This window comes from Sebastes fasciatus, chromosome 7, assembly GCF_043250625.1.
Source record: "Sebastes fasciatus isolate fSebFas1 chromosome 7, fSebFas1.pri, whole genome shotgun sequence".
NCBI lineage: Eukaryota > Metazoa > Chordata > Actinopteri > Perciformes > Sebastidae > Sebastes > Sebastes fasciatus.
Genome location: NC_133801.1, coordinates 31,819,241 through 31,931,846, shown reverse-complemented (window position 1 = coordinate 31,931,846; position 112,606 = coordinate 31,819,241). Strand labels below are relative to the sequence as shown.

Here is a 112,606-nt window from a genome sequence, read left to right as displayed (position 1 = left end):
GGAGGTGTCAGCCAAGTGAGAGGCAGGGGACCAGCTTTATATGTAAATATAAATACAAATATACAATATATTATTACTGCACTATAATATATGTGCCATGCACCTTTCGTCACATCGCTTCCAAATTCATCATTAAAACTTGGAGGTCTGCCCTTTGCATAGAATATTTTTAATCGGTGGGGCCAGAGGGTCAAGGGGGATCAGGGGAGGCTGGGGTGGGGAAAGCTATGGAGAGGGCTAGGGGCAAAAGTCTCAGGGGTCACGGGAGGGTCAAGGAAAAAGGTTACAGCACCCAAAGGGTGCTTCTAGTTGTTGTGGCTGCATTTTTAGATAGAGGAAAAGTGCAACTAGAGCCCTGTTATGAGCCACAGCCCCCTCCCACTGCCCCAACCAACACCCCCAGTCCTACACCCAGGCCCTAAGGCCTCCAAGATCCCAACAGACAACTGTTTTCTTTTCCAAATAAGTCTGGCAAATATGGTCTTTTGCTTATAGTTGTGGGATTGTCAGATTGCTTGCATTTCCTGCTCTGTTGGACTAATGAGGCCGCCAAGAACCAGATGTCAGCAATTAAGCTAGTTAATAAAATGTTATAACTGATGGAATGATTCCTAAATCTATTCAAATAAGCCCAACGTTTTTATTCTAATATTTAGTAAAAAATACTGTGGGCATAACCAGACTACATGGAACACACACAGTAAACAATACTGTCAGAAAAAGAGAGACACGTCTTATGGCCGGGAAAACCCTCATCTATCTCCCACATCTACCCTTTCCACTCCACCATGATTTTGTTTATGAATAAAAGCATCCGTTATTGTGGCAGCACTTGACCTTTCTACACAAGGAGGCCTTGTGTAGAAAGTTCAAATGTGACCCTGGAGTTTTCCTATTGTCATTCAATAACAAAAAGACCCACCTCCTTATCCGACAGACAGGATGTTGATTTGCAGGGCTAGAACAGAGGATGTCTATGACGTACAAGCACACACACACACACACACACACACACACACACACACACACACACACACACACACACACACACACAACACAATCTTCTATTCAGGTCTGTCACACACACATGTATGTGAGACAATAGCCAAACTGGCTTACAGTCCCTGCTCACACCCAGTATGTTTATGTAATTCTACCCAATGTGTACGTTTCTGTGTGTACGCCATCAGTGTACTAGTACAGCGTGCACCAATACGTAGGTACAAGGGAACAAGATGTGAAGTTACAGGGTAGGGGGTATAGGGAGGATAAGGTATTGTTTAACTACTGGGAACCTATAATTCCTCCCAAACAGCAGATTGCTGCTCAGTAATAAATTGTTCCCCACCCCTCAGCCCATTCTCTAATAAACCTACCTTTATCAATCTAGGCTCTGAAGACCCAGACACACCAAGCCGATATACAAGCCGTTGTAATGATACGTACATGAAACAAAGTGGCGTTTTCCGAACATGTTCACGCCACTCTCACTCGCCACTTAGCTTCATTCCAGATGGCCAAGTCATTGTGAAAATATCCTTGTATTGGAATGATCAGATGAAGAAGATGAAGATGAACATGAGAAGAGCCTTCTGTGTGTACCATCTTGACGGTACTCGTTGGCTTGATTTCCTCACTTCTGTTTCTCTTCTCGTGCACTGATTCGCTTAAGCTGAACAGCCAGATTTCTCTCACCGACTGGCTCCGTCGCCGATCTACCTATCCATCCAATTCAGGTATTTCCAATGCCTTCTTCAGTTGTCTCTGTGGCACACATCCAACAATAATCAATCCACTCCTTTTCATATCAACTAAATTGACATCGGCAAGTTTGTCCTTCACCCAACTCGCAACATGTTGTATGTCCGAAAGATCTCCACATCCAGCCTACTACACCCAATATTAGGTTTTATCATCTATTCACACGTAGGTCACCGAAAGAAGGTATAAAAGAACATGACAGGGACCTCTAACGACTGTAGTAATTATGACAGGAGCAGAAGCAGAAGTCGGGCGCTGTGGTAGACAGCGGGAAACTCCATATGAGGCGGAGGTCGTGGGAAATGGGACGCAGAATAGCATCCTGTTAGCATCCTATGTGAAACCAACAATGTATAGTTGCCTTTGTGTTCACAAGCCTTAAGGTTCACTTTTGAAACATAGTTATTTCAAGCCAAAACACAATGTTTTTCCCTAAACTTAACTAAGTGGTTTTGTTGCCTAAACCTAAAGAAGTTGTATTTTTGTTGCCTTTTTGTGTTCAAAACGTAACGTTTCATGCAGTTTTACAACGTTATAAGTTTTGGTCTCACTTTTAGGCATAGTAGGCCCCTAATGACCCACTTATGGTGCTTATACGACTGATAACGCCTATTTAATGGCCTGATAACAGTCAAATCGTGTGCCAAATTTGTCCTTGCGCCCAAGTAGTTTCATTCCACCGGTGTATTTCTCTTTTGTTCTCACTCTCTTCACTGTAACTTGACATTTATTCGCTTTTTTTCTTTTTTTCTACCTGATTTCTTCCCGCTGCCTCTTTTAAACTCATCTACCTCTGCCATGCTCTCTCACGTCGAGTGAGACTCTTTCCATAATGTCAGACATATAAAACAACAATCAGGTAGAATTAGGTATTTTTCGACCTGGACCATGGCACATTCAGTCTCTGTCACATTCTCGCTCCGTCAGGGAAAATCTCACGCCAAATCATGCCACCACTGACACCAGCTTATCCTCAACGTAGTGTCCCTGGCGTGGGCGGCGAATTTACGGCCGGGCCATAAGATCCACGAGCAGCGTGTGTGCGTTGCAGAACCTCTTGCTTTTTATTTCTGCGCCCATGTTAACACAGCCTGTGTGGCGCGGCGCGGCTGTGTGTCAGCTGCATCTTTCCCAGAGATTCAAGGTTTAGCATATTTGTTCTGCGTGCCGCACGAGGTTCACTGCAACAATAGACAGTGAAAATGTTCTTTTGACCGTATATTGACATCATACCAGAAACATTAGGATACTACAGTTTCAAAGTCTATATCTGTAGAATATGTCACAGACATGAAAAAAGTAAATATTTATTTTCTCAACAATTCCTGTTTCTATTTCAAAATAAATGCCCTCTAGCATTTTTTTTCTGTGGACAGAAGCCCTTCATTTGTTAACACAAGTCATTTATTCTGAAATATTTGCAGGACAGTGGGCTTTAAATTGTGGATTATTACAAATGAGCATCCGCCTCTTAACCTTTTTCTGTCTAAAATAAATAAAAAAATGACATTTATAATTAAATGAAATGGCCATTACGAAAGGCAAACTCTATGTAGCCTAGAAAGAAACAGCTGGCAATGCTGCTGGCGCATGAGAGACGCAGCAGTTCAGCAACGTTGCCTCCACTTGCTCAAGCGTCCTGTGTGCTCCTGCCGTTAGAGGAAAGGAAGCGAGATAGGAATCGAGGATGTACAAACTGGGAATTGAGAAGGGCCCTTCGATATCATGTGTAGAGCTTAAGACCTGATTTCCTCCTCATACTTCTCCAGTGCCTGCTGAGTGCATCAGTGGGAGCAGCTATATGCGGCAGAAAGACTTGAATCACTCATGTGTTGAGGTGAAGTGCTCTCCAGCAAAGGAGCGCTCTGGCTTTGTCTGACGTCTCAACTCAACTTTTTAGGAAACTATTCATCCGTTACCAGCCGAAATAGAAGATTACAGACATCAGATTCCAACGCGAACACCTGCATGAGAAAGGTAGGCTAAATTTCTTCTTACATTATGAATTTAATGCTTAATATTTTGTAACATTCAAAATGGGTAGTTTGACTTATGTTTGCAATAGGCTACAGTATAGAATAACTTATGTGGTAATAGAGATAACACGGTTGGTTACCAACACTGAGGATAGTAACTACCATCAGATAGGCTACTATTTTAAGATAAGATAAGATAATATAAGATAAGATGAACCTTTATTAATCCCAGGAGAATAATTCAGACGTCAAAGCAGCAACAGCAGCAAACAGAATGAAACACAGGAGAGGTACAGGTATACAAATATAATAAAAACAATAAATAGATGTTATAAAAGACACAGATTGAATGGGTGAACACAGTATGTCCTTTAAACTAAGTATGTCATACAGTGTGTTTAAGGAGTATCACTGTTTGCGCTCACATGACCTAGATAATTTAATGTCTTATAACGCATGTGTACATGCTGTAAACATGTCCAACACCTGGTAAAAAATGTGTTTTATATATATATATATATATATATATATATATATATATATATATATATTTTTTTTTTTTTTTTTTTTTATTAATTAATAAATAATTTTAGAAACACTGAGGTCATAAGTCCCCCAATGCAGCCATCTATACTCTATCTGCATTACTTGCATTTTTCACACTTAATATATTCAGGTAACTGGTCTAAGTTTTGAAACCCTTCTTCAGGCGGACATGATTGAAATTCTAGTGGGAAATGTGAAAGTTGTTGGGTGGAGTCAGGTAAAATGAGCCACTTTGGTAAATGATTTATAAGACCATCAAAGAAGCTATAAGCATGAGATCTAATGATATTTTCATGAATCGGCATTGGTCTCTTAAATATGTATTTGTTAAAAAAATGTGAAAAAGTATAATTGTTTTGGAATTATGAGAGTTGAAGAAACTATGTTGCTTCTTGTGGTGGCGTTGGTTCAAAAAAACATCTAATGTGGTGCACATTTAAACACAGGATCCAGGGAGCCGTTCCAGCAATTTATTGTAGTCAAGATGATCAAGTTGGATGGCAGTTGGTGGATGATTTTTTCTATTCAAAGAAACATTAACAGAGGATATTACATATCTCATAAATATAATACAAATTAAAAATAATAAATGAGCTCATTTTCACTTACATCATTCACGCATCAACAATCTGGAATTTGGCTTTTCTCCTTGACATATTAAACTCAGGTATCTAACATAACACAAAACGATCTGTTAATGTTCAAACAATATATTCCATTTAAACCAAATCAATTAAAAAAGGTGCAAAATCTCTTCATCACTCTTCTTTGTTCTTCCTGGGGTTGTTTGGAGGGAAAATGAAGGGTTCAGACCTGAAGGGGCGAGTTATATAATCTAAGGGGACTGGTCTAATCAGGAATGGCATTCTATACCATGCTTGCAGGTGGGGTGGAGACTTGTGATTTAACAAGAGTTATGGAAGTGTCAACAGAAACTCTTGAGCTAGGACACAATGTTCAGGTATAATGGGCCAGCTGTTCAGCTAAAATGGGCCAACATAAAAAGAGGGCCACAAAGTAATTTCTGCTGAAATCATCTTAATTTTAACAGTAAATTAACACTAAGTTTTGGTCTGTGTTGTGCCATAGTAACAACACCATAAATACATTTCATGCAATAAAAAGTTGAACAAATATTTCACTGAGTAATGCATTTAAAAAATAACTGATCATGTTGTATGGGTGTGTGTTTCTGCACATTAGTGTATTTGTGTATGTTTTGTGTGTGTGTGTGTGTGTGTGTGTGTGTGTGTGTGTGTGTGTGTGTGTGTGTGTGTGTCTTCCAGTTTGTGAACCTATCATTTCAATCAGGGAAGACTCGTATGAATTGAATGATGATTTATTACAAAGTGCACAAATTATGAATAGCACATTCTTTGGTGATTTAGACCCGATGTGAAATAATAAAGGGGAAGTGAAGCTGTAGTAGGATGTAGAAATATTCCCCCCGGGTCTAGACACTGGTGGTGGTGGTAAAGACTGATGCAGATCCGATGAATGAAGTGGAGCAGGATTACTCTGATGTGATGAATCTGGAGGTGATGGGGTGGTGGAGGGTCGCGTCCGTTTGCTGAATGCTGACACTGAAACCGCATAGAGGAGAAATGTTTTTTTAAACTTTTGACAGCAGCATGTGATTGGTTGAGGGAGATATGGCAAGCTCTGATTGGTCGCTGAAAAGAGAGACGCCCATAATCAGCTGACATATTAATAGCCCATGAGAGAGAGAGACCCAGAATGAATGAGAATGAATGAGCTTGCACCCCTAGTCTTCCTGTCTGAATTTACGCATAAGCTTCATTTAAACCTGTGGGACTTACATCTCTCTGAAAGATGTTGCCCGTAGTGATATAATTAGTGCTCAGCTTTACTCTCTATAGTCTCTTTTGGTTTTGGTTTTACTTCTCATTCCCTGTGCAGTCTCAGCACTCTTATCAACCTCTTTTCCAGCAACAGCACGTCTAGCACGTCTGGCACGTCTAGCCTACTACCCTCCACCCACCATAGGACATGTCTCACAATTTGCTGATAATCTTTGGTACTCCACTCACTCCAAATCAATTCCACTGGCTGCAAAAAAACTCCAAACATGCATCACAATAGAGACCAGGGCCCTGTTTCAAAAAAGGCGGGTTAATGAGCACTCTCTTAGTTAACCCTGAAATGAGGCAACTTAAACTCTGTCAGTTACCATGGTGGAAAACATAACCTGCTCATCTCGTCCTTCTCATAGCCAGACAAGCTGCTTTATTTAATCATTCATTCAGTCTGTATCAAAGTGCTTTGCCTTCCAGCTCAGCTCTCTTTTCGTCACAACGGTGCGGTTATTATTTAATGACTTAACCACTTGAAAGCCAAGCATACCGTGTACACGACTCCCCATATTGTAATTACGAGCTCACGGGTTTCATTTGAAGGCACCAATTCTCCCAGAAGCAGTGACTGGTCCCTCTTCATAACTGTGTAGAGGTGGCAGATCACATTCATATGAGTCATGAAACAGTCATGTGGTTTAATTTGGTAGGTGGTTTAAGGTAATGCTGGTTTGTTCTGTCCATAGCTTTAATACTGTGTGATGAAAGGAACGCTGCAGTCCTTACAGGCCATGAGCAAGACTTCTACTCTGACTCTTTTAACATGGTTTTGTTTGTTGCCTTATTCTTTTCTCTATTCAGGGAGTCTTGATACCTGGCAGCTTCATGTGACGGTTCCACCCCTGAGGGGTGTCTGAGCAGCTGGAGCGGAAACTGAACCTCTGAGGGAAAAGATAAGAATATCTCACTTCTGCTTAGATCAGGGAGGAGTAGCTTATCTGAGCCGGAAAAAAGCAGAACTGAGGCAATATGTTTGTGATGGGCCATAATCAGCTCCCGCCTCAACTAAAGAAGATGAGACGGTTGGTATACATGAGTCCTGTCATCACCGTCCTCTCTCTCACCCTGCTGCTGTGGACATACAGGTGGGTGAAATCATTAGCCTGATCTGCTTCAATATGACAATGTTTCACTCCACCAACTCCAACTGTGGCATTATATGTGACTCTGATATGAGTCCATATTGGAACTACTTTTTGTCCCTATAAAAACTGTTGACAGCACAGGTGGAGAAGTAAACGTCAGTGTCACTTAAAATTGCAGCAGGTTTCAGCAACAGGACCCATATCTCATGTTTCACTTTATCAAGCTTCTCTTTGTGTATTTGTTTGTATGTGTGTTAGAGTTGAATGTTTTTCCCATGATTTTAAATATACTTTGCAGGAATATATCACTCTTTTCAAATGATTTCTCACTACGAATGACATTTGATTTTAAACACAGGACTGGTGTTTATTGTAATTGTCTGATGTTATTAATTAATATTCATTAGAATATGTAATCTTCGTCAGACCAGTTTTAAAACAGTGGAATGGTCTGGACACAATGTCCAGCTTTACAGTGCTGCCCTGAGGTTGATGCAATGGCAGGGGAGGAAAATCTGTCATATGCACCCATTTCAGTGTTTTGTTAGAGGGATCTTTTTGATGCTCCACCTGTTGAATGCTGCTCTGCACTCTGATTTAGGAATGGAGACCTGAATGTCTTAAGTTACTTGATTAACAACCTTTATGGATTTTATTTTTGGCATTATAAGTAGGCTAAATGGAAAAAAAATGTAGCAGCTGAAAGTTTGATCCAGTTATCAGGTGTCTTGTTTCTACTTGCTTTTGGTATTTGTTTCACCACTTGGGATTTTTCCTGGGAAAAAGGAGTAGAATTTTTTTACAAGGTTTTCTTGTAAATACTGGGATCTCACTTTCTGATATTTAATAATGTGCCTTATCTTTGGAATATTATTGCCAAGAAGCAACACATTTCTTTTATTTGCTGTCCAGTTGGCATTGCTAGGGAGGTGTCCTGTGTTTCTCACACCTTAAAATCCAAAACTCACTATTGATGCATTCCTGGGAGTGCATCCTATTGTTTCCCTGATAGTCAGAGGTGCCAGATTCATTTCAGAAGTGGAGGGCCAAAAAGTGTGTGTCTGACTTAGGCAAACTTACGGGACACTTTTTAGACTAAAGACCAGTGAATTGGGGACAGATTGTGCATTTGGAGACAAAAGCTGTGTCAAAAATGTTGGAAAAAGTTGAATTTTACATCAGTGGTTAAGGTTAGGATTAGGTTAAGGTTAGGATTAGGTTCGGGTTAGTCAAGTAGTGGTTATGGTTAGAGAAGTTTCCAGGAAATTACCTAAGTAAACGTGTGTGCCTGCGTGCGTGCGTACGTGTGTCTTTGTGGCCTTTCTGTTTGTCTTTGTAGCTGTATCGCATCTCTTTGTGGTTGTTTGATTGACTCTCCAACAAGTAATGTGAACCGTCACTAATTCTGCATGAGTACACTGTGTTCATTGTCTTTTTCAAGCTTACATTTTTGACTGAGTGGTAGTAGGCTCATTGGTGTCACTGGCTACGTGTTTGTTTCCTCAGCTTACTTCCCCATCTGACTTGAAACATAAAATGAGGTTAGCTCAAAGGTCATACTGTTGGCTCTACATTCAGCTACAATTTATGTATAAAACATTTGTTGTGTCTTTTGCAAAATTAATTTTTTGTAATGCTCAATATTTGCACTACATTTTGGTGGGAACCAATTATGTCACATTACTTGCCCTCAGTGGACAGGAATCATAATTTCTACGGCCACTAGAGGTCTTCGTCACTTGAGTGTAAACATACTGTATGTTGTTTTTAGGCATTTACATCGTCTTTTTCTAGGGAGGACAGCTTTTGTTTCTAAAAATAGAGAAAAACTACAGTACCAGAACAATACCTCCTCTCTTACCTCTTGAATTCTTTGAATTCTCTGAACTTCAGTTTAAAATGTATTGTCAAAAAAAAAAAGTGATGTGTCTTTGACGTGGTTATATGACCTCACCAAAATCATTTGCTGTGGATCCGCAGGCCCGACAGGACCTTCCAGTACTACAGAGCAGCCACTGAGCCTCAGATCCCGGTGCAGTTAACAGTTGCAGGACAAATAGGTAAACTAGCCGTTGCTGAATGCTGCTCAATGTTTTTAGGAAATGTAAAACGTCTTTGTCTGACATCTGTCCTAAAGAAAACTTTCCTCTTCCTGTTCTCCTCAGCTGCTGTTTACTATCTAACCTCCTATTTCCTGTTCCTGAACTTCTCCCTCATGACCTTTCTTGATTCACTGTAATGTTATTCATTGTCTTTCACTGTTTACATTTTTGATGTGGGAAATTACATTTATTGTGTAATTTTCCTTTTTTTATATAGGCCTACATAGTTAATGAGCATAATTGAAGGGAGCCTGAGATTCAAGGACCAACCACTGCTTTAAAAAAGGGGGGAGTCCAAGGCACTCTTCTGGCAAAAAATAAAAAGCCTTTATTCAATTGGCTATTTCATGATGAAATGCTAAAAACAATGCTGGTACATGTAAGATTGGGTAAAAACCCAAGTAGTGGCACAAACAGCCTTCATCAGGGTGTAACCCTCAGCACACACCTTTCCCTTTTGTGAGTACACAGACAATTGATGATAGCAAACACCTGAGCAAGAGGCCAATAAACTCTCAGGTGACAAGTGCAAAATGTGGTCACTAGATGGCTCTACAAGATGTCAAGAAAGCAGAGAAAATAATGAAAATAAAATAAGAAAACATAAATATACAGATAACAAGACAGAAAAAAGTAAATAAGTAATAATATATAACCATTTATGGCAACAGTACCAGACCACATGCATAACAGCCACTACAAAAACGGACTAAAATCAATTTCTTCGTTTAGTCCTGGATATGTTGTGGCCTTCATTTGGTGTATGCAAAAAGTTTCTCTCTGCAGTAATAATTTTAGTCGATCACCACCCCGAATGTTCTTTTTAATGGTTTCTAGGCCTTCAACCATAAGGCTGTCTGGATTGCTATTATGCACTTCATAAAAGTGCTTAGCCATAGGGTAATTCAAATTAGCTTTTCGAATTGCATACTTATGCTCAGAGACTCTATCTTTCAATCGTCTCTTTGTCCGGCCTATGTAAAAACAACCACAGGTACAGGATAAACAGTACACAACAAAAGTAGTGTTACAGTAGCCTGCATGACCCCTTTCAATCGGGTTTTCGTAAATTGCACTCAACTGAAACAACTCTTATTAAAGTCACTAACGATATTATGATGGCTGCAGATGATGGGAAATGCTCATTTTTGGTGTTGCTTGACCTCAGCTCTGCCTTTGATACCGTCGATCATGGTATTTTATTAAATAGGCTAAACCAGCTGGTGGGTATTTCTGGGTCTGCCTTGGACTGGTTCTCATCCTATCTTGCTGATAGGAGCTTTTCGGTCTCAGTAGGTCAATTCATGTCAGACACAGCCCCTCTGTCATGCGGTGTCCCACAGGGTTCTCTTCTGGGTCCTATGTTGTTTTCATTATATATGCTGTCTCTTGGACAGACTATTAGCAAATATAGTGGCATCTCTTATCATTTCTATGCTGATGACATTCAACTGTACTGTTCTTTTAAACCTGAGGAGAGAAACCAACTCTCCATTTTAATTGAATGTTTGGAGGCCATCAAGATCTGGATGGCTGACAACTACCTTCAGCTTAATACCAAAAAAAACGAAGCCCTTATAATTGCTCCTGAAAACCAAATTCCGGTTATTTAACAGTATATGGGGCAAGGGGGCAAAGGCCAGAGCAGCAGTGCAAGGGGGCGGTCTCTCCTGTGTCTTGGAGGCGAGTGGAATATGAGAGCTGACCTTGACCGGCAGTTAAAATTCCCGCATGAAATAACACTAACATCCCTTCGGCCAGATATTGTGCTCTGGTCCACCTCTACAAGGACGGTTATCATGGCGGAGCTGACTGTCCCATGGGAAGAGGGGATAGAGGCTGCCTTCGAGAGAAAGAAGGAAAAGTACTCAGAGCTGGCAGCTGAGTGCACTCAAGCAGGATGGAGGGCGGTCACCCGTCCAGTAGAAGTCAGGTGCAGAGGCTATGCTGGAACATCCACCCAGCGGCTCCTGAGGTCCCTGGGGATCACAGGCTCCAAGCTTAGAACGGCGCTCAAAGAACTTGCGGAGGACGCTGAGCAAGGGAGCTTCTGGCTCTGGCTTCGTAGAAAGGACAAGGCGTGGGGAAAAGGAGGGTCCTAAGGCTGGCTGCAGGGGGCGGCAGGGAGACGTCCCTGTCGCTGCTCCACCACCTTGAGATGTTCCGGGATTAATGGAGCGAAACATCAGTGAAGGGTGGCTCCCGGCTGACGACCCTGCAGCCGGCCCAATGGCACCGTCGGAGGTGTGACAGGCAGAAATGCCCAGCAGGTATAACCACCTGTGCTTCAATCTTGTATTCAACATAAGCTCAGAAATTTAGGTGTCATATTTGACCAATCCCTTTCGCTTGACAATCATGTCAGCCAGCTTATTCGGTCTTGCTTCTTCCAACTGAGGAACATAGCTAAATTAAGTCCTGTGGTGACCAAGGCTGAGATGGAGGTGATTATTCATGCTTTTATTTCTTCTCGTTTAGATTATTGTAACGCCCTTTTTACCTGTCTAAATCAAACTTCTTTGAACCGCCTTCAAACCGTCCAAAATGCAGATGCTCGGCTTTTAACTAGACACAACAGGAGATCCCATATCACCCCTATTTTATACTATAACCACTATAACACCTGAGATAACCGTGCCTTTCAAGCTGTCGCACCCAACTTATGGAATGCCATCCCCCCATCACTGCGATCCCTAGAGTCCTGTGACATTTTTATGAAGCAGCTGAAAACGTATTTATTTAGACACGGTTTTTCCTCTGAATAATCAACTCCACTTTATTTATTGCTTTTATTGGCCTTTTCTTGACTGTATTTGTTACCTGTTTATGTGTCTTTGTTCTCATTTGCTTGTTTTGTTGTGTTTTTAGCTTGACAGCCCTGTGCTTGTCATCGCTACTTTTAATATTGACTGATGTATTTTTTATTATTGTAAAGCACTTTGTGATTTTGTATCTGTGAAAGGTGCTATACAAATAAACTTAATACTTACTTAATTACTACAGTTATTGAATGTTTTGATGTCATACACCTTATGAGTCTTAAGGTCACTGAATTGTTTACACTCCTTTATATTGGCACTGCTTTGTTGTAATTAATGTGCATATGATAATAAAGAACAAAACCTGCGCACCAAAAAACAGGCGTGTGCATGAGATAAGAGCGCACAGAACAGTATCCGCGAGCGGAGAAGCATCCTCGCGAGGGAGCGTTTCTGTTCAGCGTGCACAAATTTCTTCCTGTGAGCATGGGGCTGTAACAAGCGCAAGCTCGACCCTCCTACGCGCTCGCAACTACTTGCTCGCTTGTCAAGTTGACTTTTGAGACTTTGGAGGTGGGGATGGAATAGAAAGTGGCTGTTGTCTGTCTCCACTCCTTTGATTGTACTGCCATGTCGGTATGCTGGCCACACAGTGCGTGAGCGTTGTTAACTGTTCCGTGAGTTAACAACGCTCATGTTCATTCTCAGTAGTTGCAAACGGATACATTCCGTTTACCATTCACCAAAAACATGAGCACATTCAATGAATGCTCTCTTTCAGCGAGTTCATGCACAACACTGGTTAGAAGTGTGTTTTGTTGCACCTCTAACCACACCCAACAGTGATGTCATGGGTTTCTGGAGTACACTTGTACATCACTGAAGCAAGATGAGAGGTTAAGCTACTGTAGGTCAGTATACTTGTCACTTTTTAATTTATATATCTGCCAAATTGTAAAATGTTTACAATGTGTGAAAAAATCACTGACAACTATTTTTTCTGCTCTTTTGCAAGAGCTCACAAAATCTCTGCAAGATGAAAACTTTTTAAAAAAGGGTCCCGATAACAGCTACAGTAGCTTGAAAAATAGTGATATGGGGCATTTCATTATAATTAATTTACTGTTTGTCAGACCACAAATGAGACAAGAATTGTATAGCTAGCTCACCCTGCGGTCCCTCCGCCTCACTCCCCGCCACTAGGAGACTACTAGGACTAGCAGAGCGGTCGGCAACTAACTAAAGGTCCATCTCCGGAGCTGCCGTCCACTCTCCTAGCTCATTATTGTGTCATTTGTCTTGCATTTTTCACTCATGCAGTTCCTCGGAGACAAAAGTTGCCTTTCGTGGCGGTCAACGGGACAAAGACGCTGCTGGTGGCAGCTTATCAGGAGCACCGCACTGGGAAACAGGAGGTCAGTGAAGAGAGCAGAGCACCAACTTAAGTTTTACTCTGTGTGGTGCTCAGTGCATGCAACATGGAAATTAAGACTAATAAGATAACAGAAATATAAAGACTAAAACACTGCACACAAAAAGTAAAAATGAGACACAAGATTAAAAAGTTGAAAGTGTAATAGAGTAAAATAAAGCCGTGAAGTAGGCGAAAGAAAAATTCAAAATGCGAGGACAAAAATATAGGTTTTAAGTTGACATGCTCCCCATGACGTTGTACATCCTTATTCTTGTCTTCTGGTGTCAGGTTCGTCTTATTGCAGTGGTGCTGAGGAGCGAGACAGTTGCCTATCGCTGCCTCCTCCGATGTCAGGAGCAACTGCGCTTCTCTGAAGGTTTCAGCAGCATCCACACGGATCACTTTGGCTTTGTGTATGGGACAGCAGACATCATGTGTCCTCTCCCCTTAGGCTGTGAGACCCCATCTCATATCGCTGTGACCTCTGCTGCAGCCGACTCTGAAGGTACTGAAGGGTTCTGCCAGATATCTATGGTGCCCAGAAAAGGAATCCTGTTGACTTTGGTGATCCTCTGACTTTTCTTCTAGGGTGCCACCACCAGCAGGTCCAAGTTTTCAGTTATATTTTGAAACATCTCAACATCTACCAGATGGATTGGCACCAAATTTTCTTGGTGCCCAGACAATGTATCATAAAGCCTTTGGGGATCTCTTTTCTTCTACCACCACCATGAGGTTCACATTGTGGTTTTGCAGGAAATATCTCAACTGTTGGATGGATTGCCATACAATTTGGTAAAGATATCTATGTCCCCCTCAGGAAGATTTGTAATAATTTTGATCCTTCATTTAGCGCCATCATCAGTTCAAAACTTTATTTTTACAATACTTTGGTTTATGACTGGGTATTGGTACTCGCTACCTTTAAGGTATCGACCGAAACAACCCAGTACCAAGTAGAATTGAAACTTCTCCATTTAAACGATACCTGCAATTGCTCCTTATAGTGCCCAGGTCTAGAAAAAGATGACTGTTTTGCTCACATCACCACAAGCGTTCTTCGATTTTATTGCGGTGTTTGATTGTTTATTGCTAAATAACAAATGTCAGCACTAGGGCTGTCAATCGATTAAAATATTAAATCCGATTAATCACATGATTGTCCATAGTCGATCGTGATTAATCACAAATGAATCACACATTTATCTGTTCAAAATGTACCTTAAAAGGAGATGAGGAGTATGTATATGTTTATTATTGGAAATCAATTAACACAAAACAAATATTGTCCAGAAACCCTCACAGTTACTGCATTTAGCATAAAAACATATGCTCAAATCATAACATGGTAAACTGCAGCCCTACAGGCAACAACAGCTGTCAGTGTGTTCTACAGACATGAACAGACATTTGGTATCTTCCCTGGTGAGGACTTTATTCAGGCCTTTTTCAAACTGTAGTTCTTTTCTGTGGACACCTAGATACACCTGACAAAGCGTTTTTGGAGGTGAAGAACCAGAAGGCGCAGAGTGACTCCTTTCCTTACAACTTCACCGTCTGCTTCTCCGCCATGTATGATTTCACCAACGTGCTGCAGGTAACATTACATAACACAGATTTTACAGTTATTTTCAAACTTTTCTTACTTTATCAAGACCCAAATTGGAAATAAAAGTAAAGTATCCTGACCAGGACAGGCAGACATGAGAAATGCAGAAGAACAAAATCGGACAGGCTAAAAGAATCTTGGCTATTATTTCCATGCCTCGCACCTTTCCACCATAGTCCCGATAATATTTCATTAATGCTGCTTACTACTACTTTTTGACTGTTTTGTATTTTAGTGCCTGAAGTGTGTCAATCAAAAACCTGTGCTGTATTGTAGCTGGTCCAGAGTTTGGAAATGCTGCAGTTATTGGGGGTGAACAGAGTTGTCATCTATAAGACCAGCAGCAGCCCTGAAACACAGCGCATACTGGACTACTACACATACAAAGGTGGAGTATTTTTTCAAGGTGTGTGATTGTGTTGTCTCTCCTCACAGCACGAGCAGCAGCAGGGATGTTTTATCCGTCCATCCGTTTTCCGAACCTTCCCTTCCAGCGTCATTGTGTGAACATGCCCTTTTCCCTGCATTGACGTCCTTCCTTCAGCTCCCCAGGAGGAGGATAAAAAGCTGTTCCAATGTTCAATGCTCTGCTTTCCAGGTCCATGACCGCAGTGTGATTCCTCAATTGCTGGAACTCTTCCCTGATCAGACTTTTTTTTACAATAGCGATAACTTTTTTTACAGTCTAAAGACATCCCAATATCAACATAACCATGTAAGCTCAGCACATTATCCAATATCCAGAAATCTCCTACCCTTAAACTGGATTTATGTGTCTACAAAAACAGCTACCTGCTGCTGCTGGAAATACGGAGTATGAACTGTACACAGGACACAGAGGCACATGATTTTTACAGATTACATGTCTCATGAACTACTGTCAGGATATAGTGAACATTTTATAAAAATAACTTTTTTTAATCATATTTGCTCCAATTCTACACATTACAGCTTTAAGGATACAAAAGTCAAGTAACTCTTAAGGGGTGTCCCCAACTAAGAATTTAAATAGTTGAATCTGATTGGTCAAGTCTTGCCTATCGTCGACTGATCGTAGAATCAAGTTTGTTTGTTTTTTTACTCCTTCATCACCCTCTGCTTAAGCTTTATGTATCCGTTGAACAAAAGTAAAAACAACTCAGTTATTGTCTGAGATACTTTACTATCGCTTAGCTGTTGTTTCAGAATAATGGACAGTGCTGTATGAGAAAATGAGCCTACTTCTGACTTGATTTATTTCCTCAGTAAACATTGTAAACATGAGTTTATGGTCTCAATCGCTAGTCTTCTTCTATAAAGTATGATGTTCATTTAGTAAATTATGGTCCCATTTAGAGACAAATAGGCGATAAAGCAGGGTACGCTTTAGGGCGGGGCTACCTTGTGATTGTCAGGTCGCTACCACGGCGTTGTGCGGTCTGGGAGTTCTCTGTGTTTTAATCTTACAACTTTAACCCTTTCACAGTGTGTTTTCAGTTCATGAAAGTTAATTATAACCTTTTTGGTCTCCTAAAAATGTCTTATTAGGTGTGCAGTTGTACTTAGCTCCATCCTTTCATGTCAGTTCTGGTTGCAAAGAACCAAGAAGACGACGGCCAAAATGCCCAACTGGAGGCTTCACATCACGGTGACTGACGCCATAGTCTATGCCCCCAGCTGATTTTAGAGAATCGTTCATAAATCTATCTAGTACTCTAATACTTCTCCGTTCTTATGTGAGTGCTCTGATAAATAAATGTATTCTTTGATTTTGAAACATTAGCCCTGTTGTTATTAAGCCTTTCTGAGGCTATCGCCAAGATGCTGCTCTGATGGTCCCGCAAATTTGGATAATGCAACTTCATCAACCATGGTGATTTATTAATGCACACTGAGGAGATTGATTGAAAGCACAAGAATTATTTTCAGTTTTTTATTAACAGTATTATTAATAGGCTGATATTTATACCAAAATATGATATACATCATGATTTATTGGGAGAAACTCAGCAATTCTTTGTGAAATCAGACCTTCAGCACCCCCATATAGCGAGAGTGGAATGATCCTTTTCATGCCACTGCAATGCTTTCTCTGTGAGATTGGCAGTCGAATGAGGCTCCCTGAATCGAATCGTTGAATAGTCGACGATTCTGCGCCACCCCTAGTAATCTCCCAGAATGTAACAAAAATGCTAAACTAAAACGTCTCAGCTGCTAACACATGTTTTCTAATGTCTCCTTCTCAGGTTTAGTAGAGGTGGTTCCTTGGTCTATGTCCAGATTTCTGAACGTATCTCGACATTGGCGGCCCTCTCTCGGTCCAGGTGACCTCCACTACTTTGGCCAGATTCCTGCTCTCAATGACTGTATTTACAGATACATGTACCAATCCAGATATGTGGCCCTGCATGATATTGATGAGCTCATACTGCCCCAGTCAATCAACAGGTAGCACTTTGTTTAAGAAAATATGAAATAAGGCAAATGTCTTTTGATAAATCAACCTTAACTAACAACTAATTTTGTGTTTTTTACAAAGTATTTATTACCCAGTTATACACATATACATTTCATTCATAGGTGTGCTTAAAATTGATTTTACAACTTCTTGAAACACAGTATATCTTTTATGTGATCAGAATTATTTATGTTAATACAGCAGTTATTGATGCTTCATAGGAGGAGTTATAAATGTTTACAAATGCAACACTTAAAGGGACTATTTGTAATTTTTTAAGCGTATAAATGTAGCGGGTCGGCACACATGCGCGTTCGCATATGCGCGCTCGCGTGTGGCCGGAGGAATGCGCGCTCACTACACACTGCAGAAGAGTTAGTTTGTGCAGAAATAACTGCTGCAGCTCCTCCAGACCAACAGAGGTTTCCCGTGTCTTGTGAAGTGACGGAGCTCTTCAGAGAGTTACGTTGTCATCTCGTTACCGACCGGGTGCTGGTGTCCCCTCTGCTCTCTCCGGCTGCGGGCGGAGAGAGCAGGGAGACACTGCTGCAGAGCCCCGCTGCATCAGCCTGCACTTAGGCAGGAAAAGCCAACACTAGGATCAGATCTAAATCATGTTCATGGAGAGACCTTCGTCTGGTCAGCTAACATTACTGCCAAGCAGCCGAAATATAGAGTGATATTGTGCTTTTAGCTGACGTGTGTCGCCTCACTGTTTTGAGCGATGCTCGTTCATGTCTATGTAGAGCGAGCAAGCGCGAGCCCGACGCTGACTTTCGTTGATTTCACGGCCACAGGTGTCGCTGTTAACAAGCAATTCTGAAAGTTACAAATAGTCCCTTTAAAACATACTGTATCTATATGTGCTTCCAACTTCATTATAGTGGGCTGCTGTGTGTTATAAAGTATTTGTTGTTTATATACTGCTAAATGGTGTATTTTTTTCATCATTCTATTACCAGTTGGTCAGAGCTGTTGCCTCTGCTGGAAAGGAATTATGGCGCTGACGGGTGTTACAAGTTTGTGAATAATGTGTTCCCCAACACTTTCACGCTGCCACCACCCACCTCCCAAACCCTGCCCCCACAGAGCTGCTGCCCCGGCTGGCAGAATGTGTCTGGGGTGAACATCCTGGCTCACCTGTACCACGAACCCATCACTGGAAATCCTTCTTACACCAACTACAAAATCATTGTCAACCCCCGAGCTGCGTTCTCTGCAACCGTCCACGGACTGCTGAGCTCACAGAACGACTGCTCCTGGGTTGACATGGATATAGCACGGATGTACCACACAAGGTAGACTGACCTTTACTGAGTCAATAAAACAAACATATGTATCAAACAGACCCACCCATCTGGAGTCACAGTTTCCATGTCATTGTAGCAAGTGTTTCCAAGGTGTGGCTCTCTCCTTACTACTGCATTTAAATGTATTTCACTGGATTCACTCTCACAGTCTGACACGGTCAGTTCAAAACCTAGTGCCAATAGGATTTACACAACCATACCAGTATTACCAGTATTCTACATCACATAGTCGCACACCCAAAATATTCAGAGAGTTGCACCCCATCAGTTTGTTATATAGACCAACTACTAAATTGGATTCTTTGGTGCTCGTGTTTAGCTCAGTTTGTATATAACTGTTTCTGCTTTCTGTCTGTGCAGCGGTCCGAAAACCATGCTGACTCCAGACCAGCTGATTTATGATGGACGACTGCTGAGCTACAGTGCCCACCTCATACCAAATGTCAATACTGTGTTCAGAGAGAGTGGACTTCTACCAGAGGACACCATACAGTAGCTCTAGTGTGTGTGCGTGTGTGTGCGTTCCTTGTGACAAACTATCCTTGTGACATTTTGTCTGGTGCTCACCTCTTCAAAGGTTGATTTTCTGGTTCAGGATCCCCTCTACGACGTTTTAAAACTTTGAATACTGATTTGCACCTTCAGCGGGTGAATGTGAAAACAAACTGCACACGCATTATTCTGCACAGTGAAGCTCAAACAACCGCGTGAAGGAACAATAAGTAACCCACATTTTTGATTGGAGGGGGAATTTAAGATTAGATTAAGGTTTAGTTTCAAGTTCAGCCTTTCAGCCTGAATTCAGCTCAGGTTTTATTCCCATTAGTAATAATAAATTGTACTCGTCACCAAGTTAATTGATGAGATGTGGGAACACAGTGATATTGATATAGAAATAATTCAAATGGGGTAAGAAACAAGCTGCCAGACGATTAGAAAAAAAACCCAGGTTAGTATTTGGAAGAGAAATCAAAGATGAACAGTAAACTGTCATATGTAAACATCCACCACTTACTGTAGCTGTGCACAGTTTTCCTGTGCAATGAGGCGTTATTACTGACATTTCAAGTGTGGCCTCAAAATACAATGGTTTAGGTGTTTTGCTTAAACTGACCGCTTGTTTTCAACCTGTCTGATCATCTGGCTGCTATTTGACTTTGTTTAACAATGTTCGAAATACGTGACATCATCTCCCCACTGTAGCACAACACGCCCATATAGAAATCTTTCATGTACAATGACCACTTTGATTCCAACTTTGGTAGAAAATCTTGTGTTCATTTAGGCTATACCACTTACAGTATAGCCTAGTAATTGAATGCTGTAAATAAGTATTCTACTGTATATTTACAGTAGCTATAGAAAGAAGCTTTTTGAGAAATTTCCAGGACATCAAGAGTATCTTCTTCCTCTGTGCCACAGATAGATAGATACTTTATTGATCTCGAAGAAAATTTAGGATAGAACTCCATTGTTGTCCAAACATTTTTACAAACACATCAATGAGCCACACTGTTGCGCTGGATAACATGTTCCTTATTACAATGAACACACACACTGTAATTTATTTTGACTCAATCCCACACACACCGTCCTGCTGCCACAAATACTCATTAGAGCACCAAATGTGGATTAATCTGCCATTAAAATTAGTCCCCAGCAAATGCAATATTTCATCCTGTACAGTGACCAGCTGTTTCAGGAAATAACATTATCTTTTTATAAAATGAAAACTATATATTTGTGACCCATATTTATATACTTGTGTCTTCAGTTAGAAACCAATGGGTGTGGAGCTGAGTGGAACAGCCAGCCTCAGACTTGAAGAGTGGAGGGAATTTTGCACTTGTCTCAGCGATTGTCCTGACCTGTCCTTGAAACTATGTTTTTCTTATAAGGAAAAAATTACAACTGTTTTTATTGTATGTATTTGAGGGTGTTTCATGAATGAGAGAGCAATGGGGAATGACATGCAACAAAGGTCGGACTCTAATTGGGAAGATGACATGGTGATGGTTTTATTAAACTTTTATGCAATATTTATATCTGTAAATGTGAGGGTAAATAAGAATAATCAAACTTTTTATGTGACGTCTTTTTTACACAACATGCAAAGTGTTGCATTTCATGGGACTTTATTTCTTTCCTTTTCCCAATTGTATATTTAATTTTCTTGGGTGAATTATTAGTGATTAATTCAATTTAGACAGAATTGGGACATAAGGTATAAGGTATAAAGAAAGATTACTGTTCTGTAAACGTACAGTAAATTATTTACCACAATCATGTCGAAGAACAGGTCTTTAAAAGTTTGAAGACAGTGAAACACTTCTGTATGTTTTTGGCAAAAATACAGCTTCAGTTTCAAAAAGGTTACATAATATTTTGTATCTATTGGCGCATTGTCCAAAACTCTTGAGCGAAATTAACTTAAAAAATTGCACCAACTTATCAAAAGTACATGAATTAAATATAAATGACAATCTATTGCACTAGTCTGAGAAACAAGTGTGAGAAACATGAAGAAATTGTTTACAAAGAAGCAGAATGAAATAAAAAGAGGAATTTTAAACTGTTGCTGCATTTTTATACACTGAGTGAACTGTTGTTGTTTAAATTATTGTGCAATGTATCAGATCATACTGTAAATAATCAATAAAACTTTTGTGATGGAAGCCAATCAAATTAAAATAGTCTTTTTTTATAAATTATTTTTCATTTTGCAGACATTAAACTTAATTAAATGTTTTATTCATGAATGGGATCTTTGTCATTTAAACACACGTGCATTTTTTTGTTAGGGCCGAATGTTTAGAGGAAATATGACAACCAGACAACACTTTCAGTATGTTGTCCACATAAGTCAACACATGAGGTGTTCATTTAGGGTCACCTGCTGGTATAGACACTATAGGCACATGCTGGGAGCATCAGGGTGCTCAAGGGATGCATGATGACTGACAAAGAGAGTATTATACAGAACTAGAAAATGCATTTCCTGCTGAAAATGTGTGGGAATGCTGACAGCTGAAATGTATTGCAAAGCATTGCTGAAAATGCAGAAATGTGAGATGACTTGCCTAAAAATGTTAAAGCTCAAATGCATTGCACTGCACTGCTGAAAACTGGCAGAGTTGGAAGCTGAACTGCATTAGCTAAAGAAGCTAAGAGCTGAAATACATTGCTAGAAAAGCTGGAAGCTAAACTGTAATACTGTCAAAAGTGTTAAATTTGAATTTTCCTGAATAGGCGAAAAGACATTGTAAGAGCTGACTATTTTGATAGTTGAACGGTTTCTGTAGCTAAAAGTATGCAGGACTAGTTAAAGGCCAACAAACGTACAGAAGAAATAGTTGAAGAAGTTGAAGAAGTTGAAGAAATTGAATAAACCTTAGAAGAACAATACTGGGAATGCTGAATCAGCATTCCCACAATTACAACTCCTGATGAGCTATCATGATCAAGGCAAATTATTTTTGTGCCTCCTTGCTGTGCATGCATCCTCAATTGGTGTTCACAGATACTTATAACATTAAAACTAACATGGCTACTTCTACATTTGTATGCTTAAAGGGTGTGGAGTTGGAGTCTAACTGTGACATACATAATCATTCCATCAATATTTCTCTTAATTTGTGTCCAATTGCTTGTTTGTTCAGTTGGATTTATTTTGAAAGTATTGGCCGGAAGTTATCATGTCTACTTTGACATATTTTTTCCTTGATGTAGTTCCTCAATGTGACCACTTGAGGGCAGTAAACACAACTCTATATGAATCATGCCAACATTCAGCCCCACACAATATATCTGTATTATTCCCACTGTTGTAGTCTTTAACTTATGTTTTTACATTTTATACTTCTACTCCACTACCTTTTGGAGGCAAATATTATTATATTATTCCACTACATTTACATTTAGTCTTCTAACTTCTTGTCAGACTTGTCCAGCCCATAGACACCATTAATGTGATAGACACCCAGCCAGGTGCTAATTGATGAGTAGTCTGTGTGACCTACGTAGTTTCTGTGTGGGCGGGATTTAAATGAACGAGATAACGCGAGAAGAGCTCATACTGACAGCTGCTAAGAAAACAAACACTGGTTTTAAGTTCGGCCAAGTTGCTGTTTACTTATTCAGTTAGCAGCCTGCAGTATTGTATTGTGTTGTAACCCTGTAAAACGCGACAGGGAGCTTTGTTCGGAGCGGTTTTCTATCAGTAATTACACTTAATTGGCGCAAATGCGGTGAACAAACCGAGGACTGTTTGCTAGCAGGCATGAGAAAAGACTGAGTGTGTTTCTGAGTGAGTATATAAGGTCACTATTTGTACACTGAGTTCATGGACATGTGGAGCTACAAGGAGAGACTTATAGTTAGTATGTAGCTATAGTATTTGTGGATTTCTGGATAGTTTACTTCTTTACAGTTTAGCTGTCACAAGATGGATCCATCATCATCCCAGTTCTGGAGGAAGTTTGAGGTTTTTTGTTTAGTATCTTTGCTGGTGTCTGGCTGGCACTGTTTACATCTTCACTAAGAATTATTAGTCAATAGAGTAGTAGGCTATATGCTATTTAGTATAAAGTAATTTACAGTATCATACTCCAAAACAGATTTAAGCTACAGTATTACACTATAAAACACAGTACAGTATCATACTTCTAAACATGTTTAAGCTACAGTGTCACACTATTAAACACAGTACAGTATCATACTTCTAAACATGTTTAAGCTACAGTATCACACTATTAAACACAGTACAGTGTCATACTTCTAAACATGTTTAAGCTACGGTATCATACTATAAAGTATCATTATCCAAGAAACATTTAGGCTACAGTATCATAATATTAAACACAATTACAGTATCATACTCCAAAAATATTTACAGTATCAAACTATAAAACACAGTTACAGTAGAGCAGTTATAAAGCACACTCATGGTAAAGCATCAGTACAGTAAAGTTACTGTAAACACAATACAATGTCTAACAGTGGCATGTAACTGTAGTGTTTCTTGTAATGAACTCATCATGGTGTTGATGTAGTGTTATATTTAATTTTACTATTGTAAATTGATAATGAGGTTGTTAAGAGATGGAGAGACACTTCTAGTAAAGTGGTAGGAGAATGTTTTTGTTGAGGAAAGGTCATGTTGTATGTTGTACCACTAGATGGCAGCATATAACAGTAACATGGTGAACTGTTGCTCAGAAAATATGGGTGTTGTTGATTTCCAGGCAATCTTGTAAACAAAAGAACGATGGGCAGACACACTGTAAAACATTGTTTTCTTATTCTTTTATCCATGGATATTAACATTACATTAGCAGGATAGCTTTGTCCTCATCAGTTGGATAAATGGGTCAATACCTACAGTGTGTGTGTTCTTTGTCTGGATTCAAATGTACAACCTTGCAGAATGTATTGAGTAAGTAAACGGATGTTGAGTGTGAGCATAAGAAGACAGAGAAATCAGGCTGTGTGTAAAATCTTGGTTTGATTGTTATTTTTGATACTTTGATAAATGACTACTTGTACTGCATGTTTGAATTTAACACTGTTATTTTTTTAGTTTTACAATGATGAATCTTTGTTTTCCTCCTCTGTTTTCGTCACAGAATCACATCAAACATGCAGAAGGTTGAGGATGCTTTCAGGGTCTTACTCAATTCAGCCATTGTTTTGAGCTTAAATGGGTCAGTGTTACAAAGGCAGACTGTATCTGAGCAGAGCTGAACCATGGACTGTCAGTGGCGAAGTGAAGGGTGCGGATCTCAAATTAACTTGAGAAGAGATCTCTGTGGTTGAAGGGCCAATACCTGCTGGCCTTATATGATGGCAGGGAACCAGCCTCCCTGTACACTGCTCATGGCAGCGACCTGATGTCTCCACTAGCAAGGAGCAGATACAAGGGGTCAGTGAGGCCACAGATTGTGCCAATACATCTAGGATTTCAAAATCTAAGTTCAACTACTAGCAGTTGATGCCAGGGTTACAATAATTACCTTTTTAAGACTGTGTCCAGCTGTCCGACTGAAGTGTAACGATGAGGTAATAAAAATTACCTTCTATTTAGTTTTGTTCTAATCACTTAAGGTAAGAGATCAGGGTAACTTTACTCTCCAACTGAGAGTATTTACATCTTTGTATTACACATTTATGTTCACAAATAGAAAATCAACAACATATTTATACAGCTCTACAATGTTTGCAATGTGATACTGACAATCAAAAGGTCCCCGGCCATTATTAGTATTAGTATTTGTATTGTTATATCATTTGAAAGAAACATGATGCACCTGCTGTAACACATGCTGTGTATGATTTTATTGTAGTGTTATCTAGGTTTATATTATCAGGTAATTGCAAGATCTGGCAGTTGTCAGTTGCTAAGGACAGCCATGAAGATTTGTTTTCCAATAAGGGTTAACCTATTAAATAACAAATTTGACATACTGTGATAATGTTATATTTGTTATAATGTACAAATGTTAATGAAATAGTTGGAAAATTGGATTCTTCTATCTTCAATACGTTACAAACCGTGTTATGAGCTATGTTGACTGTCTCAGTCTTGGCAGTGAGAGCTTCAGTATTGTGTGACCTGCTCACTGCTGCTGCCAGACTGCAACAGCCATCTTGACTAAACTACGATGGATGCAGTCTCCATGGCAACTCCGCGTTCCAGAATGAAACCCAGAGACGACTGCGTTTGCCTCTCAACCCAAGCCCCACCCCCAACAAACTCCCCACCGCCTGCACCACCTCAGTAGCCTCACACAGTGCATCCATGTTACAATACATTGCTACCTTTTTTTTTTTCTTCATTCATCCCTTTCTCTGTCATGCTCCTTCTCATTAGGCTTTATAGAGCATTGACCCATCCCCCACTCCCCTACACATAAACCTTCAGAGGGAGCTAATTGCTTTGTTCTTCAAATACACCTTTCTTGCACTTACAGATGAAAATCTCCATTTCCTCCTTCGACACACAGCCTATATTTCTCCAATAGAATCATCAAGTGCCCTGATCCCAACCCCCATACCCCCTCAACCACCCGACTCCACCCAAATAACTGTATCATCCATACCAGAACAAACAGGATTCCCCGTCTCTGTGCCTTCCCCCGCTCCTTCTTATTTCCCTGCTGTCATAATAATACTCAGCAATTTCCCTTTTTACAGTTAAAATGCAATAAACTGGGGCCTCATGAGGCACGATCCAATAGAATATAACATGATAAATCTCTGAACTACAGTCGATTTCAGTATTATTGCCTGATTATTTTATTCAGCAGAGTATTTCTTGTGTCTTTATGCTCCCAATAGTTCTGTGCACCCTATCAATTTAAAGCTTAAAGGTAATAAACTGCATCCTTTGTCCTTTTAAGGGAACAGGGCGGTATCTAAGGAAGCCAAACCCCTTTGCACCAGACAGACTGCATCCCTCAGTCAGCTCCTGAGATTTCAGCTCTTTTGCATATTCCCTACCCCCTCCATATGCTATTGGGTTCTTCAGCTCCTCCCATCAGCCAATGACCAATGCTGCGTGATTTGCCACTCCCCTAATCTCCTCCTTTCCCTTCTCCTCTTCCTTGCTGTCCCCTTCTTCTCCCAGACAGACCCTGCCCTTTCCTTTCTGTCGCCCCGGTCTGTGGATTTTGTTCTAGAGGATTGGGACGCTGACAATGGGAAGCTTTCTCTACGGCCTGCAATGCTGACACTCCACTCCCTCCTGCTGGGTATTCATGTGAGTACAATCTGGTTATTCACTGCTTTTTATTGTATCATATTTCTGCTTTCTCATCCTGTTTGTGCCATCATCTGGAGTCCTAAATAATACAGTACAATGACTGGAATGAGAGCAGATGAATAATTGATTAGTCCATCTCATCCAGCATCTGTGCATTGGTGGTAGATTGCAGACTCAGTCTTCTCTGTTGTGATATAAGCTCTGTTTTTATTCATCCGTCATTAAAAATATGCAGTAAAATCATTTTATTTGAGCCTAATTTAAGAGCAACTGTTGCACTAAAACACTCCCCTGCTCTGATTCTTTATTGCTTCCTCAACCAGCCCACACACTTCTCCATTTTAGCTCCGAGGCAGCCCTGGCTGCCGGCTCTGTAGCAGGTGGGCATCTCTGCTGCAGTCTGAGGGCTGGGCTCTGGAATCAGCCATACATGCTCTTTTGTTTAGAGGATTAGTGATCTTTGGTGGGTTTTCTGATCTGAATATTCATGGGGTGTATTGCTGGGAAGCTGTGTGAGCCACATGTGAATCAGCGTATTGTTTGCTTATGTCATTCTGTGAGTCCTGGTGTTGCATTGTACTGCAGCAACAGCCAATGCATCATTTTCAAACCTCTGGCCTAGACTGCGAGCAGATGGTTCGGTGGTGATTGTTCTTTTGTTCTGGAATTTGGCTCATCTTTGCGTAAAACTGTCTCAATAGTCCGAGGCTTGATGAGTGCAGCTGATGGAAATGTTTGGCTCTTGTTGGCTGCCAGCACTGGGTCACGGGGAGGTTGCAGACGGCCCTGGATGCTGTGCCTGAGGGCAGATACTTAGCAGGGGTTACATGTCTGTCTCGGGACTTCAGGGTTACATTCAGTTTGTATAAATGGGCTTGGAGTCTCAGATTATGTCCAGTATTCTTCAGGTAGGCAGGGCTAGCAGCATATGTTACAAACAAGGACGCTATGTTGATCGTGTTTGTATACTCTGAATTGTTTCAGTACATCTTTGTAAATCTTGAACTAATCACCAAGTGTAGGCTGCTAGGAACAGAGTTCAAACTGTAGCATAGAAGTGACTAGATCAGGATAATTTGACCCTGATCATTCACAGTCATTGTTTTGATAACCTAATCTCCAGGTTACATCGCACTCATGTAAACGAGGCCTATGACAGTAACTTTTACTGGATATATTTTCTTAACCTGTGCACTGAAATCAAATGGTGCAAACCAAATATCAATGAATTCAATATCAGTTGAAATAATTTACTTGACTTGTCCTTTTTAAAATTCAAATCTGTTGTCTCATTAAACTGATATACTATGGTTCAGAAGTTTGGATCTTTATATTGCTCTCTTAACCTTTATTACTTGTCATCATAAGGTCTGTAGAGAGCCAAATTCAATTTCCCATGCAGGACAATAAAGACTGAACTGAACTGTAGGTATTAACCATATTGCAGTGCAATAACTTTGGTATTGGCCTATGAGAGTACAGAAAAATAACAGAAAAGAACTTGCTGCGCACAATAAAAGCATCCTATACTTGTAGTAAATTTGGTAATTTGATAACTACTTCCATTTTAAATCACTTTCTCAATTAAGATTAATGTCTCATTTTCAGACTATGCAAATTGACTAAAACTGATTGCATGCTGCTCATTACTCTGTATGTATGTCGGTCTACACTTCAGATTGATCAAAGCCGATCGTTAGAATGTGTAGTTTGCCCTCCTTCAAGATAGATTTTCCTGAACTGCTTGTTTAGACCATTTTCTTTAAAGTCAGCACTTTCACTGGTTGAGGCATTACAAGTAAAACATAACCTTATGAAGAAGGATGTCCTCACATCAGAGATTATATAATGTGCATCATGAATATTAGATGAGACTTTATGAGCAATATTATATATATTATTAATATATATATATATTATCTAAGCTTTACATCAGTTATTTGAGGGGGAAAAAAGCTCAACCATAATTGCAAAAAGATGTACAGGGTTTCATCTTTAAAACGTCAGCAATTAAACTAAAATGCCATCCTTACTTTTAGAGGACTATGTAGTTTAAACATCTCTGAGTATTTGGCAGCATATAAAGACAAACTGAGATGATGCAGTGCCTCCAGGAGTGACAAAATTACAGCAATTTTTTAATGGTTAACGTTTACCCCGTCAAACATGTTACAGCAGAATGAAGGCTTGACTACTGAGTCAATTAAAGTAAACACAACGCAGCACAAATCTGTTATTTAAATGTTTCAATTCCCACCTAGAATGTTGTTTCTTTATTTTGATGCAGTTGCTTAGTAGAGAACATTCAGCACTGATACAGTACATTTCATTACACAAAACATTTGTGTTGCTCAACAAGCCAAAATCACACCCAGTTCATGGCTCATTCTGAACATTCACTTGTCATGTTGTCAAGTCTTATACATTTTGTTTACAAGTTGCAACACCACGAATTCTTCATAGTGCACAGTGGCCATCGGTAATCAAATCATCAAGCAAAACATCGCCAGTGTATTTAACACGTACAAGACATTATGTGACCATTTGAGTACGAGTCACTCTGTAGCTCTTACTGCAGGTGGATGAGGGTCGCAGCAGGCTGATCGACCTTTTCTAAAATCTGCAGTGCATGTTGTGCCTGCCGACACGCTGCCTGCATGCCGCATTGTCTTCTGCCAGCCTTTTGTGATAGTGGGCTCACTGGGAGAGACACAAATGTCTCCTGACTCCCTTTTCGTGTCAGTGTTGATTAAAAAATCTGCTGATTACTGTACTTGACATGATGTGGTCACTTTTTCTCATCTTGTTGTCAGATCTTATCAATCTAACGTCAGCAGACAAAGGCATGTGAAAGATAGCTACAATGTCAGTCGTTTGAATTATCTAATTGCACTTTACAATTAGGGTCAATTTCCATAATTTTCATTGTTACTTGGTCAGCAACCTTTGGCCAGGCATCTATCATATATTTATGTCTTCCTACTGTATGCACTCAGACTGCATGAAATATCGATTCAAACACTGAGCCCAGTTGTTGATAAGATGAGCTCCATGAAACAAACTCAAATAGTTGAGTCTTGTGTTGAGTCTGTTCTCTTATACATTATGTCCACACACTGTTTTTCTTTCATTATGTGAAACCCAGCGTCCGCTGCTATGACAGGAACTGATGCATTGAGACAGACTCCTTCATCAGATGCGGTGAAGTGTGAGGGGAGCTTGTTAGTTTGAGGAGTAGCGGTTTCTGTGTTGGGTGAATAATGATTGATGAGTCATCATAGAGCCAGCCAGGCATCCTCGCTGGCCCCACAAACAGCCCCTTAACACTCTCCACCAAAACACAGAAATGTGCTGTCAGAAATCTGATTCTCTGGATGTCTCGGTCTCAGGTTTACATCGGCCTTGTTGTTCTAAACAGTGCAAGGCTTCTTTGGATTGTTATTGCTTGTACAAACGGGACAATGCAATCAGTCATGCTTGACCTGTGCCTGGATTACATTCCATCAGATATCGCTGCAAATTTATATAATGATCACAAGTTTCCTATTTGCGTATTGATTGACTACGCATGGGAAACCCAAAAAAAGCAAAATTCACAGGGCTATTTAGAAATATAATTTAAGGATATGAATGCGTCCCTGTGGTAAAGCTCATTTAAAATCTCTGGTACATAATTGTCTTTCTCATGTTTACTCTCTTCTTCTTTTCTCTCTCAGTCAAACACGTATTGATTCATTACAATCCACATGCTCCCTTACAACTGCATCAAAACAAAATGAATCAAAAACAGTAACGGGGTGTTCATTTTTAAATTAGATCTAGGCTGGTTCTGCTCAGGCTGAGTGTAGGAAGGAACAATCACTGCTCGATGACACATGCGCAGGGACACAACAGATGTGGATGGAAACATAAACTGCAGTCTATATTTAAACACAATCTGGACGGCACATCATCCAGGGCCAACACTTCCTACTTCAGGTCACTGAGACTTTAACCCATGTTTACCGGTCCAGCACACAGCTGACGGCTGAAATAAACGGTTGGAAAAGTTTGTAGTCTGAAGTCTCTTAGTTTGAAGTCCTCTCTGCTGTGACACATACAGCAGACATTACAGAGGAATCATTACAAATAATGGTGCAACACAGGTACAAAAAGTATAGTAAACTGATGATAGCGCAACACAGACTTAAAATACTGGCTGCAGTTAGAAGAAAAGGTGCTCGCCTCTTACTCAAACAGGGGAAGAGGAAGGAAAGGGGAAATGCGTTTTATGGCCCTTGAAGTGCAAACATCCTGGAATCCTGAGTAGTCACAGTTTGGGTTATCAGCTTTCAGGGGAATTGTATCACAGTGATGTGATTGTAATGGACATGCGCATGATTGAGCACAACAGTGGAACACAGTTGATTGCTTTGAACATCAGTTTAATTATTTATATGTGATTTTGCATGCATTTGCTGTATCATGATATGTAGATTAGGGCTGCAACTAACTATTATTTTCATTGTCAATTAATCCGTCAGTTATTTTCTTGATTAATCGAATAGTTGTTTGGTCTATAAAATGTCGTCCTCCAAATGTTTTGTTTTGTCCACAAATCAAAGTTATTCAGTTTATTGTCATAGTGGAGTAAAGAAACCTGAAAATATTCACATTTGAAGCTGAAATCTGAGAATTTTGACTTTAAAAAAAATAATTACTCAAACCAAATAATTGATTATCCAAAAAGTTGGTGATTAATTTACTAACTAATCTATTAATTAATCGACTAACTAATCAATTAATTGTTGCAGCTCTAATGTAGAGATACCATAAAATATCCATATTGATATTAGAATAATGATTTCAATGATCAGTGTGATCGTACCCATCCGTAATATCAAGCCAAGTAGACCATTTTTCTTTATCAGCTAAGTCTTCAAGATCTTTGCCACCGAGTGAATGGAATTTGATTTGTAGCACAGAAAGTATAGAAAAATAACTTAATAGCAACATTTCTGTATAGAAACCTGTCCCACACAGTCAAGATAATCTACAAATGTAGCTGTGAACAGTTTTTATCAGGAACTATTTTCTACCAAAAGGTTAAAAAAACAACAAGTGGATTTTATCCTTTGGATCTATTTTGCACTACAAGATGATTCTGAAAACATTTTAGGAGAGAAATAGCTATTAACGTAACATAATATTGATTCATATTTGATCAGCGCGGCCTAGTTTGACCGTTTGGTGACCGCGAGTGATTGCCAGCCGGCTCTCGTAGACAACAGATGGACAGCGGACCTCAGATCAGCTCTTACTGCTTGTTTTCCTCCGGTCTGTGAAATCTTGGAGATGCCGTTAGGAGCACCGGAGGACACCGGAGGACACAGAGGCACATGATTTTTTTCAGGTTACCTGTTTCATGTACTACTGTCAGGATATAGCGGCGGTTTTATAAAAATATTTTTTTTTAATCATATTTGCTCCAATCTCGCCTACTTCAGCTTTAAAGACAATACATGTTTAAATGAATATTCAATTGTTTTCTGCATCATACTTTGGGAGTAGCCCTACTTACCCAAGAGGTAATATCCTGTAGGGTCTTTTTACAGAATCTTTTGTAATAAGTCTCAGAAATAATTACAAAAACGTGGGTGGGGGCAACTCAATAACGGAGTGGTTAGGCCCGTACCTCATGGGCACAAATACTCTGAGCAGCAAGTCAACAGTTCAATTCCTGGTTGGCCGGACTGTTTGCTGCAAATCATTCCCCTACTCTCTTTTCCCACATTTCCAGTCTCTCTCCAATATCACTATCGAATGATAAAATCATAAATTAATAAAATTGCCCAAAAAGATAATCTTAAAAAAAAAAAAACCTGTGGATGAGCGAGGATGATCATCATTGAGTCTGAGACTTTTTGGGTGATTCTAAGTGAGACGTTATCTCATCCACAAAAGATGACATCACTCATTCCATCCATTACTCACAAGGCAAAAGATGTCTTTCTTTTATTTATGTCACTTCACAAAGTAGTGAAATGCACTGTTCTAGCAGTCATGACTCATTAATTTCTGTATTATAGAGAACAGAAAAGCCTTAGAGCGATAATTTGCAGAAATCAACTCTCTAGTCCAAGTACACAACTACAAAAACAAGCAGCACTTTACGGGAGAGGTGAAGAGCAGGGCATGGCTACCTGCCCTCGGTCAGCAGACGGAGTCCAAGCTGAGAGCAATGTTTGCTCTGAATGAGAGCTCATGTTGCTGAAATCCAATTAAATGAGACGTCCCCGTCTTCAGGATAAAGGTGTTTAACACACAAACAACTCAAGTGTGAAATACCTTCTTATAATCTGGTGGTCTATGGACAATCACAGCCTGCCACTGCCTCACTGGCATTGTATCAGGCCAAGTTTATGTAAATTTATGTGAGGTGTTTGCTTTAATTCAGATTTAAGTTGAGTGGGCACGATGATGTCATCAGAGTCTGGGAGACACAGTAATCCAGATGGTAGACAGGGCCTGACCCCGCAGGAGGACATTAAGCCACTTAACTGTAATGTAATGCAGGGTGAGAGTGGGAAGAGATGGAAACAGCTGAATTTACAAACAACATTCACATTGGGTGGATTTTTCTGCAGGCGTCATGTTCCACTGTGACAGATACAGCACAGAGAGACAACACTGACTGACCTCATCTGTATGAAGTGCTGATCAGGCAGTTCCCGTGACAAAGCCTTGAAAAGGATCCAGTCACATGCTGCCTCAAACATGACAGTAGACTGCAGATTCAGGTCTCTAGTCTACTGTCACTAATACTGTACGTCTAATACTTCTATCAGAGCTATTTTTAATCTCTCAACTGATGGATTATTTCTGTTATCTTTTAGATTTATCAGTAGGAAAATGTTACTATACTATACTATTTATAGTACGTATGACATATATTTAGTAGACAAGTTCTATTTAACAATCTGCAATAATTTAATTGATGTTATTTTTGTCTTTTCTGTGTATTATTTAATGCATTCTTAGCTCACATTATTCAGCTTTTCTCTAAGCAAATGCACAACTACCCAGAGCTGCTGTCAGAGAGAGACTGTTTTTAACGAAAGATCCTCTTTCTGTGGTGAGGCGAGTGGGAGGAACTGAGCCGAGGAGGGCTGCTGAGAGGGAGGAAGGGAAGGGAATGGAAGGGAAGGGAAGGGGAGGCGGGGGAGAGGGTTGCAACCCTAAAGGCAGAGGCTAGCCAGCCGAGAGGGGAGGAGCCTGAGGGCTTTGGCTCCTCAAGCTTCCTCCTGATGTCACCGTTCAGCTGCTGCAACTCAGAGTCCATGTGAAGGGAAGACAGTCCAGGAAGGGGAGGGCTTTTGATGGGAGACGAGAGGATGGGGGGGGGCAGAGTGGGACAGTGAAAGGGCTCGGCAGAGCTCCTCAGTCAGTAGGCCTCATAGTCACTTGGCACGGAGCAGAAAATCCTCATCTGCAAGACGTCTGTGGTTGAGATCAGGCCTGCTGATGCTATGAGTGCATTCATGTGGTTTTGAGAGAAGAGAAAAAAAGAGAGGACAATAGAAAGAAGGAAAAGAGATGAGGGGAGGAGAAGAGATGTGTTGGGTGGTGAGCTGTGAGCAGATCTGGAATGCCATTGTTAGAGCTTGCTGCTCTGTGTTGCACAGAGGGACAGCTGCCTCTGAGGCCTGCTTGCTCACGTGAGACAGGCAAATTCTCCGTGAATTTCCCCCACATCTCCCTACAGACAGACAGACAGGTGGAGCCTGAACTCAGCCAGCTGGGAGTCAAGGGAAGGAACTAGGAGGAATTTGGGGAGTGGCGTTTTAAAGCTTCCTCTTTCCTTCTCCTTGCTCTCAAAGAAAAGGGGCCTAGCTATATTTGTCAAGGCAGAAAGGCAGAGTGTGTGGGGAGCTTTAGCTCCCGGTGCTAGGTGAAGTGCAGGCCTGATTAGCTTTTATCCCAAGTCAGACTGAGAGAGCAGTTGTGTAGATGCAACCTCAAAGGACAAATTACAGACCTCGCTGTTGGAACAGTGGATGAAAGACGAGGCGAGGCTGAAAAGTCGCACAGTCATACTGGAGGGCTGTGACGCATGAAGAGGTGATGGTTGGGTTGACATTACCTTCTAAGGAAAGGTTTGTGTGTATTTTCTTAGTATTAATTAGATCTAGATCATGGCTCTTAACTGGGATTTAAAGGGGACATATTACGCTCATTTTCAGGTTTATATGTACTTGTATTTTGGGTTTCTTCTGGAACCCCCTCCCAAAAAAGTAAAGTCTGCTCTGAATGGCTTGTAAGAAAAAGATGGCGCACCTTCACAAAGGTAGTTCTCGAGCCGTGGGCGATATATTCGAATGAGCCTGCATGTGACATAGGAAGGGGAGTCACATCTGGATGGCCACAAAAAAACTGACAGTCTTATTCCACAGTTTGTGGGTTGGTATGCACTCCAGATACCCAAATGTATGTACACAAACACTAAAAAGGTGAGTTTTTCATGATATGTCCCCTTTAACAATTGAAGTTATGCAGCATTACAGTTAATAATGAATCATTCTCAGTTCAGTGGATCCATTATTATATAAAAAGCACACAGATTTTAGGTTTCCTGTGTCCTTGTGGTGCGTTGAATTACAATAAACTTAACTTATCCAAAATCTTATCCATATGATCAAGTTTTGGTTTGCTTGATTCCTCTCTCAGATACATGAAACTCAGAAATGAACTATATCATCAGTAACGGTGCCTTGATGTTTCACAGTTACTGACAAAGCATTACATTCTGATCCACAAGACTGTTTCTGGGACAAAGATCTGTTCTCGTTTTAGGTTTGTTTATTTGCGGTGGAATCAAGTCAAACATGGTGGTTGTGAAATGTACAGATTGAGTGTTTGCCTTCCACTACTCTCAGGCTCACATTGATTGCTTTAGCACTACAACTTCATGCATATCATCACGTATTTGTGGTCTATTTTAAGCTATATATCTGAATGTAAACTAAGCAGAGTTCACCTTTTCATATAAATATCTCCTAGTTCATATATGCTTTGTTCATGAAGTGGTTTTCAGTGGATATTTATATTCTTTTCCAAAGTGAGATTGACACAGTGTGCTGCAGAAGAGGGTATAGCTTCCAGCAGCATGTGTGCTGCTAGCCATTAAATCAGCCATATCTCACTCAGCCAACTGGATGTTCTCTAGTGTTTATGAAGTAACTGAACATTTATGACTATACGTTAAATGAACCTTGAATACATCATAAGAACATTATCAGGCAGGATGTTGCTTTATGATGTTACAAAAAAAAAATAGAAGGAAAATAAAAACAAAAAAAAGGGCAAACCACCTGTGTGTAGGCCTAGTAGTTTCTCAGACAGCCCACATAACATCCGCAGTTTCTACAGACCAATGCATTCTAGTTTTCAGGCATTGACATTTACTATTGGATTTATTTGCTTTTTGTCTGAACCTGTAATTCAACCTTTCAGAGCTCTTCATGCCACCGATGCCACACACAATTTGTCGGACGTCAATCCTTGAATTTTTATTACTCCCCTTTTAAATTCCATCTACCTGTAATGAAATTGAGATGAAGTGGCTGGAGAGCTTTCATTCAAGAGGCACAATGCGCTCTCAAGGTTACAAGAGGATGTTACGTGACAGACGTGGTTAGTGAAAACAAGCGCATCATCTGAAATGAAGTGAAAACCACAAAGAGCCAGCGCCTAAAGACATGCTCTCTACAATGTTGTCTCTCAGTTCCCTGATAAAAAGGTGTCTCAGAAGACAGAGGAGGTCTGGGGGGGAAAACCTTCAACAGAGGGCTTAATAGTTTCTGATTGTATACAGCTGAATTGGGGGAAAACTAGAAAGACCAATGGTTGGAATGTTACATGAAATACAAATTGATGCTGTTTTATGAGCACTGCTTATTGGTCACATTAAAGCAGTGTGTCTGTGTTTTTGGTGTTCATGTAATCCTTTATGTGCTTATGTGCAATATGACAGATGTACAACATGTCATTGGCACACTAAGATAATCTGTGCTTGACCCAGTGATAAAATTTCATGTAACAGCAGCAACCATCTGAACAGAGAGCCAGCAGGCATCCAGTCATCATCTGGAATTCAACACATGTTAAACAATAAAACAGAGGACAATGTGTATGGTAAAATGTTCACAGGAATCACACGAGATTAGGGCTGTTAATTGTGATTAATCACACATTTTTTTTATCTGGTCAAAATGTACCTTAAAAGGAGATTTGGCAAGTATTTAATAATCTTATCAACATGGGAGTGGGTAAATATGCTTGATTTATGAAAATGTATGTATATATTTATTATTGGAAATCAATTAACAACACAAAACAATGACAAATATTGTCCAGAAACCCTCACAGGTACTGCATTTAGTATAAAAAATATGCTCATATCATAACATGGCAAACTGCAGCCCAACAGGCAACAACAGCTGTCAGTGTGTCAGTGTGCTGACTTGACTATGACTTGCCCCAAACTGCATGTGATTATCATAAAGTGGGCATGTCTGTAAAGGGGAGACTCGTGGGTACCCATAGAACCCATTTACATTTACATATCTTGAGGTCAGAGGTCAAGGGACCCTTTTGAAAATGACCATGCCAGTTTTTCCTTCGCGACAAGCTAGTATGACATAGTTGGTACCGATAGATTCCTCAGGTTTTCTAGTTTCATATGATGCGAGTATCTTCACTCTAGCTTTTAAACTGAGCTCGCTACAACCTAAAAATTGTTGCAAGTTGCGTTAAAGAAATTAGTGGCGTTCAAACAAATTTGTGTTAACGCGTTACTATTGCGTTAACTTTGACAGCCCTACACAAGATGCATTTAAGCATTTTTGTTGTCATCATATGTATATATACACATATATTACACTTCTAACACCACTGTAAACACAGACATGTTGGCTCCTAGACTGCATAGTTTGTCACAGCTGAGAGTTCTGCCCCGCGGTGTTCATCACATCTATTAATTTTTCCTCCACTGCATTAGCTTATTAGGGTTTTCATTTGTAAAGTCAAACAACCTCTGGCTATGCGTGTTTATGAGAGAAGAAGCTCATCCTACTGACACAGTTTAATAAGGGAGGGAGTGCATGGAATGCCAGCAGATACAGGATTTGGATGAGGTTTTGTTATATTAACTGCACCATGACTCATTTCTTCCTCTGCTCATGCTGAGGGTAAGAGAATACGCCCTCCTCACCCTGTCTGAACGTTTCCTCGAAACTTCCGTGACCTTTCTCCTGTTCCTTCCACCCTGTGTGTGTGTGCAGGTTAAGCGGTCCCCGTGTTCCCTTTGAATGTCCGTCACCATGGCTAAGCGTGAGACCGGCAGCACCAGCCCCGTGGTCCGGCAGATAGACAAGCAGTTCCTGGTCTGCAGCATTTGTTTGGATCATTATCACAACCCCAAGGTCCTGCCCTGCCTGCACACCTTCTGCGAGAAGTAAGCTCTGAACCAATCAATCACACTTTATTTGTACAGCGCCTTTCATACAATGCAGTACAAAGTTAAATCACACCATAAGATTAACGTGGTAGTAGAAAGAGAAACAGTAAAACAATGGGAGACAATTAAAGAGCCATAAAACATTTTAAAGCAAAATTCAAAGATGAGACCGTTTTTAACGAGATGTATGTTCGATATTATGCTTAATTCAGAAAATGAGCACATAAGTAAAGACATATAAATAGTTTAGTGCATAATGTTTTTTGTATTCCCTCTGCCTACATTTTGTTTTTTAAGTGGGATGCATTAAAGGGATGTTTAAAGAAATTCCAAAATAATGTGTAATGGCCCAAAATCACGCCACTTACATCAGCTGTAAGGCACCAACCACTCAGCTCAGCCACAATAAAACAGACAGCATTCTTTATGGCACTGCAATGTTGGCAGCAGGCATTGATTTCCACAGCTCTGTTGCTCCCACATGGGACAGATAGTACAGTTATTTAAATAATTGGGTGCTCTCTGTTGTGCCCAGCCAAAAACTGTAAGGACCAGAATCTTACTGTCTTCAAAGCAAGAAAAAAAAAAAGTTTTGCATTTTAACACCATGTTGATCCTGGAATTGGTGCTTCAATCCTCTAATTAATGCCTTTAACATCCTGTGTCTCCGTAGATGTCTACAGAACTACATCCCTCCCCAGTCTTTGACTCTGTCCTGTCCAGTATGCAGACAGACCTCCATCTTGCCAGAGAAGGGTGTGGCAGCCCTGCAGAACAACTTCTTCATTACAAACCTAATGGAGGTGTTACAGCGGGACCCCGAGTGCAGCCGACCCGAGGCCTGTAATGTTCTGGAGTCAGCCAGCGCAGCTACAGCCTGTCAGCCCCTCTCTTGCCCCAACCACGAGGGCAAGGTAAGCTCAAACCAAAGGCCCGAGGGTGTATAGTAGGTCAGATCGATCAGAGATCTACCATAAGTTCATGACAACACTGTGCGCTGTTACAAGATCTCATCTGAAATAAAACAATTTTATACATATATATGTGTTTGAACTTGGAAGCAAATTTACCCACAGAAATATGTGATGTTCAGTTGTGTTGTGCTCCACTGCACCATCTGCAGGTGATGGAGTTTTACTGCGAGTCATGTGAAACAGCCATGTGTCTGGAGTGTACAGAGGGAGAACACAGGGAACATGTGACAGTTCCTCTGAGGGATGTGCTGGAACAGCATAAGTCAGCGCTAAAAAATCAGCTGGATGCTGTGCGCAACAGGTACGTGCTTTGATCCATAATGAAGTATGTGATTGCATTTGGAAGATCCTGGAAGTATAAAGAATGCTAATATGAAAGTCGTAGCCCGTGTTCATCTTCGTTGCTTTCTCCTGGCAGACTACCTCAGCTGACGGCCGCCATCGAGCTTGTGAATGAGATCTCCAAGCAGCTCACAGAGCGGAAAAATGACGCGGTGACTGAGATCAGTAATACTTTCGACGAGCTGGAGAAGGCCTTACACCAGCGCAAGACTGCTCTCATTACTGAGGTGGAAAACATCTGCAGCACTAAGCAGAAGGTCTGAGGTCGTTCTGGTGTGTTTTTTTGTAATTTTCCACATTTTAGTACAAGCGCCGCTGACAGTCTGCCTCTGTGTCTTTGGACATTCTTAGGTGCTTCAAGCCCAGCTGACCTCTTTGCTTCAGGGCAAAGAGAACATTCAGAGCAGCTGCAACTTCACAGAGCAGGCCCTGAACCACGGCAGCGCCACTGAGGTCCTGTTGGTCCAGAAGCAGATGGGAGAGCGGGTCAGTGCCCTGGCGCGACACACCTTCCCCGAGCAGCCCCACGAAAATGGACATCTGGAATGCCAGGTGGAGACTGATGGACTGAGACGCTCCATTCAGAACCTGGGAGTCCTGATCACAACAGGGACTGTAGGCCACACTAGCGTCGCCACCGGTGAAGGCCTGCGCCATGCACTGGTCGGCCAGCACACTACTGTCACAGTCACCACTAAAGACAAGGATGGAGACCTAGTGAAGACTGGTAATGCTGTTCTGAGGGCGAAGATTATCGCTGCAGACGGAGCGTGCACTGAAGCCGAGGTGGCGGACAACAAGAACGGCACCTACGAGGTCGGATACACCATCCGCTCGGAGGGAGAGTACACCTTCTCTTTGCTGCTGTACGAACAGCCTGTGAGGGGGAGTCCGTACCGCCTGCGTGCCGTCAAGCCGTCAGATGTCCTGCAGTCGCCGGACGACGTGAAGAGAAGAGTGAAGTCTCCGAGTGGAGGAGGAGGTCATGTTCGACAGAAGGCGGTGCGCAGACCCTCCAGCATGTACAGCACCACCAAGAAGAAGGAAAACCCAATAGAGGATGAGCTGATCTACAGAGTGGGTGGGTGAATAACCGGCTAGATCTGCTGTTAATTATGGTCACTGCTGACTGAGCTGTGCGATGTTTTTCTCTAGAGCACACACTGAGTCATATCTCTGGATAATTTGAGTACCTGGTGATGCAGATTATTCAGCTCTAGACCTCTTTTTGGCACACAATTGTTTCCTCTGTCTGTAAGACATATAGAGTGTTCCAGGGATGACATATTTTTGAAGGCCAACCAGGGTTCCCTCGAGAAAAAGCCAATTTTCCATTGGGTTTTGCATTATTGCAGAAAATAAGCTCTGTGTCAAACACACTTGTATGATACTTACACGTTTTGTTCCGTAAAATGATCTATTAATTATTCTTAAATTAACACCACTTAAACCGCGTAAATGCGATTGGCAGAAGTAAAAAGCTAACACTAGGCCATAAACGAACTACACCATGATCGCATGAGCGCTAGTATACACAACGAGGCTTTAAAGGCGGACGAGTCGTCATGATGACTTTTAGTTGTCTCATTTAGTCACTTGTTAGCAACCGCTTCATTTCTGGGTTTTGGGACTCATTTCTGTAGCACTCTTTTCGAAAAGCAAAGTACAGCAGAACTGATTTATACATTATTTTTACAAATGCATAGTGCTGAAGCAGTCTGATCCCTTTTTGATATGACAGGAACAAGAGGGCGAGATAAAGGAGAATTCACTAACCTACAAGGCATCTCCACCTCCAGTAATGGACGGATTGTGGTGGCAGACAGCAACAACCAGTGTATACAGGTCAGTGTCATTCGCTTGAGCTGAAATAAAAGATCTAATGAATTAGTTCATTGTTTGGGTTGAAGTGAATGCTCTTTTTTTTCTAGGTATTCTCAAATGATGGCCAGTTTAAGATGAGGTTTGGGGTCAGAGGTCGTTCACCGGGGCAGCTGCAGCGCCCCACGGGGGTCACAGTGGACGTGAACGGCGATATAATCGTAGCCGATTACGACAACAGGTGGATTAGCATCTTCTCCTCGGACGGAAAGTTCAAGGTGAACGGTCTCAGCCGAGAGAAATGTTTTCCACTGCACAAATTTCAAAATGTTCCACCGAATGACTAAAGTGTCCTTCTGGTTGTCACAGAGCAAGATCGGTGCTGGAAGACTGATGGGACCCAAAGGTGTGGCTGTGGATAAGAATGGACATATCATCACGGTGGATAATAAGGCCTGCTGTGTCTTTATCTTCCAATCAAATGGGAAGCTGGTGACGAAGTTCGGAGCCAGAGGAACATCAGACAGACACTTTGCAGGTACTGTGCAATACTTCGTACCATCATTTCATTAATGATGTCTCTTACAGGAAAGTGATGATGCTTCCCGTCTCACGGCATGTGGTTGGGCCAGATTTACGGATTTCATTTGTGTTTCATACTTTACAGGAATGTTGATTTGAACAAATCTCATTTATTAAGTGATCAGCATGTTTCTCTGCACCCTTTATTTTAGAGTCCAGCTGGTGTAAGCATGTATAGCTGCTTGTTTAGTCATAGACATAATGATTCTTTATTATTGCATTGATAATCTTATACTGTGAACATGCGCCTGATCATCATAGTTCAAGACAGAGCTGTAAGGAGGCAAAAGTTCCTAATGCACACTAATGCATGTCTTCCTGTCTTTGCCTCTCACTCAGGAGAACAAAAACGTCTGTTAATAGGATTTGCTCGCATTACTGGAATCCCTCGTTGTTGCACCGACAGCAGTATTTCCGTTGGAACTCACCCGTTCTTTCCATTTAATTTCTCACATGGACCTTTTCTTTTCTTTTAGAAAAAAGTGGTGCAAACATTGCACTGGAACAAAAGCTTAGTAAATCTGGCCCTGTTTTCAGTAAGTAATGAATTCACCGTGAATGTGAACTAAGAGAATGTTCTTTTTACATGTTGCTGCATCAGCTCTGTCTCGTCTCACGTGTTGTTGTCCCACGTCAACTCAGTGTGTCCTGTGTGTCCTGTAGTCCAAAAATAGTGTGGAACTTCCTCTCTCGTATGTTGTACAGCAGTGGAGGACTCATCTTTCCTCTCTTTCCCTCTCTGTCTCCTCTGCTGCTTCCAGGTCCTCACTTTGTGGCCGTGAATAACAAAAATGAAATTGTGGTGACAGACTTTCATAACCATTCAGTCAAGGTATGGCTTGTTGCAAGTATGCGTGTACATTTTGTATTGCAGTAAACTTACATTGCGAATCAATCAAACATAAACATTAGAAACTGTAAAAAAAAATAAGAAAATAACTGATTTTATGCTGTTGTGCCTGACTGGCTGTGTTGCCTGAGATCATTTTAGCAATATGCTTTTTATCCTATTTTCCGTAACATGTTTGTGTTATGTGTGACAGCAGAGCGTCATTTCCCCCTTCTCTTTCCTGTTTAATCTCTCCTGCAGGTGTACAATGCAGATGGGGAGTTCCTGTTTAAATTTGGCTCCCATGGAGAGGGGAACGGCCAGTTCAATGCTCCAACGGGCGTGGCCGTGGATGCCAATGGAAATATCATCGTTGCTGACTGGGGCAACAGTCGGATCCAGGTGAGCTTGAGAAATCTACATCTCATTTAATGCAGAGAGCAAACTTGTCAGTATATGATCACTTAACGGTGGTAAAGTGGTGCAGTGGTTAGCACTGTCGCCTCTCAGCGAGAGGGTCTGAGGTTTGAATCTGGCTTGGGGCCCTTCTGTGTGGAATTTGCATGTTCTCCCTGTGTCAGCGTGGGTTTTCTCCGGGTTCTCCGGCTACCTCCAACAGTCCAAAGACATGCAGGTCAATTGGTGACTCTAAATTGCCTGTAGGTGTGATTGTGAGCGTGAATGGTTGTCCATCTCTATATATCAGCCCTGTGATAGTCTGGCAATCTGTTCAGGGTGTACCACGCCTTCGCCCCAATGTCAGCTGGGATCGGCTCCAGCCCCACCACCCCCCACCCCCCGACCCTGAATTGGATAAGCGGTTACAGATAATGGATAGACGGATGATCACTTACCTTTTCCTCTGTGCTGTGTGACCAACCAGGTGTTCGACAGCTCAGGGTCCTTCCTGTCATACATCAACACATCAGCGGACCCCCTTTACGGCCCCCAGGGCCTGGCCCTCACGTCTGATGGTCATGTGGCGGTGGCGGACTCTGGGAACCACTGCTTCAAGGTCTACCGCTACCTGCAGTAGAGACCTGAGACAGCCACCATCACCATTGCGAGCACTGACAACGACACAACCAATGTATTCCACAGGGTGCAATGACCTTTCCAATACAGCCTTTTGATGTGCACATCAGCTGATATAATTAAGTGTCTGATCCTGAGTTTACCCTCCTTATGATGTGTATTGAAGGTTGTTTTTTTTAAAGTTGGATAATGTAGCATCCCTGGGACAAGCTATGGACTGGTTTTAGAGAATGTGCAAAAACATGTTGTACGCTGTTAATGGTATTATTAAACCACACTTTCTGTGAGACTGGACAGGGTAGGATATAGATTGAAGTATTTAATGAGCCATAACTTGTCCAATTGCATGAAGTTTTATTTGATCTTAATGCCTAGGCAACAACACAGTGTACCCACCGATTGCTTTTCTCATCAACTAGTTAATGCTTACAGTGAAATGAACAGCGCTATACGCTTCTCCAGCAACGAAATGTTAAATAATCTCACATAAAAATGTCACCACCATCTGTGCATTGATTTTGCTGTATGTACTGTATATACATAAATGTATATTGTGTATATTAGATCACTCCGTTATGTATGTGCTATGATTTTGAAACACACACAGCCTTTTGGCTATTCAGAGAGCAGCGGTCAAGGATTCCAGGATTTTAAACATGTGTGTATGGCAGCTGTTAAAAAAGTGTGCTTTTTAAAACATACCCAGCACATGCCTAAAAGAAGAAGAGTGTCATATTTATTGCTAATGTAAGCAGCACAATAATCGATTTTGTTAATATATCTGTTGTTTTAAAATGAAAAAGAACAAAAACAAAAAAAAAGCTAATTTAATTTATTTTATACACTAGCTCAGCATTTACAAATTATTTTTCTAAATTGATGTGCTTTCTTTTTTTCTTTAGAGCATCACACTTCTATCCCTTTCCCCTAAAGGGAAATTTCACCTTAAAGCAGAATTCAGTATCCCCCCACATCTGGATAATTTTGATCAGTGTTTGTGCACATGAGCAGCTCTTTTTCAAAGCTACTGTATAAACCCATCTTTGTTTTCAAGTGGGATGCCATCAAAAAGATTCCTCTGTTCAGAATTAATGGCTAAAGATATGGGCTCATAGAATCGTTGTTTTGCCTTTAATAATTAAAGAGCTTTATTCATTGAAGTGCTAACATTTACAAACCAGAAAGAATACGCATATCTCAGGAAATCCATCCAAATTAGATCAGCATGTCAATGGAACTACTTTAAATATTTGTTTTATTTCTTTTGATAGCGTCAGCTTTTGAGGGAGACATTGGGAGCTTTGTGAGAAAACTGTAAATTTGTGCAGAATTAATGTAGTCTGGATCCAAGACCACAAACATGCTCGGGATGGAATATGAATTCTGTTTTACAGTGTTTTGTTTTTGTTTTTTGGCTTCCACATAGGGAACAGTTACAAAATGCTAGTTTATTAGATGACATTTGCCAGCAAACTCATCCACGCTTTAGAACACACTCGCCTACGATACTGTTATAAACTACAGTATCTAACAAAACGCTGTTAGATGACCAAGCCTGAGGAAAAACCTGTACCAGTAGAGCTGTTGCTGCTCTTGCTCCCCCTAGTGTTCATTCTGTGTCATAAGAAAACCTGGTGCCACAGCAGAAGAGAGACCAGGTGCAGGAAGAAGGCAACTTCCTGGTCTGACAGAATTACCAACAGCACTGTGCTAAACACCCAAACACCAACATTCACCCTCTACTAGTGCAGAGATTTTCCACCTACAGGATATGACCCCATTTCACCAGTTTAGTCAACCAGGAAGCTGCTGTTCTTCATGCACCTGATCTGCTGTTTGACTTGTTGCCAAACAGGAGCCCAGACATCTATAAAGAGTTAAAGGCTCACCTTTTACAGATGTATCTGAAGCATTTTACCCTACGCAGCTGTGTCACACCAATACACATTTTGTTTTCTCTATGAATATGCACTGGTAATAAAAGCACATGGTTTACTGAGCTGTTGTATATGTGCTTCTCATTATGCTTGACTTCCACTGAGGGGATTGGATCTCTGTCTAAATTTACACATTAAACTTAAAGGGGACCTATTATGCTTTTGTGCTTTTTCCCTTTCCTTTAGAGTGTTATAATATATAGTTTTTTGTGCATGTAAAAGGTCGGCAAAGTTAAAAAGCCCAAAGTCCAAGCCAAAGGGAGTTCCTCTCCCCGCAGAAACCCTGCTCCTGAACAGCCTGAAACGCCTTGCTTGAAGTCCTGCCTTTCCTTCTGTAACATGGTGATGTCACCACGTAACACATTTGTATAACGTCTAGTTTGGAACACCCTTAAACAAAACTAGTTAGAGTGGAGCTAACGCGTAGTCCGAAAAATTTGGTTCGGCTGACCAATCACAACAGTGGGCCAGCTGGCCAATCAGAGCAGACTGGGCTTTTCGGGGGGTGGAAAATAAAATAAATAAAAATAAAGTTTTTTTGAACATTAAAGCATGTAAACATGTTCAAGTAGAACCCAAAAATACAAGTATGCACCTGAAAATAAGCATAATAAGTCCTCTCTGAATGGTGGTAATAAGGAAATGATGAGTTGAGTAGGGTTGTAGGGGTGGGTCCACTTCTTGATTTACAGTGAGCACAAATTTCATAATCCTGAAATTAATAATGAGAGCTACCTCTGAATAGTTTTTTGTAGCTTAGTGTAAAAGTATTTATGGCCTTGTATCTCTCTTCTCAGAAGTGCCTATAAATTGCATTTGGACAAAAAAGGACTGATGCTCAACTGGATCACTAGGTATATTTATAAATGTATATACAGGTATGGCAATGGTTGCATGTCATTTTGAGCATTTGTAGTCAAACTATTTAAAGAGGACCTATTGTGCTTATTTTTAAGTGCATACTTGTATTTTGGGTTTCTAGTAGAACATGTGTACATGCTTTAATGTTCAAAAAACACTTTGCTTTTCTCATACTGGCTATGCTGCTGCACCTCTTTTCACCCTCTTTCTGAAACACTCTGTTTGAGCTCCTGCCCCGCCCCTCCTGAAAAGCCCAGTCTGCTCCGATTGGTCAGCTGGCCTACTGTTGTGATTGGCCAGCAGAGCCAAACTTTTTGGACTCCGCTCCAGCTCTGCAGCTTTGTTTGAGGGCGTACCAAACTAGCCGTTATGCAAATGTGTTACTTTGTGACATCACCACGTTACTGAAGAAAATGCGGGACTTCTAGCAAGGCGTTTCAGGCAGTTCAGGAGCAGAGTTTCTGTGGGGGAGAGTAACTCCCTTTGGCATGGACTTTGGACTTTGTAACTTGCACATAACACACTAAAGGAAAGGTCTTCTTTAATGAGAAGGTTGGTGACCAGTAAGAATATCTTTGTTCAAAGACATTCCCTCTCATCTTCAAGCTAAAACATGTTTCATCAAAAAAAAAAAACATACTTTCTTGAAAAATTATTTATTTGCAGACCACGCTGTGCTTCTGGTCTATGTTACAAATACTTACAGCACATACAGTATGCATTTTGTTTTAACAGTAACCATTCCCAAAACATCCAAATGGTATATTTATAGGTAATACATATGTATATACATACATACATGTGCATAAAAAAAGCTCAGAATGCACTCAAATTATTAGAGTGGAATAAAGGAACCACAGTACATTGATACAGTGTCAAACCTAGATAAGCAAGCAAAATTGTGCACTGAAAAGAAAAAATCATACTTGGGGTAAACATTTCATGAAGGTATGATATCACAGGTTGCATAGAATTGTTTTCAATTTCAAAAATAAAATTGCAAATAAACCATTTATAAAGTAGTGACTATGAATTTAGTGTCTATCATACGATATATGAGGTAATTTTTGGCAATCCTGTGCCTGGATCTGGAACAAAAACAAACCAACAACACTGATACATGGAAAGCTTGTATGACGTTTATCCTATGTGCACAATATTCTAATAACATGGCACATAACCTGTAGATGTGTATTGTATATTGAAATCCCAATAACAAACAAGTTATACAGTTTGAGAAATTTGAATAGGTTCAAAGGTTCAAAATGAAAAAGGGAGATGAAATGATATAGATTTGTGTCGGTACTAAATAACAAGCACTGAAAAATAAATAAACACATTTCAAACTAATAAATGAGGGAGAGGACAGCCGTTCTGACAGTAATGATGTTGATTGAGCGTAAAGCATAATATTCCCTTTAAGTGAAATCTGCTAAACGTATTAGACCATATTTCAAGGTTTAAAAAAAAAAGAAAAATGAACAGCACAGTCAACACATAGCCCTGTTGTGAGAAGGATTTAGAGTCCCAGCTATCTCTACTAAGCTACAGTAGTGTACACTTACAAATTTAGCATACCTGTTGTGACAAGAGTGAAAATAGTTTCTGTTGGAAATAGTGGCTCTGGAACCGCTACTATAGTACACTGTACATTGCAGACCAGCTGTCTTGAAAGTCAATTCAATACTACAGACTAACAGTTTCACTTCTATTATTTGATAGTGTCAATTATAAGGTCTTGAAATCATACAGTGTTTCAACAACTACATATTAGGGGGGATTTAACAATAATGATTGGCCATTGATAAATACTGTTTTTCATGGGATACGCTGTAAAACACAAACTGGTGGAAATACAGTAGATCAGACGCACAATTCCATTCAAATCAGCATTTTTTTTTTTTTACAGTTTCAAAAAGTCTTAAAATACAAAAATAAATGCATGCAAAAACATGAGCACAAGAAAACAACGTGAAAAAATATTGTTTTCACTTGAGTGGATGTCTTACTGATCACACGGGACAAAACATACTGTAACATAACATACATCATAAAACCTCAAAACTGTGATTTCTTAGGCACGCACTGAATCTATAAGGACAAACCATTCTCTATAAGAACAGACAGTGTAAGCAACTATGGACAGTGTCTCGATGCAGCAAATCAAACATACAAAGCCTGTTGTTAACAACTACTACAGTATGCGACATATCCACCTTCTCTTGACCTACTCAGTGAAACACCAAATGCCGTTCAAGTTGAGAGGCATCTCCCGTAGCACCTTTGGAAACGTAATAACACCTTTTTTTGGATCAAATGGCATCAAAAGCAAATCAATAAGTGAGTAGTGCCTTGAAACAGCTGCTAACAAAGTCCGTCCCCACTCCCCGGCCATGGAAGTGACGCAGTATTTCAAGTAGATTTCTGAACAGAATCAAAGCTCTTGTAGTTTGTGTTGCTTCACACACAATCTTCAATCTTTCTATCTAAATGTGAGGCACTTGCAAAACAAAAATATTAACTAAAACTCTCAATCATCAGTCTGTTTGTTAGACCTCTGAGCTGTCGCTGAGCTTGGCTTGTGTCATCATGGGCTCTGCGCTGCTGGAGCTCTTGGGTGCGTCTTTGTTCTCTCGCTTGGACCGGACCAGTAACACCACGGCGATGATGAGGAGCACAGTGAGGAGCAGCCCGACAAAGATGCCAATGATCAACACTAGTCTGTCGTCATCACTGTCGTCTCTGTGGTTGAGCTCACGGGGGATGATCCCTTTGGTGAAGATCTCCCTCTCTGGGCTCGTCCGCCGCTGGCTGCTGCGGTCCAGCGCGATGTGGAGGATGTTGGTGCCGCGGTTGTTGCTCCGACCGATCTCCTCTATTCCGTCTGGCACATCGTTGGCTGATCTTCTGGTGCGATGCTGTTGAACGCTTGGAAGCAGATGTGTGTGCTGGCTCATTGCATGGTACTCCAGGCTTCTCTTCCCTATGCCACGGTTAGCGTTGTCCCGGGAACGGACGGTGTAGATGGTGTGAATATACCACTCTCTCCCTGAAGATACCTGGAGAAAGCAACAATTATTGTTTTAAAAATGATACCTGTAGGTCATTTTTATGGCACATCTTTCTGCAGAACACCAGTTCCTTTTGATATCCTTAAGAGTTCAGTAATAAAGAAATAAAATACTGTTAACACTGTTAGAAATACAGCTACTGTCAGTGTAGCTTCCCTTTATGGATGTTTCTTGTGGTATTTCTTCTGTACTAGCGTATATCTGGCCATATAGTGTAGCAAGTGCAGTTACTGTACATTGGAGTTGAAAAACAGAAAAAGTTTTCAGCCACTGGATAACACTCATCAGGCCTGTAGACACACTGATACTGACATTTTCTACTTAACAAGCCAAGAAATACAGACTCGCTGACCAGAGGAAGCAATCTGGACCCGACGAAAGAGGGGGAGTCTGAGTCATACACATAATCCTGTGATCAGGGGCCGTATAAAGGCCAGCCCACACGGTGATGATGGATTTGCTCACTTGCCATAAGGTCTAATGCAGAAAGTGTCAGGCCAGTGAATATTTTTCTCTTGGCTTGTTAAGAGGAAAAAGTAAAATATCAGTGGGAAAAAAAACATCTTTTAAGGTCACTTTCTGTGACTCTTCTAGCCATTATTTTCATCTTGCTCTTTCCACTTGCTCTCTACACAGCGGGATGCCACGAGTTCACACCAGTTCCCTGAGAGTTACATTCCAGGCTGAGTTAAGTGGCCACAAAAAAATGTAAATTCCAGCACAGAATAACCTTTATGATGCAGCACAGATTGGTGAAATATGAGAATTTATGGTGTGTTGAATGTGTTTCTTGTAGGGTTGTCAAAGTTAACGCGATAATAACGAAAATTAGTTTGAACACCAACACTACTAATTTCTTTAACGCAGTGACACAATCGATCTTTCAGAGGTTGTAGCGGGCTCAGCCAACCATGTCATACTAGCTTGTCGCGAAGGAGGCTAAATAACGCTCCAAACTTGCGCTAAATTTTGGCGAAGAAAAACTGTCATGGCCATTTTCAAAGGGGTCTCTTGACCTCTGACCTCAAGATATGTGAATGTAAATGGGTTCTATGGGTACCCACGAGTCTCCCTTTTACAGACATGCCCACTTTATGATAATCACATGCAGTTTGGGGCAAGTCATAGTCAAGTCAGCACACTGACACACTGACAGCTGTTGTTGCCATGTTATGATTTGAGCATATTTTTATGCTAAATGCAGTACCTGTGAGGGTTTCTGGACAATATGTCATTGTTTTGTGTTGTTAATTGATTTCCAATAATAAATATATACATATAATTGCATAAAGCAAGCATATTGGTCCACTGCCATATTGATGAGAGTATTAAATACTTGACAAATCTCCCTTTTAGGTAATTTTTTCTTGTACTTGACATTTACACTGACCTGGAAGAGAGCTGAAGAATCAATTCTGAAACCATCTGACCCAGGTTGTCTCACTAGAGTTAAAGCGCCGGGGTCATCCACCGCCAGGAAGGCATTGAAAGCTATGTCGCCAAATGAGCGGGCCTGGGTCTCTGGCTGGGCCTTGTCCTGGAGGGAGAAGATGACACAGGGAGGGATATTTAGCTTTGAATGGACACAAAGCACATGTGACATGATGAGATATACAGTACTTACAATGATTTTGAATCTGTAGAGTAGTGAGGGAGCATCAGCCAGGCATCCAAACTCAAAGTTGCTGGGGTTGTATTTAGGGACATATCCATCGGCTCCAGTACACAGGAACACTTTCTCTATGTTACAAATAAACGAGTCGCCCAAGTTCTGCACTGGATCCACCATCACTCGGCCGTAGATTATATCCCCTGAGGGAAGAGAAATACAGTATTCATCACTGCAACGCACATAAACTATAGCTGATGGTTTAATTGAAAGTTGTACTAAAAAAGGTTTTTATTATGTACACTGATGCAGGTCTCTTGAATGGTTTTATTTTGCTCAGACAACAATATTGAGAACAACATTAAAACCCCAGCTAAAACTACTCTTTCATTCTTGGCAACAAGAGCTCTCCGCGCTCACTTGTTGAGAAAAATTTAATTCAGACTCTTGTAATTAGCGTAAGACATGAAAGTGGTAAAAGTGACACTTCATCGGGGCCTCATTTTTATTCAAATTTTATGCTCCCAGGTCAGGGAATAACAAACAGTTCTGCTAAATCAACAGAAATATTCATCACACAGGGATTTCTTTTTGATCTGTAGAAGTCCAAGGAGCTGAGTAATGAAATACATTCACAGACATCCATGCAGCTTCAATAACTATTTGGGCCCTGTTTGTTTATGTTTTTTTAATCCATAAACTTTCAAGAGCAGTTTATGACTGCATGTTATTGCCTCACCTTGTGAGAAGGCAGTGTCACTCTCCTGTCCAAAGCCCATGGAGCCGTCTGAGAGCCAGAGCGTCCGCTTAGAGAGTAAGAGCATCTGTGTGTTCAGATTGAACTCAGCAGCCACGGGGTCGCTGACCTAGAAACACATACAGGACAGACAAGACACGCACAAAACATGTTTAGAGACAAAGCCAAGCAAAGCTAACTTATAGACACTAGGTGAACAATCTGAAACACATCATTCAGGTACATACAGTGTGTCTGGTAGACGTTTTTGCTCAGTTTTATAGATTTCATATAATTGTTTTACTCTATGTCAGACAAAATAAGACATTTCAAGACATCTCTTTGGTATAGGCTGATGGGGATTTGTCTTTATTTGTGGCATTTTATGAGCAGAACAATTAATTAATGTGTCCATCTTTGCTATTATCACTGTAGATGGTGATGTTGAAGCTGGGGTGGTTAGACGTTGGCATCAGGAGCTGGACATATAGCACTGCAGGTGCAGCTAAATGGATTAGAAGGGGGATGTTGATTAGAGATTTGTTCCTGTCAGCAAGAGTAAAAAAAGACTTTCAGTTTTACGAGTACTTGATTAGATGGAGTGGACCAGGAGGAGGGAGGTTCCTCTTAGATTTTTCAAGCGATGGGATAACAGAGAGAGGCAAGACAATAAATGACTGAGTAGGAGCCAAGAGGTTTGGCTTACAGGAAGTAATGAATGAAGGAGACGGGGTGTATTAATGAACGACTTATCATCCTGATTTAACTTTCACAAAGATTCATAAGCCCATTTTTCAAATGTACAGTAGTAGTCTGGATTCAAACAAGCAGTTGTGAGTCCAAAAAACAAACAAACATGTAATTTAATCCATACAGGTTTTAACTGAGATTGTGACACCGTCACAAATATATATAATTATATATATTTAATACTAAAAACCCTTGCAAGGTTAAACCTCTGGTGCACTTTGTAAATGTCACCCATGCTTTAACTTATTTGCCGTGCGTAGTCTCATTTAGATCTCACTGGTCATGTGATCTGTTTCTCCAGAATCACAGGTGGAAGGGTGCGTGGTCTAGGAAAACAAAGGGAAGAGAAATGTTTTTTGAAGGTAGACGGTGGAATAAAGATAGGAGCCGGAAAGCCTTCAGTAGAGAGTGGAGTAACATTTAGTTCCTTTTTATGGATGTACCTCGTCCATCTGAGGTAAACAAGGAGATCTGTGTGATTTAAGGACCATAACTATCGAGCAGAGGACTGGAAATCAAGTCGAGGCCGGAGTTACCAATTCCCAATACTAAGTCCGGTAAGTTCAGTTATTTTGGGGATTTTCTGCAATGCATTACTTTTCCTGTATTTCTACAGTTTGAAGGTTGGAAATTTTGTTTTTGGGACATTTTGGTTGTATCATGTGGTCCTGTTAAAGTGGCAGTAGGCTGTATATTGTTGTCATCATTGGGCAAAGATTCCAATAACCTTTCAGCATATTGTAATTCAAGTGTTCTGAGAGAAAACTAGACTTCTGCACCTCCTCATGGCTCTGTTTTCAGGCTTTAAAAAATCTAGCACGTGACGAGAGACTTTGACCAATCACAGGTCATTTCAGAGAGAGAGCGTTCCTATTGGCTGTGCTCCGGTCTTGTGACCAGTACTTGGCGTTCCTTCAAGTCATCGCAACCTTATCTCAACATGGCTGCCGGGTCACAAACTTTATCATTTTACAGCTAATCCGTGCACTACAAGATGATTCTGAAAACATTTGAGGAGAGCAATAGGCATTAACGTAACATAATATTGATTCATATTTGATCAGCGCAGCCTAGTTTGACCGTTTGGTCGGAGTTCGCGAGTGATTGACAGCCGGCTCTCATAGACAGCAGATGGACAGCAGATCCCAGATCAGCTTTGACTGCTTGTTTTCCTCCGGTCTGTGAAATCTTGCAGATGCCGTTAGGAGCACCGGAGGAAACAGAGGCACATGATTTTTTTCAGGTTACCTGTTTCATGTACTACTGTCAGGATATAGCGACCGTTTCATAAAAATAACTTTTTTTAATCATATTTGCTCCAATCTCGCCTACTTCAGCTTTAAGGGGGACTTGAATTAGATACACCTTGTGGAAATTTGGTTGGATTACATGGTCTTGTTAAGGAGGACGTTTGAGTTAGACAAACCTTATGGACATTTTGGTTGGATCATGTGGTCTTAAGGAGGACTCGAATTGGACACACCTTGTTGACATTTTGGTTCGATCATGTGGTCTTGTTAAGGTGGACTTGAGTTGGACATTCAAGTGGACATTACGTTATTTTCTCGTGGACTTATTTGGGGGGATGTTTTCTTAAGTGTCCTTTTAGTGCATTCCTTTTTTGCAATTTCCTCTTTGAACCAGGTCTTGGTATCACAGTAGCTCTCGAATTGTAATTGGCTTTAAATTTAAGCTGAGTGTTATAAGATGGCAGAGCCTCACATTGTATTTTAATTTTAGAAAATATTATGCTCCATCTCATCCTGAATCCTAGTTTTGCTGACTAAATTGTCTCAGTGTTCAATAAACTTTCCCATATTTTCCACATCTAATTTTAGTCGAGGTCAGCTAGGTCACCTGCTGAAAGCGGATGTCCATGTCGAAGGTAAGAGGCTCCCTGGGATTGCAGACAGGAGGGATGGTGTACTCCAGGCTGGGAGGGGATGTGCAGGGTACCAGCTTCACCGTGTACGTGCCAGAGTAGTCACGCACCTGAGAAGGGAAATTACGTTTACAGTGAGAATTAGGTGTAAAAACAATTAAAGTGGAAATCAAAATGTTTACTCACAGCAAAATCCGAGACAAATGTCCACTGCTGGATGGGCTGGTTGTAGGTGGGCTCGTTTCTCACAAGACTGATGTTAAAGGTCAGACCGGCGTGGTCCGGACACATGACCATGGAGGTGAGTGGTGAAGCTGATGGAGAAATACATCAATTAAAATGTATGTAGCATGCTCAGATGCAAATTGAAATACTTCAAAAACAAAAAAGGCATAACAAATACTTTACCATCATTTGAACTAATAATAAATGTGATTTTAAAAGAAAATTATATTAATTAATAGATTATATTATAAAGCTTTAAATGCACTGTCACAGGTAAAAAAGCCATAAAGTTAAAAGCTGAGTGAACCTAAACAAAATCTAAACAAAATCTAAACAAGAAACATGTTTCATTTCAACTTTTATGCCAAATATGACATGCTATAAAGCCACATTTATATATCATATCCAGTTTAGACTGCTAAACACTACTGTACATCCCATGTATGACATACTGTACCTGGATGTGCAAACACAAACAGCCCTCTGAATCGAGCTTCAGTGCGGAAGTTGACTACTAGTCGTCCCTGTCCATTTATACGCATGCTGGTTGGGTACAGGGCACCTGCAAAGACACAGCACAGCTTTAATTTGCCTACTTTACTGATTTACAATCCCGTATTCAGTGAAAGTGACACATTTTTAAGTAATCCTCAATTTTATGTCGCAAACTGCTCAAGTCTTACCTTGTAGTTCAGCCTCTGGAGGGCTACCGATACCGTCCCTCCATAAGATGGCAGTGTCGTACACGAATGTGAGCCTCAGCTCTGACTGCAAGTCAAAGTGCTGCCATCCTCCTGCTCCCACAGGGGAGTGGAAGACGTAGGACACATGGAGCGGTACTCGTAGGGTCACATAGGACTGGACCAGATTCAACACCTGCAGTGAAAACCAACATGTTGTGTAAGAGCAACAAAAATAAATCATACTTCTAGGGCTGTCCCCTCTTAGTCGATTAGTCAACTAAGATTTCTTTAGTCGATTAGTCATTTTTTTATGCTTGTTTTTCATGATGAATGACTTATTTCCAAGAAAGTTATGAGCAAATATCTGGTAGACACAAGATGCTTTTGTGATTCTTTGTGGAGAAACTCAGTTTTACAGATCTGTCGATTAAATCAACTTATCGATTAGTCGACAAAATCAAGTGAGTGTTAGTCTGAGTGAAGAATCTCTTTTCACAGATTGATTTAGCCTTGTTATAGAGGTATTGGGTTTATCGAGAGAAACATTAAGACACCTTGAATAAAGTGCATGTATAATACCTCTGGAGATAAAGACCAATATTCTACCATTAGGGCTGATTTAAGTTCTGTTCTGAATAGTGCTTCAGTCCACGGATTGATCGGACTTGGTAATGCGTGTATTAGGGAAATTTCCGGGGAAATCATGCCTATAATGTTAACTTAGAGTAAGCATTAGTAAGTTCACTGGATGCTCTATAGTTGTGAGACTGAATGTATTCTCTAAGTGGTCATGGACTCTAACATTACAGTGAATCACTGCAATTTTTACTTCTAAATCAATTTAAAACATTTGCAAATCAAATGTGTCCAAATCATAATGTATTGCTGAACAGAAAAATATAAAAAAAATTACATTTGCTGGGTATACTGAATGATTCCCAAGCTTTCCCACTCTAAAAGAGCTGTCTTAAAATGGTCAAAGTATTCCAAGTGGTGAAAGTCCTCGGAGGGAGCGCTCTCCGGTATCTGCACTTTCCTCTGACCCGTGAGAGGTACCTGCCTGCACTTGGTGCTGTGTTCGTGTGGGGACGTGCCTACTACGCCTCTGGGCGCTGAGAGCTCACGCAAATGATTTGCAGAATGGCCTTCTGACACATCCTGCTGGGCCTTTAATAGATTCCTATGGTCTTGTTAAGCTGGGCACTAAGCCCTACACTGTGACATGACACTGGCCCCGGCCTGCACGGAGCTGTCTCTGCTCAGCCCGCCGGCCCGCTTAGAGGAGCGCTCGGGTCACAGGGCGCCCACAAACAAAAGGTGGGGTTTTTTTCCATCGGTCCTGCCGTACGTATCCTGAAACTGAAAAAAAAACTCAGTCTGTGCATCTACATACCGTCTTTTGCTCTGTTCAGTAACCATAGCAACACAATCTACATACAGTGCTGTACAAGACCTGAATGTATACCATTCTCCCCTTTTGATGGAAAGACAATAGGGACAGGAACAGAGCGTTCTTCAGGATTTTGAGACTGTCTAAGTAGCCTGAGGATCAAAACCATTCATCTCTTTCATAACTTTCTTTTAAAAATGATTGGATTATCTCTGATCAGTGTGGTCACTAATCAATGAAGACAGAAGTGCTCACCATTTAATGCAAAGTATATTGATTTTAACCTCAAGGTAAAGTTTATATTAGCGGCAGGAGTCTGCTTACTTGTCCAGACATGTTGATTATTGCCACGTTCTCATTTACATCATGCGCCTACAGGCAACAAAGTTCCACTTGTTGAGAGAGGCTGTTATCACCAGGGTGATGCCTTTGTTATTAAATAAACCTGAAGCCATGTAAAATGAGAAACTCCTACTCTAATAACAAACCAATAATCACTCTTATGTATTTGCGAGTGCTGTAGGGGTTTAATTAATAATCCTCAGTAGGGAGCGTAGTGGAGGTTTTCACCATGATGCGCCCCGTGCACTCAACGCGGCCCTTCTTTATCAACACTCTGCTTTAATTAACTGCAAGTCGACTAACTGTACGTTCAAGGTGACTGCAAATGTTGAAGGCTGCGAGGCATGTATGCCAGGAGGCCACAGAGGGCTTTAATATTTCCCACTCCACGTGTAACAGCTGCTGCTACAAAGAGCACATTGTACACATAGCAGAATAGAAGAATACAGATTTTTTTTTCATGAGGTTGCTGGTTATTGACTTGCCACTTTGAGAAGACAAATAACTGGTGTTCCCAGGAGTTGAAGGGAGCAGAGTGTCGAGTTAGTCATTACTTCAGAGGTTAACACGTCTCTCCAGACAATAATGGATGACCTCTCTACAGGCTAGTATTTACTTTAGGATCTTTAAAGGAAAACCAAGCAGGCAAGCAGATTTTTAATATGCCTGTTAATGATTAATTAGGATTGGAAATCCAGGAGGATTTTGAAATGAAAATGGGCAAGACGTGTTATAGGACAGAACGGACCAGTAACTGCTGAGTCCACATTCCTATCCTCCAGGGGCTCTGCTGCTTTATTGAACTAACTCCTTGCTCCTCATGTCTAGAGATGACAAAGGGGGGTCAGAGGTGAGCTGGAGCTCAAAGGTGGGGCTGTTTACCTGTCCATCAGTCCCGATGGTGCCTCCGCAGTCGCTGAGCAGCTCAGACATGTCGTAGTAGCTGGTGAATTCCCACAAACAAGCCTCCAAGTTGAGGTTTCTGTAGAATCGCAGTGTGCTGGATCCCCTGAGGGAACTGCTGTATTGGTAAGAGGCCGTCTCACCGATCACTTCTGGATTTTTGGTGGCATCAGTGAGGAAGCCGTAGCGAGTCTTTACCTCGGCGTAGTCCAACAGATTGGAGCAGCGATGGTTGCCGACGCGGGTGCCGTCGGGACTCAGCGTGAGCTCAAAGTTAGACAGGGCTCGGGTGGATACTACGGGCAACATACCTGAGGGAGGATACACGTAAAACAGTCAGAAATTTGAAGCATAGGAATGGTAGATTCTAGGGATGTCAATCAATTAAAATATTTAATTGCAATTTATCGCATGATTGTCCATAGCTAATTGTGATTAACTCCAAATTAATCGTACATTTTTTATCTGTTCAAAATGTACCTTAAAGGGAGATTTGTCAAGTATTTAATACTCTTATCAACGTGAGAGTGGGCAAATATGCTTGCTTTCTGCAAATGTATGTACATATTTATTTATTTATACTAACACAAAACGATGACAGATATTGTCCAGAAACCCTCACAGGTACTGCATTTAGCATAAAAATATGCTCAAATCATAACATGGCAAACTGCAGCCCAACAGGCAACAACAGCTGTCAGTGTGTCAGTGTGCTGACTTGACTATGACTTGCCCCAAACTGCATGTGATTATCATAAAGTGGGCATGTCTGTAAAGGGGAGACTCGTGGGTAGCCATAGACCCCATTTTCATTCGCATATCTTGAGATCAGAGGTCAAGGGACCCCTTTGAAAATGGCCATGACAGTTTTTCCTCACCAAAATTTAGCTTAAGTTTGGAGCGACATACAACCTAAAAAAGTTGCGATGGTGCGTTAAAGAAATTAGTGGTATTAAAACGAATTTGCGGTAATTTGACAGCCCTAGTAGATTCAGAATTTAGGAACAACTAACTGAAGTAGCCTTTTATTAAATGACCGGTTGATGAGTGACCTATGTCACCAAGACTTTCCTAGCTCGAGAGGGGTTTCAAACCAACAACCTGCCTTTAAGTGATATTTTCACTCGTGAAAATGATTCTAGACATTCAGTCTGCTGTTCTTACCATCAATGTGGGGCATGGTGACAGTGAGTTTGATGAGGTTGGGGTGGTCTGTGTCTTCTGTTCCAGTGTACCGCAGCTTGGCAGAGAAGGGCTCGGCCCCCACTGTGCCTGCAACGCGAGGCTGGCACATTCCTGCAAACCCGGCCATAAACAAACATCAAACGTTTTATTTCCCAAACAGTCCTCCACAGAAAAATTCTTTTATGTATTCAGTTTTCTGTCGGAGCAAGGACAGAAAGTAGTGCGGTGGGAGAGCATAATGCAGCCAGCAGCTGCTTATCATGTTGAGCCATTTTCCATGAGAGAGACTAAACAGTTTGAAGCTGGAGAATGAGCTGCACTCACCCTCGTCCATGCTGATGGACACTATGGGGCTGCTGAGCTCCAGACCTTCGTCCCCGTTAGAGTTCACGCCCCTCGCAGCGCACTGGACCCTGGAACCAGCCTGGAAGTAGACTGAATCCAGAGTGATGAGCTTGGAGGAGGTGAAGAAGGTGTTAAAGTCGACTTCCCTCATGGGGCTGGTGACGCCATCAGAGCCGGTGGGGGCGCTAACGAGCCAACGATAGCGAGTTAGGGTGTTGTTGATGTTCTCGCTTACGCAGATGGAGCCTGTTTTGTCGTAGTCTGGGAACTTGGGGTTACAGGCCTGGAGAAAAAGTGAAAGAAGAAATGCTTGTGAGTAAAATGCACCCAAAAATCCCTGCAGCAGTCATTTCTGTATACTCCTGATGAACCCTCAAGGTAGCTGATAATTGAGCAACGTGTGCACATCTGCTTAATACTACCTCATTAACAGTATTTACCTGTAAAGCTGCACTAACAGAAAGTCTTGCTAAACGAATCATTAGCAGAGTAAATGACTGAAAAGTGCCACTAAGTATTCATTGGACTATCACTTGGGACATACAGTGACACATATGACAGGGTATCCGGCCACAGGGAGAGAGTCCCTCGTCCTGTCGACGTCGTCGTAATGCAACAGAGAAACCACTCTGGGCACCGAGGGGAAGGTGACGTCCGCCATGCTGTTGGTCTCCTCGATATAGATTATGGCTTTGCTCATCTGTTGATTGACAAGCACGGGCAATTAAGAGGACGTTACTGGAGAAGGTAGTCCCACACTTGACAATTAAATTATATGTTAATGTGGCTTAATTTTCACCGTTGTCTCTGCCACCATGTTTTCATCCGGCTTCAGGTGCACCGTGAACGCCTCCCTCATCTCTCTGACACCATCGTATAAAATCTCCACCTCCACATAGTGCTCTGTGTCGCCCTCTTTGAACACAATTTCTGCAGAGAAAGGAGAGATTTTATCAACATTTTTTTCTAGCAAATTTCAAATAAATGCTGTTCTTACAAAAGGTTCCTTGCGGTATTATTTACCCTCAGATATGGGATGGTAGTCCTCCCCGGAGGTGGCAGATCCGTCCTTGGTGTGAACTCGGACAACGGAGACCTTGGAGGTGTCTCCGACACGCAGCACTGGGATTTTCACCACGGACACTTGGCCACTTTCCTTCGGCTCGTTCACACTGAATTTGGTCTCTCCGAACCTAATAATGGCCTCTGAGAAAGCATGGCAAATAGTTTCAATAAACTGTAAATCTAAAATTACAGCATAGCACATGTTAAAGGAGCAGTGTGTAGGATCTGGCGGTAACGATGAGGTTGCAGATTGCAACAAACTGAAGCCTCATTTGTGTGCCAAGTGTGTAGAAGACCTATGGCAAAGAGTATAGAAGCAAAGAGATGAAACTCTGGTGTGTTTTTTTTTACAACAGCCGCTAGATGGCTTTGTGGTAGCACTGCCGCCATTTTGGACTGAAAACGCCAATGAGTCTGTGGATGTGTAAGAGATAGCTGTAAATCAGAGGAGATTTTTTTTTTAGGTAAATCAACTTCCCAGTATTGAATCCAGAGTTATTTTCTTCGGCATAATGAACATGCATCAGACAGGACGGCACCGCCCGGCACGCTTATGTGACCTATCCGGTTCTGCCTTCTTCCTGCTAGCTGTATGCAGCTGTAATAATGGATATATTAGGTGTAATTCATCACTTTTATTATCTTCTTATACACCAATGGGCTGTATGTTGTAAGCCTGTACCGTGTTGGATGTATTAATGTCTCTGTTCCCAAACAACCGGCTATCAGCCAGTAGCTAGTAGTGCTAACGTTAATAGCATGAAATAATCTGAATATAACGTAGTATTAGCAAAGAATTTACATTGATTGTAGGATACTTGCTAATATGGTCTGTGGTCTATTGGACATCGATTTTGGAGGTCCTTGATATGAAAAAGTTTGATATTGCTCTCAAAATCTGTGTGCTGGATTTTTCTAACTACCTAACCATTTATGTCCACCGCTCACTTTATGCTCCTCTGGGAAGCAGCCAGGCAAAAAGTTGAATAAATACTTAAGTAAGTAAGTAAATATTGATAATAGTGTGCATATGTATAACATTTTTATTGTTCAACACAGGCCTTTTCAGTAGAGACATTAAATATATGACAATAGAATAAAAATTATTTTTGTTTTACTTTTGTACGGCACTTTGTAGGCGGACGTTTTACTGGCGTCCGGCTTTCAGTCCAAAATGGCCGAAGCGTGGCTCTGCTGCTGGGCACTGATGTTGCAATGCAACAATTAATTGGCTTTCACTTCTTATCAATATGCGTTCTTTGCCAACGGTGGCAGAAAATGCAATGCAAATGGCCCTTTCTAAAGTCACTTGTTGTAAGAGTAGGGTAGGTCATTCGGGGCAGAGCCAGTGGCAAGTGAATAGTGAAGAAAGAGAGAGAGTGGAGCGAGTAATGTTATCGACTCCGGCCCAAGCAGGAAAAGTTAACAGTGTTTGGTTTGTCTGTTCTGGGCTACTGTAGAAACATGACGGTGCAACATGGTGGACTCTGTGGAGAGGACCCGCTCCCTATGTAGATATAAACGGCTCATTCTAAGGTAACAAAAACACAACAATTCTTATTTTCAGGTGATTATGCACTAAAGAAAACATACTTATTAATATTATATTCCATTTCTGCCAATAGATCCCCCTAATTGTTAAACACTGGTCCTTTAAGCCATTATGTGTGCAACTTTCCGAATTTGTTGCCCCAGTGGTGATATCATAAGAGACACTATGGTAGATCTCGGGAAACAGCAACACACAGACTAAAGAAATTGTCCAATTTTCTCACAAACTAATGTATGCCATTGGGATAACTTAAAATATGTTATATGATCATTTAAATATTCTGCACGTTGTGGTGTTTAAACAGAACTATTTTAAGGAACAACAGTGTAGCAACAAAACAAAGCATTCTTACTGTCTGCATCGTCTTTTATCTTGATGAGCGTTTCATTCTGCACTCCAATAGATGCTCCAAATGGAGATTCACTCTTGGGGCTACCCAACACGAGACGAAGCTCTTCTTCTTCCTCATGTTCGGTGTCATCAACTAGTACCAGTACACAGGGCTTTTCAATCTCTCCTGAAGAGAGGGAAAAGATATTGAGCGACTGCATATGTCCTTTTAATTGATTTTAAAGAAAACACAAACATGCAAAAGGATGTGTGTTAGGTTTTACTACCCCACCTGGTAAGAAGGTGATGATGGAGCCATCTGTGTTGGGCCTCTCGTTGAAGTCCATCATGACCTGGGCCGTCCCCTGCCTGCTGTAACAGCGTACTGTGGACTTGTAGCTGATATCTCCACTACGGTATACGATAGCGGAGATCTGCCCGGAGTCCTCGTTACCCACATACACAGCATCACGGAACTGCACCTTTGGCACTAGAACAACATAATGAAACCCATAAATCAACATCAGAAATACGGTATAAACATCATAAATCACTAAGCGTTTGAATTAATTTTGATTGCAACACTCACAGTCTGAAACGGAGTCATTGATGAGGATGGTGGCCTTGCTCGGCTCCCCGAGGATCCCATTCATGGGCATCCGGAGCACCAGCTCAAACTTCTCCGGCCCCTCCAGCACCGGCTGGCCCAGGTCATCCAGGATGGCCACACGAAACGTCTGCATGGTGACCCCCGGTGCGAAATCCAGATTCCGGCTTATCCCGACGTAATCCACCCCAGCTGCTCCGCAACACAATATAGGACAGGAATGCTTCAAAGAGCATAGTGCTTATGGGATGTAGTGAATATAACACAAATGGACTACAGCACTTGATCTTATTTTAACAGCAGTTCTCATGTTACTTCATAATTCATTTGTGATTGTCAGGCGGCGGGCAAGATGAAAGGATATGCCCTGTGTGCCGACAAAATGACGCTCTCTATCTCGCGGTCGATGGGCATGAACAGTTGGAATTTGTTGCGTGATTAAAGTAGAGCTGAGAGAAACTGGATATCTCCCCGAGCGCAAACAGGTTATTCATTTGCCATTCTTTGAAGAGTTTGAGTATTGAGAGCTCACCCTGTGCCCGCAGGCTTTTCTCATGTACTTATGACCCAGTTATGTGCCTAAGTGTGGGCTTGCGTTTCTACTATGCTGCAGTATGAGTAGATGTTAGTAATTTTTACGGTTATAACGCAGGCGAGAGCGGAGATGTTAAGAATGCAGGGAGGAGAAGACTGCCTGGGGGCAGGAGATAATGGAGACTGTAGGGAAGGCTCGAGGAGAGGGCGACCAGTGTTGGAGTCCAAAGCATGTATAAGTATATCATATGCCTTCAAGGCAAGAGCCCATCAGAAACCTTCTCTCCCCCTAACCTAAAACAATGTTTACATTCCACAGGTCATCCTCCCAACATATCCAGCTTTAACATCATCATGCACTCTTGAGCTCAGGAAAACAAAGAGCGACAGGGCGATGACTTAAGTCTATTGTTTTCTGGGTTTACATTTCTCTAAACTAGCTAAAGCTGTCAGAGCCAGGCGCCTCGCAGGGAAACGTACCCTCAGCCGAGACAGGATCTGTCTTTCTGGAGCGCACTGTGACGGTTCCTCCTTTGGAGAGATCAGTCCCCGTCCTCCATACCTGCACCTCCACGAAGCCATCGCTCTCATCCACGTGGTAGTCTGTGTTGCCGAAGTAGAAGACGGGGGCTGGGAGGAACAACAACAGAGGAAAGGAGTGAAGGAGATGAGGGAAAAGCACACAGGAGGATGTAATCCATAATCATCTTTTTAGCTGTTTCACAACAGGATATGCGAATGCCCGTTGTAATTGCTGAGCTGAATCTGTAAAAGCTCTGTACGATTACCTCTGATTACAGGAGAAATTGAGGGAATGTTTCCATTGAAACACCAGCAGGTAGTCAACACCGTAATTGCAGCCCTTAAACAACACTTTCTAACTTCCTGGAACGATGTTTTAGGGGGGGGATTTCTGCATCTGCATTCATTCATCAAGTCTTAAAAGACAAAAAAGCAACTTGAAGGCAGAGCTGAGTTTCCTGGTTTTGTTGCGGACGAGCCTGGTGTTGGAGCTGACTTTGATAGTGATGGGTCTGAGAGGCAGACAGGAGGCCTGACAGGAGGTCTGGGGGATGTAGAGCTCGATGTGCCAGCCCAGGCCTGCCTGACTGCAATTAGTGCTTCTATGAGCTGAGATTCCACTGCAGCCAAACTCACCCACTATTATTCTATTTAACCCGTTCAGAGTCTGTTTCCTCTCATGTCATGCTGCTTGTAAAATGGTTGCTTAAGGGCCTGGACCTCTGTATACGTGGTGCAGTCAGCCATTGTAACAACCTAAGAACTGCCTTCACAAAGAGACTATTTATGGCCTTAAACTGCAGGGAGTCAGTCATAGTCTATTAGAACGATACAGAAATAACCTGAGCAGACACAAACTGAAACCAATCCAAAAAGGCAGTTTTTTCTTACATACATTCTCATAATTGATCAGATACATCATTGTTATGATGACTAATGGGAACAAGCCAATATTGAGCAATAAGAACCTTGTGCCTTTGAAAGCAACTGTGACCAAATAATGAATAAATTAAGTGAATGGCGATGGCCATGGGCAGAGTTTTGGTTTCCATGACAATGGAACTCTGCACCTACAAAACGACACTTAGCTGTTTCTCATCACACAGTATGAGGCGAACAGGAGGGTGGGGATGTGGAGCGGGGCGATAAACACTTTGAACAAAAACAAATCCATACTGTTGTAACTGCGTGATGATTATGTTGTCTAATGAAACCAAAATACAAGCGCACAGAAAAAAAGAGATTCACTGTCAACAGCGCTGCCAGGCACAATTACCGATCAAGAAAAATGTGTTTATTATTTTGCACTATATAATTATTCTTCCCAGTAATCGGAGTCTCAGATGATATTGCATATGTTGATGCCGTCTGCTTTGGCAGTAACGGCTCTATATTAACAAGATAAGACACGTTCTGAGAGGGAAATCGTCTTTTTAGGCAAAGCCTTGGGATTTGTGGTTCTCAGAGGAGCCATCTCTGTGGTCGAAATAATATTTCCTCTAAGAGCAAGCAGAGGACAGAAAACTTTTATGCTTTAATCTGTGCTGAGAGCGCAGGCAGGACAATGAGTGCTGCATCAAGAGGCCTGCAGCTGCCAGAATTTCTCCCCACAGAGAAACCAAACAAAGATGGTTTTGGCTGCCTGCACTGGGTCCCCCAACAGGAGGAGTAATCAGATCTACTAGCCTGATGTTGGCAGCCAGGAACTCGGGGCCCCGTTGTACTAGCCCGGTAATCAGATAAGGTTTGTGAAGCAGACAAACAGTGAGCTTCAAAGAGCCACGGACCATTAAGTGAAAGGTAAACCGCTGGCTCCTGGGCTCCGTCAGCCCAGCCAGCAGCAGCCTTCTACGCCACATCTAAGGTTACCTGGACGTAAGAGGAGACGATCCACATTTAGACCTAGCTATTATGTAAGGTGTACAAACTTCCATTTATTCAAAAAACAACTAATTTAACTGATTCATAAGATTTCATATACAGTAGTTATTCCATTGCTTTTATCAGTGTTGCCAATTTCTTCCCTCAGGCAGTCAATCTGATGAACACTTAATCAGTCATACACTGTCAATAACTCTTAAACACCAGATATCCGTTGCTGCTGTTATAAATTTTAATTCAGTCTTTAATACACATTTTTAGATAATAATTTACAGTCTTTAATGCATATTTTTAGGTTATAATTGACAGTTTTTTATACACATTTTTAAATTATAATTTACAGTCCTTAATGCACATTTTTAGATCATAATTTAGTCTTTAATGCACATTTTTGCACATTTTTAGATTACAATTTACAGTCCTTAATGCACATTTTTAGATTATAATTTAGTCTTTAATGCACATTTTTGCACATTTTTAGATTTGAAATTTACAGTCTTTAATACACATTTTTAGATTATACTTTAATCAGAATCAGAATCAGAATCAGAATGGTGTTTATTGCCAGGTGTAAGAGGTATACACTAGGAATTTTCTTTGGCATTTTTGGTGCGAGACAAACAGTACAATATAATAACAAAAGAATGGATAAAAACAAAAGAATAGATAAAAGAATAGATAAAAACGTTAGAATAAAATAATAAAAATGTACAATTTACAAATTAAAGTCCTTAATGCACATTTTTATATTATAATTTACAGTCTTTAATGCAATTTTTTTGTACATATCTGTCACTTTATGTGCATATTGTAATATGTACATATCTGTCACTATTCTGTGTAAGAACATTGAGAGAGTGGCATAAAACCATAATCAAATTCCATGTATGTATGCACTGGGCAAAATAAACCAGATTCTGATAATACTTAATAATTAAAAATATAAAACATATGTCAGAAATAGGAGCCCCTTACGTATAGTCATTATGTCGGTTATTGTGCGATATGCCAGAAGAACAAAGCCACAAACAAAGGGAATATCTTTACTGTTGCATATGTGTGAACATAAAATAAAATAAGCGGCACAAGGAGAGACACAGGCCTCCCTAAGGGGACTGTTACACTCCCACTGACTGCTTGATTCCACTTGAACTTTGCATGACATTCCCACAGCGCTAAGTGGCTTCTCTAATGGTGAGATTCAATTGAGCCCTGGCAAACGCTCCTCTGCCCACTGTGTGCTCAACAAATCTCTCTCTCCAACAGCAAAAGCATGCAAAAGCAGCTCCATATTCAATGCACAAAAATCTGCAACTTTAATTGTTGTCGACTGTGAGAAACGTTTGAATTTTTAAGATTGAGTGTCTTAAGGCTGTTGATTAGCACCTCTCTGCTTAAGCGCTTTGGACATCTGTTTTATATGAGAATGAGTGGGAATCCAGGTGAGACATAATGACAGGGTCTGTGGGTTCCCCCTTGATTCATCCCCGTCCAGGATATACTACGCACGCACGGCACCCGCCCATCTTTAAAACCGCTCATAATCATACCTTCAGAAACAGGGTGAAATTTACAGGCAACTGACACAAGACTATAAATACACGAGTGAAGTCCTGCCGTACAAGCTTTCTCATGTCTTACAGCCCCAACCACCAAAACATTTTTCCCGGATGCACAGTCGATATCAAACAGCAATTATCTCTGCAAGAAAAGACAAGTTCCTCCAAACAGAGTGGAGACTGTAAGGGTGTGGACGTTTATGTGCAGATGGTCGGTCGCTGGGAAAATAGCAGGTATTCTGAGGATAGCAGCTGTCCGCGCTGTAGAGTGCCTGGACAGCTTGTAAACTTTACAGTCGTACATGCCAAGTTGCCAGAAGAGTTACCTTTTCTACAGAAAACAGGGGAACATAATTCATGTCCCTGTTGTAAAAAGTAGTTAACTGTCAACAATAAGCTTGGTAAAAACTCATTTTCAGCAGCAGCTCCATATTGTGTGTATTTGTGCATCAGTTGCTTCAATGTGTGTGTGTGGTATTGAGAAGAAGACAGAAACAATGGTGTGAAAGGCTATTATGCTGTGTATTTAGATGTCTTTTAGCATTATAAAACAACACCCATCTTTAACCTTTTCTCATAGTTTCTCACTAATTACCGCAATCTTTTATAAAACACTTTTATGTTTTTATTGACCATGTCAATTTGTACTTCCTCTTGTTTACTGTTTCCTTCAAAATTGTGTCCTGCCGTCTCATTCAGATTCTGTTTATCAGTCCTGTCGAGTTTTGGCTTCTTTTATCTTTTTTTAATTGATTCCTCCTCTCTATTGTTTGTTTTTAAGGTAGATTTTTAAGAGTTTTTCTACCCCTTTTCTCCTTGTCTACTTGCCACAACTACAGTACATTGGAGTGTCTACAGTACACTTCTGTGTGCCTCCTCTGATAGCATGATTGGATTAACCTGGTAGTGGGCCCAGAGCTAAATGACCTGCTTGGCACCTTTTTTTAAATCCATTCCTCCCACTCTCTGTGTGGTATTATGCTGTAAAACACCCATGTCATGTCAGTTGATACTTTGGTGTAGTGGTGCATATTTTCAAACTAATTTTCAATTAATGAAATTACCACAAACCAGATGACACATAGGGTCTGGCTGGTAATCTAACCTTTTCTGATAGACAACCTGAACAACCAGCAGGGATCCAAAGTGCAGCAAGCTGAAAATGACCCCTCACGACCTTCGCACCCTTGTGGACTGACAATTGTTTGTTGTAGGTCTGGACAGGCAGAACGCACAGCTGTTGTGAACTGAACCTGCATGGGTTTCTGTGACTCAGGGCAAATATTGTAACTTTACACTGCCTTGATGCCCACAGCTATAACATGCTGTAACAACTTGTTTTTTCGCTTGCATTCTCAGTGTAGCAATTGCATCTTGTTAGGCGATATCACAATACAGTAAATAACGAGATGATGAAAGACTAATGTACCATTTACACCAAGGTACTGTAACAATCTCTTTAATATCTCTGCTTATATTAGATTATTGCTGGAAGTGGTATAAATCAATAAGCAAAACTGCTTTGACAGTATTGGATTTAAAGGATATTTTGCATCAATATGATGAAGTACTTATATTTCGGTATATATGGATTAGCCTAAAATTGACATTTCCAACTCATTATTTTAATTGTAAATAGCTTTCTCAATTGCAGTTTCCACAAACTACTGGCAACGCAGCAAGCAGCGATTGAAGCTCACCCATCCCTCACTTTATGACTGCACATCTAAGGATTAACATAAAAATCAAAAATCTAAATAAATGGCAAATAATTCCAGTACTCAATTATTGTTTTATACATATGGGAAAATTAAGTAAACGTACTAAATTTTACCCATCTACTAAACGATTTGTCTCTGAATGAATTTCCTGTAGACCCAAATATGTAAAAAGGGGAAAAGTCTGGAGACCACCCAGTAGGGTTTTCTTGAGTTTTGGTTACACTTTCTGTCGGAGATCAGTTGCCAACAAAGTTCCTTCAGAAGCAGTAATATTAATTCCTGTGCCATGTCAATGCCAGAGTCTGGTGGTTTTCATTTCAAACAAAGCTGATTTTAATTACTCTCTCTCTCTCTGCGGGTGAAGGTGTGCTAATTAGTGAAATTAATGTTTTGTTTGGAAAGAAAACCTGCCTTCTCTTCCATGGCACGGTTTCTACAAAACTGGTTGCTATTGCAGTAAACTTCAACTCATTTAGTAGTAAAAGCTGTAGACATTCCCAAATTAGATTCCCATAAATTGTCAGATTAACATCAGTCACTTGGCAGACAACAGGAGCTCCACCTCCTGCTGCACTTGTGTGGTTTCTTGCACGTGCTTGTGCCTGCGTAGGTGGCCGAGACTGTGTGTTTGCACAGAGCAGGGAGTGCATACGTCGGTGCCCTGTGGCTTCTAATTTCATCGTATTGTGCTACTGTGGTTTTGCTGGCTTGAAAAGGAGACATATTGCTGACATGAGGTTCTGCTGATATCAGTAGTGTGTGTTTCTAAGAAGTATTTGAGCCTACGGCTCTGTGTAGCTGCCGAGAGCCCTCCTGGGGAGCCCCAGCAACAGACCTCTCACAGGCAGGCGGGGACAGGTGCTCGGCCACGCACCCACTCTTTCCTCCCATGTACACCCACTGGACGGCTATGCTGCAAGGGGGATGACAAAGAAGGATGTGATGCCCCCATTTGCCTCCCCTTCCATATATACTGGAGTGGAGTTAGGAAAAGAACCCGGAGTATGTACCGTACTTAGATTTAATATCAAGCCAGCATAGCTGAACTCAGAGTTGGAATGAATCTCTGCTGCCAGTCTACCCTTCCAGACAGGAGATTGGTCTTGTTCTGCTTGCCTCAGAGCTATTCACCATTCACTCCACCATCAGTATTCAAGCCATTTCATTATCACCTCCTTCAGGGAGATATGAAGGCTTGACACCACCGTATTTCTACCCGCTCTTCACGCTCCATTTATTCAGTGGATGCAGGCAACCTAAACACCTCCAGCACCTAATCCAAATTACACTTTGGAGGTGTTGCTGCTCAAACTTTACACATTATTACGTGTGTGTGTGTGTGTGTGTGTGTGTGTGTGTGTGTGTGTGTGTGTGTGTGTGTGTGTGTGTGTGTGTGCGTGTGTGTGTGTGTGTGTGTGTGTCTTTGTGAGTATGTGTGTTCAGGCAGTCGATCTGATGTCAGGTGTCATTATAATAAGGAGGCAAGTTGTCGGACAAGAGCTCCAGGCATTGTTTCTCTCAACGTCACACTGAAAGTCTTGACAACAGTAAGAATCACAATAACAATAACACAAAGAATGTTTCCACGAATGGAGGCTGTAGTCTGCCCCTTACAATCATGCTGTATGGTGCACCCTTGCGACTTTGGCGCTTTCTGACAACTGATATGCATAAGGAGATTTTGATTGTCACTCAGCCACCCTGACACAGCCAGAGGCAACGAAAACATGATTGCAGATAAAGCAGGAATAAACCTGAGTGCAGACTGTTAACGTTGGTTGTCAGTCCGAGTCAAAGTTAATCCTGCGATGCGCTGAGCCTCCTTTTTCTCCTGTTTCTGTGTGATAATACACTAAACCCGGAGACCTCTAATGTAGACAAAGGCAATGCTAGGAAGTCTCAAATGTGCAGAGCAAGAACATTTCTTAGTATATTTTATAATTAATTGACTTTTCAAGCTACAAAAATTGGATTACTCAGGCAAGTCATTGTTTGTAACAGTTGCACACTGGCTGACTCTCTATAAACCAGGGGCAATCATAGAATAGAGTTTGCCTTCCGACACTATGAGAAAGCAGTAATGCATGAACATGAAGATGCTATTTATCAGTAACAGGAAACTGTGCCCCTCCTAAAGGAGTTGTTTCTTAAACCATTAACCCTTTACCTTTATTCTTCTGAGACCAAAGCAAGTTGGCTTATCTTATCTAGTACTTCCTCATACATAATGTGCTCTATTTCTCAGCCTCCCTGTTTCTCAAACAGCCTTGACCCTCATCCTCAATGTAAATGACAAGCAGCCGTATGTGACCGAGTCAATATAAGACATTAATCAATAACGTCTCCAATCAATGAGCTCTCTGGCAGTTCTAAAGACATGCATGATTTGCACTGTTAAGAAACGTAACAGTGCAAATGCAGTGCACTTAACTTCGCCACTGTGGAAATGCAATAGCTGCATTGGTAAAACACTACTCTGTGAGGCAGGCTGAATGCCGTGAGGACCGACTGCTGTACATCCCATTAAAAACTTGTGTGTCTCAGCAGCTGCCTTGGCAGTCTGGAGTCAATACCCAGGAGCAGCGGCGGTCAAAAGGCCCTGCACTCACTCTCAGGTTACACCGGACCACGCTACATTCCGACCACGTAACCTCCTCCTTCCTCAAGCAGGTCAAATCCACTTGAAGTGTGTCTGCTGCCTCGAGTCCCACGAGGATGGAAGAGGAGAATAACCTGTTACACAGTCTGAAAACTGCTGCTACTGTAGCCTCAAAGACGAGACCTCCTCAGCACAGGTTCACGGACAGATGATTCACATCCTCGGCTCCATTGATGTCTGAATACATTTCTTAGGAGGGGAAATAAAATACTAAAGAGTCTGCGTTGCTAAAGCACTGGAGTCTGTGACGTTTTCAGCAGCATGTACAGTACTATGTAATGGCAGGGTCTCCTGCAAGTAGACTCTAATTTTAAGTAATTTGAGCAGTTGGAGAAGATTAAAATAATTCTCAATGAAGCCAAACTTCAATTACATGCAAAAAAAATACCCATTTCCCAATGGTCATGATTTTCTGACTACTTAAACCAAGCCTTTAGATAACGGAACGCTGAATTGAACATTGCATCATCATCACCCCAATTATGTAGCTTCAAATGGGTTTTGATTCAAGGGAAAAAAGACGCTTCCGTTCATGCTGGGTTTTTCAGCTCTAGTGTTGCCTGCCTGCTATCACAGAGTGTTGACTTCACAGCAGTGCTTCCGGAGATCGTCTGAGCGATAGGGAACTGAGGAATGGCCGTCAGGTGTTGGAGAACAAAGAGGCGTCAGGAAGTGATGGGAGACTACTATCAGCCCTCCAGTCTGAGCCTGCAGATACGAGATAAAGGCTTCGCCTGCAGGAAGGGGGCTCGCCGACTCAAACGCTTTCTCTCCGAGACATTGTCAGACAAGCACAAACACACACACACAGAGAGAGAATTCAAATACACATTTCACATGCACAGCAACATGTTTGCTGTCTGTCTGCCCACCTGCCTAACTGTTTGAATTTCTCTGTTTGGATCAATGCAGCAAAACATATTGCTCTTTCGAAACTTTTTCCAAACTAATTTTCAGCTATTGTCAACGTCTTTATCCATTACATTTATAAAATAAGAGATTGCACAAACATTAACACCTTCAACTAAATCAGATAAAAGCCCTTCAGCCGAGAAACTAATTCACGCTGTCTTTCTTGAGGCTTTAATCAGAGTTAAAAATCTTTGAAAGGAAAAAGCACAAAAAAAAACTTGTCTCTAAATTCCACAAAGCCATTCATTAAGCAGTTTCTTATACCTGCACAGACACTGTGACACTATGCTGCATTCTATTTCACACTCATGATCAGTGAAATGTCATCTTACCGTCTTCCATATCGGGAACGATTGTGATTCTAGCTGCGGGGAACTCTGGGGCCAGACGGCCCCCCATGGGCATGCTGAGGGTGACATTGAAGCTCTCCTCGTCTTCATACAGGGAGTCATCAATGATCACCACCCGGCAGGATTTCTCCACCTCGCCCTTGTCGAAGCGCAGGATGCTGTGATGGTCCTCGAGCCTGGAGATGTAATCAGAGTAGGACAGCACTGTGGTGGGGACGGTGCCCGTGGCCGAGACTGAGTGGGCAGAAAACAGAATTACGGAGAGCAAAGTTAATGATCCAGACTCCGCCACAATACAGAACTCTTTCCCCCCCCCCCCACATAAAAGTCAATACGTAAATATGATTTCCTTTCACCCTGAAATTGTTTTTTCATGAATGCATCACTGAATTACGACCTTAGGATGATGCCGAGAAACTATTTTCTTAACTCTCACTATCTCACTTTTAAGTTTACCCTTTAAAGCAGCAGTAGGCAGAATGTTTGTGGCATCATTGGGCAAAAAATCCATAATAACCTTTCAGCATATTGTTATTCAAGTGTTCTGAGAGAAAAAAAGACTTCTGCACCTCCTCATGGCTCTGTTTTAAATCTGTTTTATAACTCTAGCCCGTGAAAGGAGACTTTGACTAATCCCAGGTCATTTCAGAGAGAGAGTGTTCTTATTGGCTGTTCATTCAACGGAGGCAGCTGTAAATCACTCGCAAACTCGGATCGAACGATCAAACTAGGCAGCGCTGATCAAATATGAATCAATATTCTGTTACTGTAATGCCTACTTCCCGCATAAAATGTTTTCAGAAACATCTTGTAGTGTACTGTTCAGCTGTGGCTGGTGGGCGGTGCTTGGTATTTCCTCAACTGATCTCAACATGGCTGCCGGGTCACAAACTTTCTAATTTTACAGCTAACAAGTGTTGCACTACAAGTTCCGATTCTGAAAACATTTGAGGCGAGAAATAGGCATTACAGTAACAGAATATTGATTCATATTTGATCAGCGCTGCCATGTTTGACCATTTGACCGGAGTTCGCGAGTGATTGACAGCTGCTCAGAGACGGCAAGGCTCCAGCTCGGCTCTGATTGGTTGTTTTCCTTCGGTCTGTGAAATCTTGCAGATGCCATTAGGAGCACCCGAGGACACCGGAGGACACAGAGGCACATGATTATTTCCAGATTACCTGTCTCATGCACTACTGTCAGGATATAGTGACCGTTTTATAAAAATAACTATTTTTAATCATATTTGCTCCAATTCTACCCACTGCTGCTTCAAATGTCAACACATAGTTGTTGTGTTACCTTGCTGAGTGTAGCAGATGACCATGAGCTCCTGGCTGACGTCTCCACTCCTGTGCACTGGGATGAACAGCTCACCAATGTCCTCCTCGATGTTGTATGCAGCTGAGGGTATGAACACTGTTGACTCTGTACATGAGAAAAATCAGCACACATTACTTTGACATAGTGCTTTAACATTATCGGAGTTGAACACCTTTTTATCTTAAATCTTATCTGAGTTTTCATTCGAGGAAGTCACTATAGTGTATGATCGGTTTTCTGGCAAATTGAACGCGATGACTTGAATGTCAAGTGAATTGAACTGAATGATCGGAGATGAAGAGAAGGGAAACGCTTCAAAACATCAAATCATGTGTGACATCAATAACCTTTAATACACAGCTCACACGCTGGGACCAATGACAGCTCTCATTACAGCTCTGCTGATGGTGCTTCCATCATGTTTAATCAAAACCCACCATCAACTGTTTGTTTATCTGCAGCAAATATTCCCACCCAGAATCGGCTTACACTGATACACAGAATAGCACAGAGAGACGTGGATGTGAATGTTATCTGTAAGATAACGCTGTTTAGGAATCCTTTAGAGAATTAAAAGTACAAATCTGCATCTCACACAGTTTAATTTAAGAAGTCTTTGTTAGTTGCCCGCATAAATTGGCTCGAATAACAAGGCGTGTTCATTCTGTTTTCGAGCAGAGACACGTTAAACAATTAGTTTTTTTTACTCAAAAGTTTTACTGGCAGCTTTCCATCTCTTTGTCTCCTTCCCTCTCTGAGCTGCATATAACAACCAGGAGGGTAATGAGCTTGCAACATTTCAGCCATGAAATCCAAAGAGCTCAGACAGCGGCTCCGTCTCCCTCTCAGCGAGCATCGTGGTCACCCACATTAACAAGGTGCTGCTCCTTTCCCCATCCCCAGGACCATGCAAACAATTGCATAACGACGTGGTCGCTCTTCACTTCTCGTTTCAAACACTGAGCTGTTTTCAGTCTGAGCCACATTAGTCTGTCTGGAGTGAAATAATTTATTTTTCACAGTCTCGTGGTGGCAGCCCCTGGGCTATTCCATTCTTCTGCTCTCAGTGAAAAGAAGAAACCTAAAATACATTTTTATGAGCCTTCAGAGTTTATTTGACCTTGAGAGGCCAAAACACATAAAACTTTAGAAAGCATAAACAGTATAATGATATGATAATAGACATGTGGCTGTAGGAAGACAATATCTGTTAAAGGCATAAAGAAATATAGAATTTGACATCTTGCGAAGAGATGACTGCCAGTTTTGTTGATTGCCCTCCAGAGACTGATGTACTGTGAAACAAAACTCCAACTAAACATGTTAATTAGCATACATTGTTGACAGCAAATTCTTCCTTTTCACCCAATGAAGCCCTAGGGGACGAGGAGGAGGAGCATTATCCATATTTATATCATGCAGCTCTCTATCTCGGCTCTATCACAGTCAAGCTGTTTCCAGAAACCCCACTCATCTGTTTGCGTAGAGCTCATTTCAGATGCAACGGAGGTCTGTGTGGTTATCTCCATATATCCTCTTGACCTTGTTTATCTACACTTGTGGAAAGAAAATACTGGCCATAAATGGGGTTTGCTTTTTACTCATTATGTGGCTATTTCCATAATCAAGGGTTCAAGATGTTGTTACCTCCTCTCAGCGTTCAGTTTCCATGTGAATTAATTTAGTATTTAAAATATCATGTGCTCTGATGCCCTCGGCAGATGGACAGAAGCATTTCCCTAAAACATGAATACAGATGAGATGAGGGCAAAAGTATTCCTGGACCTAAACTGGAATCACTCTGCCTTTAGGTACTCTTACACAGATTTGTCAAATTCAGTGCATTCCTTGAGATGGAGCCTATTTTGATGATGTGTCTATAGTTTTGATTTACTTACTTTCCCTAAAAATGCATTGCCTTCTTTCTCTTTCTTTATCGATTTTTCATGTTCCAACCCACAGAGGAAGCACATGTACCTTGTTATTTGTTGCTGGCACTTAAAGTAGCCAACTAGTTTATCATAGGTGTGCCGGCCATTGATCTGCACCCCCTATTAAATATATGACCAACATCTTTCTCCCTTCTACAACGGAGTTCTTTTTGTTGAACATCTGGGGAGAGAGGTGCCGCCCGACTAGGCGGAAGCCCTACCCTTGGAATGGCGCACTGCTCAAAATTGCAACCGAGCACTGCGCTCAAAGGTCAAATTATTTAAACTTTGCCCTTGGTTGACTGACCTTTCAAAGCGCAACCAATGAGATAACAGCTGCAACTGTTGTTGTTGCCTAGAAAGGAGAATGGCGTTCCTTGCATATTTTTTGATGGCATATTATACCTATCCTGTGCTTTGCCTCTGCAAGACTGATATATACTTACATCCTCAGGCATTGATTCTTTGATCATACACCACCACTCTGTTCTTTTTCTGTCAGTTTCATTAAATGGCTTTTGAAATGTATATTTTTTTAAATATATATTTTTCAATATATATATATATACATATACTCTGAGATATCCATTTGAGAATAACTAATAATAATCAATGCTGAATATGTATAGTGTTGTGGGATTATTCCTTATTTCATGGGCTATTTTGGGATTTATACTTTTATTATTACATTAATATTATTACTTGTATATAAAAAATAAATACATTTTTAAAAATGAAGCATTGAAATACTGATTTGGAGGTTGATTACCATGACAATGGACAAAGCTTCAAAGCTTTCGGGCCAGCCATATTCTGCGCCCTCCCTCATGGTGAGTGTAGAGTAAATTTCTTATCATGTGAAAGCAGCTTTAGGCAACAAAACCCCAAAATGCAAAACCCAGGTATCTTTGCCAATATTTGTTTTGGGTTCTAGTTTTTAAGAAAGAACTTATTTAATCCCACTAAAACTAAGCAAACTAATCAACATTTTAAATGTCAACATGTATCATTACTGACCATCATCAGGGTCCAGGATCTCCACAGTAGCAGACTCCGGGAACTCAAGGGCTGCCATCACCGGCTCAGACAGAACAATCTGGAAGGTCTCCGACACTTCATACTCGCTGTCCGACAGGATCCGGACCTTCCATGTGGCCGTGGTCTGGCCCGGGTTGAACTGCACCTGTTTCTGAGATTTCCCCCGGAAATCTTTGTCCTTATGTGCAGTACCATCTTTTGTACCGATACCTTAGGACGGACGTGGGGGGAAAAAATGGGTTATTATCAATAATATAATCTGCTAACCTCAGGCATACTATCAGAGAATGTATCACCTTGGTCCGGTTTTGGTACCGGCAACCATTAATTCTTTCAGTCTGTGAATCCTGATATCTGTGTGAGATAATATTGAAACAGATTGTATCCTGATGCAATTAAAATAATGTTCTCTAAAACCAGGAAAATGTCAGATCCCATTTGGTCTAACCCGACAATACCCGCTCATCTCCTGGGTGCAGTTTCCACCCCCAGTGTTCCAAATGGCCGTGGTGGGAATAAAGCCAATTACCCCTCATGTCAGCCCGGTCTCAGCAGCACTGATTGGAGGCTGACTTGCGTTGTCTGACCTTCAGCATGTGAACTGTTTGATGAGGCCTACGCCACCTCACTATGCCTGTGACACTGGCAGGATTCCTGTTGAGCGGGAGCACTGAAGCTGGTGAAATGTCACACAGCCTCTCCATTGTCTTTGGTAACTGGCCACACAACAAGCAGCAGGGGTCTGGCAGTGAATAGAATGAACATGCCTGCACACCCCCAATGTAAGCTTCCATAAATGTAGAAAGCAAGACATTACTGGATAAATGAAGTATGAGCATGAATAACAGGAACTTTTTTAAAAAGTGCTATTTGCTTACAACTGAGGAAGGAAAAAAGAGAAGAGAAAAACTGATATATCGCATCAGGACTACACATAAGATCTTCAAAAGACCACAGATTGAGAAATGCATGAGTTTGGGCTTTTAAGAAAATTACCATTCTGTTCTTTGATGAAAATAAAAAGTGGGCTTTGATATGCAAGTACAGACAGAAGGAAAAGGCCCCTGCACATATGTGCTGAGATAAAATGGTCAAGCTCAATGGAGCTTGAAAAATCAGCAGTCTTCAAAGAGTAGCTAGAAGAGGAGAGAGTATGATTTGCAACAAACTCCATCTCCTGCACAATGCCTGGATTGGATGGCCCCGATCACAGCAGGCCGGTCTCTCTGAGGGATCGCAGCAGGTGGGCAAACTGGTGACACCTGCACTGCGCACATTGACCAGTGAAGCACCAGTGGGCTCCTCTGATCTGCGTTCACTCAGGCAGGGCTGGACAAGAAGAGATATCCCCTGTGTTCATGAGAAGATACTGGCCTGGGATCAGTCACTATCTCATCGCAACACCGAGGCAGATGGGTAGCTGCTCCGGTGGCCTGTAAAAATAGTTTTGCTCTCCTCAAAGCAACAGAAGAAGAGGGTAACTCCAAATGTTTACTGTGAGACAGTGATGAACATTTTTTTTTTACCCTACTGAGACAGGATATTGGTTGTTATTTGTGTACCTGCAAAGGGAAGTAAAATGATCTGTCCAAAATAATTAGTTCTTGGGCAACATATTTCTGACTGAAACCAAAGTAAACTAGATTGGCACTCGGAAAGTGCAGACCTCCGCCAAGGTGCCTGACTTTAAAAACAGATCACAGCTCACAGCTAGCGGTACCATGAGGTGGTCGACTTGTTATTAAAACGGTGTGTTTCCGTGTAACGTATCGGCGGATGCCTCTCTCATTCAGCAGCCTTGTTATGTCTGTATAACGTTACACTACGTTGTCTCTCATCCCGTCATCTACCGCTTTGCTCTTTCTCACCGCGGACGGCCAGCAGCTCCCGCACACACATCCACACACGTATCTCTCTGCTCTTAGAAGGACATCAACGCGTCATCAGTTACACTGTGCATGTGTTATACCCTGTGGTCTTAATGCACAGGCTGATCGGAATTCTTAAAATAGGTCCTGAATCCGGATCATGATCCGGATCGCCACTAAAATCGAATGGATTGTTCATTAGATTAAAAATTTCATTCAAATCCGACGCTAACTTTTGGAGTAATCTTGCTAATAGACAGACAAACAAACCAACGCCGGTGAAAACAATATCTCCTTCCAATGCCCTTGGTAATTATTAAGTGTAGGTAAGTGTTACTCTCTGAAGATTTAAATATACCCATGTTACATCTCGACCCCAAAACAGTTTCCTTTCACTCTTTCAGTTAGGTCAGCAATGTTTTTCTTGGCTAGAAATTGAAAAATATATATTTCAAAAGCCATTTAATGAGACTGACAGAAAAAGTGTGGGGGTGTATGATCAAAGAATCAATGCCTGAGGATGTAAATATGTACACTTACTGTAATGAGAAATGGACAACATAAAAGCTTTCGCCACTTATGCATTTGGAAAGAGAAACTTTATTGCTATTGGTACTTTGAGGGCGCTGTAAAATAAAATGGTCCTGACTTAAAAAAATAAATTGGAAATTGCAGCTTCTTTTGTGTGTTTTCCATCACCGACATGGAGAGGTACATCTCCCTCATCCATTATCATTCCCCTTCATGCTGCCTCAATCATAAGAAAACTGCACTATGAAAGGCTATGGTTTGGACTTAAAAGCACACAACAGTCAATTTTGGACATTATGAAAATGTTTTCTCTGGGCATTGAACACTGAGTGCATCCAAAGTTCAAAGTAGCGCTTCTTTAATTTATAATACAAACATTAATAAAACAGTAGCGATGCTCTGGAAAACCAAAACAAAGGACAATAATATGATTGTTTGCCCAAGCTCCTTGAACAAGATATATTATTTTGTTGTTTAATATTAATGTGCAAAGAGATCACGGTGGGGTCATCGCACAGGCATTTCAGTTGATCTTTCATTTCCAGTTTCTTTTGTTCTTATCAACACAAACAAAATCTAAGTGTATTCTTGTTATCACAGTTATTTACTTCTCACTGTGTTTTATTATTGACTACAGTATATCTGCCTGTATATCTCTAAAGTATGTGATGATCTACCTTAATGTGTGTTTTTTATTTCACTGTGTGGCAGAGATGGTGCAGATATACAGTGTGAGGCACTCTAAAGGTCAGCAAAATTTGCATATACCACCTCAGAGATGTTTCATTACTCTGCCGCCCCGGGGGCTTATAAAGATACAGGCGACAGTAGCGCAAATGATGGGATTTGACCTTTAACATCAGGTCGTTTTAATCGCACCTCATTTTTATGGACAGAATAAATGGCGGCACTAAAACAGGCCAATGGTGCCAGTAATACGAATTCCTGCCACTCATAAATGCTTAGAGCAACTTGTTTTTTTAACAGTTATTGTCTGTCTAGTTCCGGCCTGTAAATTTCCTCGACTAACATTTGGAATGGCTCCTTTCCATGGCCACCAACTTGGGGTGACCTTTCTTATGTGCGCATGCAGTCCCTGAGGGATTGTCCTGCAGCGCTATTGTGTGATTGGAACGTAAATACTGACCAGAGGAGACAGGTGAAAGATCGTGACCTGCGTGACCCTAAAGAGTGTCTAGGCCAGCTTTAGAGTAGTCCTTAAATATATCGAAGTGTGTGTGTGTAGTTGTCTGTGTGCTGCGGGGGCTTGTCTATCAATATGTAAACCGATAGTAGGTGTTCAGAAAGTTAAAAGACATAACAAAAATAGCTTGAAGGGAGTCGATATCTTCTGACAAGGAGTTTATGTTTTCATTTTGTTTGTTTCTTTGTCTGTTTGAAAGTTAGCTATCAGGATACCCAACACTGACGTTTTATCAGACCCCTCGGTGTCACGTTTTGGTTGCAGTAAACACAATGTTGTTGTGAATTAAACAAAAACACTTTAGGATGAGGCAACAAAATCACTTAGTTAGGTTTAGAAAAAAACAACATACTATGTTTTTACAGTGAAAATTTGACTTGACGTTGTGAACATGGGACACAAACAAACAGCTGATTGCAGAGTGAAAAGTAAACGCACGGGACACAAAAACTGGTTTCCTGGATGAAAGCCTTGTGTTTGTTGGGCCAATCCACCATCTCCCACCCGCCCTGTGTGTCTCTTTTGCTCTTTAAACTATGTCACCACTGCACTTTCACTGGGCGTTTACTGTTGCCGCGGATGGGTTTACATTGTAGTTAATGGAAAGCCCGGTGCGTCTCATACCGCTGCTAAAGGGTGCCTTGTGCGGCAATATAGAACAGCGACGGCCGTGACAAAGCGTCGGTCTTTGAACGAACTGGGATAACTGAGAAGAATCAGCAGATTCAGTGAAATTTGTAAATTAGTCCTTGGGCAAATCCACAGCTGAGTAGTTTTTGGTGTGGATCCAGGAATATATCAAATATGTCACTACACAAACATCTACTGTACTTAATGAAAAAGAAATTGCAGTTGTGTCTCATCGGTCTATTTGTTCTCACTTCTTCCTAGTATCTATTTAATGTTTTTCATATATCTATTATTTACTATATATCACATTTAGTTTTTTACTTACTTACTTACTTTCTTACTTATTAATTAATTAATCTATTATTTTTGGTGCAGATCTGGATCCAGATTAAGATATAGATCAACATTTTTATTAAAATAAAATAGAAATGTTTGACATAATTAAAATGCTGCATGCTCTCAGTGCTGTCTAGTAACCTTTAGTCATGATTATTGATATCACTTTGGATGGTATTATTATTACAAGTGACTTGATGAAGTCAAAGGTAGTGTACTTACTGACGAATGAAGTCTCGCCGAGGTAGCCGCGACGTTTCAGCACCACCTCCAGGTACTTGACCTCTTCATCCACCACGTAGCGTTCCTTCTCTAAAGAGATCCAGGCCCAGTTCAAACGGAACTGCTGGTTCTTCAGTCTGTTGCCTCCTGCAAACACATACAGTTGATGAAGTTAAAGAAACTTAAAATGGCTCCGTAGAACGAACTCACCACACAGCAAGGGAAAACACGGAGAAAAAGTCAAACAGCCTCACTGGGGCGTAATAATCCAAAACGTGTCTTGAAAATTAATATAGCTATTTGTTTCTGGGGTGGCTCAGTAATTTCCAATACTCCTTAAATGGTTACCTTTAGGACTTTGAGACTCCAAGCCAGCACTCAGTGGAAGGCATGAGGGGTGCACAGCCCTTATGCAAAAGCAATAAAGTGTGGCCGTCTAATTGCTTCATTTCTAATTAAGATAAAAGGTGTCTGTTTCCTGTCTGAACTGGGCTATTTTATCTTTGCCTTTTGATGTTGGATCCAAAGGCCGAGGCTACCGTCCTGCTACCATTACGACCAGAAAGACTCAAAGCAGAGCCACATACACAGGCATCAAACACACAGGGACACAAAGATGTAAACACACTGACTCATACAGACACCACATTTAATTTAATTTTAATTTCTAGAGCAGTCTAAATAATTATCCACTGATTCCTAAAAACCAGCGTGCATCCAGCAGACTGCCAAGTGAAAGCTGGTGCCTGCTGCTGTACTGGATCAGGCTGGTGAGACACAGATGACTGAGCCACTAAACATCTGGCAGTTGTGAAAGTGGTGGAATAAAAGGGAAAGTGCCGGGAGGGTGCAGGGACATTGTTCAGAGGTTTGCTGTTGTTTGTGTTAGGCACGACTGAGAGTCTCTGTCCCGCCCCACCCCCGTCGTTATGGTCGGTAAATCTGTTACGTCCAGCTGACCGCTCCACTGTGTCCATTTCCTTCCTCGATGGGCACGGTGAGACCTATACACATTCACCCCGGGTGTTTTATTATGTGTGAGGGCGCATGCATTTACGAGTTTGTGTGTCTGAATGTGAGATGTGCTCTGCAGCTGTTCAGAGCCGTTTCCTTTGGTCTAATAGTGTACTAGTTCCTCACACAGAGTAAAACTGGGACTTAATGCCCGGACATCGATGCTTTTTGAAAATATTGTGCCATAACTGGAACAAAAGGACAAAGTCAGCGTGATGCACAAGGACAAGAGCATAAATTGCTTCTCCCTGAATCATATAAAACCAACAACTCATTAAATCATTTAGCTGAATAAAGTCCATTAATCCATAATGAACACATGGAGGAACTTTGATGTTTTCTACCAGATAGAGGACTTAAAGTTGTTAAGACTAAGAATGTAGTGAGATTCTATGAGACATGACTTTCCATAAGTTATCTTTGTAGTAGAAATGGGCTTTATCAAAAATGCTGGAAAGTGGAAGAATACAGTACATAGATGTTGGTATCTTTGAACTTGTAGATCCAGTTCAGAGTGAACTTCAGACAGACTCGGTGATGTCAACACGGAGCTGTAATCGGGACAAAAGGCGGCAGAGACTGTGAAGCTAGAGCAGAAATGAGACGAGAAACTGTTCCATTGTTTTCTCTCCTGCAAAATTAACACAATGTTTGAATCATTTAGTTGTAGAAAGCAGAATGTCTTTATCTCTTGGAAAATAGACTTCTTTTTTTTAACTCCAGAGGCACCACTACAACAATGTTAATGCATCCTTGAGAGTAATTTGTCTCAGCATTTACTCTAAAATTGCGATCCACTAAATGATGTTTATAATTGATGAAACTTCTCTCAAAAAAATCCAAGTTTCTGTCGTTGGTGTTGTTTAGTTGGTCTGTTCGGCCATCACGTCACTGTTCGTACGCACAACCTATTTGTCTGTTCATCCCAAATATGTTGCTATTTTGTGTGAATTTGCATCAGAAACAGCATGAAAACATCATGAGGGACACACACTGAATAAATTACAAGTACAGCAAGAGAAGTTGTTTGGTAAGTCAGTGTAGCATTAAGTTTGATATAATAAAATCACAAACCAGCATGATCTCTGTTATGCTTTTTGTAAAAGCTAGCGATAGGAAAAACAACTCAATCTGAAACCTAAAATGATGCGTTCAAAGAAAACCAATTTTTTAGGGTAAACAATTGTGGCGCAACACTTTGCGTTTAAAGCAACAAATATTGCAAATGTAAAGGTTGATTTACTATTGTATTAAATCAACTGGAAATAGAGAACGCAAAATGTGGTTTTTTTATGAAAGTGATACATTTTACAATTTGTACTACATTCTTGAGGTCTACCGCAGTGTAGGATTTGTGCTTCCTGTGTGTTCCACATCATTCTTGTGGAGACAGGTGACCTGTGTATGACAGGACCTCCCTATTCCATTTGGATTAAAGCCAGCCACATGGCACGCATGCCACCGGTAAACACTGCATGTGTGATCTCTGAGTCGTGAAGGAGCCCGTCCTCTGAGGTAATGGAAACAGAGAAGGCCATGGCTACTTATCCAACACCACACGTTGGCGTAGACTAGTTTGTTATAGCTATAACGCAGCTAATCCTCTTCATCTCAAGCATAATTCTAGAAAATGGTGAAATATAAATGACATGCATCATCATCTCTCTACAATCAAACACTCAGGCAGGGACATTTTAGAACCGTTTATCGGTAGGATTTATCCCAAGTGCCTCATACATTTCAATAAAAGCATGAAATGGTTACGTTTTGCATAATTATTTACATGCCTCTGAAGAAACAGCCTACACATCAAGCTAAGCCTCAAAGAGGCAGCTCTCCCTTTCAAGATGAATCAAGTTAAACACCTGTTTCTTCAACAGTATTCACAAACATAAAGTGGCTCTTAATTATTCATTCCTCATATCCGGCAAGATCTGAGGAGGATACATCCAGCAGCGCTTTCAAATCTCAGAAAAAGTAACTGATGTTCACAGTTTAGGCTGCATACAATGGCACCATGACATGAGCAAATATTGAGTTCAAGAGGCCTTTAAGTCCCCGCCGTGCTGCGTGGCCTTCAGGGAGCTGGGGAGTGGAGGTGCTCGTATCCAGAGGACCACTTCACTCCTCCAGATTTCTTTCTAATTAAGATAAGCAGGGGTTGGAGTAAGTCCACTTCAAAGAGGCCCCAAGGAAAACACCAGAGTTAATCTTTAACCAGCACTCACAGCACTGAGACAGAATTTAGTGAACACTATCGGTATCTCTTATGTTCGGGCCTTTGCACTGCTGTGCAGTTTAGAGCAGAAGCATACATCATTATGCAGTGAATACATCACAGCTAAGGTGAAATATATTAGACCGTATTTCTACATAATACCCACATTCTCATTAAAATTGTGTGGTAATAGCAGGAGTCCTGCAAATTCCAGGGGCTAGTCATCTTAATTCATTCACTGAATTAATTGACCGCCTGCCTGCACTCTGTCTTGTTGGTTTCTAGTAAACTTTTTAGCACAAGTGGTGGGGAAAGAGCGGGAAATCCTCAGTGATGTATCACACCCCCTCTATTATGGTGAATATGAGTTGTTACCATCAGGACAGAGATACGGTAATACCCGCGCCCAGAGATCCTTCATACCTTCCAGTATATCCCTGTTAAACAAATGTGGGTGATATGAGGTGTGTGTGTGTGTTTGTTGTAATTAATTCTTGATTGTTGGTGATTTTGTTGTGGTAAATGTCTGTCTTTAATTGTAATGTATTTTTATTGTGGTTGTATAAGTCAGACAGTTGCTACAGACACAAAGACAGTTTCCGAAAGAATAAATCATAGACTATATAAAGATGGACGACGGAGCTCCACTTCCTCCCACTGTACAAAAGTGAAGCCAAAATATCCCGGTTACGAGAGCTGCCATCTTAAGATTTTTACGTAATTTGGAGCCAGAGTGTGCGCAGTAGTGATCGAGGTACTGGAGCCGCGGTATCGAGGTCCCGCCCACATACATCCCCCCGAGCAAATCACGAGTTGAGCACGGCTGCAGCTTACTAGCATGAGCCACCTAGCTGCTACGTCAGGTTTATGACCTGTACTGCAGCCAGCCACCAGGGGGCGATTGAATTGTTTTGGCTTCACTTTTGGGGAGCTGTCACGTCGTCCATCTTTATATACAGTCTATGGGATAAATAAACAAACTAAATAATGAACTAACTAACTAACTAACTCGTACGTCTGTCTAAATAATAGGGTCAACAAAGTGTCAACCTCTAGACTACTATTTTAACCACTTAAACATAACCAGCCTTGTCCATGAACCTCTTCACAAAAACCCTTGTACAGTTCAAGTAGCTGCTCTTCTAAACACAAGATCTGTCCACTCACTTGTGTGATGAGGGACAGAAGCCTTTTGAGTGAGGCCAAAGAATGTGAGGGACTGGACTGTGCCAACTTCTCCCTGCATACATGTTGCAGACGGCCCTTATTTGGTCACCGTGAAGCATCGTGGGGCCACGATGCCCCGTGGACCCTCGCCTGTTCATTCAACCAGGCAGACAGACAGGCGGCCCTTTGCCCACACTGATTAGGCGGGATAAACTGGGACAAGCCAGTGAATCCTGTTCAACAGACACAATGCATCTAAAAATACTTAATGATCATATACTGCAAATGGATTATGTGAGCTAACAGTTTCCATGATCTGATATAACTGTATTCTACTGTAGCATTAAAGACGTCAAGCAACATAGTATAGAGATAGGACCAGCAAAGTGCTCACAGAAGGAGAGTTTAGTTTAGTTTTTCAAATGCTATTAAAATGGACCACACAGGAGGACAAAGCCACGGGAGCTTTTTATTTTACCACGTTCTTATTTCATAATAAAGGCATTAAATCTGAATACTGGTGAAGTATAACCCTTTTCTATAATTAGCACAACCCTTAGAGACTGCAGCTAAAGGAGACTGGAAGCAGTTTTAGAACCCATAGCGTACTTTATATATGTAATGGGAGTTTGAGCTCATCGAGTCAGTCAGCTCAAGATTTCAAAAATCATTTAATTTTACTGTTTTCTTAAATGGGGGAAAAGGGAAATGTCAGAATAAGATGTGCTTTTAAGGTGACAGTTAACTGACAGTTAAAAGTGAATTACCTCAATACTAAATCATACAGCAAACCCTGCATCGAGGGTACTTGAGCAGTTCATTTTCCCATACTGCATTTGTTTACATGCATACTAATATTTCATAATGTGGATAACAAAATGCTTAATAGGGAGTTTTTGCAGCTGTACTGGGAGCCATAAAGTCTTATGAAGCAGATTTAAGCACCTTGTTTAAGCCAATTCACTCATAATAATTACACAATTTATCAATCCTCCCTGAATCTATATCAAGCCGTTTTATTATCTGTGTTAAGTAAACAGCAGGAAGTAATTGTTTACAAAATAAACATCTCTTTTTGGTTCTTAGATCTGAGCGGCAGGGCCGAGAGACGGCGATGAGGGTTAGTCAGTCTATCGGTCTGTCTATCCAACATTTTGATCCTGACCAGGCTGCCATAAAGCTTTATACTAGGGCTGTCAGTCGATTCAAATATTTAATCGTGATCAATCGCATCATTGTCTATAGTTAATCGCGATTAATCACAAATTAATCACACATTTTTTATCTGTCCAAAATGTACCTTAAAGGGAGATTTGTCATGTATTCAATACTCTTATCAACATGGGAGTGGAAAAACAATGACAAATATTGACAAACAATGACAAATATTGTCCAGAAACCCTCACAGGTACTGCATTTAGCATATGATAATAAAATAATAAAAAAAATAAAATATGCTCAAATCATAACATTGCAAACTGCAGCCCAACAGGCAACAACAGCTGTCAGTGTGTCAGTGTGCTGACTTGACTATGACTTGCCCCCAAAACTGCATGTGATTATTATAAAGTGGGCATGTCTATAAAGGGGAGACTCGTGGGTACCCATAGAACCCAATTTCATTCACATATCCTGAGGTCAGAGGTCAAAGTACCCCTTTGAAAATGGCCATGCCAGATTTTCCTCGCCAAAATTTCGAGTTTTCGAATGTTGTTTAGCCTCCTTTGCGACATGCTAGCATGAAATGCTAAAGAACCCATTGGTACTATTGGATTCTTTAGATTTACTAATATGACATGATGCCAGTATCTTCACTCTAAAACTGAGCTCGATACAACCTAAAAAACTTAAGTTGCGTTAATGCGTTAAATAAATTAGTTGCGTTAAAACAAATTTGCATTAACGCATTATTACTGCGTTAACTTTGACAGCCCTACTTCAGATTAATGGTAATGATTTTCTGAACATTCATGGTCCCCAGAAGATGACTCATGATTTTCATCCAGGTCAAAATTTCCCATTGACTAAAACTTTGGACCATGACAAGGTAATGTATGCTGAACACTAATAGTCAGATCTGCTGGGATTTCATGTGGCTATTCATGATCCCCAGAGGATGAACCATGTCCATTTAGAACACTCCATGAAGTTTCCTCTGGCACAACTTCACACTTAAAGCACCACAAGCAGTAACGCTCTAAGACTACAAAAGTGTCCCTATATCATTCAATCTAAGACTTTAATATTGTAATGTATGAATATTGTAGACTCTGGGGGCCATTAGTGGGTCTTTGTTCATTTTAAATTCTGCTGTGGTAGCAGGATTGCATTTGACATTTTTAGCTCTGTGCTTCCAGGACAAGAAATGAGAGATGAAATGGTCAGCTGACTTCACATTTAAGTTAGAGAATAATCGATAGCAAATAGTGTTCTAAAGAAAATCTATGACAAAGCTTAATTTTTTGTGATGGAAAGAAAATATATTCTATTATCACAACTTATATTAACTCTAGGAAATGAGTTTTCTCTGGGTTCCATAATGTACCAGACCATACCAGCATACTTTTCACCTCTCCAATTAAGGGAAAAGGGATATGATAATCCTGTTGAAGGAAAGAAAGCACATGGCAGAGCAGAGAGAGAGAGCTATGGTCTAATCACCCTAAGCCTTGTATCAGCAGTAACGAGTTGGCCATGGCTTGAAAGATTTAGAACTGTTATGATTTCACAGGCCCTAAGCCCTTTTCTACGAGCACAGCCTATCAGGGAACTGGTCCGCCATAAATTTGGTCGCTCCGCGGGGTCCATTCTGGCTGCTGTCGCCTCTGTGTCCGCTCTGACACAGTGGTCACTCGGAGGCGACATTTGAGGGGCCTGAAAGAAAGGCCAAAGGCACCTCTGAACAAAAGTGCTGGGTCAGAGAGCCATGCAAGGCTTAAAGCAAGCAAGGCTTTGCTCTCAGCAGGGAAAGTTCTTTGAGATTAACATATGAACCACGACAGAGGTGAGTTAACTCACAGTGCAGGAATTACTTTCTTGTGACTATATCATGAATAAACATTTGCTAAAGCTGTTCAGACGGTGTTTAGAAATGCAATAACCAAGAATTGTTTACAGGTATTACAGCTCTGCACAGAAATTTGACTTCCTGTTTATTTCTATGGGAACATAGTTATCTTCTTATGTTGGCTGTGATGAAATTACAATACAATTTTGGAGGCTTTTTGATCATAATTTAACCACTTTCCAAGTGTAGGAATAAATAAATCGCATAAATCATTATATTCTTTCCCTTGTTCTGCCTTGTGCAGGCAAAACCTGACACTAAGAATGACAAACTATTCTTTCAACTGCTCAGTACACAATGGTGATGGTTGGATGGGCACAGAAACTGAATAGCTTATGAGAGCAAGAGCATATTTTGAAAATGCTGCACCATTAAAGCTTCAGTAGGCAACACGTTTTAGGCATTATTGGGCAAAAAATCCACAATAACCTTTCAGCATATTGTAATTCAAATGTTCTGAGAGGAAACTAGACCTCCTCATGGCTCTGTTTTCAGGCTTTAAAAAGTCTAGCCCGTGACGGAGGACTTAAACCAATCACTTGCAAACTCCAATCAAACAGTCAAACTAGGCAGCGCTGATCAAATATGAATTAATATTCTGTTACTGTAATGCCTATTTCTCGCCTCAAATGTTTTCAGAAACATCTTGTAGTGTACTGTTTAGCTGTAAAATGAGAAAGCCCACCAGCTCGAGCAAACTTTCTCATTTTACAGCTAAACAGTACACTACAAGAAGTTTCTGAAAACATTTGAGGCGAGAAATAGGCATTACAGTAACAGAATATTGATTAATATTTGATCAGCGCTGCCTAGTTTGACCGTTTGGTCGGAGTTCGCGATTGATTGACTCGTGGCTCTCATAGACGGCAGCTTGACGGCAGTCTCCAGATCAGCTCTGACTGGTTGTTTTCATCCGGTCTGTAATATTTTGCAGATGCCGTTAGGAGCACTGGAGGACACAGTCAGGATATAGTGAGTTTTATAAAAATAACTTTTTTTAATCATATTTGCTCCGATTCTACATTCACCGAAAGTCATTCAAGGTAACTCACTAAACGTATTAGTTTATGAGAAAAGGTGCTTTAGTGTTTTTATAAATGTTGTCCTCCACAGCGCGGTGGAAAAGACCTTTTTAAGCAAAGCAACAACCTTCATCCCGTTCCCACACTTTCTGCTTTTGCTTCCAAATTGCAGCGTATAAGGTTGTTGTGGAAACTGCTCGGAGACTTTCTTGCTGGGTCACTCACAATGTAGGAGCCCCCTCGCCTGTGTGGAAAGTCAGTGAGGAATTCCCAGAGCTCTTATTTCAGATGGGGCTCCTTTATTTGTGGCCCAGGAGAGAATTGTGTCAGAGGAAACACTGTACAGTGTGATTGTAGGGAAAGGTCACTCCTGTCCGGAGATTCGGCTTCACGCTCTGGTGTCCTAACAAACTGCCACAAATTACGTCATTTGTCATCCGCTACAGAAATCACTCAACACAAAAGCCACACATTGAGTGGAGAGATGCATTCTTTAAAAGTTATTGAGGAACATTCAGAATGAATGTGTTAAAAAATATGAATCAATGGTGTACATTTGAAAAAACTAATCCAAACAGCAAATAGAGAAACAACTCAATACAGCGCCCTTTGGATATTTGCCACGGTCACTATTTCTGTGTCTGGAAATTACTGGCATCCCATACAAGCAAACATCCTGAGTTTTTAAGTATAATCCTATTAGCCTCGCCTGGAAATATTAGTTGAAACAGAATCTTTCCAAACACACTTTAAGGATTAGCAAGCAACCAAATCTGGATGCACAACTCTGCAGACGATCGGCTCTGTCGCGGGTTGTTGATTTCCAACCGGGGGCACAGGGTGTCCTGCCAAGCACCCAAGGTCACGACTTATCCCTGATCATGGCTACATCATTAGAGCTGGAAAACAGACTGTTCAGACTTGGGTGGGCACAAGTTATTCTGAACTATTTCCTCCTTTTTGGTTAAGCTACAATCATTAACCAGAGCGTTATATTAACTCTTAGAAACACTTAGAACAAGTCTTCACCTCTTTATCTGAAAAATATTTAATTTAATTCCACTTACATTCAGACTTTGAGACGCCTTTTGTTGCCTGGCCTTATTCAGCAGACTGATAACTATCGCACATGAAAACTGAAGAGATAAAAACTCTAATTCTCCTGTATCTCTCTACAAGTGAGTGCATGAATCAATTAGCCGACTTTGCGTTTCGGAACCCATCCAAAAGTCGTTGCTGAGGGCTTGGCTTGTTTCGATTGTGTAGGTGAGGTCAGACAAAGTGTTCCTTGATTGCCCTTGAATGGCATTCCTGTCTGTCAAAGAGGATGCAGCCTTGAGTGTCTTAATTAACCACACCTCTAAGCCACACGGTTTAGAGAGCAGGGGGAAGAACGACAAAAGGCTGAATTAGCAGCTGCAGGGCTTTCTCCAGCGTTCACTTGTAAAGGTCATTGAGGATTTAAAATAAAGAGTTTCTCGCTCATTACCGGTCAATTATGTACAGTATGAACGCCCTGACAGCCACGAGGCCAAAGTTGCTGAAGTAGCTTTGGCAAATCTGTGACCCACTGAAAAAGAATAAGTATAGAATAGGGCTGTCAAAGTTAACGCGCTAATGATGCGTTCACACAAATTTGTTTTAACGCCACTAATTTCTTTAACGCATTAACACAACTTGCGATTTTAGGTTGTAGTGGGCTCAGTTTTAAAGCTAGTGTAGATACACATGAAATTATAAAAAAACTTAGGAATCCATCGGTACCAACCATGTCATACTAACTTGTCATGAAGGAGGCTAAAGAGCGCTCCAAACGTAAGCTAAATTTTGGTGAGGAAAAACGGTCATTGCCATTTTCAAAGTGGTCCCTTGACATCTGACCTCAAGATATGTGAATGAAAATGGGTTCTATGGGTACCCACAAGTCTCCCCTTTACAGACATGCCCGCTTTATGATAATCACATGCAGTTTTGGGCAAGTCATAGTCAAGTCAGCACACTGACACACTGACAGCTGTTGTTGCCTGTTGGGCTGCAGTTTGCCATGTTATGATTTGAGCATATTTTTTAATGCTAAATGCAGTACCTGTGAGGGTTTCTGGACAATATTTGTCATTGTTTTGTGAAGTTAATTGATTTCCAATAATAAATATATTTTATTTTATTTATTTGACCTTTATTTAACCAGGTAAAATCAATTGAGAACCAATTCTCATTTACAATGATGACCTGGCCAAGAGGCAGTAGCACAGTCCACACAAGTGACACAAACAGCACAGATACAATACAGTATGACAAATACATGAGAAAATGGCTAAAAACAGCATAGGTAAATTAACAAACACTATGTTAAAAAAAAAAAAAAAAAAAAGGCGGATTACTGGATGTACTTTGTGAAAATGGAAGGGAGAGAGAGAAGTGAGGGCTGGTCAGCAAGTACAGCAGTCAACTATGACTTGTTGCAGCTTTTGTTTGAACATGTTGAGAGAGGTGAGAGCTGTTAGTTTGAGCGTGTTTTGTAGTGAGTTCCAGTCATTTGCAGCGGCAAAATGAAAGGAGTTATGACCAAACACAGTACGGACTTTTGGAATGATGAGCCTTATGAAGTCACTGGATCTTAAACGGCGATTGCTGTCGGAAATGTGCAGAAGATTGGAGAGGTAGCGAGGGGTCATTCCCAAAATGGATTTGTAGACCAAGAGCAGCCAGTGTTGTAGCCGCCTGGTGTGAAGGGAGGGCCAATCCACCAATCTGTAAAGATCACAGTGGTGGGTGGTGAAGGGTGCACATGTGGCAAAACGGATTGCTGAGTGGTGGAGTGTGTCCAGTTTTCTGAGGGTGGTCTTTGATGCCATTTTATAAATTATATCGCCGTAGTCAAATAGAGGAAGGATGGTCATTTTCACAAGGGTGAATTTGGCAGAGTGTGTGAAGGAGGCCTTGTTTCGATACAGGAAACCCAGTCTAGCTTTGACTTTAGCCAGAAGGTTATTGATGTGTGTGTTAAATGAGAGAGATGAGTCCAACCAGAAGCCAAGGTATTTGTAGGAGCTGACAAACTCCAGCTCCGAGCCATCAGCACTGTAGATCTTGGGAGGGCTGGGGATGATGAGGTTTTTCCGGTCAAACAGCATACATTTGGTCTTTTTGGAGTTGAGGAGCAGGTGGAGGTTGTGGAAAGACTGTTGGATGGAGGTGAGGCTTTGTTGAAGAGTGGACACAGCAGAGTGGAGTGAGGGACCAGCTGAATATATGATGGTGTCATCAGCATACAGATGAATCCTGGAATTTCCAGCAGCTTTGGCTACATCGTTAATATAAATGGAGAACAAAATAGGGCCTAAGATGGAGCCTTGAGGCACACCTTTAGAGATGGTAAGAGGTTCAGACATGATGTTTTCGGTCTTCACCCGCTGGACACGATCAGCCAGGTAGCTAGCAAACCAGTTGCAACATCTACTGGACAAGCCAATGCTGGTAAGTCTTTGCAGGAGAATGTTATGGTTGACCGAGTCAAAAGCCTTGGCTAGGTCTATAAAGGCAGCTACACAAGTCTGTTTGTTGTCCATGGCGGTGATGACATCATCAAGGACCTTCAGTGTAGCGGTGGTACATCCGTGGCCTTTCCTAAACCCAGACTGCAGGTCAGACAAAATATGATTTAAGTCAATGAAGTGAATTAGTTGTTTATGTACCAGTTTCTCTATGACTTTGGCCAGACAGGGCAAAATGGAAATCGGCCTGTAGCAGTTCGGGTCAGAGCCAGAGCCTCCTTTAAAGAGGGGGAGAATCGTAGCCGATTTCCAGTCAGGGGGGAAAACAGACAGATGAAATGACAGGTTGAACAGGCTTGTAATAGGGGAAGCAATAATATGAGCGGCTGATTTTAAAAACACAGGGTCAAGCCCATCAGATCCAGCTGACTTGTTTGAATCTAACTTAATGAGTTCATCCAGGACTTCCGAAACCTTAACAGGTTGAAGGGAGAAGCTGTTAACGCTGGGTGATGAAGTGGGAGTGTTAGATGAATCTGTTTCAGGGGCAGCTGCACCAAAGAAATTAGATGAGTTCACGAAATGTTGGTTGAAGTGTGTGGCCATGCGTTGTTTATCAGTAACAACAATGTCATCAAAATATACATACATTTGCATAAAGGAAGCAGATTTGCCCACTCCCATGTTGATAATAGTATTAAATACTTGACAAATCTCCCTTTAAGGTACATTTTGAACAGATAAAAAATGTGTGATTAATTTGCGATTAATCGCGATTAACTATGGACAATCGTGCAATTATTAAATATTTCAACCAATTGAAAGCCCTAGTATAGACGCATAGGGGAAAACTGCAAAATACATTTACAACCATTTGAATAAGTTGTAAAAGACAAACATGCTACACTCCTTTTGGGCTAATTTTGGAAAACAGAAGTCACGTCACACTCTGCCTGATTGAAGAGATGAGCCCATGGAGACAAAAATCTGTCTCCATCCCAGGAGCTGAAAGACTTGCATTGTTACAAAGTGTGTTAAATATACGTCAACTCTGTGATGCTGCTGGTGACTGAATAGAAAAGAACATAGGCGGTGAAATAACAAGGGGATACAAGGGGGAGTGTGAAAATGTGAGAGGAAACAAAGCAACATAAGGATGCAGGATGAAGGGACTTGACAAAGAGAGGGGGGACGTGCTTTTTCTTGACCCTTGAATGCACAGTGTTTGCTCTCTTGTCAGATCGAATAATGGTGGACTGTTTGCTGAAAGCAGCAGTGTGAGACCATAGAATATAAAAACCCCATCCCGGTCCCACAGACTCATGAGCTCCATACTAATAGAGCCGGGTGTTTGTCCAGGCTGTTCTCGGGGCCTCCATTGGTTTCATTTATAACAACATGTTTCAGCTGCATTTCACAGTTGTTACGTGCAAATCCTCACATGTAGAAAGGATTTTGCCTGAGAGGAGAATGCTCCCTGAAAAGCTGAAATGGTAATTCCTAAAGAAGTGTTAAATGACTCTTGGTTCTCTTTGTTTGTGACTGATGAAAATGAGACTTCAAGTAGAACTGTGCAAACCTGCATGTTCAAGATAAGCATGCTAGTCTGCATTCATGAAAAGAGGAGAGAGAATGTCTAAGGATTTAATGTTGTTATTGTCTCATCCTTGTAATATTGAACTGAAGATTAGTCTGTGCGGCGAAACAAAGCCAGGATTCAAAAATATGTACAGGTATGTTAAAAGAAGATTACTTCTGAGGATGCTTGCACAATTTGATTTAGACACTCAAACTGCAGGTGTTTTACACTGTATTTGAATCATTATAAAAGCAACTTCTCTGTTTGAGAAAGTGAATTTTACACTGGAAAAATCTTAAAGAACATTTGATGCAAAGCCGGAGACACTCTGGTAGTTGCAGAGATGGACTCTGTGACTTTATGAGTATATTAGAGGCCATGGCTATGCAAATAACATTCAGAAACTTATTTGTGTGCAGCGATTGGATGTACAGTATTACTCTCACATGTAGTATATTCAAATCTATCGTCCAATCATGTCTCATTTTAAAAAATGATTACGCAATTTTATATATGTGGTTCCCAACCTGGGGTCCGGCCTATTTAGTAGCAAAATCTAACGAAATATTCTGCCTCAATCCATATTTGTTGCCGTTTAGCCTTTCAAAAACAACATTTTCATCACGATCAAAAATCTATTTTGGCTCTAACACTATTATAGTAAATTAATTAAAAGGTTACAAAAACAGATAATATTTTCTGCATTCGCTTGGTGAATCCATCAAGACGTCAATACTTTTTTCATGTTGATGAAACTGACGAGTTTTATTGATTAAAGAAAGATGATTTAATAAAAAAACACTAACTCATTTAATACACTAAATCACCCATAAATAGCATTATCATTTGGGCAAACTATAACCAGTATGTTTAGATTTTGAATTTAACTACACTGGTGCAATGGTTGAACAGAAAAACGTATTGCTATACATGACATACTGTAACTATAACAATTATTATCATACAGTTTTCAACACTACGTCTTTATTAGGGAATTTGATGCAACGGTTTAATGATGTAAGAGTATGTAATAGATCATACTGATAGATAGCCTACACTGCATTGAACTGTTACGCTGCTAGACTCAGTGACAATGTAGCGGGCCACGTTTTGTCGTTTTTGTCGCTCGTAGTGTGAATATACTGTAGCTTTAGAGCCTATACTGAATGCAAAGCTTTAAGCCACATAACCTGAACTGACTACAGTCTTTACAGTGGTTATCTTTATTGTTCCCAGAGGGAGATTTGTTTGCAGCCAGGTAAATAAAGTAGTCACACATCATTTAAAAACCCATCAGTTAAAGAAAAACAACATTAATGGTACAATAGCAGTAGTCATGTGTTACATCAACCTACTGTTATATCAACACTAAACCTAGTCTAGGTTGCTAATATAGCAACAGTACTTTTAATTGGTGTACCGTAGTCCCGGCAAGTCTGTTAGTAGGAAGTACATGTTACATATTGATCCCCAGGTGGTAAATTAGGTGTTACTCCTCCAACTTGACAAATGGCATTATGTTATAGGCTATACATAGCCTAATTGGCTTTCCATTGGCAGTTATGATAAACAACTAATGATGTTGTATCATCACTCATTATTAAAAAATACAAAGGCAGCTAGCAACAAAGTGTGTATCTAAAGACGCCTGACAACAAGTGGGTTATATCTCCTGGGCAAATAAATCTCAAAAGACGCCAAATAAACAGTGTTGGTGCTTAATATAGATTGTCAGTCATAAAGTTAGCAGCTTTATCTAATATGGCACACAGGGAACAATGTTGAAAAGGATGACAGCGTTAAAGAGCGCTCACAAGTTGAAGCTCACTGTTAGAGACAGGTAGAGATAACAACTATGATAGTTCCAAAACAAACCTTTGAAAATAACCATAGAAGCGGATCAAATGTGTCAAAAAAGAAGAAGAAATAGCTTCAAAAAGCTGCTCTCTATGGCGGGCTGCCATTCAGAGACCATGGCTGTTCAAAGCTAACACAAATGCACGACCTGGTGTAAGGAGCACAGCACCTGGACCCTGGAGGAATGGAATAAAGTAATAAGATGTGAAGGGGATAAACATGAGAGGCATGCAGAAGTTGCATTGTTGCCTACAGCTCTATCGACATTAACTCTCGCACACTGAATGCCCTTTAAAAAAAGATCAACTCTCTTTAGAAGCTAAATTAAGTGTGAATTAAATCTGTTAGCTGGCTATCCCAAAGGTTTCACAAGGCCCCAATAGCGCTAAATGTTCCCTCCCTGTAATGAAACACAATGGGCTATTTTGCATATGACTCATTGACCAATGATAACCTTTGAAGTATTACAGAGCAATTTTGCGGTAATTGTAATAGCTTCTGCCAATTACTTGGCGATTTATGGGGCTAAATGTAACCGCTGTATCAGATTGCCCAGCGGTCTAGACCTGCACCCGGTGGCCTATCTTTTTTTCCTTCTTCCCATTTACTTGCTAATATGTAACTCTTCACTGCAAGCCCATGTCCTGGAAAACCAAGATAAGCCCAGGCATGGTCTAGTTCAATTCAGGCAGCAAGACATTCCTCACTATTCTTAATGGGGGAAGGGTTGATCTGAGCTGTGGACATTGCCCTGGCTGTTCCACACATGTTTTTAAGTTGTTGTTTTTGTTTTGTTTTTTCTATGAAAAAATAAATAAAAAATGATTGGTTTATTTTTGCCGAAGACTAATCAAGTCTGTCAAATATCAAAATAATTTCTATTCAAATGTAGATGAGGCTGCTACCCGCGGGGCTCACCTACTCCCAACTTGTCAACACAGGCGGTGTTTAGAGAGTGAACCGCACATCAGCGCATTCATGCCATCGCTACAGGCGACAGGAAGCAGCTTGAAGCCTTGCCCCCACCAATCTTGGGACCAACAGAGCACTTCAATCTTTCATCTCTTCTGACTGCTCTTCCCTCCCATTTCTCAACTAGATGACTTCTCATATCCTGCCTATCAGGCTCCACTTATGGTTGAAAGCAGGTGGTGGAGCCGGGGCGGTGGTGGTGAGAGGGAGCTCGATCCACACACAGAATCCCCAAAGGATTTCATCAGCACCTTTTATGAGATGAGAGCCCTGGAACTCTCAAGACACGCTCCAACCATGTTCATAGGGGGGAATATATAAAATGCAAACCTTCTCAAGAGAGTTTGCTTCAAGCCGTGTAACATTTCCAATTCCCCTCTACTGTATGTATTTTCTTGGCGTACTGAAATGCTGATGATATCAAAATGAAAGGAGCTGTTTTCTTTTTTCCTGGCCTACATCATAGCAGTCTAATCAAAAGAGACACCAGCTTGAAATCAAAGACAAAGCAGTTATCAATTAAACTGTAGTTGATGCCCGGCATCTTGATGCAACATTTTAGCAGTGCCAGCTTCATCTCTGATTATGGGATCGGGCAGCTGGCCCCAAGATGGATGGATGGTGGGTGATTTGCGTGTGTACGTGTGTGAATGTTTGTGCATAAAAAGTGTCTACAAAGGATATGTACCCTGCATTGGGCTCTGATCCTGAAACCCAGGCTATAGCTGGAGAGAGTTGTGACACTGCAGCCTTAGCCCAGCTGTCAGAGGCTTATCGTGCAGCAGGGCTGAGAGGAGCAGCTCCGGCCCACTGCTGGGAGTCAGGGGCCAAAAACACATTATCCAGAGTGATTTTGCAAAATTGAACAAAAGCTCTGCTCCTGTGAAAAGAGAGATGTCACAGCATCACTGACTCCGCGTTCCTGCTGGGTTTTTTTTGGGGGGGGGGGTATCAGATTTATCAAAACACAGTCTCATTAAATTGTTTGATATTTTACGGCTTAAAATCAAACAAGACACAAATGGAACGCTCCCTTAAGAGACTTAAGATACCAAAACGTTTCATTTTGCTGAACATTTGAGTTTTCCATTCCATTTTTTACACATTTTTTATCTCGTTCTGTTGCCAGTGCTAGAAAGCTATATGTATTTTATATATCAGGTTTTCTGGAGTTGATGGGACTCTCGGCTGTCAAAACGCAAAACCGAGCACATACATCAGCCTGCAAGCTTATTCCACAAAAGAGGGATTTTCTGCAAACCCATTGCTTGAACAACCCCAGTTCTGCTAGACTGATATCCTAAGGCAGGTATATGACGACACACATCATCATCCAGGGAACAAGCCCGGGCCTGGGTTTCTATACTTTCGGGAATTTGCCTTTGCTTTGTTAACCTCGGCTCCACACGCTGACTTTGGCAGCATATTAAGATAGAGGAAGGGAATCATCAAGCAGGGTTTCCCCGTCTGTTTCCTAAAGGGAAAATGAGGGCACATCAATGTGAAAGGGTCTTAGAAACTTTAGCTATGTTTCACCCAAATGTGATATACAATCACAACTGTACCAGAATAAAAAATATATAAGATGCTGCTATCCCTCTCCTAAATCATTATTTATCATTAATACATTTATGGCTCTCTTTTTCTGTCCCAGCAGACACATCTCAAGCAGTAGAAGATGCTTTTTTGACTAAACAAGGACTATTTAGCAGTAATTGGCACTCAAGAGAAAAGGAAACCACAATGGAGAAAAAGAAGCATAAAATCCAAATGTAATCCAACAAACCTGAGCCAAGGAAACCCAAGGAAAGAAACAGAAAACCCCTCAATTGGCTGATTCGATGCATAATTCATAATATATGAATGGAATTTCACATCGACATGTTTTGGCTTACTTGCCTTCTAGAATGAGCCAATCATTAATAATGGCTTTTTAATCTTTTTCTGAGAAGAATTACATTAGCTTGGAGTCTGTTAGCTCAAAATGAATGTTTCATCCCTTCATCGATGAGCACAGGTTCTTTCACTTGTTTGGTTAGTCACCTCAGCACTCTCCACATATGCTTTTACTTGCTCTTCATAAACACAATAAGAAAAACGTATTTGTGAATACACCTTGTTGTGTTGAATAGAGACAACAGAAAGCCTGGTGCTGGGTAATACACATTGCAATATAACTGCAATGCAGACCGGTGAGAAATTATAACTCAAAGTTAGCGACTAAGGACATAAGGGACCAGTGAGACACGCAAATCACTCTCCATCTAAAAAGAGCCTAAATCCTCTGTAATTCAGTTTTTCACCCTCAAAGTGAAACAGCTGTTACCCAGGAATAGCTCCTCTAATCAACTTCCAGATGTTTTATCACAAAACATATCTCCATAACAATAAAATGACCGAATACCTAATATTTTATTAGCTGCAGCACAGATGGACTGCGAGGAAAAGCTAACGCCCCCCAGATCTCTTTAAAAGACAATAACTGGACCAGCTATGTAATTTGCTGAGGCCCACAGCATACTTTATGATTCACACTATAGGTCCCAAGGACAGAGGAATGTTATACCCCCCAAGAAAAGTGTAGGGAAGACATTTTCATTAATAACAGGATAGAAACACACAGAGAAACTGCAGAGTCATCACCTGCACTGTGATGGGGATATTATAGCATTCACAAAGTCTATATTAACCTCACAACTGCGTGTGAGTGCATGTTCCCCCTTACTTTTGTTGCACTCTAGCACGTTATGGGGAGAAAGATAATCCCTCCTAACCTGGGATTAGACAGGAGGGGAGACAAGGGAGATGGATTCAAGTATGCACTCAGTGTCACAAGCGATTACACACCGATAACATGGAAGATCTGCACGGCAGATGTTACTGCAGGCCGAAATGGTTGGGAGGATTTATTAGGCGAGGTGCTCATGGTGACCTGAACTCATCTTGTTACACGAGGCAGAAATAACAAACAAAACACGCTTGTTGAGGAGGGCACTGCGGACTTGCACTGGAAACTTGAAAGGAGAAACATTCCTCTCTGTTTCAGGGGCTGCCATGTAAGGAAAAAATGTTCCAGTCAGTAATTTTACCCATTCATCTATGAATCTGAATTATTGATTTTCATACTCTATGCCCATGGGGCCTGCTACAAAACAAATCTCACAAGTCAAATGGGAAGGAAACTTTGGACAGAGCTGTGGAGTTTGACCTTCAGAAGTAGCTTATTTTATGAACTGAACAATCAATGATCTTTTGCTGCCTCTTTGTAGCTCAGTGAAAGAAAAAAAAAAAAGAGAGATGGTACTGAGTGCCTGGAATGAAAAACAAAGGCCACGGCAGTGTGTCTGTCAGTAGGACCATCCCTGATGCTGACTGACTGCTGGAGGCAGACAGGGATTCTGCTCCACAAACAATTTCCTGGGAATGCAAGGGCTTGTGTGTGCTCAGGTAAGCTCACCTGAATGCACCCGAATCCTCAGGAGACAAGGAGGGGGGGCGAAGTCCACCGATACACGGCAATTAAGTGACTTAAAGACAGGAGCAGCCCCCTCCCCAGCACACACGGATACACAAACATCCAGAAATCAATCGTGTTCTGAGCGAGACACTTTCACCGAGTAATTAAAGAGGTTTCTGGCGCACGACTCTGTTCGTGACTTTGCTATCCAGGTGTGATATTTCTCCAAAACAGACACCCACAAATGAATACATGTACTCTCAGTCCTCTGTGATTATTCATTCAAAGCTTTGACAAGCCTGAAAAATAGCGAGACACACACTCTGAGAAAACATGTCTGCCCCGTTATCTCCTTTTTGGCAAAAGCACCTAAAATAAAGCTGTAACGGCACACAGTGCAAGATTCTAAGATAAAAAAGAAACCGGAGACAGATGAGAAAATAACACACAAAGTCCACGAATTACTTATGATTATATAGTTATAGACTATTACAAAGAATGTGTAGTATAATTTTGATGTGATTTCAGTATAATTATTGAGTTTGTTCTACCCCGTTTTGGTAGAACAAACTTAATAATACTTAAAAATAGCAGTGTTTTAATCACACAGAGAGAATCCGTCTTTTATTGTGACACACACTAATTAAAATGATAAGCATTTTGGGACGTGGCCTAATTGCCATGTTGTTATCTGTGGCGAAAAGCCCATCTGCTGTCTCCATGTAGCCAAGTTAATTGAGTGAAAAAGCAACTTCACTTCAAGTCTAAATTACATAAGCATAATTTATCTAGCTAAACAAAACAATTCACAAGGAGTTTATCATCCTTTATATCAGTTCTTATGAAATCACTTAAAGCAAATCATTATTGCAATCAATATTCACATGGGACTGTGCCAAACAAGGTACAAGAGGAGGTCAGATCCGACATAGATTCGAATTTGGGCTCTGAACACTCCGAGTTTAAATGACACTCCGCTGCCAAGAAGAACTCAGCCCCTGGCAGCTCAATTTAACGGAGCCAAGACTGTTCCCTGCACCGAGACAATCCATCTATCGGAGAAACTATGATCCCAGCTTCAACAGCTAAAACAACCCTGTGGTCAAACTGCCATAAGTATTTGGATTGAGCGTAATGAATGTATTGGCACTTTCCATTTATTCCCGTTGCTAAAAAAACATGCCAAGAGTAAATTAGTGCCCTGCCCCGTAATGAGTTCAGGTTGTAAGTCACTTTATTTTAGGATTGCCAATGGAGCCAGCACAAATCCTATAACAATCAGTTGTGTGGGGCACTGATCTCAGGACAGTGAGCTCATCTGTGAGTAGAGGCAAAGAGACAAGTAATGTCAGTGACTATAGTGCTCAGATGATTAGTCAAATTATCGATTAGTCTACCAACAAAGTCTACAGTCAGAGTGACATTGGTAAATTGTTAAAATTATTTTAAATTTAAAATCATGTAAAGTTTGACTCCTCAAATGTGAAGATTTGCTGCTCTTCTCTGTTTAACATAATTAGAAATTAACTGAATATCTTTGTGTTTGTTTGAACGTTTTCAAGCAATTTGAAGCCATCACTTTGCGCTATATGGGAAAATTTTGAGGATTTTTCACTATTTTTGGCCATTTTATAGATCAAATGAATAATTCATTGTTTTAAAAGAAGAAAAAAAAACAGAATAATCAATAGCTACAGCCCTGGTTCCAATCCTGTCTATTGCTATTCTGTAAACACAACCACCATCCTAAAACACATACATACTGTATGGGGGAACATTCAGTCGCAAATATTAATCAGTAGTCAGTCAAAACTGTGCACACGTTCAGAGTTCATCACAGCTGTTAGCAGAAACTCCTGGAATCCCTCTGAGCAGCTGCGACTTGAAAAATAACTTTTCACCCTTAAAAAATTGCCAAGTGCAGTTGGTAAATTTCCCAATGAACTTGAAGTGAGGAGGGGAATGTTTTCCACCGCTGAACATGACACAGTGCAGCTGTGTGCCCGCGTATTCTCCCCAACGCCACTGTTCAAAGAGCTGGAGGCTCCGTCTGGGGATTTAGGGCAGCCACCAGCAAAGCTTAAATCTTATTAAAAAAATGTTCACTGACTGCCTCACACTGCAGTATGTGTCGAATCCTTATGGATGGGTTGTCCAATAAGACCCTTTATCAATTTGTCAAGCCATTTAGGTGCCACTACAAGGCACAATTCCCATGCCATGGAACGTGTCTGCCCATTGCAATTTCATGTTTTGTTTTGTTTGAGCACATAACTATGATTGAGGACAGAATATGACTGTTTTGAATCCTCTTATCAAGTCTAAAGGTAAAAGATTGCAGGAAGTGCTGGAAAAAGTGAATCTAATTGCCAGTTCTGGAAGATAAACTACCGGTGAGGGATACAAGCATATGTCATCAAGCATTAAGCAAGCTAGAGAGAGAAAGGACGTGACAGAGGGAGGGAAGTCTGGAGCGATCCATAACAAATAACCCAATTGAGACAATAATAAAGGGACCAAGTGAACCTCGCTCAGCAACAGAAGAGCTCTGCATGGGCTTGGCATTTGCCAGCGGCTCAGGTAGAGCACTTTTATTCAGTATCGCCCCCTGATAAGGAGCTGTCCCCTGCATTTTAGTCACCACTCATTAGCACCCTATCCACCTGTTGGCATTGATGTTAACCTGTCTATTATTCGACTGAAGCCACAGATTAGTCCCGAGTCGAGAGATGAGAAAATGTGTACGGGGGCCCACTGAGGTGCTTGTGGGAAAAGAGGGCCCCTATTAGAGAGGTCCTTTGTGCTCACTCATCACGGCTGAAGGGTAGCAGAAAGGACACACTGTCAGGCACGCTGCTTCTGCTAATCGGCAACACCGGCGTGATTGCCTCAAACCATTCTCGGAGCCTGTGCCTGATTACATATCTACAGTGGAAGGAAGGTCTTCGCTAATTGTTCTACTAATTACTTACTTGCTAAATCAGTCATTACTTTCTAAATAAGGAGGCTGTTGCATGGAAAAAATAATGGAGGATCATGGGTGGGGTGCTATAAGACTGATGCTGCACAGTAAGACTAACATGAATGTTCAGATAAAAGGTTAATAAGGTGGACGCGCTGACATGCAGATTTTCTCAGCAGAACTATTGGAAATCAACAGAGCATGACATAAACAAAAGTGATCTATAAATAGTATGTTTTTCTTTCCTTCTCGTTCGCTGCATGCCTATTTTATCGTTTACTCATGCTGAAAAAAGAAACCGTGTGAAGTTATTGTTCTGGAAATGTCTCCCATCTGTGCACACAGCTTCTGCTTCTGTTAAATAAGGCACATTATGAAGCACTCAAGCTTTTCCTTTCCCCTCTTAAAGAAATCACTTTTTTTAAAACTTGAGCATCTTAATGGTGTGAGAGCATAATTGCAAGAGGGCATGTTTAAGTAAAATAAACTTACCACTGTCCTCAATGGAGAAAGAGAAGATGTCATTTGTAGCGTTGTCCCCATCCCTCAGGACATAGCATATGTTCATGTCGTCAATTTCAGCTGAAAAAGAGATACATTTGCATAAATATCCATGATATCCCACTCATAAAAGTTACACCAGTTATTTGGCTGAAATGGCAAGTGGGAAAATCATGTCTAATTTGTTCCTAACAGACTATTTGTCAATACTGAGCCCTGCTATGAGAAGCAGGCGGAGGCCGTGGGATGAAATACTTATACTTTATACTTATACTTTATACTTTATTGTCAGACAGGTCTGAAATTTGTTTTGCATAACAGCAGCTCCGTTTGCAACATCACAGAAAGGACAAAGACAATAAACAAGGATACAAACATTATGTGCCCACTGCATAGTGTCGGGGGAATTTGAAAGGAGAAACCGCCTGGTGACAAGGGCTGTATATCTATTAGCCTCCTGAATGACACAGAGCATAGAGAATAGCTTGATTGTTGGTGCTCCATCACAGCGGTCTGTTTGCCTTCCTGGTAGCGTGGTGCAAGACAGGCTTCTTTACGAGTTTCGAATACCCAGGAGAGAGTGTCTTTATTTACTGTCTGTTTATTCTTGAGAGAACTCTTGAAATATTGAACAGGCCTCTTGGGGAAAGCATCTCGCAGTGACTCAGTAAATAAAAGCAGGGGATACATGGTTATTGACTGTACGCTGATGCTGCTACCTTGATACTTAGCATTTACCAAGGTTTACCCAGACACCCCTGTGGTCTGCTTGAAATATAACTCATGTTTGCAAAGCCAGTGGTCTGCTGTGAGCCATGCCACCTATCTATCATCCTGTCTGTAATCCCCTTTTCTTCCCTTAGAAAATATGGCTCTGGTAATGTACAAATCACCATCACTTCTCTCCTAAAGTGAAATACATTAGCACTGTTTGAAAAATGCACTCCCCTAGTGAGATCTGGTCAGCCTGAGGCTCTGGCATACTTCATCTCTGTAAATAGACAGTCTCTTGAGTGAAAACAAAACCCTTATGTTTGAACTCAGCATTTTTCAGGAATCAGAGGGGAGTACATTTAGCGGTGTGAGTAAATGTGAGTGGGCTCTAGAGAATTAAAAATGGTCTTCAGTGTAGTCAAATTTGAATGTCACAGGATTGCAAAAGATGTTTGAAATGCAGCTCTCTTACCTTGCGTGAAGGTGGTGATGGTGGCATTTCCTTTGCCGAGGTTGATCAGGTAGCCGTGTTCCGGGACGACGGTAATCCGAAAGGTCACAGAGTTCTGAATGCTGTCTCTGTCCTCTGCTTTAAGTGTCTTACTGGTGATCACAAACCCAAGGTGACTGGTCTCCAGAACCCGCAATGTCGGGGCCCCCTTGTTCACCACAATCTGTGGCACCCCATTATCCACCGGGAGGACAGTGATTTTCATCATTTGGGGCCTTCGCGTTTCAAACACCGTGTCGGGGAAGATGTAGAAGTCTGTGTGAGTGCCATCGGTGACGGTGAAGGAGAAGCTGTCCTCCGCGCTCTCTGTGCCGTCATGCTTGTAGCTGATCATGTTCTCATTCAGGTCCTGCTTTGTGAAGGAGGTGACGGGCCGGGTGTTGTTAAAGAGCAGGCGACCATGAACTGGGATCTGTGTGACTGTGAACTTCAAGAGGCGGTCAACAGTGTCTCTGTCCTCCACTGTTAGCTCAAACGGCGTGATGAGTTTGTTCTCCCCCTCGGTTACCACCAGGCCGTGTATTGTCACCACGGGCTTTTTGTTGTCCACGTCAGTGATGGAGACGCGGAAAGTGCGGAACACGGGGTTGTAGCCATCGGTCACTTCAAATTCAAAGCTATCCATTTTCACTTCGTCGTCAGAAGTGTGGATGTAGTAGACTTTGTTGCCAGCCAGCTGCAGCTGTGTGAAGGATGAGATGGGCATCCCAGGTGTGTCTGTGCACTCCAGGTGTCCCCTCATGGGAGCTCTGGTGATTGTGAACACCAAGTGTTCATCTGGGCTGTTGAGGTCACTGGTGCTTAGCAGGTCTGTTGTCAGAGTAACCCTGCCACCCTCTTTAAGGGATACACCTTTACTGATCACATCTGGGAAAACCATGTCAATGCCACCCACTGTGACATAGAAGTACCTGTCAATCAAAGGGTTGATGCCATCTGTCACATCGAATTTGATGAGGTCGCGAATCCCCTCTTGCCCATTATGGATGTAAACAATTAAACCCTGATCCACTTCGCTCTGTGTGAAGTTCATTCCAACTGTGATGTTTAGCAATGTCCCATAAGGCGTTGCCTTCTGTAAATATCCCTGACCGGGCCCATAGCGGATAATATAAGTCAGCGTGTCGTCCTCAGAATCCAGATCTGTTGCTTTTAAAATGTCGCTGTTTATGACTTTCACGTCACCTATCTCAATTTCAAGGCCGTCATTGATCGCCATCCTCGGGGTCTCATCGTCCACAGGGATAATCATAACTATTACTGTTTTCTCTACGCTGAACTTTCCATCTGTGAGAACAATATCAAAGCTGTCCTCTGTGGTCTCTGAGTCATCGTGCTCATACACAATGCTGGAGGCCTCCCTGATCTGATCCAAGGTGAAGTTAGAGACGGGGATGGTGCCAGTAGTGAGCTGATTGAGAATAAATCCGTGCTTGGGGGGTTTGGTGATAATGAACGTGAGCTGATCAGGGGGGATATCTGTATCAGCGCCATTCAGAATGGGAGTGTCGATGACTATGTTCATGCCCTCCATAACTACAAACTCTCTCATGTAAATCTCCGGCTTTTCATCATTAGAGGGGATTATGGAGATGGGGAAAAAGTGCCTTTCAGAGAAATTGATGCCATCAGAGCATCTGAAAGTTAACCTGTCCTCCACTGGCTCGACTCCTTTGTGAATGCTTTGAACATAGTAAATGTGATTCCGTCTGATGTCCTTGATGGTGAAAGCACTAATAGCTGTACCGGACCTGGATTTCTCTGAGCCCGGGGCAGGGGAGATATTTTCAACATAGCCTGAAGTCGGCTGCACAATGATTGTACAAAGGAGGTCATCGTTGGCGGTGTCTGCATCATCAGCGCTTATATGAAGAATTTGAATGACATTCTTCTCCCCCTCAACAACAGTGAACTGTGGCCCCACGAAGACCTCCGGAGCCTGGCTGTCCAGGGGAAGAATAGTCACATGCACTCTGACACCTGTGATCTTATTTCCTCCTACAGTCCACTCATCAGACATGTCCGTCAAAGTGAGATTGAAAAAGTCCTCTTTTGTGGCTATGCCTATTTCCCCACTCGTATGAGCATAGACCACAAAGCCGTTAATGACATCGGCTTGGGTGAATGTGCCAGATGGGACACCTTTCACCAGAATTTCCCCTAATGATGGTGGGTCCTCCACAATGAAGGTCAAGCGAAGGTCATCTGTGTCCTCATCTCTTCCCTGAATGACATTACTTGTGATTTCTGTTGCTCCATTTTCCAGTACATCTATGTAGGAGCCAATTGTGCCAGCTGGGAGATTGATGGTTGGAGTCTCATCATCAATAGGCTTCACATTAATCTTTATAGTAATTGGGACAATGTGGATGCCATCGCTGACATCTATTTGTATGGAATCAACAGTTGATTCATCTCCATTATGGATGTATGAAATTCTGCCATTTCCAATATCCTCCAGGGTGAATGTGCCTCCTCTTGTGATGTCAGTGAATGTAAACTGGATCCGGCCGTGCAGTGGAGGCAGAGTTATAGTGAAGGATATCTGTTTGCTGTCTGTGTCTGTGTCTGAGGTGTACAGCTCGGAACTTGTGATGACGTGTGTGCCGCGTTCGAGCACAGTAAATCCAGAGTTGGTTATTTGAGGCGGCGTGTTGTCCACAGGCTTTAAAAATATAGTGAAAACTCCTTCCACAATATTTCCAGAAACATCCTCCACAGTGTAGCGGAACTGCAAAACATGACTGGTAATTCCAAGCTCAAGGTCAGGCGGTTTGTAAGCTATTTTATGGTGGTTTATTTGTGCCTGAGTGAAAGTTGTGACAACAGTGTTTGGCTTTTCAGTTAATACCAGAGCTCCCAACACAACAGGGTTATTCTCATCTGTATCCGTCGGGGGCAGGATGATTGTGTATTTCAGATCCCGATCCTCTGAGTCCAGGTCGGTGTAACGGAGGAATTTCTTTCGAAAGTAAGTAAACTGATACTCGTGCACAGTCATTTCCTGAGTCGTGCCGGGGTACAGTTCAGGTGGGACGTCGTCGACGGGGAGTATTTTGATAATGAACGAGCTCTCGCCCGATTGGTTTGGCGGGTCATTGTCATCTTGAACTCGGAACACAAACTGATCCATGACTGTGCCGGTGCTGTGAGGCCCGATGTGCTTGTAAAACAGTTTGCCATCAGTAATATCCTGCTGCAGCCATTCAGTCACCACTTTCTCATACAATTCATCCTCTGTATTAAACTTCCAGGTTGATGGGTCCTCCGGGGCCTCCGACTGACGCAGCAACACCTGCCCAATGGTGGAAAAGGGAGGCTGAATTGTGAATTTTATTGAAGAATCCTCTGAGTCGATGTCTGCCGCACTGAGCATGAGGGAGGAGACGGGCATCATTTGGTTTTTGAATAAAACCAAACCAGTGTTGGCGTTGATTATGGGGGGCTCGTCATCAGTTGGCACAACAGTGATGGGAAACAGAAACTCCACCTCATTTGTGCCATCTGTCATTCTGAAAATAATATTATCGCTGTATGTGTCGCTGCCGTCGTGTTGATAAATGACCACTCCGGCGTCGAGGTCAGCAGGGGTGAAAAATTTCCTCCTGGAGCCCAGAACGGTCAATTCTCCATGCCTCAGCCCATCAATAACAGTGATTTTGACTTTGTCTAAACTGTCCTCATCGCTGATTTCCAGACTCTGTGAACTGGACAGAGGCCTGGACTGACCCTCATACAGTAACTGGCCCGTATTCCTCGTCACCACGGGGGCCAACGTGTTCATAGGCTTAACAACAATCATGAAAGCAAAAGGGTCTGACACAGCCCCCTCTGAGTCCACAACCTCAAACTCAATCTGGAAAATCCGCTCAGTGTCTGAATCCACAGGGGGGGGCTTGTAGGCGATTTTCAAGTCTTTGAGGTCTCCTTGGTAGAATGAGGTTATTGGTAAATTCCTATCATCTGTGCTCACTATGTAGCCCTCCTCAAAGGACAGGGTGGATGTGATGTTGAAAATTAATTCGTCAGGATTAGACTCAACATCCTCTGCAGCCAGCATATCCGTGGTTATCGCTGTCATTACAAACTGGTCCACTTCCATCATCATCATTGCAACAAAGCTGGGTTTAGGGGCTGTGTTCTCCTCTCCATCTTTAATCCTCACCAGAATTTGGAAAAATTCCTGCTTGAGCAAATTGCCTTCCTTATCATGTAGCTCCACAAGCATTGGAATGTAATCTCTGTTGGGTGACTTCAAAGCAAAAGTGTGCTGATAACGGATGTTCATTTTAATGAATTCATCACAGTCCACCATTGTCCCAAGGCTGTCCTCATCCACAAGTTTCCCATACCTGGGCAGCACGCTGCCACTGGAGAGGGAGGCTATTTTGCACTGGTGTGCACTTTTATCATAGGTGAATTCTAAAATCCTCCTATCGATGGGGTTACTTGTGCCGAGCAGCTTCTCCACAGAGAGTGGCATGTTTTTGGTTAGCACTTCCAGCTGCGTAAAAATGACCTCCACCTCCATCATAAAAGGTATTATAATGGTGTCCGTTTGGGTGTCATACCTGAGTTGTAATCTCACTCTGTCCCTCGGAGGACTCCTGGAGCCGAAGTGAGAATACTTCACGTCGTTGGGGCCGAATTCACACGGAAACTTTTTGGGAGACAGGTGTCCAGGCCTCTGAGACAAGGGATCATTGTCCAGGACCGTTATGCTGCATCTATCACCGGGCTGAACTTGGATGACCAAATCGTTGATGGGATCAATGAAGACTGATCTCCCGAAAGGCACGCGGATCCCATTATTGGCAACCAATATCGTGTCCTCCGACAACTCGGACCTCAAGGCGTATGATAATCCATAGCTGTCAGAAACCTGCGCGAGCGCATCACCTGTCAGAATCAGCGCGAGCAGAACAAAAGCAGCGGCGGTCCCGTGCAGCTGCGGGCGGATAATCCGAGCCATCTGGAGAGTGGAGCCGCAGAGGAGACACGGTGAGACGGGGAACTTTGCGCATACGCCCCTATCAACTAAGTACGGCGGTTAAAGTTGCCAGAGTATAAAATGAGAGTGGGATGATATGACGCACCTATGGGCACTAAGGTGCACCATTCTCTCCCAGCAGCTGTACACTGATAACACAAACTTCATACTCCTGCTCTGCCGAGTAAGGAGCGGTACGCCCTCCTCTCAGCCGATTGGCTCACATCTCCGCTGGAATGCGTTTGTCAGGTTTTAAATGGATATGGCTCGTGTCATTCTGGGCACACAAAACGATGCCGCGTGGGCTGGACCTCATCAGGTTGGATAAGGTAAGAAAAATAAATGAATAAGGCATTCTTTGGGGCATAAAGCAAGAATTAGTGTGGCCAGGAATGAGATTATGGTCCAAATACATCATTCAACACTGTTGGAGGTTGTTTTAAAATCATCTACATTTGTTCTCTAATCAAAGCTATATTCTCTCCCTCCAGATTATTCCTCACAATAAGGGAAAGCAGTCAGAAGTGCTGCTGTATAATAGAGTCTTCACTGATGATCAAACTGGAGAAAAGCTTTGTCTCCCTCTCGTGGTTTGCGCTGCTGAGGAGGAAGGATGCTCCACACACACACACACACACACACACACACACACACACCCTTCACTACCAGCCACA

The 112,606-nt window shown here is 41.5% G+C and overlaps 3 protein-coding genes across 5 annotated transcripts; 2 read left to right on the top strand and 1 right to left on the bottom strand.

Annotated features, from left to right (window-relative positions):
• The first annotated feature begins 3,418 nt into the window (after window positions 1–3,418).
• Window positions 3,419–20,879, top strand: LOC141770613 (uncharacterized). The gene is made up of 11 exons (XM_074640327.1): window positions 3,419–3,738; window positions 6,959–7,242; window positions 9,223–9,302; window positions 13,424–13,518; window positions 13,806–13,893; window positions 13,969–14,022; window positions 14,999–15,114; window positions 15,403–15,514; window positions 17,352–17,553; window positions 18,526–18,861; window positions 19,234–20,879. Exons 2-11 carry the CDS (start codon window positions 7,127–7,129, stop codon window positions 19,367–19,369), a joined length of 1,335 nt encoding a protein of 444 aa, XP_074496428.1. The 5' UTR covers window positions 3,419–3,738; window positions 6,959–7,126; the 3' UTR covers window positions 19,370–20,879.
• Window positions 20,880–23,038: 2,159 nt separating this feature from the next.
• On the top strand, window positions 23,039–45,711 carry LOC141770612 (tripartite motif-containing protein 3-like). 3 transcript variants are annotated; one of them, XM_074640324.1, is made up of 14 exons: window positions 23,039–23,179; window positions 26,502–26,629; window positions 37,954–38,126; window positions 38,803–39,043; window positions 39,253–39,404; window positions 39,522–39,702; window positions 39,797–40,526; window positions 41,187–41,290; window positions 41,377–41,544; window positions 41,636–41,804; window positions 42,325–42,384; window positions 42,610–42,680; window positions 42,939–43,079; window positions 43,561–45,711. In XM_074640324.1, exons 3-14 carry the CDS (start codon window positions 37,981–37,983, stop codon window positions 43,711–43,713), a joined length of 2,316 nt encoding a protein of 771 aa, XP_074496425.1. In that variant the 5' UTR covers window positions 23,039–23,179; window positions 26,502–26,629; window positions 37,954–37,980; the 3' UTR covers window positions 43,714–45,711. The 3 variants fall into 3 exon arrangements, with proteins under 3 accessions (XP_074496425.1, XP_074496427.1, XP_074496426.1); XM_074640326.1 differs by lacking the exon at window positions 42,325–42,384 and having other exon boundaries at window positions 43,561–43,856; XM_074640325.1 differs by lacking the exons at window positions 23,039–23,179; window positions 26,502–26,629 and adding an exon at window positions 34,628–34,767.
• Window positions 45,712–48,361: 2,650 nt separating this feature from the next.
• On the bottom strand, window positions 48,362–112,055 carry frem2b (FRAS1 related extracellular matrix 2b). Its single transcript, XM_074640323.1, has 24 exons — window positions 106,904–112,055; window positions 105,709–105,798; window positions 82,408–82,554; window positions 77,596–77,826; window positions 74,627–74,752; window positions 73,306–73,557; window positions 64,200–64,349; window positions 63,168–63,377; window positions 62,871–63,068; window positions 62,601–62,765; window positions 60,655–60,837; window positions 60,431–60,561; window positions 60,176–60,331; window positions 59,611–59,914; window positions 59,266–59,397; window positions 58,081–58,412; window positions 55,467–55,659; window positions 55,241–55,345; window positions 54,745–54,872; window positions 54,534–54,668; window positions 51,930–52,056; window positions 51,206–51,393; window positions 50,972–51,118; window positions 48,362–49,569 (listed from the first exon to the last, which is right to left on the bottom strand). Exons 1-24 carry the CDS (start codon window positions 111,912–111,914, stop codon window positions 49,060–49,062), a joined length of 9,351 nt encoding a protein of 3,116 aa, XP_074496424.1. The 5' UTR covers window positions 111,915–112,055; the 3' UTR covers window positions 48,362–49,059.
• Window positions 112,056–112,606: the final 551 nt, after the last annotated feature.

Coding starts and splice junctions, on each gene's coding strand:
- LOC141770613 (XM_074640327.1), top strand. CDS start 7,127: ATGTTTGTGATGGGCCATAATCAGCTCCCGCCTCAACTAAAGAAGATG. Junction 14,023..14,998: donor TGCTGCAGCCGACTCTGAAG/GTACTGAAGGGT, acceptor GTGGACACCTAG/ATACACCTGACAAAGCGTTT. Junction 18,862..19,233: donor GCACGGATGTACCACACAAG/GTAGACTGACCT, acceptor CTGTCTGTGCAG/CGGTCCGAAAACCATGCTGA.
- LOC141770612 (XM_074640324.1), top strand. CDS start 37,981: ATGTCCGTCACCATGGCTAAGCGTGAGACCGGCAGCACCAGCCCCGTG. Junction 39,405..39,521: donor CTGGATGCTGTGCGCAACAG/GTACGTGCTTTG, acceptor TTCTCCTGGCAG/ACTACCTCAGCTGACGGCCG. Junction 40,527..41,186: donor TGAGCTGATCTACAGAGTGG/GTGGGTGAATAA, acceptor TTGATATGACAG/GAACAAGAGGGCGAGATAAA.
- frem2b (XM_074640323.1), bottom strand. CDS start 111,914: ATGGCTCGGATTATCCGCCCGCAGCTGCACGGGACCGCCGCTGCTTTT. Junction 58,413..59,265: donor CACCATGCCCCACATTGATG/GTAAGAACAGCA, acceptor ATCCTCCCTCAG/GTATGTTGCCCGTAGTATCC. Junction 49,570..50,971: donor ATTCTTCAGCTCTCTTCCAG/GTCAGTGTAAAT, acceptor TGCTTTCTCCAG/GTATCTTCAGGGAGAGAGTG.